The following is a 121,896-nucleotide window of genomic DNA, read 5'->3' as shown; positions in this document are numbered from 1 at the left end:
GCTCATTGATTTCCAACCCTGGGCTGAAGAAATGCATCTTAATTCTGTGATTTTGGAAAGGAGACCCATGTTTTTTGGAGAGGGAGCTCAAACCTGCACACAAATCAGAAATGCAGTGAAATACTTTGGAAATGGAAGCAAAACCTATCAATCTTATCTTATTGAAGTTAAGTCTGATTACTTGTTTGGTTTTTTAACATTCCTAATGTTGTCTTTATGACTAACCCCACTTAATTTTTCTCACACTTAACTTTTAGTAACATAGAATATGACACAAGGCACCAGTTAATACAGAGTTCACTTTTGTTACAAATGCTGAACAACTTGATGAAGATGATATCCATGATCCTTTAGGTTCACACACATTACATGGGCTTTTTTTTAATTGATAACTGAATGTTCTCCAGCACCACAATTTGAAAGCATCAGTTCTTCAGCACTCGGCCTTCTTTATGGTCCAGCTCTCACATCTGTACATGGCTACTGGGAAAAACCATAGCTTTGACTACATGGACTTTTGTTGGAAAAGTGACATCTCTTCTTTTTAGTATGCTGTCTAGGTTTGTCATAGCTTTCCTTCCAAAGAGCAAGCATCTTTTAATCTCACAGTTACAGTCACCATCCACGGTGATTTGGGAGGGAGCCCAAGAAAATAAAATCTGTCACTGCTTCCACTTTTTCCCTTTCTATTTGCCATGAAGTGATGGGACCAGATGCCATGATCTTGTTGGGTTTTTTTTTTGTTTTTTTTTTTTTATGTTGAGTTTTAAGTCAGTTTTTTCACTCTCTTTCACTCTCGGCAAGAGGCTCTTCAGTTCCTCTACAATTTTGGGCAAAATCATTTAAGACAAAGCCTATTTTATAAAGTGTTGGATATATCATGTAATTTAATACTGTACTGAAAGTGAAAAAGAATAGCTGTTTGGGTGCAGAATGGTTGTGTGGGCTGATGGAGAGCTGTGGCTGCTGTCATTGCTCAGCATCATGACAGTATTACACCACACATCACTAGCCCAGGAAAAGCTCAGATTCAAAGTAACGGTTTCTGCTTAATGCATACTGCTCTAGCACCACCATGAAGTTGGAAAATCATAAGTCAAACCACCAGAAGTCAGAGAGAGTCTGTACTTTATTCCTTTCTATGGTCAAATAATATTCCATCCTATGGACAGACCCGTATTCTTGATCCATTCATCACTCCAGTCCCTCTTTGGGCAGAAATAAAATGCTCAGAATGAAAAGTAAATTTCCAAATGCACACATCCACTTGAGCAGACATGTGTTTACTACCATGGGGAGCCGAGCACCAGTGAGTCAGCGCTGAGACCTGACCAGACTCACACCTCAGCCCTGCTTTTGTTCTGAGCTTAATCTCATGGCCTGTCCTGTTTTGGTTAATCTCTCCCAAAACCCTCTTACTGTGATCCCATTTTTATGGTACTCCCTAACTTCCCTTCCTTGATCTGATTTCCGGTTATGAATATGCCCTGTTTATTTGGTTCAGGGTTACTCTGATTTCAGCACATCCCTACCTGATTCTTTTAGCATTTTCTTGCTTTCTTGTTTTCTAGAGAAAGTAAGAAAGGCAAATAAACCCTTGCTCTTCCCCTCCTGTCTCTTATCAAAATGATGGGAAGTAGCAGTGATACCATTCCCTGCACTCTTAATGACACAAGCATCTTTCCTGTCCACTTCTTTGAACACACTGGTGTGGTCTTTCCTGCCCAGAATGTACCTAGTCTGAAGACTTCATGCCTCATGGACTTGATTTTCTCCGTACCGTGGGAAAAAGAAGTAAATAAAAAAAGAAGTTGGAACAGAAATGTAGATGAAATAATACAAGGGATTGGTGAAGAGAACAGCTGCCGTGAGTAAAAGAAAACATACTTTTTAATAAACTTTAGTACAATAGTGAGGACAAAAGCTTGCAAAATCTAAAATCTTTAGGATCATTTGTTTATTTATTAAAGTGTTTGCTGACCATTGGACAGACTTTTCACAGAATCCCTTTCCCCTAATTGATTATGAAAGTGTCCAACTCTTTGCAGCCCCATAGACTGTAGCCTGCCAGGCTCCTCTGTCCATGGATTTCTCCAGGCAAGAATACTGGAGTAACTTATATTACCATATGTAAAATAGATAGCCAATGGGAATTTGCTGTTGTGTCTCAGGGAACTCAAATGAAGGCTCTGTATCAACTAGAGAGATGCGATGGGGAAGGAAATGGGAGGGAGATTCAAGAGGGAGAGAACATATGTATATCTATGGCCAATTCATGTGTTGATGTTTGACTGAAAGCAACAAAATTCTGTAAAGCAGTTATCCTTCAATTAAAAAAGAAAGAAAGAAAGAAGAATACTGAAGTGGGTTGCCATTTCCTTCTTCAGGGCATCATCCTGACCCAGGGATCAAACCCGGGTCCCCTGCATTGCAGGCAGATTCTTTACCATCCAAGCCACCAGGGAAGCTATTTGTCCTAACAAACTTGCTTCTTTGTCCTTGATTATGAACTTAGACTGGGGTGGATGTTTGCAAGGAGGAGGGGTATAACTCAGGAGACAAGGCAGCCCTGATATTCTTAGGGGAGGACTCATGGAGTGCTATGGAGAGAAATGGGGAACTTTTTGTTGTTCTAAAGGTAACAGAGCAAATAGTTTTTAACTTGAACTAGAAACACAGCTTTGGAGAGAACTGAGAAACTAGCAGAGAATCATGTGTTACTATTTCTTACCCTAAGTATGTAACAATAACTTAGCACTTTGTCAGGAAATATGCACATGCTGTATCCCTTCATCTTTCCTGTCAAATGCTTTACAGCTGCTCTTTCAGGTTCTCACACACCAAGATTGTTACCACATAACAAAGAACTATGAGCACAGCTCAGCTAGTAAAGAATCCACCTGCAAAGCAAGTGTTGGATTCCTGAGTCGGGAAGACGCCCAGAGAAGGGATAGGCTACCCACTCCAGTATTCTTGGGCTTCCATGGTGGCTCAGCCAGTAAAGAATCTGCCTGCAATGAGGGAGAGCCGGGTTTGATCCCTGGGTTGGGACGATCTCCTGGAGGAGGCCATGGCAACCCACTGCAGTATTCTTGCCTGGAGAATCCCCATGGACAGAGGAGCCTGGCAGGCTACAATCCATGGGATCAGAAAGAGTCGGACATGACTGACCAGCTAAGCACAGCACAGAGCACTGTTTTATTAGATGTAAGACTACAAGAGCTTCCAATCTAAATTTACATTTCAGTTCCTTGTTCCTTTATTAAGTTATCTTTAAAATTACAAAAGTAATCTATGCTTGCTAAGTTGCTTCAGTCGTGTCCGACTCTGTGCAACCCCATAGACAGCAGCCCACCAGGCTCCGCCATCCCTGGGATTCTCCAGGCAAGAACACTGGAGTGGGTTGCCATTTTCTTCTCCAATGCATGAAAGTGAAAAGTGAAAGTGAAGTCACTCAGTCACGACCCCATGGACTGCAGCCCACCAGGCTCCGCCGTCCATGCGACTTTCCAGGCAAGAGTACTGGAGTGGGTTGCCAGTGCCTTCTCCCAATCTATGCTTAGTGAATCACATAAAGTGTTACTCACTCAGTCGTGTCTGACTCTTTACAATCCCATGGACTGTAGCCCACCAGGCTCCTTTGTCCATGGGATTCTCCAGGCAAGAATAGTGGAGTGAGTTGCTATTTCCTTCTCCAGGAGATCTTCCCGACCCAGGGATCAAACCTTGGTCTCCTGCATTACAGGCAGATTCTTTACCATCTGAACCACCAGGGAAGCCCAGTGTGTCACATACAGCACACAATATTCAGGTATATCATGAAAAAAATAATTCCCTGCATAGTGACTGTTAACAGACTAGTGTCTAATTTTCCGCCCTTTCATTCACCATTCATCCATAAATGCTTGTTGACAACCTACAATGAAGGTTAGATCAATAAACAAAGCAAGGATTATTTCCCTTGTGGAACTCCTATCACAGCAGAGGAGAAAGAGGTCATTAAAATATAATTGTTTAAAAAGATAGGATGGGGTCTCTCAGGTAAATGAGTCAGAGGTTAGGGCTTTGCATCCCAAAGGCCATGGAAAAGCAAGGATTCAAAGGTGAAAGGGTTTGAACCTTTGGGTTCAGACCCAAAGGTTGAACGGAGGGTTCACTGACAACTTTGGTGAATAAAGCCAGGCCCCCTGGGGTCTGGACCAGCCACAGAACAGCAGTAATAAGATGTAACAATAATGGAATGTTTGGCATGTGGTAGCCCTCAACATGGTTTACCTAGTCTGACCCTCACAGAAACAGATAGGTACTACTTTAATCTCTGTTTTGCAGCTGAGAACACGGAGGTTGAGTAAAATGAATTTGCCCAAGAATACTCCAGACAGTGAGCAGCAGACGTGTACCCAAACCGAGCTCTGCTAACTTTCAGTTCAGTTCAGTTCAGTCGCTCAGTGGTGTCCAACTCTTTGCGACCCCATGAATCACAGCATGCCAGGCCTCCCTGTCCATCACCAACTCCCGGAGTTCACTGAGACTCATGTCCATCGAGTCAGTGATGCCATCCAGCCATCTCATCCTCTGTCGTCCCCTTCTCCTCTTGCCCCCAATCCCTCCCAGCATCAGAGTCTTTTCCAATGAGTCAACTCTTCGCATGAGGTGGCCAAAGTACTGGAGTTTCAGCTTTAGCATCATTCCTTCCAAAGAAATCCCAGGGCTGATCTCCTTCAGAATGGACTGGTTGGATCTCCTTGCAGTCCAAGGGACTCTCAGGAGTCTTCTCCAACACCACAGTTCAAAAGCATCAATTCTTTGGCGCTCAGCCTTCTTCACAGTCCAACTATCACATCCATTCATGACCACAGGAAAAACCATAGCCTTGACTAGATGGACCTTTGTTGGCAAAGTAATGTCTCTGCTTTTGAAAAAATATGCTATCTAGGTTGGTCATAACTTTCCTTCCAAGGAGTAAGCATCTTTTAATTTCATGGCTGCAGACATCATCTGCAGTGATTTTGGAGCTCAAAAAATAAAGTCTGACACTGTTTCCACTGTTTCCCCATCTATTTCCCATGAAGTGATGGGACTGGAATTCAGCAAATGCTGCAAATCAGGGCTTTGTGTAACATTTTGTTGAGTGTCTAGACTTAATGAAGTGACGAAGAATGTTAATAACAATACAAATTAAGCTTAAAAGCCTTTCTTGACTGTAGATGTTACATTGTGATAGCAATAAGAATTGAGAAAATATTCTACTGTTAAAAGCTATATTGGATTCAGCACAGAAGAAAACTCATATCATTGATTAATGAGTGAAGTTCCAACATGTCTTTGTTGTTTTGTTTTCATTTTAACTGTTACTATAAATGAAAATAGTAACCTCCATTCATATCAGAACTACACTTATTCACTAACTGCAGCCATAGGTTGACCATGAACACAAGAGTACAGCAAAAATCAATGAAAGCATATTGTGAGAATTGATTGGCTGTGTGGAATCTACAATAAAGAATATTATGTATTTTATTATTACGTTTGTAAATTGTGTTATGTATCTTTGATATAATAAACTTTATAAGCTGTTAACCATCTACCAGCACAGCACTGAATAGTGGAGAAAGAATCTTGCACAGAGAAGCAGTAGTCTCTAAATTCATTTGTTCAGATACTGTCTTGCACTACAGCTGTTTTATTCTTTCTTTTTTCTTTGTTTATGTGTTAAGTATAACTGAATCATACAGTATATCAGGATATTTGCAACCTATGAGAACATGACATCCACTTTATTATCTCCTGTCTGGAACTTTCCAGTGACTCTTCAAAGCTTTATCAGCCGACTTCACAGTTCCACTTGGATATCTAACAGGTTCTGTGAACTTGTTATGGTTTCACCATGCACCCAATTGCTAGAACCAAACCCAAGGCAGCGCCCTTGATCCCTTACTTCACTTTCTCTTACCAGCAAATACCATTAACTCTGTGTATTAGTGGGCTTACACTACCAAAAGAAAATACCATAGGCACAGGGGCTTCACCACCAGGCGTTTACATCATCACAGTTCTAGTGAAAGCGCTCTTCCTGGCTTGCAGATTATTGCCTTCTCACCCTGTCCTCACATGGCAGAGATGGAGAGAGAGGGTAAGCTCTCTGGTGTCTCTTCTTATAAAGGCACTAATCCCATTATGAGGATCGCACCCTCATAACCTCATCTAACCCAAACTATTGACCAAAGGCCCAATCCCCATTTGGGTTAGGACTTCAATCCATGAACTAGGGTTTAGGATTTCAACATCTAGATGTGACGGTGGGTGGGGGTCGCGGTACACCATTCATTCCACAGCCCTCTATTGCATAATATATTTCTGACCACTTAACTCCATCTCTGTTCCTTGTGCTGTACCCAAGTCACTATTACTCCCCACATAGACTATTGTTCAAGTTGCCTACGCTGTCTCTTTGTTGCCGGTTTCTCTTCTTATGATTGGTTCTCCACATAATTGGCAGTGTGTTTTTGGCTCAGACGGTAAAGCGTCTGCCTGCAATCCGGGAGACCCGGGTTCCATCCCTGGGTCGGGAAGATTCCCTGGAGAAGGCAATGGCAATCCACTCCAGCACTCTTGCCTGGAAAATCCCATGGATGGAGGAGCCTGATAGGCTGCAGTCCCTGGGGTCGCAAAGAGTCGGACACGACTGAGCGACTTCACTTTCACTTTTAAAACTGTAGACTAGATTGTTATTCTCTTGCATAGAATCCTCAGTGGTTTCCAAATGCTTTCCCATGACCCTCAAGCCCTACCTAGCCCCAGTGGCCTCATGAACATTCTCCCCATTACTTACTACCCCTCCAGCCACACTGGCCCTCTTCTTGTTCTTAAACGCATCAATCTAGCTCTTGCTTTGGAAACTTTTCCACTGCTCTGTCTGTGCCAGGAATGGTTTACACACTAATCTTCACATAATTGTCATTCAGTGTTCAGATCAAACATCACCTTTACAAAGAGGCCCTCTTTGGAGGGCATGTCCTGTATCCGCCACCCCCCCACCCCCCGCCCACCCCCACCTCCTATTACTCTCTATCACGTTAGGGTGGCAGTATTGCATGGTGGTTAAGAAAATCTGAAATCTGTAGGCAAACTACTCTATGCTGTTTACCACTGTGTGACTTTGGTCGAGTTACCTAAGCTCTCTGTGCATAAGTTTCTTCATGGGAGTTTCCTCATGGGTCAAATAGGATTGATGTACAGCTTCAATGAATTAACACTAAACGGTAATAGTAAATACTCAACATATGTTAGCTGCTATTATTATTACCTTTTTTCATTTTTTCAGAGGATTTACCATTATTCAATTATATGCTTATTGTCTCTCTCTCCCCTTATCCTCACCCCTACCCCACACCTCCTCTCCAGGATGTGAGGTCTGTAGAAACAGGAAATTTATCTTGTTTTATTTGCCAGGATATTTCCCCAGTCTCTAGAGCAGAGGTTGGCATATAGTGAGCATTTATAAAGTATATGTTGGCTAACTAAATGAACAAAGAGCAATCGTCAGAAAGGCATGAGAGTAACCAAGGGAGCGTAGAGTCATTTAGCTCATACCCAGCTTCATGCACAGTACTTTGAAACTTATTTGTTGGTGCTGGGGCAGGCACTTCAAAAACAAAAGTAACATTCCTAGCACCATCACCTCAATCACTTAAAAAGATTAATTTGGGCCCCTCAAATAACACACTTTTCTGTAATGACTGTTATCTTCTTTTCTTACTGGTTAGCACAGTTCATAGCTCAAAGGTGTGTCTTAAATATCTTTGGGATACACATAGTCTGTAACATAAGCTTGTAAGTTCTATAACATTTGTGTAGTGTTTACAGTTTACAAAGCAGGCCAATGTTCCTTACAACATGGGTGCACAATGTCTGTGGTTGACTTTAAATTTCTTCAGGACAGTGTAATATTCTTTGTGGGTTATTTGGTTTAAGCTATGCCCTAGAAGCAGCTAGCATTCTAATAACTATGAATCCACTCTTCAGAAATAGTTAGCTAGCATCATACCAGAAAGGCCACATTCCAGAGATGGAGCTACAAATAATTTAGTCACCTTAATCTCTGATAACACTGGATATTTTGCTAATTACCATAGTGAATGCCAGAAATGGCTTTTTACCAGAAAAAATAACAGCTTAATAATTATCATGATGAACACTAGAGATGAAATCTCAAAAGAATGCTCTCCATTCCTGATAAATCAGGGTTTAAAAATTCTAGTCCTCAACCTTTGCAGATGCCATCTGAAGCTTCATCCCTGTTGGTTCTGGCTTTCCCACTGGTCTGCAAGATTTTCGGTTGCCAGATGCTGACAGTGGAATCCTGCCTCCGCAGCCCTGTGGGTCTGTTTCTCAACTAGTCAGTACAAGCTGGTGGTCAAACCTACCTACAACTGCACCCTCCAATAGTGTGATCACACTACCTACATGTGAATTTTGAGCATTTATATATGGCTAGTTTAAATTGTAAAAGATACACATCAGATTTTGAAGACAGTACATAAAATGTAAAGTATCTCATTAATAATTTTTTATGTTGGGTGATTGTTTAAATCACAGTCTTCTGGCTATGTACCCATGCCCCTGAAGTGGGAGGTCAGAGCCTTAGTTGCTGGACTGCCAGGGAAGCCCCTCTTTTTACTATTTCAGATGTGGCTCCTAGAAAACTTAAAAATACATTTGTGGCTCAAATTCTATTTCTATAGGATAGTGCTGACCTAGGATGGAGAGTACCACTTTCAACCAGCTAATAAGACAATTAAATACTAACTGTGCCTACTTTCTAATAAATATTCATTTTATTTGCTTTCACTCACTTAATCTGGTGAAGTAACTGTGGCATCCTTATCCAAACTGTAATAAGCCAGAAAGAATTTAAAACTTTTAGGTGATTGAATGATTTATGTCAACTGTGAGGTTGTAAAAGTATTAAATAGAAGCGATGACTAAGATCATGTGTAAGATAGTAGAGAAAATATACTGGGTTTGAATCAACTAGTTCTAAAAAATATCACGTTTACTCACTTTATTTTCACAAGACCCTATTAAGTAGAAACTAAGCAAAATGGCTGTCTGGGGAGGCCTTACAAATAGCTGTGGAAAGAAGCGAAAAGCAAAGGAGAAAAGGAAAGATATAAACATCTGAATGCAGAATTCCAAAGAATAGCAAGAAGAGATAAGAAAGCCTTCTTCAGCGATCAATGCAAAGAAATAGAGGAAAACAACAGAATCGGAAAGACTAGAGATCTCTTCAAGAAAATTAGAGATACCAAAGGAACATTTCATGCAAAGATGAGCTCGATAAAGGACAGAAATGGTATGGACCTAACAAAAGCAGAAGATATTAAGAAGAGGTGGCAAGAATACACAGAAGAACTGTACAAAAAAGATCTTCACGACCCAGATAATCACGATGGTGTGATCACTGACCTAGAGCCAGACATCCTGGAATGTGAAGTCAAGTGGGCCTTAGAAAGCATCACTACGAACAAAGCTAGTGGAGGTGATGGAATTCCAGTGGAGCTATTCCAAATCCTGAAAGATGATGCTGTGAAAGTGCTGCACTCAATATGCCAGCAAATTTGGAAACCTCAGCAGTGGCCACAGGACTGGAAAAGGTCAGTTTTCACAATCCCAAAGAAAGGCAATGCCAAAGAATGCTCAAACTACCGCACAATTGCACTCATCTCACATGCTAGTAAAGTAATGCTCAAAATTCTCCAAGCCAGGCTTCAGCAATATGTGAACTGTGAACTTCCAGATGTTCAAGCTGGTTTTAGAAAAGGCAGAGGAACCAGAGATCAAATTGCCAACATCGGCTGGATCATGGAAAAAGCAAGAGAGTTCCAGAAAAGCATCTATTTCTGCTTTATTGACTATGCCAAAGCCTTTGACTATGTGGATCACAATAAACTGTGGAAAATTCTGAAAGAGATGGGAATACCAGACCACCTGATCTGCCTCTTGAGAAATTTGTATGCAGGTCAGGAAGCAACAGTTAGAACTGGACATGGAACAACAGGCTGGTTCCAAAGAGGAAAAGGAGTACGTCAAGGCTGTATATTGTCACCCTGTTTATTTAACTTATATGCAGAGTACTTCATGAGAAACTCTGGACTGGAAGAAACACAAGCTGGAATCAAGATTGCCGGGAGAAATATCAATAACCTCAGATATGCAGATGACACCACCCTTATGGCAGAAAGTGAAGAGGAACTCAAAAGCCTCTTGATGAAAGTGAAAGTGGAGAGTGAAAAAGTTGGCTTAAAGCTTAACATTCAGAAAACTAAGATCATGGCATCCGGTCCCATCACTTCATGGGAAATAGATGGGGAAACAGTGGAAACGGTGTTAGACTTTATTTTTCTGGGCTCCAAAATCACTGCAGATGGTGACTGCAGCCATGAAATTAAAAGACGCTTACTCCTTGGAAGGAAAGTTATGACCAACCTAGATAGCATATTCAAAAGCATTTTTTTTTTGCCAACAAAGGTCCATCTAGTCAAGGCTATGGTTTTTCCAGTGGTCATGTATGGATGTGAGAGTTGGACTGTGAAGAAGGCTGAGTGCCGAAGAATTGATGCTTTTGAACTGTGGTGTTGGAGAAGGCTCTTGAGTCCCTTGGACTGCAAGGAGACCCAACCAGTCCATTCTGAAGGAGATCAGCCCTGGGATTTCTTTGGAAGGAATGATGCTAAAGCTGAAACTCCAGTACTTTGGCCACCTCATGCGAAGAGTTGACTCATTGGAAAAGACTCTGATGCTGGGAGGGATTGGGGGCAAGAGAAGGGGACGACAGAGGATGAGATGGCTGGATGGCATCACTGACTCGATGGACCTGAGTCTCAGTGAACTCCGGGAGTTGGTGATGGACAGGGAGGCCTGGCCTGCTGCGATTCATGGGGTCGCAAAGAGTCGGACACGACTGAGCGACTGATCCGATCCGATCCGATCAGTATTAATAATGTGTGTGTGCACGCGCGCCCAGTCGTGTCCGATTCTAAACGATCCCATGGGCCACGGATTTTCCAAGCAAGAATACTGGAGTGGGTTGCCGTTTCCTTCTCCTAGGGATCTTCCAGACCCAGGGACCCACAAACACTATTAATAATCCCAATTTCACTCCCCGCTGATTTAAGCGTAACTTCAGAGTCTCTTATCTGAAAGGGCTTCAGCTGGAATCACTTCCACCTCTGCCAGCTTCAGTCAGGGATTCTTAGGACTTCGGCCCACGCAGCACAGCCAATCAGAGCTGTGGGATTAGCCACGTCACTCTCCTAAAAGTCCTCACCAATTTCCAGAGTATGCCTCGTCCCCGTCCCGCCCCTTTTCTATTTGTTAGAGGCCAGCAGCGGCCATTTTTGATTAGGGCGGAAATCCAGTTAAGACGTGCAGTTAAAAGGCTAAAAATTAAAATCAAGGCTGACTTTCACGTTTAAGTCAAAGGCCAAGAGAGGAGACATCTTCACAGACCAACTAGGAGACTAGGGCCAGAGAGTGAGCCGCGGTCCCGCACTGGCGCCCACACTCAAGATGGCACCGGCCTGAGAAACACCTGCGCGGCCGCTCTATCTCGGTTCCGGGTGCTCTCGCCCTCGTGGTGGCGTTGGAGGGCTGAAGGCCGGCATTCTTTCCGGCTTCCGGACCCGTCTCTATGGTGCCGGAGAGACCAGACTCGGAAGATTGTGGGGGTAGTGGCCAGAGCGTCACGGGGGAGGCGAGGGTGGTTGGCGTCAACACGGGGAGACGAGGGGACCGAAGCTAAGACCCTTGGCCACCTCCCCCACCGCCCACCCGCAGGTAACAGGGAGCCGCCGGCTGCGTCCTGCGTCAGTGCAGGTCTGGGCCGCCGGGGATGGGGCCGGCCCGGGCCGGGAGCGAGGCGGGGGGCACGCGCCCCGCTCGCGGGTCCGCGCTTGGGGCCCGCGCGGGGGCGAGCTCGGCGCGGCACCGCTGCCGGTTGAGCGCTGCTTGCCGCCTCCGCGCATCCTCTCTGTGCTCACTGCCGGGCCCCCTGCTAATCTGGGCGTCGCGGAGGACCCCCCCCCACCCCGTGGGGCGTTGGAAGGGAGCCGCTGAGCCCGGCCTCGCGGGCAGGTGTGGAAGGTGAGCGGCCAGCGAAGTGGAATCGCCGCCCCGGCCTCTAAGCGACCCCAAGGAGTCGCGGTCAGATCCCCGCCGACCTCCAGCCTCCGCTCCCGGCCTGCCCCCCTGGCCCCCGGAAGGGCGAGTGTGCGCGGCGGGGCGAGAAGGTGCCAGGCGCTTGGGGCCCAGCCGCGGGAGCATGGGTTCGCGCCCGCCCTGGGATGCTGCCTTCATTCTCGTTCGGACACCGGTGCGGGGCCCCAGAGGCCCCGCTGCCTCCTGTCTCTGGGTAGTGCATTTTGTTTAGAATAAAGGTGAAACATATATAGGTAACCGTGCGAATACTCAGTTGGATCCTGAATTTTGGAATCCCTGTTACTGTTGTTTTTAAGGACTCGTGCGCATACCCCCAAAACATCCCGTGCCTTAGCTGAAACCATACTTAGTTCTTTAGGTACGCAAAGGCTTCATTATATATTGCTGGACTGAGTTCATTATAGGGAATGTATGCGTGAAACAGATCAAAGCGAAGGGCAAGTAATATTGTCACCTGATAGCAAAATACCGATCAATAACAGATGTCCTTTGAACTCTCAGTGTAAAACCTTACTGTTGGAACTTACAAGTTGAGGGAGCTAAGATCACGATCATCCCAATTACTTGAGAAGGAGAGCGAGTTCCCCAAAGAACACTCATTTCTTTGTTTAGTGTATGAGTTGCCCAGTAACATAGACAAGGACTTTTAATCCCACAGGTGGCCTAGAAACTTGATGTGCTGCCCAAGGAAATAAAAGGATGAAGGAAGATAGGTGAACAACATTTTAAAGAGAAGACGATGATACCTATACAAGTCAGAAACGGCCTACCCAATATTTTATTTTAGTGTCTGTGTGCGCGGGAGAGAGATCAAACGTGTCCAACTCTGCGACCCCATCGACTAGCCCACCAGGCTCCTTTGACCATGGCATTTTCCAGACAAGAATACTGGAGCTTGGAAATGGGTTGACATTTCCTTCTCCAGGGGATCTTGCCGACCCAGAGATGGAGTCTGTGTCTCTTGGTCTCCTGCTTTGGCAAGCGGATTCTTTACCAGCTGAGCCACCAGGTGGTAAATTCTGAAAAATACCTATGCTAATATTAGAATATCTTTTTCTGCCTTTTTGTGACTTTTTCATTTCAAAGTTAAATGATTTGGTGCTTTCCCCTTTACTCTTCAAAACAAAAAAGAGCATTTTGGAAATCCAGGTGTTCTTGTTTACCAGTATTACATTTCAGTAAGTCCATGTTAGCTGAATTGTCATTTTTAAAGCGTTGTTTATAGCAATAGTTTTTGTGCCTCTTAGGATACAGAATTGTGAAGCTACGAATTAAGAATTACTGCTTATAAGACATATACAAATTGCAGTCAACAGCGCATCTTTATATTTCCCTCCTGATATTTATTTCTCAATAGGGCCTACCTGGTGGATCAGACGGAATTGAATCTTCCTGCAATGCAGGAGACCGGGTTCAATCCCTGGGTTGGGAAGATCCCCTGGTGAAGGAAATGGCATCCCACTCCAGTATTCTGGCCTGGAGAATTCTATGGACAGAGGAACCTGGTGGGCCAAGTCCATGGGCTGGCAAAGAGTCAGACACCACTGAGCAATCAACACTAACTAATGAAGTTTTTACTGAAAGTAGGCTGTACTCCAACTACTGTAAGCGCTGCAGGGTGGTATCAGTCGACTGCTGTCAACATTAATCATGCTTTCAAACTGATAAAATGTCATCCTTTTGAGTTCTCACAAGGAAGGGGTTCATTTCTTTCAATTTTCAGGTGGTATTTCTTTAGGTCATGGACCCAAATAAAACCCAGTTTTAACATCTTCCTAGAGCAGTACTTTGTGATCTGTGGTTAATCGAGTCCCCTTTGTTGGTTGAATCCACAGATGTGGGACTGCAGATACGGAGGGTCAGCTGTAAAATTATACTCAGGTTTTTGACTAAGAGGGTATGGGTGCCCTTAATTTCCTGTGATTTTAAAGGGTCAGCTGTTGTTGAGATACTTTTTAGTACTGTTTCTTGTTGTCATTTGGGGTGTTTTTTTGTTTGTTTGGGGGGGTTATTTATTTATTTATTTTTGCCTCTATCATAATTCTTCAGTTCAGTCGCTCAGTCGTGTCTGACTCTTTGCGACCCCATGAATCGCAGCACACCAGGCCTCCCTGTCCATCACCAACTCCTGGAGTTCACCCAGATTCACGTCCATCAAGTCAGTGATGCCATCCAGCCATCTCATCCTCTGTTGTCCCCTTCTCCTCCTGCCCCCAGTCCCTCCCAGCATCAGGGTCTTTCCCAGTGAGTCATGAGGTGGCCAAAGGATTGGAGTTTGGAGCTCAAAGTATTGGTAGGTAGGAGCTCAGTGGATTTGTTACAAAGCCAGCTTAGTTCTTATCCTCAGAAACATTCTTTGGTATTAAAAAAAAACAACATCAATTTTAGGTAACTTTAGCCCTTATACATGTTATAATCCTTATTCAGGTTTATATGTAGGTCTGTAGCCCTTTGAAATTCTTTGGTTGGGGTATGTGTTTTAAGTAGTATTACATACTCCGATAACCTAGTAAGTGTTGAATGGAACTTTACCAAGGTGGGGGAAAAAAATCCCAAGTAGTGGGTCTATGTATAGTGATTCTTGGGTTTATATTTACCCAAAGGATGAAGATTTTAAAGTGAATTTTTTAAAGGTCCACTTAGATTTTTGGCTGTTACTTAGAGCTCGCAATTTGCTTCCCACGCTGCCAGAGTTAGTAAGAACTGTTTTTATCTTGTATTTTTTAAGTTATGGTAAAGCCAGAACTAAAAACTGACTGCCATAAACTTTTCAGACATGTGTTGTTTGGCCTATACAGGTTTAAAAATGTTGGAGCCAATGTTTAAAAATATAGAAATTTCCACATAAATATTCAGGCTCTTGGCTCTTTATGGGTAAATCGTGTGACCTGGCAGTTGTGAAGTGGCAGCTGTGGTTGGAGCCTTGTAATGCTGGCTCCCTTCGTAGTGTAAACCCAGTCACAGTAGGCGCCTGTGCACACAGTAGGCGCCTGTGCACACAGTAGGCGCCTGTGCACACAGTGAGCCCTTTACTACTCCACCAATACTGCTGAACCTCTATGTACTGTCTGTTGTAACCACATGAGTTTGTATCCTTGAAAGATATGCTCTTATTGTGGAACAGCTGGGAGGTGCAGGCAAATGTATGTCTGTGTTTGTGACAAACACAGAATGTGAATTCACATATATTCACATTCATGTATGTGCATCATCCATGATCTGACATCCACAACAAACCTGTTAATACTTAACACATCTTTCAAGTGTGTGTATGTGTGTGTAGCTATAGCAGTAGATCACTCATCACTATAATCATAATCAAGGTATACTGAATATATCCATTCCCTCCAGAGTTTCCTTGCACCCTGTTGTATTCCTGTCCTCGCCCATGGTTCCTCTAACTAGTCTCACCCCAGGCAACCACTTACCTGTTTTCTGTCCTTATATAAAGTTTGCATTTCCTAGAATCTCACATCTTTTTTAATGTTTGGGATTATACAGTTTTGCTTTTTCCCCTTTTTAGCATACTTTGGAGAGCAGTCATGGGATTGTATTTTTTCTTTTATTTGTTGTCATTTGTGTTCAATGAGTTATCTGTTTCCCTTCCCATTATTCTGCTGGTGTTTTATGTTTTCTTGATTTATACAAACTTTCTGTTTGTTAACATGTCTTTCAACATTTTTAGAAATATTTTCCAGTTTGTAGTGTTCTCCATATAATTGTGAGTTGTTTTAGACATCCAGAAGTTTATCATTTTTGAATGATCAAGTTTTGCAGCACTTTCCTCTGTGAGACTGGATATAAGTGGGTTAGGGAGCCAGAGAGCCCTTATTCTGTATTGGATCGCTTTTCCTCTGTGGAAGTTCTGTGTGTTCAGTGGGGGTTGGGAACGACAGTAACTGCATGTGTCTGTTTAGTTAAGTGCGTTTTTTTCTAGAGCTATTACTTGTTCATTGTCAAGCCTTGCAGGTAACTTGCTGAACTTTGACTGTCTTTGTTGTCAAATGGCCTAGTTGATGAGGATTGTAGGCAGTGGCAGGAGTTTCTGCAGCGGAGTGCCTGGGTCTGGTTACTTGGCTGTCTCTGGCTCATGGCTCAGATACTCAGCGTTTGGAAATGTTTCCTGTTTGCTTTCAGGTCTGCTTGGCTTTGAGAAGGAGCTGCAGCACCCCTGTCTCACCGAATAAGGGATGGGCTCAGAGAACAGCGCTTTGAAGAGCTATGCCCTGAAGGAGCCGCCGTTCACCTTACCCTCCGGACTTGCTGTTTACCCCGCTGTATTGCAAGATGGCAAACTCGCGTCAGTTTTTGTGTATAAGAGAGAAAACGAAGATAAGGTTAATAAAGCTGCCAAGGTACCTTCATAGGTGACTACCTAATAGCTAGTACTTTTTACTGTCTTCTTGTTTTCTATTTTAAAAAATCATGAAATTAATAAAGTTCCAAGGGGGTAGGTCATAGTAATATTTTCATTCATGGCCTTTGAAAATACAGTTGTCTTTACCTCATGGGAACGTCACCAGCTTGTATCACGAGGTCAAGTACCACAGATGAGCCAAAAGCTTTATGCAACTCAGCGTAATAGCTCTTCTCATCATATTGTATTTTTTTAGTGAGAAAGTTTGGGAGGGGATTTTACATGGCTTACAGAAGATAAAGGGACTTAATTCTAGCTTAGCAAAAATGCTGTAAGTACGGACAACATTTTAATTGGTGTGCTGATGATGGGATGGACCTGGAAATTATATATTTTAGGAACTGTAACTGGTGTGTTTTCCTTTCCTGAGGCATTGTGGTGCTCCCGGAAAGAATGTGAAACTGGAATGTGGGATGGGATGCCCCAGAAAGACTGTGACCTGGGCCCTACTTCTTGCTGAGGGACCCTAGAGCATTAACCTCTAGCAGCTTCAGTTTTATTATTAGGAAGTTCCTCCCACCTCAGGCCTCCTAACTGCTGCTTCTGTGAAGGGCGCCAGTGAGCCAGTGAGCTGGCTGACCTGCTGTCAGGGGATCTTGGGCTGTCATTGGAAAAAATGACTCCACCTCGGAATATAATTCAAGAAAATAGCCCTAAGTATCTTTTCAGATTAGAGAAAAGGAAAGTATTAGCTGATATTTCTTTGTCTAGTTAGCCATTTCCTTGGGTATTCAGGCATTCAGATTATCTTCAGGAAGGTTCTAAAAAGGAAAGCCCTTTCAGATTGATTGATTATCTTTGTTAGACGTTATGGTCTGTATTATCTTGAGTCTCTTTGAACTAACAATAAGAATGAAACATTGATATATATTTCATAAGTGTTAGTCGCTCAGTGTTTGACTCTTTGTGACCACATGGACTGTAGCCCATCAGCTTCCTCTGTCCATGTAATTCTTTTGGCAAGAATACTGGAGTGGATTGCCGTTTCCTTCTCCAGGGAATCTTCCTGACTCAGGGATCAAACCTGGGTCTCCAGAACTGCAGGGAGATTCTTCATTGTCTGAGCCACCCAGGAAACCCTGTATTTCATGATGCTGCTGCTAAGTCTCTTCAGTTGTGTCCGACACTGTGTGACCCTACAGATGGCAGCCCACCAGGCTCCCCCTTCCCTGGGATTCTCCAGGCAAGAACACTGGAGTGGGTTGCCATTTCCTTCTCCAAGGCATGAAAGAGAAAAGTGAAAGTGAAGTCTCTCAGTCATACTTGACTCTTTGTGACCCAATGGACTGCAGCCGACCAGGCTCCTCCATCCATGGGAGTTTCCAGGCAAGAGTAGTGGAGTGGGGTGCCATTGCCTTCTCCCCTGCAATGGCAACCCACTCCTGTATTTCATAGATCTGTTTAAATGGTTTATACCTTGATCATGATTATAAAGGGCTATATTATAACATGTAGTGTTAGGAATATAGTTTAGGCATTTTGTCTGTCACACCAGTTCATTATTTGATGTCTCTGATCAGCCTTGAGATTAACAGGTAAGATGGTTCCTAAGGAAAATGTTTTACTCAGAATGCATTTTCCATTAATGTGCTCTGATAAAAAGTGTAGCTGGCTGTTGTATCACTAAGTAATTGTGCTTTTTGGTAAGACCACACATTTGTCTCTTTTCCAGCCCATCTGGGAATTGATAATAATTTTTTATTGTGAGTTTACAAAAGATACAACGCCTTGCCTCCCTGTCTTTTGCTTAGGTGCAGTTAATATCTGACATACTTCCTGTTGTTTTCATCTAATAAGATTGCATATTTTTAAAAAATAACAATTGACTATTACTAGTTAGGCTGCAGTCCATGGGGTTGCTAAGAGTTGGACACGACTGAGCGACTTCACTTTCACTTTTCACTTTCATGCATTGGAGAAGGAAATGGCAACCCACTCCAGTGTTCTTACCTGGAGAATCCCAGGGACGGGGGAACCTGGTGGACTGAGCGACTTCACTTTCACTTTTCACTTTCATGCATTGGAGAAGGAAATGGCAACCCACTCCAGTGTTCTTACCTGGAGAATCCCAGGGACGGGGGAGCCTGGTGGGCTGCCGTCTGTGGGGTCACACAGAGTCGGACACGACTGAAGAGACTTAGCAGCAGCAACAGTGAGGTACTAGAAATTTATAATCATTTATAAGACCATATGATTTTTTAAATTATGTTAATCTTTAGGGTGTATGTAGCATGGAAGTTGAACAACCCAAATCATAAAAGTTTTAAAGGGAAGAAGCAAAACTCAGGCAGTGTTTGACGACTTCCACACTAGGAATTGCAAAACTTGAGAAGGAAGATTTTTTTCTGCCCTTGGTATCTACACATACTCTTCTGAGCCCTGACTCTTCTCTAGTAGTTCATACTTGTCCCTTAGGTTCCTCGGGCTATCATGTGGCTTTGAATACCTGAACCATGAATCTGAGAAATTTTGAAATGGCAACAAAATGATAAGGAGTTTAAATGAAGGTCATAGTACTTGAGAAACGAATGGCATTGCAATAGGTTTTAGAGACTTGGTTTCCTAGATACCTGAAATATTGAAGTGCCATCGTTAGCTTGCTTCCTTTCTCTAGAGATCAGGTTCCTAATCCTACCACTGACATGTCTAATAGCTGTCAATGGTAGGATTACCATTTCAAGCAGATACACAGTGTTTCCTTAGCCAAACATTGTTAGGTAGGGATTATGCTCTTCTAACCATGTTGTAAATAAAAAACAGCAGTCTCAGCACACTGTTTAACCTCTGAAGTCAGATGAAATGCAGGTATAACCTTTGGCCACAAAACAGTATCAGAAATACTTCAAGTCCATCACACCTTCTCATTTTATCCTGAATTCATTAGCTGTTTATACAGCAGTGTAATTTTCTCACTGGGATTATGATTCATTTCTAACCAGTAGCCTGCAAGGGGTGGTAAATCCTGTCAGAACTTGGTTACTCTGTGGTTTGCTATAATATAATGTAAGTGCTTAGTTAGGGCCTCATGGTGAGTGCAGGCTCAAAGAATGGTTCCTAAGTATCTTTCTGTCAGGCAGCCACATCAGAATAGGTATTTAGATGCTGTGTAGGTGCTCTGTGGAGTGCCTTAGGAGACATGCTCTAATTCCAGGGTGGGTTCACGCTGCTGTCGGTCAACATATCTGAGAACCCACATTGTGTGGGCATGAGAGAGAAATAGAAGGACTGATTGCTGTGCTTAAAGGAGCTTGAATTCTTTTTGGGAAATGCTTTACTGCTTTTCCTTATGCTGACATTTTCTTTCTGTTCCTCTCCCTCTCAGCCTTTTTTATGCTATTTATAACCCCATTCTGGTAAATCAACTTCCCTGTATCGTCAGCTTTGAAAAAAATGATTTCCTTCCCTTCATGGTCAAAGTCTGGTTCTCTTACAAGGCTACCAAGCACCACCTGCTGAGAAGAACTTGGAAGTGTTACCCCTCCCTCCCGGTGTTAGGGTCACCAGGTGGCACTGGCCCTCGGCTAGTTCCCACCACAGTTCTCAGACTTCACATTCTCATCCTTTTGTCTCTAAATAGCTGTCAAAACCTCGTCTGAGCTCCAGATCTATTATTTCCACGTGCCTGTTCAGTATCTCCTGTTCCCAAAAGCATGCTTTCCAGCATAGAATTCTTTATCCCTTTACCTTCCTGCATTTTATTCTTGGTTTATGATCCTGCCTCCAGACAGTGAACATTTAAAGAGAATGGACTTCTGTCTTTTTCTCCAATTTGAATTTTAGGGGTAGGAGGAAGAATATGTCTCCTTGAAGATTCTTGCTCACTGATTTAGGCATCTTGTTATTTTGTTGTAGTTCTTTAGCAGAGTGACAGTAAAGCTTTCTCCCTGTCTAAAAACTTACAAGTGAATTTAAGCTACAGTTGAGAACTACTTTGTGTTGTTTCCAAAGTGAAGTAGCAAGTTCGAGGTAGAATGGTAATGAAAAGTCAAGCCCCTGAGGCTTGAATTAATTCTCTGAATGGCTGAGTCCTAACTGATTCCTGAATAGTAGGGATACCACACACTTAACATCTGTGTGTGGGCATAGATCGGCAAAATATCTACTACTGCTGCTAAGTCACTTCAGTTGTGTCCGACTCTGTGCGACCCCATAGACAGCAGCCCACCAGGCTCCCCCGTCCCTGGGATTCTCCAGGCAAGAACACTGGAGTGGGTTGCCATTGCCTTCTCCAACGCGTGAAAGTGAAGTCGCTCAGTCGTGTCTGACCCTCAGCGATCCCATGGACTGCAGCCTACCAGGCTCCTTCATCCATGGGGTTTTCCAGGCAAGAATACTGGAGTGGGGTGCCATTGCCTTCTCCAATCTACTACTACTCATATTTAATAATATAAAGGTCCTCACTCAGAATCCTCGTACCTAGTGGAGTGAATGAGATGTGATCGATACTTGGTAACTTTGCGACAAATGGTTTCAAATAACTCTCATTTGATAGCAGTCACTTTTCTCCACCAGAACAAAAGCATTTTTCTCTTTAATTGATGTTCATTGAGAAAATATCCTAGTTACACTTAGCAAGTACATCTTGTCATTCCATCTGTTCTTTGGAACAGAAGTTTAAATCAAGAAGTATTTCTATTTCATTCTTAACTGCTAACCTTTCCTGTGAATTTATGCATAATTTTATGCATAACTACATGTGCCAAAGAGGAGTGACAATGTTTTTGCTAAGTTAAGTGCCTTATTCAGAATCATGCAAGATTTATTCCATTCTTTCTTCCTTCATTTAAACAAATAAGAAGCCACTTGGGACACCTAATTAGTTAATGAAAAGAGAAAAGTTTTAAAGATGGTTGAATAATGTGCTGGATCATAATACAGTTTTGAATGGATTAGTACCCTGATCCATAATAAACAATTTAATTTTGTTGATCTTGCTTTCTTATTTTTTGCCTTTTTACCTAAACATTTAATCCCCTTAATTATATTCAACTATCTTTAAAGCTTTTCTCTTTTCATTAACTAGAAAACTGATCATCAAATAAAGAATTTGTATCTGCAATTGGATAAAGTGTTTTCTAAATCTCAGTTTGATTCAGGTAGTTGATATTATTCAGGTTTTCTAAGTTTTTATTTATTTAGTTTATATTCTGCTAGTTCTATTGATTTTTTTTTCTGTTGATTGTTGAGACAGGAGCTTTAAAATCTCCAACTCTGATACTATGATTGTGAAATTGTTTTTCCCTTTCATTTTCCCAGTTTTTACTTCATGTGTATCTTGAGTTTCTGCTCTTATGCACATACACATTTATAATTAGTTATGTCTTTTTAATGAATTATCCCTTTTATTCTTTAAGTAATTGTCCCATTTTATCTCTGGCCATACTCTTTGTCTTGAAGTATATTTTGTCTGATAGGAATATATCCATGTCAGCCTTCTTTTGCTTACTAATATCCTTTTCCATCAAATTCATTTATTTTCTATTCATTTACCTATCTCTGTCTTTTGTCTAAAGAATGTCTTCTATAGGCAGCATATAGTTGGATCTTCCTTTTTTTATCCACTCTTAATTGGAGTGTTTAGTTTTTTAACATTTAATGTAATTATTTATCATTTGTTATCTTTTCATCCCCTTCTGATTTTTGTTCTTCCGTTCCCCCTTCTTGTGAATTATTTTAATATTTTTAGTATTCTGTTTTAATGTATCTTGAATGGGGGCTATGTATTTCTTTATTTTTTTAAAAATAGTTACACTGAGGACTTCAGTATACATAACTAACTTTTAGTTATGGTTATTAACTGTGGTTAGTTAGTACTAACCACTAATTGTGGTTAGCATTGTACCACAGTCACATAAAATGTAGAAGCCTTGGAATCACATAGATGTCTCCAGCCTCCAACCCTGCTGTCCTTTTGTTACATGTATATTAATTGTATGTGCACAATGTACATCACACACATGGAAAACCTTACCAGGCAAGTGTTACAGTGCTTACTCTACATACTGCTACTGCTACTGCTAAGTCACTTCAGTCGTGTCCGACTCTGTGCGACCCCATGGACTGCAGCCTACCAGGCTCCTCCGTCCATGGGATTTGCCAGGCAAGAGTACTGGAGTGGGGTGCCATTGCCTTATATATTTTATTTTATTATTTTTTTTTTTGTAATTTTATTTATTTATTTTTCTTTTTTTAAATTTTATTTAATTTTTAAACTTTACAATATTGTATTAGTTTTGCCAAATATCGAAATGAATCTGCCACAGGTATACCTGTGTTCCCCATCCTGAACCCTCCTCCCTCCCCATACCCTCCCTCTGGGTCGTCCCAGTGTACCAGCCCCAGGCATCCAGTATCGTGCATTGGACCTGGACTGGCGACTCGTTTCATACATGATATTATACATGTTTCAATGCCATTCTCCCAAATCTCCCCACCCTCTCCCTCTCCCACAGAGTCCATAAGACTGATCTATACATCAGTGTCTCTTTTGCTGTCTCGTACACAGGGTTATTGTTACCATCTTTCTAAATTCCATATATTTGCGTTAGTATACTGTATTGGTGTTTTTCTTTCTGGCTTACTTCACTCTGTATAATAGGCTCCAGTTTCATCCACCTCATTAGAACTGATTCAAATGTATTCTTTTTAATGGCGGAGTAATACTCCATTGTGTATATGTACCACAGCTTTCTTATCCATTCATCTGCTGATGGACATCTAGGTTGCTTCCATGTCCTGGCTATTATAAACAGTGCTGTGATGAACATTGGGGTACACGTGTCTGTTTCCATTCTGGTTTCCTCAGTGTGTATGCCCAGCAGTGGGATTGCTGGATCATAAGGCAGTTCTATTTCCAGTTTTTTAAGGAATCTCCACACTGTTCTCCATAGTGGCTGTACTAGTTTGCATTCCCACCAACAGTGTAAGAGGGTTCCCTTTTCTCCACACCCTCTCCAGCATTTATTGCTTGTAGACTTTTGGATTGCAGCCATTCTGACTGGCGTGAAATGGTACCTCATTGTGGTTTTGATTTGCATTTCTCTGATAATGAGTGATGTTGAACATCTTTTCATGTGTTTGTTAGCCATCTGTATGTCTTCTTTGGAGAAATGTCTGTTTAGTTCTTTGGCCCATTTTTTGATTGTGTCATTTATTTTTCTGGAGTTGAGCTGTAGGAGTTGCTTGTATATTTTTGAGATTAGTTGTTTGTCAGTTGCTTCATTTGCTATTATTTTCTCCCATTCTGAAGGCTGCCTTTTCACCTTGCTAATAGTTTCCTTTGTTGTGCAGAAGCTTTTAAGTTTAATTAGGCCCCATTTGTTTATTTTTGCTTTTATTTCCAATATTCTGGGAGGTGGGTCATAGAGGATCCTGCTGTGATGTATGTCGGAGAGTGTTTTGCCTATGTTCTCCTCTAGTTTTATAGTTTCTGGTCTTACATTGAGATCTTTAATCCATTTTGAGTTTATTTTTGTGTATGGTGTTAGAAAGTGTTCTAGTTTCATTCTTTTACAAGTGGTTGACCAGATTTCCCAGCACCACTTTTTAAAGAGATTGTCTTTAATCCATTGTATATTCTTGCCTCCTTTGTCAAAGATAAGGTGTCCATATGTGCTTGGATTTATCTCTGGGCTTTCTTGCCTTATATATTTTAAATAAGAGGGAAAAAAATGGAACCTTCAGCTTTAACCTGATATTTACTATTTCGGATGCTTTTCATGCAATCCTGAAGATCCAGGTTTCCCTTTGTTGTTGTTTCCTTTTCAGCTTGAACTAACTTTAGCATTTTTGTAGAGCAGATCATCTAGCAACAACTTTTCTGTTTTCTTGATCAAAAATGCTTTTAATTTGCCTTCTTTCCTGAAGGGTATTTTTTCTAGGTACAGAATTCAGGTTTGATGATTTTTTTTGTTTCATTGCTTTAAAAATAGTTTCCCTTTATCTTTCAGATTCTGTTTTCTTATGAGAAATTAGTATCATTCAGTTTGTTATCTCTCCACCTGTGTTGTTTTTCTCTAGCTACTTCTAAGATTTTTAAATTGATCTTTGATTTTCAGCAGTTTGATCATAATGTGTTTAGGTGTAGTTTTCTCTGATTTATCTTATTCAGCGTTCACTGACATTCTTAAATCTGTAAACTTAAGTATTTGGCCAAATTTGGGGAGTTTTCAGCCATTATATTTTTTTATGTCCCAATTATTTCTTCTTTTTTTTAAGAACTCCAGTTATGTGCATTAAACTTTTTGTTATTGTCACCCAGGTTTCTGAAGCTCTGACCTTTTCTTTTACTTTTTCTTCTTCGTTCTTTAGATTGGTTAACAACTTTAAGTTCACTGAGTCTTGTCTCTGTCATTATCATTCTGTTATTAAGTTCATCCATTGTATTTTTTTATTTGTAGTATTTTTAATTTATAAAATTTCCATTTAGTTCTTTTATATAACATTTATTTCTCTTCTGAGAGCTTTTAGCTTTCTACTTATTTTATAACTGTTTCCTTTATCTCCAGGCGGGAATGGTGGTGATAGCTGCTTCAGATTCCTTCTGATAATTTCTAGTATCTAGTGTCTGGTCAATCTTGGGGTTGGTATTTGTTGGCTGTTTTTTCACATTTTCATGATTCTTTATCTTCTGAGTGATTTTGGATTGCATCCTGGACATTTTGAATGCCCCGTTGCATAGACTCTTGGTTCTGTTATAATTCTCTGAAGAATGTTGATGTTTTTCGTTTGCAGATGGTCAATTCCCTTGGGTTCAAGCTCCCCGCCCACCTTTTTTTTTTTAAACTACTCTCCTCTCACCCTTCCTGTGCATGGTAGTTCAAACCTTAATTCATTTTTCAAAACTTTGCTGTGCTAATTTGGGTCTGTCCTGTGACTGGTTCTGGGGTTAGCCTGAGACCTGTGTGGGTATACAGGTAACTGGGGCCTCTTCTCCCTCCCTCGGCTCTCTCTCCTCTGGGACAGCTTCCTCAGACTCAAACCTGCTTCGGTTCTCCTGGCCACAAAGCTGGCAGAGTTTCCATTCGAGTTCCAGCCACCTTTGCTGCACTGCTCTGCACCTGGGGCCTGCCCTCAGCGCACAGCTGTGAGAAGGGACATCCCCCGAACCGGGAAACTCACCCCATGGGTGACTGCTGTCCATAATCTACATGCTCTTGTTTACTTTTCAGAGTTCTCAGGTGTTGTTTTCCGTGCTTTGTTCAGAGTTTATAGCAAAAATCATTGGAAATCTGGGCTCTTTGGGGCTTACACTCATGGAAATGAAAGTCTCTCTAGAGTAATATAAATGCTGGTTAAGTAAACACTGTCAGAACAAGTCATGGATTTTTCTTTGCCTTATTTGAAACTTGGGGGTTAGGTGGAGGAGGTAAGAAACTGGAGAAGACCTTGAATTTAAGTATACATTTTCTGAATTGATTACAATATTTATGAGACTATAATTAATCTTGGGCTTTCCTGGTGGCTCAGATGGTAAAGCGTAGAGTCATTAACTTTACCAACTTTTCTGTTTGTATTTTTAAAGCACCTGAAGACCCTTCGTCACCCGTGCTTGCTAAGGTTTTTATCTTGCACTGTGGAAGCAGACGGCATTCATCTCGTCACTGAGCGAGTGCAGCCTCTGGAAGTGGTTTTGGAAACGTTGTCTTCTGCAGAGGTCTGTGCTGGGATCTATGACATATTGCTGGCTCTTATCTTCCTTCATGACCGAGTAAGTAACCTGGACAGTCTGCCTCACAGCCTTTTGTTTAGACCAGGGGTGGGAGATGGAGGCTGATGTATGGGGTAGTGCTTGTGAATTTTGGTATCTGTAGAAATCATAAGTTACTATTCTCATCAGAGAGCTTCCTGAGGGAAAACAGCACATGAGATGCTATGGACAGACAAGTGGTTTGTGGAGCAGGCAACAAGTTCTTTGTCCCTGGGTAGTTGTTTATAGAACTTTATTTCAGTTTACTATATAGTCTGTCTCTAGTTTTGGATAAGTCTTTACCTAAAAATATCTACAGCTGGTATTTGTTATTAGGATGAGATAAAAGTTTAATAACATCAGTGCTTGTGTGGACCATGTTTCTATTTGTTTTCAGGATTTTTTTTTTTTTTTTTTTTTTAATGAAAGAAATGATCATTTCTTAGAAAGAGGCAGAGTTTTACACACCCTTTGCCATTCAAGAAGGTGGTGCCAAAGATAGGCAGCCCCTTGATACCACGGCAGTATTCACTATTATGGGGATAAAGTGGTATTGTTTACTTGTGGTAGTTTCTTAATGGGATTTACATTCTGAAGTATAAAGGCCTATGGCAGCCTCCCAGGATTAAAAAACACCAGTTACAGGTTAGAAGCACTTGCATTTGACTCATCTTAATGTGTTTTTAAAAAATTTTTTCTATTAATGGGAGATAGACTCTCCAAATATCACTTTGAATTTATTGTCTCTTAAAAGTATTTCTAAGATACACATAAGTAGGATTATTAATGCTGCACTGTGGTGGAATATTTTCTCTGTTGGAAGAATGTTTGAATGCAGTAAAAAGTTTGAATAGTATGCGAGTGCAGACAAGGAAACAAGTCCCTGTCCTTGAAGCCAGGGCCCTGCTTCTTGCCATAGACAACCTCAGTGGTCGGTGTTAGGCCACAGACGCTCTTTGTGTGTCTTTTTTTTTTTTTTTTTGCATTTTGAGGACACACAGAATTATCTATGTATGTCATCTATACGTCAGTCATGATGTTGAGTGTAAAATGCCGGTAAAGCAATGTCTTAAGAACCGTAAAACAATATTGATGAATCTTTGTGTGTCTTAAGCAAGTATTAAGTGTTATTCGCCTTTATTTTTCTCAAGCGGAAACACACCCTAATACTATTCTAAGCTTTCCTTTAAAAATATATATACATACCTTGGAGTGTTTTATATATAAAATGTGTACATACTGGATCTGATGGGTAGAGTATCTAAAGTGCACTTATCTACTGGAATAATTTCTGGTTTGAGAAAAAAACATACTTCACCCCGTTCTCGTTTTCTTCTTCCTTCATTTATTTGACTGTACTATTCTTTTATATAGTTTTAAATTTGGCTCTTCTGTGGTCTGTGGGATATTTCTGGTGGTCCTTATCATTCCATTTTCCTCTTCTTCAGGCAGAATTTTTTTAATGCCTACTGACAAGATTTCAGGTGAAGTGGATCTGGGTTCGTGATAGAATGTAGGTGAGAAAGAATTTAGAGGAGAAGATTAATACAATAACTTTATGGGAGCAAAGATAAATTTTTCCTTTAAAGGCGTTTGAAGCACACGATGTAGGCTGAAAAGACTTGTAAATTTACCTATAAGGACACCTGTATCTCCTGACTCCGATGGAGATGGGGATGTACAGTGTCTGTGCGGTGGCTTTCGTGTCTTTATTAACCTGCCACACTGGGCAGGGGACAATAAGCCTTTCCATTGTGTTTTTCATTTTTTCCTAACCTCATAATGCTTAAGCTGGCTCATTGAATTTGTCATTTCTTAAGGTTGTAGTTCTGTTTATTATGCCACAAGTAGGAAGACTTGCCATAATTTTTTTTTTTTTTTTTTGGGTGATGAGTTCTTAGTTTTCTAAAACTTCTACTCGGAAAATGGGAATGGCAGTCTTCTTCCTGTTCTTTTTTCCCAGGGACACCTCACACACAACAATGTCTGTGTGTCGTCTGTGTTTGTGAGCGAAGATGGGCACTGGAAGCTGGGAGGAATGGAAACAGTCTGCAAAGTTGCTCAGGCCACACCAGAGGTAAGCCAGGTGCCAGGCCCTCCGTGTCACTCAGAGTCTGGTAGCATTTTGGTGTGCGGTTCTCCCCTAGGGACTGTGCTCCAGCAGTAGTATGAGCTGAGGTTTGGAGATTTGACTTTTTTGTCAATACTCACATTCACAGGGTTGTAGGCTTTTACTGTCCAGAGGGGCTAGGCATCATGTATTCTTTTCTCATTTTAGAGCGAAGGTATCTTGAGAATGGAAGAGGTAAAGCGGCTTGGTCGGTTTTCCATTAAATGCCCACCCTCTGTGCTCCTAGTAACCTGCACGTGGTTTTACCACCGAGTGTTTCGTGTCGAATTGCCTCCATGTGTCTGCCTTCTTTACCAGTGGCTGAGCTTCTTGAGGGTGCTAGTGTTGTATATGTATCTTTATCCATCCACCTGGAATAGGCCTGGCACATATTAGGCCCATTAGACATGTTCGTTGAGCACTTGTTCGTGTTCTCCAGACTCATACGTTATGTCCTAAGAGTGGGTGTCAGGGATTGTGCATCGTAACTCCTCGTGGGCCACGGTATTGCTGCCGGGCTCTGTCTTATGATTTTGTCCGACAGAGGTCTACAAATTCCCCTCTGGAGTTGAGCAGTCTTACTGTTCTCTGTTTTGTTTCTTATTTCCATAATTTTGCATGTTGCCACTAGACTTAGCCTTTTAAAACACACACACACACACACACACATCATGATTTCCTTACTGATGAGGGGGCTCCCTGACTTCCTGGCTCCACCTCACTCCCCTCTTCCCTCGTGTGCGGGTTTCATGGGGGCCTTGTTGCATGTGTACCTTCAAGGGCTCTGGCTCAGCTCAAATGCTCCTTCCACCGTGAAGACATTCCTCTGTTATTTCTGTCCCTGTTGATCCCTTTCTTCTCAGAAGTCAGCTTCCAGCTAATCAGTATAACAGCGTAACTCCCTCTGTGGGGTGTATCCCAGATTCTGTACCACGGGGTCCCAGGCCCCTCACCAGCTCCTCCCAGCCTGCCTTCAGCTCCAGGTGCCACTCGGTTATTGAGCTCCACGCTGGTTGCATCCTGCTCCATGCAGTCCAGCGGGGTTCTCCTCCTTCACCCACTTTTTCCCTTATGTGCCGTTCTGTCGCCTTTCTTCCCCTGGACTCTGCAGGATGTAAGACGAGGCTGACGTCTTGCAGAAGTCTAGATCAGGCTAAGTCTCCTCTTTGTGAAGCCCTCCCTGAGGTGTCCCCTGCCCAACAAGAGTAGTCCTCCTCCTGGGCTTCCCAGGTGCTCAGCCAGCGCAGGTTATCGAAGTTCTTAGTTTACATTTTAGGCTGTGAGCTCCTGGCCAGGGACAGGGATTTATTGCATTCAGTATGTATTCCTGGTGCCCTAGATGGTGTTTGGAACATACAAACTCTTGAGAAATAATCTCTGATGAATCAGTAGATGAATGTTGTTCTGTGGATGTTGGCTCTGTCTCTCTAGTTTATAAGGTCCTCACATATCTCATGTGGCAACCAACTTATGACTGACTTGACTCAGAGAGCAGATTAATGATAGATTTGTCCTATGCTAGAGAAGTCTTTTATTTGTTAATATCTTCGTAGGATAAGGGTGGTCTTCCCTGGTGGCTCAGCTGGTAAAGAATCTACCCACAGTGTGGGAGACCTGTTTTCCATCCCTGGGTTGGGAAGATCCCCTGGAGAAGGGAACAGCTACCTACTCCAGTATTCTGGCCTGGAGAATTCCATGGACTGTATGGTCCATGGGGTCACAAACAGTTGGACATGACTGAGTGACTCACTTTCATGTAGGATGAGAAAGAAGTATTTCTAATTTACTTATAAATAAATCAGATATAGAGATGCCTCTGAACACCAGAGGGTGTCTGTTAAACCAGCTGAAAGGAAAAAGAAAGGGAACTGATATTTATTTTCCACTAAGTCTTGTGCCATACCAGGCACTATGTCTACATTTTTCAGTGATGAAGATTTTTAATTTATGTATTTAGCCTATAGCATTGTTTTGAAGGTTTCATTGGTGTTGATTGCTCTTTGCTTTTGTAACTTGATGTAAGAGATTGGTTCACCAAACATATGCTTGAATTATTTTCCTTAATTTATTTCTCTTAGTTTCTGAGGAGTATTCGGTCAGTAAGAGACCCAGCATCTATTCCTCCTGAAGAGATGGTAAGATGATACACTTCAGATGTCACGAAGGCTTCTTTGTGTAACTGAGTATGAAACTTAAAAAAAAAAAAAAAAAAAAAACACCTTTCCTCTGCCCACCTCTTTGCTAAGTCATAGACACTTCCTAATTCCTCTGGCCTTGAAGGCTTCTGAGACTGATCATGTCATCACAGCAGAGAGCCTTTTTTCTTGAAACTCAGCTTACATTTTGGTCATGTAGACACCTGTGATAGTGCTGAAAAATAAGAGGTACCTCGGTGTGAGCAGAGTGGGGGCGTCATGGCCATTTCACGGTGAGCCTGTGTACCTTTGTGGAAGCCATGAGAGTTGAGGAAACAAGAGCCCAGCGCCTTCCTGTGCTTCACCCAAGCTGGTCATCTGCCTGTCTGCCGTTAGTTGGGATTCCAAGATGTGAGGAAGAGTGATTATTAATATTATGGTGCTGGTAAAGAAAGATAATATTTAACAATAAATTCAAAAGCACTTGTTCTTTCTAAATTTGTCCTTAACCACTATAGACTTTGATCCCCAAAGACATATTTAGTGTGCTTTGCAGGAAACACAAACTCAACAGTAAACTTAAGTATAAACCTAGGACTTGAAATAACTCAGGTTTATACAAAGCAGTACCATATGTATATACTAGTGTCTTTCAAACCAACGATCTGTAGGTTTTGAATCAATTTAGGGGTCGGTCCTGACTGGCATTTTAAGGGAGAAAAATAAGGGAGTAAATAGAAAGTATCACTGGACATCTTGGGGCGCAAGACTAAGAACTGTTTTTTGAAACTTCTGTTTTTGTTATGTGCTTACACGTATATGTGCATATAATGCTGATGATAATTTTTTTTTACTCTAGTTTGTAGTCAGAAATATTTCTGAAGGCGACAAACAAATATTATGGCCTTTCCCCCCTCCTTATTTAATATTATTAATATCTTTGATAAATTCTGTTCACTAATTGTTTTAAGAGCTTAGAAATTTGTGTGTGATACTGTGTAGTTAATTTTGGATACACTAAATGCAAAAATGGGAGAAAGTGCTTCAGAGAAGATTAGGAATGGTTTCTAAAGCAGATCCTCTGGTTGTAATGGTCTTTACTGCTTTTAGTCTCCAGAATTCACGACTCTGCCAGCATCCTATGGACACGCCCGGGATGCCTATTCTTTTGGGACACTGGTGGAAAGTTTGCTCACAGTCTTAAGTGAACAGGGTGAGTTGGACTTGTGCTATCTGCATCCACAGAATTAGTGGGACAGCCATCCACGGTGGATGCTGTGGCGTTTGATCATAGTACAGAACTGTTGCTTACCAAGTAACTTTGTGCAGGGCAGATCGTGATAGCAGTGAGGGCAGAAGCTTTGGGTTTCTTCACTTTGAACAGTTAAAAGAATTTTAGGTAAGAAGCACTTGGAACTATGGCTTTGGGTATCTTATATTATGATCTTATTGATTGGTACTGTATTTATGGTCTAAAGACTGTTCCTTATCAAACCAGCTTATAAATAAATGAATGGTGCTGTTGATGTGTATGTAATGATCTAAGGATAAGATTCAGAGTTTTTTTTAATTAATTTCTAAATTAAGATTAACATTTCTTTATCTTGATTCGTTCAAAGTCCTTTCGATTTTTTTTTTTTTTTTTTGCCATGATTTAATTTACTCATTACTTTTTTCTTTGGTTGGCCCTTAAAGGCCAGGCTACTGAGCACATAGTTCTCCTCTGAGTTCTTTGGCGGCATGCTTGACAGCCCACTTCACTCTCCCCTACCCGCTCCGGGCCTTCAGATGTCTATCCTTTGCATGTACTGGGGTCTGTATACATTAAGCCCCTTTACCAGCCTGTGTCTTGTGTTGCTGCAGCTTTGTGCAGTTCTAACGCAGTTTCTTCTGCCTGGTTCATTCCATCCTCTGAAGTTACAAGCACCATTCAGCCATCAGCTCTGAGCTGTCCCAGCCTGAACATTTGAGAATTAAGCTCTAGGACATCCTTTGTGGGTGATGAACTCACTGCTCTTCACTGTTTCTAGCACGGTGGCAATTATGTACCATCCTTGAGAGGAAATACAGTCCTTCAAATAACTTCCTGTGTTTTGAGGGTTAGGAGACTTGATTGAAAAGGCCTCAAACCTGCCACTTACTAAGCTTCCTCCTCTAGGCCTGAGCTGAGTTAAGCTGACAGTCAGGAAAGGTGGGGGCCTCCAAGGGGAGCAGTGGGGTAGATGTGTTGGCAGGATGATTTTCTCCACCTGCCCAAGAGTTTGACTTCAGGCAGGCAGGGAGCTGTTCAGCATCAGCCAGGGCTCTGTTTGGGCTTTTTCCAGGTTGGTTTTTGCTCCCGTCAGGCTCCAGCTGTAGAGGTCATAACAGGAGGGAGGAGGCAGTGGGAACTAACTGTCGCTCTGGGTTTCAGTTGCAGCGGATATTCTCTCCAGCTTTCAACAGACCTTGCGCTCAGCCCTGCTGAGTCCCAGCCCACACTGCCGGCCAGCGCTCTGCAGCCTCCTGTGCCATGACTTCTTCAGGTGAGGCGCCTGGCGCGGCGCGCTGCTTACCCCCGCCTGCCCTCCTGCAGGCCGCACTCCTGCGGTGGGGTTCGGGGGACCGAGCGATGTGGGCCCCTATGCTGCTGCTGCTGCTGTCCTTCAGTATTAGGAGAGAGTGAGTCATGTCCACGTGGGAAGTAGAGGGAGACATGATCATTGCCTCTCACGTTCCTCTCACAGATAGGAAGTTCTAGAAACCCTTCACCGTCGACGCCTGGGTCTAGACATTATAGCTGGATTTCTTAGGACTTCTGTGAACGGGAAGAAGCTAGGCTGTGTCCAGTGGTGTAGAGTTGGAGAAGTTAATTGAGGAACTTAATGTTAACACAGCCTCTCTGTTTTGCTGACATTGTATTATTTATACGAGTTTGTTATTGTTGAATTTTACTTGTTGGTGGGGGATGGGCATGGCAATGAGCTTATTTTTCTTCAGGCAGGCAGAAGATTGTTTTCTTTGTTTAGTAATTCGTGATGGAAGAGCAAAGAAGTCAATTTAGAGGGAGGGCACAGTATAGCTGTCAATACTGTCGCTGGATTCAGAGAGATTTTTGAACCTCTCTCTTCAAGGTTAGTTTTAATTATGTGTCCTTTGTTTTTTAAATTTCCGTGTCTGCAGAACTTCTGCACAGGTTAACTCCTCATTCATAACTTTTATTAGCAAAATCAAACTCATGTCAGTTGAGAAACTAAAAATCCTTATGTGTTTGCAGTCAGAAAGCCTGAGAGAAATCAGAATGAAGGGAGAGCTGATATTATCCCTGGAGGGGGCTCTAAGATAGGGTGAGGTATATCATTAAACACAGCAGAGGGGGTATTTTCCTTGTGGTTACGTGGGCTTTGTTACTTATGTTCCAAAAGAGCTATTCAAACCTTTCCCATTATGAGTTCTTTAACTAAGGTATCGCCATGTGTTTTTGGGGGGGATGTTTCAGACTGATAGACTCTCTGCGGAGAAGAATCTTTTACAGTTGATTCTCTCATCACTGTGTGTGGTAGGAGTTCTTTAGTATGACTTGTGGATGCACCAGAGGGGAGAGGAAGGGGACGTAGGTATACCTATGGCTGATTCATGCTGATGTTTGGCAGAAACCAACACAACATTGTAAAGTTGAATTGAATTATCCTTCAATTAAAAACAAAAACAGGAGAGGGAAGGCAGAACCACACACCAGCTCCCTCTTTCATAAATTGTTACATGTGGGGGGATTGTTGCCCATGGGGGTCTTGCTGCCCCTGAGGGGAAAGCCCAGCCAGAGGCAGTGGGAGGAGCCAGGGCCAAAGCTCCTGCTGAGGCAGCCGAGCCATCTGATTTTACACTCTGGTCAAGGCATTTGCGCTCTTTCTGCCAAGCCGGAGGGAAAGAGGTGCAAAGGTGAGATGTGGAGACCAGGAGAGGAGGTCAGCCCTGCTGGTGGGGGCTGCTGGCTGCTGCTAAAGGCTCCCTCCCAGGGGCCACATTTGCTTGGAGCTAAGCTGGCTTTGGGACTGTCTGCAGGCCCTGCAGGAAACCACCCACTCTTGTCACCCTCGTCCCTGCCTGGCTGGAAAAGTGACCAGAACTTAAAACAGGTGAAATGAGAAGATCCCTGTGACTTGTACCAGAAATGCCTCTTTCTGCAACCCTCTTTAATAGTTATTACTTCCCCAGAGGAGTCTTGAGAATCAGCAACTGCTCTGTAATGGTAAAAGCATTTCTCCGAGGACATTTCATGTAACCACATCCTATTACAACAAAATGTTTGGATGATTATGATGATTTTATTAAAACCACAGCATTTGTTCGCATTTGTGTATGCACACATGTGTGTGGTTAAGCATGTATCCTCTTCACAGATCTCTTTGATATTCTTAAAATATTAAATTCCCTGTGGGCTTGTCCTATAGCACTTGTCTTCTAAGCTACTTAGTTACAGTAGAATCTTCCATGTGGTCAAGGGAGATGTGTCTTTGTTGAGCAGTATTATTGTGTGGTCTGCGGTTATGGCTTTGATATTTAATGTGCCTTCTTTAATCTGTTGTCCTGCATTTTTTTTTTTTTTTTTCCTTTTTGGCATTTAGGAATGATTTTCTAGAAGTTGTAAATTTCTTGAAAAGTTTAACATTGAAGAGCGAAGAGGAAAAAACTGAATTTTTCAAGTAAGTTCAGAAAATTCAGGCCTTAAAATTTAGTAACTTGGATTAAGTCCATGTAATCACTTCAGATGTCCTAGAGAAGACAAGTCTGTCATTGGGTTTCTTAGACAGAGTTCAGTGACATTTCCTCTGTGTTAGGCTCTCTGCTAGACCCTGGGAAGTATAGTTCTGGTGAAGGAAACAGATACAGACTGATAATCCTTAGACAGTAGTGGAGCTTGAGGGGGTGTCCTGAGAACACAGAGGACGGGGCAGGGAGGAGGAGGTTAGAAAAAAGCTGTTGGGCAGAGAGGCAGTGTGAACCAGTGCACAAAGCTGAAACACAGTAGGTCTGTGTGTGGACTGACGACTTGAGTCCTGCCGGAGCGGGTAGGGCAGGCACCCTCGGATGTAGCTGAGAGGAGTATTGACGCTTTTGGTAAGCAGTGGGCTTCAGGCCTTGAAGCTGTCAAAGGAGTGAAAACAGGCTGTGAGACAGATGACCCTCACCTTGGGTGGATTACTCTGTTTTCTACGGAGTGGGCACAGCTTTACTTCATGTAAGATTTGGGTTGGTTGGCAGACCATGGCAGGCCAGCAGTAGATGGGAGGCCTCATGTAAGGGCAGCGATGGTACAGTGAAGACACAGATAAGAAATATTAAAACAAAAACTGGCAAGCCTTAGTGATTATCACTAAACGAGCTGGAAAATATTGGAGGGAAGACATAGGATCTGGTGTCCGTGTTGGTTGGAAGTGGCTGCGGGCCTCCAGTTAGAGATGGACATGGGCCTTTGGGCAGATGGGTCTGCATCTCAGGAGAGAAGTCTGATGAGGATGAGCTGGAGGTGAGTATTAAGGTTCATTAGCCTGTAGTCATTGACATTTTCCCAGAGAAAGTGGGTAGCATGAAAAGGACCTGGGGCACCCAGCTTGTCAGGGGGCTGGTGGGGAGGGAGTGGCTGACAAGTGAGGCAGAAGCAGTGGTTAGGGGGGATTCAGAAACAGGAGGGCTGGTATTCCAAACCGTAGAGAATTTGAGAAAGATAGTAATCACTTTGCCATCAAGAGAGCTTTTGTAACTTGGTCTTAGAAAAAGCCTTTTCAGCAGAGAGAATCAAACTGCTGTGAATTGAAATGTGAGCAGAAGGTGAGAACATGGACTTTGGGTAAAACCTCCTGAAAAGCTTAGAGGAGAGGAACATGGAATTGCTACTGGGTTGATAAGGGAGTCAAGTAAGGCTGTTTTTAAGGCTTGAAAGATGGGAGCATGTCTTTGGACTCACAGAATGGAGCTGGTGGGAGTGAGGGAGGAACTGAAGCCCCCCTCTTGCTGGGGGGCTGTTGGCCTGTGGCCCTGGGGTAGAAGGGAATGTTGGAGCAATGGCCCTGTGGCGATGGCCTTAAATAAGAGGGAATCCCTCACATCCTTGGTACCTGGAAAAGAGGTGGGAATTATTCTGGCCGTGGACCTGTTTGTGGATAGTGGCTGAGGGGCTTGAAGGAGGTAAAGCTTGGTATGGTCCGTTTCCTGATTAGGTAGGAGGCAAGATACTTGCTCAGGGTGATTGTATGGTGGCATGTTATTACTCTTAATACCTGATGTCGGTGTATTTCTTAACAAAGTGCTTGTACTTAGCTTCTAATAACAAAAGCCAGTGTTTTGTTTATCATAGAAACTTTAAGTAACGTAATATCCTATGTGTTTTAAAATGGGCTTCCCTGGTGGGAAGTAAAGAATCTGCCTGCAATGCTGGAGACCAGGATTCAATCCCTGAGTCAGGAAGATCCCCTGGAGAAGAAAATGGCAACCCACTCCAGTATTCTTGCCTGGAGAATTCCATGAACTGAGGAGCCTGGTGGGCTACAGTCCATGGGGTCACAAAGAGTTGGACATGACTGAGCGACTAAGCACACACATGTGTTTTCAATTTGAGAAAATATCTTTTATTGACTAAAAGGATTCTGGTTTATTAGGGGGTAAAGAGGACACTCTCACTATTATTAATGAGGAGCAATTTGTTGAAAAAAATTTCGTAGCTTGGATTGGAGGTTGTATATGTACTGACTAGCTGGTGTTGTCTCACACCTTCTGTGTTTTTCTTAAATATCTGGGGACCCACCCGTTCAGTTTCCCTAGCCACATTTCAGATGCATCACTTCGATGATGTGGGCTAAGGCTGCATGTGTCTCAACTGCAAGTAACCTGCTGCAGTGTCCCAGGCGTTCCTTCTTTGCCCCCAGATTCCTGCTGGACAGAGTCAGCTGCCTGTCAGAGGAATTAATAGCCTCACGGTTGGTGCCTCTTCTGCTTAACCAGCTGGTGTTTGCAGAGCCAGTAGCTGTTAAGAGTTTTCTTCCTTATCTCCTCGGCCCTAAAAAAGGTAAATTTTTTCCCAGAGTATTCCTGGTAGTTACAGAGTTTGGGAATTATTCGTCCCCATTTAAACAGTGTGCGCTTAGTGTGTGGTGATCTGAATGACCTGGGGAGCTTTTTCTAAATTTGCCTGTGCCTGGCCCCCTAGGTCTGGGACAGAAGGAGGACAGGTGAATACATATTCTCAAAGGTCCCCAAATGGTTCTGATGCCTGTCTCTGTTGAAGGACCTTCCTTAACTGCTCGGAAGAGAGGACCAGCTCCTGTTGTAGCATTTAACACTTCCTGACTTTGCAGGAAAAATTGCAACAATAATATCAGTTGAATCTAGTATATGAAATTTCTCCTCGATTAGACATGAATGTATTAATACAGAGAGCTATCCACTCAGAATTATGTTAAAACATAAGGTTTCTTTGCAGTACGTCAAGTATGATGAGTGTATCAGAAACACTCCTACAAGGTGGAGTGTACTTAAGACAGTTAAGCCTTGAGTAATATGGGGTCAAAGAAGCACTTGCCTTTGGTTTGGGACATAAGAATCTCGAAGAGTACTTAGGATTGTGTGTGAAGTTCTAGGCTTCGTGCTCCTTTCACTGAAGTGATGATTTTTTTTCCCCGTCTGATCTGGGGGAAGACAACACGCACGGAGAAGCCCCCTTCCTCCTCTCACCAGCCCTGTTCCAGGCGCGGGTGATCCCTGTGCTGCTGCGGCTGTTCGAGGTGCACGAGGAGCACGTGCGCATGGTGCTGCTGTCCCACCTGGAGGCCTACGTGGAGCACTTCACGCAGGAGCAGCTGAAGAAGGTCATCCTGCCCCAGGTAGCGGTGGTCGCGTCAGCGGGCGGGCGCTCCCTGAGTCACCCAGGGGGTGGGCTGGAAGGAAAAGGGGGCTTGGGGGCATTTGGATAAGAGCTGAGAAGGCCTGAGACAGCATTTCAGTGTGGAAGCCTCCTGGAACCCGAAGGGTGGACGCGAAAACTGCATTTCCAGGCCAGTCACTCAGGCAAAGCAGTTAAACCAGCTTGGTCAGTCTTTGCTTCTTTACAACCGGAAACCTGTAATTCTGCTTGCTAATTCTTTGGAGGAAAACTAACAAGATTCGTTTGGGGGATGCTTTGTGAAGAGAAACTGCACGTGTCATAATTAACTTACTATAAAGTAACTAAACTATAGCTGAGAGGAAAGGAGATGGTTCCTGTCCGTGGTTTTTAGCCCGTTGATCCACCACCAGGGCTCCTGTTACCTTTGCCCACTCTGGGCCTCTGGGTTTGTACTGGTGACTAATGGAATGAATTACCACAAACTGCATGGCTTAAACAATAGAGATCTATTTTCTTATGATTCTGGAGGCCAGAAATCCGCAGTCAGGGTGTCCGCCAGGCCCCCTCTGAAGGCGCTGGGGGAGAGTCCTCCCTTGCCCTCCTCCCAGCTTCTGGTAGCCCTTTGGAGTTTCTTGGCTTGTCGCGGTGTTGCTTTAGTTTCTGCTTTTGTTGGCACGTGGCCTTTTTATAAGGACACTGGGCATTGAATTTAAGGTCCACTCTAACCCAGTACGACCTCATTTAAGGTCACGTTCTGGGTGGGCATGAATTTTGGGGAGACACGTTCAACTCAGTATGAGATTTGGAAAGATTTCATCTGTTTTGCTATGAGATTAATTTATTTAAAGATGATAAGGCCTGGTTTTAGGCCAGTTCTTGTGCCTAAGTACTGGGGCCATAGAGGTGTATAACATTCTCCCTGCTTTCAAGAAGTGAGAAGATGGGAGATAATGAATATTTGTTATCTGTGTAGCAAACCACCCCAAACTACTTAGTATATTAAAACGACAGTCATTTTATTTACTTTTTGATTTATTTGGCTGCGTTGGGTCTCAGTTGCAGCATGAGGGCTCTGTAGTTGTGGTGCACACTGTTGGTTGCCCCACAGCATGTGGGATCTCAGTTCTCCAGCCAGAGATCAAACCTGTGTCCCCTGTCTTGCAAAGTGGATTCTTAATCACTGGACCACCGGGGAAGTCCCACGACACTTTATTAATTCACATAATTCTTTGGATTTCTTGAGCTCAGCTTGTGGGTTCTGTTGTTCCACATGATGTCAGTGGAGGCAGCAGTCATCTGGAGCCCCAGGACACATCCACACAGCTCCTTGGCACCTTGGAGGGGAGGGCGGAAAAGCCAGACTTATCTGGGGCACTCTCTCCACAAAGTCTCTGGACATCTCAGGGCCCTTGTTCCCCATGTGACAGCTCCACATGATTTCCCTGGCAGGGTTGGTGCCAGGGAACTTGGCTGCCCAAGGTGACCACAGAGCCCAAGCAGCCTTCCTAAGGCATAGATTGGGAACTGACTGCATCACTTCAGTCACATTGTCTTGATTGAAGTGAGTCACAGAAGTCAGGCCAGGTTCACTGTGGGGCGGGTTTCTACAAGGCCGTGGGTACCGGGGGCATGGTTCATGGCGGCTGCTTTACAGCCTCGTTGCTCCAGCATAGCGCTTGGCGTTTACATCTGCAGCGGCAGTTGTCTCTCTGCCTGTAGTTGTTTTGCGTCTGAGAATGTAGAAGAGGAACGAAGCACTCTAAGTCTGAAACAGAGGTCCCATCATAGGTCTCAGAATTGGCACTGAGCTGAGATCAGTATTAGGTTTTTGCAAAAGTAATAGTGATTTCAGACTCTGAATTTTAAATCATTATAACTAGCCTCAAACACATCTATATTAATAAAAACAGGAACCATTACAATCAACACATTTTTGCCAGTAAGAAATAAGTTTGTTAATTCCTGGAGCAAAAAAAATCTATGCTTCAGGATTCAACGAACTCTTGGAAAGCAATTTTTGTGTCCTGCTGGTTGGGGAAACATTTTCTCTGCAAAAAAGTTGCTGAGGTGCTTGAAGAAGTGGTAGTCGGTTGGTGAGAGGCCAGGTGAGGGAAAACTTTGTGGCCCAACTCATTCAGCTTTTGAAGCGTTGATTGTGTGCCGTGCGGTGGAGCTTTGTTGCGGAGAATCAGGCCCACTCTATTGACCAGTGCCAGCTGCATGTGTTGAAGTTTTCACTGCATCTCATCAGTTTGCTGAGCGTACTTCTCAGATGTAATGATTTTGCTGGGATTCAGAAAGCTGTAGTGGGTCAGACTAACAGCAGACCACCAAACAGTAACCATGACCCCTTTTTGGTGTAAGTTTGACTTTGGGAAGTGTTTTGGAGCTTCTACTCAGTCCAGCCACTGAGCTGGTCTTCACTGGTTGTCATATAAAATCCACTTTATGTCACACATCACAGTCCAATTGAGAAATGAGTTATTGTTATTGGATAGGATAAGAGAAGATGACACTTCAAAATGACAATTTTTTTGATTTTCGGTCAGCTCATGAGGCACCCACTTATCGAGCTTTTTCACCTTTCCAATTTGCTTCCAATGCCGAAGGACTGTAGAATGATTGACATTGAGTTCTTGGGTAGCTTCTTGTGTGGTTGTAAGAGGATCAGTCAGTGATACTCTCAGTTCATTGTTGTCAACTTCCTGTGGCTGGCCACTATGCTCCTCATCGTCAAGACTCGTCTCCTGTGCAGAACTTCTTGAACCACCACCGCACTGTACATTCGTTAGCAGTTCCTGGGCCAAATGCATATGTTGATGTTGCGAGTTGTCTCTTGCTTCTTGACCTATTTTGAACTCGAATAAGAAAATCGCTCAAACTTGCTTTTGTGTCTAACATCATTTCCATAGTCTAAAATACATATAAACAACAAGTAATAATAATTAGCAAGAAACATAAAGCAAGAAATGTGCATCAAAATGATGTGTGACATAACCACATTTATTTTAGAATATATTCCAGTATCAAATGGAAAAGTTCAACAGTGCAAACCTGTGATTACTTCTGCAACAACCTGTTAACAAGTAGATATTCAGCACGTGAAAAGCAATGAAAACTCTCAGTGGAGTTACTTCCCCTGTAGAGGAATAACTTAGCTGATTTCTAATGATCACTTGGGTGGCAGTGTGGAAAACGGACTGTATAGCAAGGAGGTTCAATGAGGACATTATAGAATAGTCCTGCTAAGAGATGGCAAGGACTGGGGGACACGGTGGCAGTGGTGAAGGGTAGAAGGGGAGGACTCCGTTTTTCACTAGATGGGAGAGTTTTGAGGGTGATTCTTGGGGTTTTGGCTTGGGTCGTTTCTTAAGATTACTTAGCTGACAGAATTCTAACCATGATTTAGTTTACTTGTACAGCTGTGTTTTGAGACAGTGCCTGGTTTGTTAGCATTGGACCTGATACTTCTTTATTGAGTCCTGTTGGAAACCTTTATCTTAGGTAAATGAAACTGGACCAGAAAAATGAAACGATTAATTGGCTAAGTCATATTGAGAATTCCCAGCAGAGACTGGACCAGAACCCCGGATTCCTGAACCCATGATGCCCCCTCCACCGGGCAGTCCGGTCATCCTGGCCTTGTGTCTGACTGGTGCAGACACTTTGCCTCTGTCTTTCTTCTGTACATGTTTGCCAATTCAGAGCAAAACCTCTCCTGATAGCTCCTTGTGAATGTCTTAATCAAGGTTCTTCTGGTTGCAAGTAACTGAAACCCACTTAAATGGGCTAAAGTCCAAAAGAGAGACTTTAATCAAAGGACGTCAGTCTACCTAAGAGGAAAATCAAATGCAGCTGGGACTCAGCCATATGGTCTTCATTCCTTTCCTTTCTCTTTACATCCATTCACGTTTGACTTTTGAAGACCAGCTTTTGTTATTTGGTGTACACATGGCCAAGCGTGGTTGCCCCATAATTTCCAAGTTTACTGTCCTCCCTTTAAGCAAACCAGAGATAACCAGTTTCTCTAAATTCCAGTTTTTATTACTGGGAAAGAGATCATAATTGGCTCAGTTTGGGACAGGTGTTATATGCATCAGATATAAAAAAAGTTTTCACAGTCCTGTTCTTGTGTATTAAGCTAAGTGGTGAAGGACACAGCTCTTAGTGACCTAGATGAGTGTTTCAAGTGCGCTCTGCAGAACATTGCCTGTCCATGAACTGTTTGTTATGCTTCTGCTGCATTGAGCTGAGTACAGATACAGAAAGTTAACATTTAAAATCTTTTTTTAAAATTGAGGTACATTATGGACATGTAGTTTCAGGTATACAGGAGAATGATTTGATATGTGTGTATATTGCAGATGATCACAATAAGTTTAGTACCCATGTGTCACCATACAGTTACGAAATTTCTCATGATGAAACTTTAAAAAATATTCTTCATGACTTTGAAATATGCAATACAGTATTATAACCTATAGTCACTGTGCTGTACATTATATCTCCATGACCGTTTTATTTTATAATGTAGTATATGCCTCTTGACCCATTTTATTTCCTACCTCCTCACTTCCACCTGGCCACCACTAATCTGTTCTCTGTATCTGTGTTCTTGTTTTTTTTTTTGTTTGTCCTCTACCCCACCTCCCCCACCACACACACATATAAGTGAGCATTTATCTTTCTATGTCTGATTTATTTCCCTTAGCAGAGCATAATGCCCTCCAGGTCCATCCATGTTGTTGCAAATGGCAAGATTTTATTCTTTTTGTATGGCTGAATAATCTTCCTGTGTGCCTACTGCATTTTCTTTATCCATTCATTCATCAATAGATACTTTGATGTAAACAATCCTGCAGTGAATATGAGAGTGCATATGCCTTTTTGAGTTAGTAAGGTTTTTCCTCAAATAAACACCCAGAAGTAGAACCACTGGATGGTATGGTCATCCCATTTTTAATTTCTTGATGAACGTCTGTAGTGTTTTCCATAGTGGCTGTACCCATTATGAAAATCTCCACCAGCAGCACACGAGGGTTCCCTCCGCTCCACATCCTCCATCCCTTGATTCTTGTCTCTAACAGGCGTGCAGGGCTGGCTCACTGTGGTTCTGATTTGTATTTCCCTGATGTTTAGTGATGTGGAGCATCTTTTCGTGTACCTCGTGACCATCTTTATGTCATCTTTGGGGAAACATCTATTCATATCTTCAACTTAGTTTTTAGTCAGATTGTCTTTCCCTTTGAGCTGTATGAGTTTTCGTATATTTTGAACGTTAGCCCCTTATTAAATATATGATTCGCACGTATCTTCTCCCATCCAGTAGATTACTTTTTAACTTTTTGATGGTTTCCTTTGCTACGCAGAAGCTGTTTAGTTTGATGTAGTCCCATTTATTAGTTTTGGATTTTGTAACCTTTGCTTTTGGTGTCAGATCCAAAAACTCTCACCAAGGCTTGTGTCAAAAAGCTTACTGCCTATGTTTTTTTCTAGAAGTTCTATCATTTCAGGTCTTATGTTTACGTCCTTAATCCATTCTAAGTTAATGTGTTATAAGACAGTTGTCCAGTTTTCTCAACACTTTATTGAATAGACTGTCCTTTCTGCATTGTGTATTCTTGGCTATTTCTGTCGTAAATTAATTGACCATATATGTATAGGTTTATTTCTAGGCTATTTTGTTCCATTGACCTATGTGTCTGTTTTATGCCAATACTATACTATTTTACTGTAGCTTTGTAATATGGTTTGAAATCAAGGAATGTGAGGCTCCCAGCTTTGTTCTTCTTTCTGAAGGTTGCTTTGGCTATTCAGAGTCTTTGTGGTTTCATACAAATTTTAGGATTGTTTATTCTAGTTCTGTGAATAATGTCATTGGAATTTTGATAGGGATTGCACTGGGTCTGTAGATTGCTTAGGGAACTATGGGCAGTTTATTAACAATATTAATTCTTCCAGTCCATGACACAGAATATCTTTCCATTTATTTATGTTCTTCAGTTTCTTTCATCAGTGTCCTGTAGTTTTCAGTGTAGAGGTCTTCCACTTCCTTGGTTAAATTTATTTTTATGTATTTTATTCTTTGTTGCAATTATAAATGGGGTTACTTTTTCTGACAACCCATTATTAGTATATAGAAATGCTACAAATTTTTGTATATTGTGTATAGTTTCACAGCACTTCTTATTTTCTGATTTAAATGTCTTTGCCCCTCCTCCCCCTCCTTGCTTAATTGCTATGGCTAGGGTTTCCAACACTGTGTTAGCAACAGTGGGCATCCTTGGCTTGTTCCTCATCTCAGAGGGAATGCTTTCAGCTTTTCGGTGTAATGTTAAGTGTAGGCTTGTTGTATATGGCCTTTATTATATTGAGGTATGTTTCCTCTATATCCAGTTTGTTGAGAGTTTTTATCATAAATAGATGTTGAATCTTGTCAGATACTTTTTCTGTGTTCATTGAGATGATCATATGATTTTTATCCTTCGTTTTGTTAATGTAGTGTATTACGTTGATTTGTGGATGTTCCACCATCCTGGCATCACTAGAAAAAAATTCCACTTGATCGTGGTATATGATTCTTTTAATATATTGTTGATTTTGTTTTATAATTTTGTTGAGGATTTTGGCATCTTACATTCATCAGGAATATTCGGTTCAGTTCAGTCGCTCAGTCATGTCTGACTCTTTGGGACCCCATGGACTGCAGCACGCCAGGCTTCACTGTCTATCACCAACTCCCAGAGCTTGTTCAAACTCATGTCCATCAAGTTGGTGATGCCATCCAGCCATCTCATCCTCTGTCTTCCCCTTCTCCCACCTTCGATCTTTCCCAGCATCAGTCCTTCAATGAATATTCAGGACTGATTTCCCTTATGGACTGGTTGGATCTCCTTGCAGTCCAAGGGACTCTCAAGAGTCTTCTCCAACACCACAGTTCAAAAGCATCAATTCTTCGGCGCTCAGCCTTCTTCACAGTCCAACTCTCACATACATACATGACCACTGGAAAAACCATCGCCTTGACTAGATGGACCTTTGTTGGCAAAGTAATGTCTCTGCTTTTTAATGCTGTCTAGGTTGGTCATAACTTTTCTTCCAAAGAGTTAGCATCTTTTAATTTCATGGCTGTAGTCACCATCTGCAGTAATTCTGGAGCCCCAAAAAATAAAGTCTGACACTGTTTCCATTGTTTCCCCATCTATTTGCCATGAAGTGATAGGACCAGATGCCATGAAATTAGTTTTCTGAATGTTGAGTTTTAAGCCAACTTTTTCACTCTCCTCTTTAACTTTCATCAAGAGGTTCTTTAGTTCTTCACTTCTGCCATAAGGGTGGTGTCATCTGCATATCTGAGGTTATTGATATTTCTCCCAGCAATCTTGATTCCAGCTTGTGCTTCATCCAGCCTGGCATTTTGCATGAAGTACTCTGTATATAAGTTAAATAAGCAGGGTGACAATATACAACCTTGACTGTAGTCCTTTCCCGATTTGGAACCAGTCTGTTGTTCCATGTCCAGTTCTAACTGTTGCTTCCTGACCTGCATACAGATTTCTCAAGAGGCAGGTCAGGTGGTCTGGTATTCCCAATTCTTGAAGAATTTTCCACAGTTTGTTGTGATCCACATAGTCAAAGGCTTTGGCGTGGTCAATAAAGCAGAAGTATATATTTTTCTGGAACTCTCTTACTTTTTCTATCATCCAATGGATGTTGGCAATTTGATCTCTGGTTCCTTTGCCTTTTCTAAATCCAGCTCGAACATCTGGAAGTTCATGGTTCACGTACTGTCGAAGCCTGGCTTGGAGAATTTTGAGTATTAATTTGCTAGTGTGAGATGAGTGCAATTGTGCAGTAGTTTGAGCATTCTTTGGCATTGCCTTTCTTTGGGATTGGAATGAAAACTGACCAGTCCTGTGGCCACTGCTGAGTTTCCCAAATTTGCTAGTATATTGAGTGCAGCACTTTCACAGGATCATCTTTTAGGATTTGAAATAGCTCAACTGGAATTTCATCACCTCCACTAGTTTTGTTCATAGTGATGCTTCCTAAGGCATACTTGACTTCATATTCCAGGATATCTGGCTCTAGGTGAGTGATCACACCATCGTGGTTATTTGGGTCATGAAGATCTATTTTGTATAGTTTTTCTGTGTATTTTTGTCACCTCTTCTTAATATCTTCAGCTTCTGTTAGGTCCATAGCTTTCAGTCCTTTATTGTGCCCGTCTTTGCATGAAATGTTCCCTTGGTTTCTCTAATTTACTTGAAGGGATTTTGGCCTGTAATTTTTTTGTGGTGTCCTTCTCTGGTTTTGTGTCAGGGTAATGTCAACCTTTTAAAAGGAGTTTTAAAGAAGAAGAAGAAGTTTCCCTCCTCTTCTGTTTTTTTGGAAGAATTTGAGAAGAATTGGTATTCATTCTTCAAATGTTTGGTAGAATTCACCAGAGCAGCTATCTGTCCTAGACTTCTATTTTTTGGTAGGTTTTTGGTTACTGATTCAGTCTCCTTACTTGACCTGTCCAGATTTTCTACTTTTTTATGATTCAGTCTTGATAGGTTGTATGTTTCTAGGACTTTATCCATTTCTTTTAGTTTTTCAAATTTATTGGTACATTAATTGTTCATAGTGGGGCTTCCCAGGTGGCTGGCTCAGTGGTAGGGAATCCACCTGACAGTGTACAAGATGTGGGTTTGATCCCTAGATTGGGAAGATCCCCTGGAGAAGGAAATGGCAACCCACTTCAGTATTCTTGCCTGGGAAATCCCATGGCCAGTAGAGCCTGGCGGGTAGTTCATGGGGTTGCAAAAGAACTGGACACGACTTAGGGACTAAACAGCCATCACGGTTGTTCATAGTAATCTCTTATGACCCTTTGTGTGGTACCAGTTGTAACATCTCCTTTCATTTACGATTTTGAGTCCTCTCTCAGTGAGTCATGCTAAAGATTTGTCAATTTTATCTTTTGAATAAATCAGCTCTTCAGTTCAGTAGCTCAGTCATGTCCAACTCTTTGCAACCCCATGAACTGCAGCACGGCAGGCCTCCCTGACCATCACCAACTCCCAGAGTTCACCCAAACCCATGTCCATTGAGTCGGTGATGCCATCCAGCCATCTCATCCTCTGTCGTCCTCTTCTCCTCCTGCCCTCAATCTTTTCCAATATCAGGGTTTTTTCAAATGAGTCAGCTCTTCGCATCAGGTGGCCAAAGTATTGGAGTTTCAGCTTCAACATCAGTCCTTCCAATGAACACCCATGACTGATGTACTTTAGGATGGGCTGGTTGGATCTCCTTGCAGTCCAAGGCACTCGCAAGAGTCTTCTCCAACACCACAGTTCAAAAGCATCAATTCTTTGGCGCTCAGCTTTCTTCACAGTCCAACTCTCACATCTATACCTGACCACTGGAATCTGCTCTTAGTTTCATTGAATTTCTATTTTCTTTTTTCTATTGCATTTATTTTTGCTCTGTTATTTCCTTCCTTCTACTGACTTTGAGCTTTCTTTTTCTAGCTTCTTGAGATGTAGAATTACTTGTGTGGGATTTTTATTTCTCAGGTAGACATTTATTAATATGAACATTCCTCTTAGAACTGCTTTTGCTGCATCCCATTGATGCATGCATAGATGGTATGTTTTATTTCCATTTTCATTTGTCTCGATATTTTTGATTTCTCCATTGACTCATTGGTTGTTCAGTAGCATACTATTTAATCTCCCCATTTTTGAATTTTCCAGTTTTCTTCTTATAATTGATTTCTAATTTCATACTCTTAGGGTCAGAAAAGATACTTGATTTCAGTCTTCTTAAATTTATCAAGATTTGTTTTGTCACGTGACATACGACCCATCTTGGAGACTGTTCCATGTGCCCTAGAGAAGAATGTGTGTTCTGTTCCTTTGGGATGAAACGTTCTTTGTATATCTAAATCCATCTAATGTGTCATTTAAGGCCAACATTTTCTTACTTTCTGTCGGGATGATCTATCCATTGATGTAAATGGGATATTCAAGTCCCCTGCTATTAATGTATTGCTCTATTTCTCTCTTTAGGGCCTGTTAATATTTGTTTTAGGGACTTCCACGTAGCTCAGACAGTAAAGAATCTGCCTGCAATGCAGGAGACCTGTGTTCAATTCCTGGGTCAGGAAGATTCTCTGGAAAAGGGCACGGCAACCCACTCCAGTATTCTTGCCTGGAGAATCCCATGGACAGAGGAGCTTGGCAGGCTAGTCCATGGGGTTGCACAGTCAGACACGACAGCAACTAACAACCAGTATTTGCTTTAACTTAGCTGCTCCTATGTTTGGTGCATAAGTATTTATAAATGTTATAAATATTGGATTTCTATATTATTATGTCATGGCTTTTTATATTACTCTTTGTTTTAAAGTTTGTCTTGTCTGATTTAAGTATAGCTTCCCTAGATTTCTTTTGGTTTTCATGTGCATGGAACATCTTTTTCTGTTCCTTCACTTTCTATCTATGTCCTTACATGAGAAGCCTCTTATGGCATCATACAGATGAGTCTTTTTTTTTTTTTTTTTTTAATCCATTCAGCAACTCTGTCTTTTGGATGGAGTATTCAGATTCGGCAACAATTTGGGGAACTGCCTACAGCCTTACCACTCTGAATGCATCCATCTCATCTGAGCTCAGATGCTAAGCAGGGTCGGGCCTAGGTAGTACTTGAATGGAAGACCACCTGGGAATACTTGATGCTGTAGACTGAAAAGGACTGAGCCCTTGGGAGGACTCTCTGGTGGTGGCTTGGAGACAAGAGCCGACAGGCATCATAATCTAAAAACTTTTATAGCAACTTAACAGAGTAATCTTATTTCTAATACATTTCTCATGTACTTATTTGACTTCATTTTTATTGTATCTTCAAAAAAGTATCAGGGTATGCTGGATTGGGAAGGGAAAACATTGGTCCTTGACCACAAATAGAGAGCTACTGACCTAGAACACATCTAAAAAATGAAGTTCACCTGAAGAAACACAGTCTGATTGCAGCCCAACTACTTGTTGGGGTTGGGGGGAAAGGGAGAAGAGACAGGTAACATGGTTGTGTACACTTACTACCCAGTTTACTCCTAGGTTTTACTGGGCCTGCGTGATACCAGCGACTCCATCGTGGCCATTACTCTTCACAGCCTAGCAGTGTTGGTCTCGCTGCTTGGACCAGAGGTGGTTGTGGGAGGAGAGAGAACCAAGATCTTCAAACGCACTGCCCCAAGCTTTACTAAAACTGTGGACCTTTCCCCAGAAGGTAAGAGTGATTAAAAGGTCCAGTGTTATTTTATTAGATTTTAAACATTATACAAGCAACACAGATAGATTATATTCAAATTATACAGAGAATTAAAAGGAAAAAGTTTCTTTCCCTTTTTCACCTCCTTCTGGGGCATCTAAGGTAACCAATTTTAATGGTTTAATGGGAATTCTTTCATCCTTTTGTAAGCCCGCAAACACAAATGTATTTTAACACACACACCTAGGATTTCTTAAAAAAAATACTAAGCACAGTTCCACAACTTGATTTTTTTCATGTTAACAGCTAATCAGGGACCTGTCTCCAGGTCAATACATAACTACCTAATAATTTGTTTTACTGATAGCTGCCTAATATTTCATTGACTATAATTCATTTAGTGACCTCCCTCGCTATTGATTGCTGTTGCACTCCTTTCTAAATTTCTTACTGAGTCAAAGGATATACAGAATATTTTACATCTTAATAGTGTCCGTTTCCAAAAAGGCCATAGCAGCTCTTAGTGACACCAAATGTTTTAATTTCTTTAGATTTTGATGGCCTGTTAGGTGACAAGCTGTTGATTTTTAGGTACTTAAATCAAGAGAAAAAAATCCTTAATTCTGATGTTCCCATTGAAATATTACCTGGGAAGTAGCAGTAATTTCTGGTCTTTATTGGCTATAAAAGAATAAGAATTTTGTATTGACAGCACCATTGCTTCTTTGCTTTGTATAACTCTGAAGGATGATGGCCATGTTATGAAGCTCTAAATCTCTGATTCAGTTCTCAATGATAGTGAGTAGAGAGCATGGAAATGGTTATTAGTAAAAAATAACTGCCAGACTTTTCTCTAATTTTGCTGCCAAGAGAATTTTTAAAGCAACACTGACTTCCTCAAATTTTGAGGAAGTCAGTGTTAGTGCGACTCTGAGGAGCTTGAAGGTGGTGATGTAGAAACTGTCGCCGCCTCTTCAGCCATGAAACATCCACACCAAACTGAGTGAGGTCTATTGTTACCAGTTTTTCTTTAGCAGAGCACACCAAGAGCAGATGAAGGGTTTATATTTCATACTAGAGGAATTTCTGGCCAGAGGAGAGGATATGCATAGTTTTGAGATAAGGACGGAGAAGGCAATGGCAACCCGCTTCAGTACTCTTGCCTGGAAAATCCCATGGGCGGAAGAGCCTGGTAGGCTGCAGTCCATGGGGTTGGGAAGAGTCGAACACGACTAAGCGACTTCCCTTTCACTTTTCCTTTCATGCATTGGAGAAGGCCATGGCAACCCACTCCAGTGTTCTTGCCTGGAGAATCCCAGGGACGGGGGAGCCTGTTGGGTTGCCGTCTGTGTGGGTCGCACAGAGTCGGACACGACTGAAGCGACTTAGCAGCAGCAGCAGCAAAGTCTGGCAGTTCTTTTTTACTAATAACCATTTCCATGCTCTCTACTCACTATCATTGAGAACAGAATCAGAGATTCAGAGCTTCATAACATGGCCATCATCCTTCAGAGTTATACAGCTTTACATGTTGAATTAACAAAAGTCCCCACTCCCAACAACTTTATTTATTGGATGGGGTTTTCTGATTCTAGATATTTTACATACTCTCCATTTGGATCACTCTATAATCTGAATAGGAAACAGAAAAGGGCACCAAAGCATCAATAGCAGTTAAGTTTTTATTAAAATAGATTTTCCTGAAAACTTTAATCCCACTGACTTGCCAAGTTAGACTCCTCATCCAGGATGGCTGAGACCCTGGTGGCAGCTTGTATCCCAGATCTATGGTAAAGAGAGGCCCTCGTCCTATAGGGCAGAGGGGCTGCTGGGTGAGGGGCGTAAAGGAGGTACTCTTAGATTTTTTTTCCTTCTTATAGTTTACCTGCATGATCAGACTTAAGAATGAAGGCTGATACTAAGGTTTATGAAAAATGTACCTGAGGGAAATAAGTCTGCATGAACAAGAGTTAGGGAAGACAATGTAGAGAAGGAGACAATTTGTAAGAAAAATTAGTAGGTTTCAGCAGGGAGGGAGGATGGTGGCAGAAATACGCAAGAGGGTGGTGGGCTTGCAAAGATCAGTCTGGGGTGAGGAGGGGAGGTGCAGCCTGTGATGACTCAGCCCAGGCCACCCCCTCATTTTCCTAAGGCAGACAAAGTAGTCAAAAATTTTGCTAGGATCCTTTTGACCAGTACTCATTCTTAAAAGTATGAACTTTCTAAAAGGTGCTAAAGACTACATTTTCTTAAAACATTTTTATTTTTCCAGTTGGGAGTTAAATGTCCATAACATAAAATTTACTATTTTAAACATTTTAAAGTGTACAGTTTTGTGGCATTAAGTACATTCATATCCGTGTGCTTGTACTCTTTATTCTTAAAAGGAAAGTAGAATCAAGTACAGTTTTAAATCACCACTGAGATGTTTTTAAAGGCTGTTAACTTTTATAACTAGGTATCCTGGTTTTCTCTCTGTATTCCAAATGCTTACCTAATGCTTGAATCCTTTGTTTACCACCATGTGGACACTTCCGTAGTAGGTATGACTCTCCAAATATTTGGAGACGTCCTCTCCCAGCAGGTTATCTCTTATCTGTGTTAAATATACCCCTCCTCTTAACTGTTGCTCACCTAACATGTGATAGGAAAAGAAGCAATTTACTACTCTTTCATTTTTTGGAGTTTTTATTTATCTTCAGATTCTCCTGTGCACATCACCTGCAGCCAGCGCAGTCAGAGCTTGCCAATCTTGAAGAACCCCTCCCCTGGCATATTCCCTAAATGTTTTTCTGGCAACATGCCCATCAACAGCAAGAAGCACATACCGCGAGATTACTACAGTACTTTTCTACAGACAGGTAGATTTATTAAATTTATACAGCTGTTCCACTGCTTGGTGAATGTTTTCCTGAGTAATTAAAATTCTGAAACTAAAGGGCACTTTGGGACTATTGAGACTTAATTCTCTTATTGAGACTTAATTCTCTTATTATTTACAATTATGTAGTCAGCTTGGGTGCATCTTTTTTCCCTGGACTATAGGGTAAATACTTGTCTTTTCTTCGTAACTGGTGGAGACATTGCTTGCATTCTTTTTTGCACCAGATACTTCACTTTGGGGACTTTCCCCAAATTATATCAAAGTATGATAGTTCTGGAAGATGTTATCAGGTGTGCCACGAAAGAGGAGTTCTGTGGTTAAATAAGTTTGTGGAATTAAGCACACAGTCAGACCATACTACAAAGGACTTCATGACTTGACTATGCTTATGAAAATCTATTTAAAATGAGGATATGCTAACGTGAGGCAGCCTACTTGAGCATACAACACTTTCTCAAGGTGTACATAATTAATGTCTTGAGGGTATCAGTGCCTGGCTAGAACATTTTTGTATTTGTTATAGATAAATAGTATGTTTGAGTATTTAGTAAAGGATTAGGTGCTCCAGTTAATTGTTGCTTGGTATGTGCCCATCAAATCACATTTGTTTAACTTGTATCTTTGTTGGTTTATGTTCTGCTGGGCTACCTCATAGTTCGGTGTACATGGGTTATTTCCAAGGAATTGGGTCTATACATTTCTTCAGTGTTTACTTTCTCCTAAATATATTGCACGTCTTAACCAACATTTTATGAGAATAACTCTTGTACATATCCCCCCCACAGATGATCAATTTTCTCAGCCTATCAAATTTCCCATCAATGGCATCTCCGAAGTGAAAATTACCTCAGGAGACAGTGAAAATTTCCCATCAAGTTCTAAAAAGTCTGAGGAGTGGCCTGACTGGAGTGAGCCTGAGGAGCCTGAGAACAAAACTGTCAACGCAGAGGTTTGTCCTGCAGATTCCCACGCAGCGGCCCAGTCCCCGCTCACTAACCTGAATGCAGAGGAAGAGCCTTGGGATGACTTTGAGCCCGGCAGCTTAGATACTGAAGTAAATCTGGAAGGTGGAATGATGCCCACAAGACCTGTTACCTCAGGGGAGCAAAAGGCCACTCCTGCTTTGCCTTCAAAATCGAGCCTACCCCCAAAGACCAGTCTTGCACAAAGCAGGGATGACCCAGACCAAACCAAGCCACCGAAAGTGTTGTCACAAGAAAGGCGCCTTAAAGTTCCATCAGAACTTGGTTTAGGAGAGGAGTTTACCATTCAGGTAAAAAAGAAGCCAGTGAAAGACCCAGAGTTGGACTGGTTTGCTGATATGATCCCAGAAATTAAGCCTTCAGCTGCTATTCTTATTTTGCCTGAACTGAGGACAGAAACAGTGGTTCCCAGCAAGGATAATGTCTCATCAGTGATGCACTTTTCCTCAAAATTTGCTGCAGCAGAAATTACTGAGGTGAGGATCATTAAATTGTTATTAGTTTACATATTTCCCTCTCACAGGCAGCAGTTATATTGTCCCATTTATAAAGAAAAATGCACTCTTTCCCAGTGATAGAAGACTGATGTCCACAACTGGTTTATTAACATGATCAGAAAATGAACAAAATCAGTTCCTGTCAATGGCATCTTTTTTTCTTCCCCAGGAAAATGTATTAATAGAAGTGCTTGGGCTAAGTGTTAAATAGTTCTTGTGAAAGTTTTTTTTTAATGCTGTGATTTTGTAACAGCGGAACCAAAGTGACCCTACTTTTCACGTTTCTGTTATAGTAAATTATGTATGAAGAAATGTATTCTGGCGTCGAAAGACACGTGTTGGGCCCCTTTTAAACTGCCGGTCTTTCCAATCTGAACGTGACTTGTCTCAGCAGGCTGCCCTTGTGTGCTCTCTTTCGTTGCAGGGCGAGTCTGCAGGCTGGGGGGACGATGGTGATCTGAACTGGGACGATAACGGCTGGTGACAGTGGCTGCACGTCACTTTTCAGGAGAAAGGATTTCTTTAAAACAAACAAAAAAATCAAACTAATACCTCAGAAGCAGGCACTGCAGATGAGAAAGCCCCAAAGCATCCTGTTTTTCTCATGTCAGGAGCTCTTTATCCAGTCTGCCAATGGAAGTGAGAGGAGACCTGGCTTGCTGGAGGAGAGCCCTGGGCAGTGCAGAGGTTCACAGCCCTTCTCAGAGGAAGAGCCTGTGCGTCTGACGGAGGCCAGTTTCTGTGAAGAGCAAGTGGCTGTGGAAAGGTGGAACTTACTGCTTTCTTCCAGAGCAATTCTGGAAGTAAAGAAAATAAACACAAAAATTCAAGCTGATTAGCTTAATTCTGTGCCATTTCTTTGTCAGAAGAGTAAACTCTATTATGGAATACAACTTACTGAAAAACTTTTAGCTATAAAGTATATAAATGATTTTAAATTGCTAAGGTTTCCTTAGGCAGCTTATTTATTTGTTTACAGAGGTACTATCTGAGTGAGTGGCCCTGTGGAGACCTGGGCAGTTAACGACTGTTCCACTTGTATTACCTTGTACCAAAGTCCTTAATGAGAAATATCCCCCACAATCCTGCTCTCTAAATGTCCATAAATAAAGACTTATTTTCGCTAGATTGAACTTCAGAAAAGTTTTATGTGTTAGACCATGTACAGATATGTCAATATTTTCATTTACAAAATGTACTATAGGGTAACAAAAAAATCATATTCAACTCATTTATCTAGTTGACAAAATGGTCCAGTCCACTAACTCTTCACCTTAGAGTACCTGACGTTTTAGCTTATCAATCCTTTCCTGAAGTGTCTCCATTTCCATCAGGAGCCAGTCTGGAGGAGGAGACTTCTGGAGTAGTAACTCGATCGCCTCCAAGGCTTCTGTTGCCGCTTGCAGTGTTGACCTGTACTCATCTTCTGAGGGGAGCTCGTGACGGGCTCTTTTCACACAAGGCTGGCAAATGAGAAAAACATGTAATTCCATAATCCCCGTTCCAAACAGAACTTTCCTTTTGGACTAAAGCTTACAAGGACAAATTCTAAAATTGTAAAGTTTTATACGAAAATTTTATTCTAGTCTTTGGCTCACAAGGGCAGGAGACCCTTACCCCCGCCTTCATCTGGAGAGAGACATGAAGGCAGTGTTGATTTGCGACAGGGATTCAGGGTGCTACCACAACTGATGCTCAGGGCCGAGGAAACGAAGAGGTGCTGCCTTGTCCAGTGACTTCAGGTGAGTGTTCTTTAGCCATATAATCTGTCCTTACAAAAAAGCCCCAAGTATGAATTTTTTAAAATGCCCTTTTCTTTTTAATGCTAAGTTTATAATGATGCTTTCACTGCACCGGAAGGAGGATGAAGGGTTAGAGCCATACAGTTTTTAAAATCATTGTCTTCCTACAGATGGTCGTAATATATAAATTCTTTAGGGCTTATTTACACTACTGATATATTTAACTTTGTAGATTTAAGGCATAAAAGTTAACATGTCTTGAAAACCACTTACTGGGTTTTTAAGAGTTGTACCTTATATTTACCATTATGGATTGCCATTCCAAATATACTATTAGCGCTCAAACAATTTTGAATATCCTTAGAAATGTCAGATTTCTGCCTTTTGATAGATATAATTTCTGGACTGTGATGAATGAAGCAAAGGATCAAACTAAACACTTAAGAAGGTATGTCAATCAGTTTTCTTCTGTGGTTCAGAAACTACTGCATTTGTAGCATCACTGGTACAAAGACATATCTTTTCCAAAGGTTACTGCAGATAGTTTTAAAAGTATATTCAGTATGATGTTTAAAACATTTTTTGGTGTCCCACCTCTGTTCTCTGTGTTGTTAGCCTTCCAGAAAGAAGAAATGTGATTTTTAAAAGAGCAACTACCATAAAACAATTTCACATGTCTATTCTGTACGAGGCAAAGAACCATGCTAGTTTCTGTTCTACTGTTGTAATAAAGCACATTTTTTATTAAAGCTTGATCCACACTGAAGAGCAGTCCATACCTGTAAAGATGACATCTTTGTTTCTTCTTGAGTAACTTTAGCAAAAGGCTCCCAGAAAGTACCTTTTTCCTGTTTGATACGTTCCAGTCTCGCAGCTGTAGTTTCATCTATAAACCCCGTCTGCCAGAGATCATGAAGAACCAAGTAAATACCAACATTAGCACTCTCAACTCGTTATCAAAATGGTGTGATACTCAGTGAAAAGACCTGTGTGTATTAAATGCCGAATGTTTAACTACAAGGCTCAGCTTGTGAACTAGGCAAATTCTGGAAGTAAGGTGGACTCGTCTGTAAAAATTATCCTCAGTGTGATTTGGGTAAAAATATTTTACAGTGTATGCCTTCCCTACAGAGAGAAAAAAAAAACAATTATCTGCTAGCCTTTACTGAACAGGGTGAGAAATTTTTAAAAGAAACATGTACACACCCTTACTTACTTACATCCAGCTTATATATAATATATGCATATATACAAAAAAGAGACATAGCCCACTTCAATGAGATATTCTTAAGAAAATTAAGTACTTAAGCATAATTCACTTTATCCTAGTATTCTAAATTTGTGGTTTAACTGTTCTATTAGTGTTTCAGTTAACCTTTAACTTACATCCTACCACTGTCCCCATGTAAGTTTCAAAGCTCACACAAAATATGGGAGCCACTATTTGGAAAAGTCCTGATTGGATTATGGTGGTGAATATGACCCTCTTGGGCCTACAATTCCACGTGTGAGTCTAATGATGGTGAGTTACTGGTGAGGGATCCGCATTTTTCTCTGGGCCTGGATGATCAATGCTGCAGTATCCCAGACTACAGCCAGAGTGACCCAAGTGTTTCACTTCTGACCTGCAGTGAGGTCCCAACTGCTTAATAAGCTAACAGGATATTCAACCTGGCAATAATTTTTTAAAAAGTAACATAACAAAATATGTTCTGCTACTTGGATGCTATACAAATAAAATACCTTCTCCAAAAAGGATACAACTTTTTTCTTTGTTTCTTCAGAACTGAGACATTGTGGAACTATCTCTTCATGAGTTGTTCCCTATTAAAAGATTGATAAAAAACTAATTTCAGTACATTTTAATAACCTGCAAAAATAAGTACACAAGTTTTAAGAGCTACTTTAATTAAAAATGCAACTTTAAAAGAAAAATCACTTGAAAGATAATAAGCTCATAGTTATTTGAGGGTGCACAAGTATAAAGTTGTGAGCTGTAACGATTTCTGCCCAGTCATCCCAACATTTTTGGGTTCCATTGTGATGAAGGGCAGGACTGTACAACGGCAGCTAAGAGTAAAAGCAGCCCAGGGCAGGGTCGCCTTCTCTACAGAGCTGAGCTAACAGGTCTGTGTTCATCAACTTAGCTCCCGTGAAAGGTGGAGATGAAATATATTATCATTCAACCCCAAATAGCATCTGAATTAGGACATCTAGTCTGAATGCCTGTTCTGATCATTACTACTGAGGACCTTAGGGAAATCACTTCCCTTCTCTGGCCTTCATTTTTAGATCCTGTAAAACAGAAGGCTAGTAATATCTCCTTCAGAAATTTTATGGCTAATATACAAAAAGCAGCTTTATACATGTTCTTGGAATATTTTGCAATATCAGAAAATGTTTTAGAGATCATTGTGATAGACTGGCCTTCTAAATTAATTACCTCAGCAAACTGAGTAAATGCCTCCAAGGAATGTTGTTCTAGTAGCCAGTTCCTGTCAGCTAGCAGTGAAGCAAAAACAGAAGACAGGCTGGGCAGAATTCTGTCCTACAAAGAAAACCAAACCTTATTAGAGGAGAACCTCAGCAGAGTACATTCCTTATCAGTTTTCCTTAATTCTGTCCCAGGGAACACAATAAAATGTGTTCAATTGTGTCCCTCCTTTGCTCTAAGCCCCACTGCCTTTGTGTTAGCTCTCCTTCTGATGTGCTTCCTGCTGGGGGGTGTTCGCTTCCCATTTCCCCTGTTCTGGAGATGCCTCCTCGGGCACCTGCCTGGTTTGCTCCCTCAGCGTCAGGTGTTACCCACATGTCACTACGGTGAGGACTCCAGTGACCAAGTCTGATTTCAGACTCTACTCCCACATATACATTCTTTATTCCCCTTCTCTTGCTTTTATTTCTCTCCGTAGCACTCACCACCAATTTAGTCCTTTTCATATATCCCCACTTTAGTACTCTGTTGCTTCTCAACAGGCTGAGGGTATTTATTAGTTTGATTTACTGAATAATGAATCCCCAGGGATCAAAATAACACCTGACATATAACAAGAACTCAACTTTTTCTTGAATGAATAAATGAATTAATATCACATGGGTTAAATGCCTCTCATATGCTGATGAATTCCCCCAAATTTCTTTAGATCTTAACTTCACTCTGGGAATAGGTAAGGTAATTTCTGCTTTTATTAAACATTTGTTCCGTAGGTTCTGGGCCCAGCAGGGTCCATGGCTATGGCACTGATGAAGCAGAATTTCAGAATATATTTACATTCATTTTATTCTAAAAAGATAGCTCAAATAGAAGTATCTTTGAATACTTCTATCCAGAGAGTTGAAAAGAAGCTGTCAAGTCTACACTTACCTCAAGAAACACAACTTTACGTGATGGAAAGCAACAGTATGGTATTGTCTACCTTTGAACAAGAGAGCCCTTTATAAACTAACCAGTTCAAGTTTTGGTTTCAAGGTTTTAATTATTTAACATGTACTGAGAAAACATTCATCATATTTTTGCCCCACTTACATAAAAAGTTCTCAGCACTGAAATCTTCATAGTATGACCTAGAAGTAGGGGGAAAATGTCAAGTGTCTAGAATTGTCTTGACCACAGTAATAAGGAAGGAAGAACTCAATCTAGGAGGAAGACTTCTTTTTGCTGTGAAGTATGTCTTAAGATTCAGTAGAAGTGTATCACCAGGCCTTTACAGTTTTATAAATACGTATTTATTTGTCAACTATATATACTTTGCAAAATTTTCAAAAATATCTTCTAAAGAAACAAATAGGCTCCCTTTAATGGATATAGAAACCAAGAGAATAACTGATAAATCACCCAATTTCCTCACTATACATTGTTCCCTAGAAGACATACTTTCCTTCCTTAGGAACTTTGTATGCTAGAACCCAACTATCATAAATCTTACTATAGCCAGTTCTATAAATTATGTGTATGTCAACATATATTTTTCTAAAAGTAAATGACTTGCGTTCTACTAAGACAGTAACCCTCTCTTCACAAAATAGTTTTTCTCCAATTTTCATTTGTCAGCAATCCACAGAATTCCAGAAATTAAAGCCTGAAAATCCCTCAGTAATTATTAGAGATTTTGTTAACATGGGAACAACAGGATTAAGAGAGTATTACCTGGATAGTTTGAGGTATAAAAAGTTTTCCCAAAGAAGAGAGAAAATCCAGAAATGCCAATCGAACATGGTCAGGAGGCCCTAATTTAAGCAGTGAGGTCTGCAAAGTTATAACCTGAAGATGCAAAGATCAAAGAATAGTTACAAGCAGTTATAAAACAAGTGCTTTGTAGAGACACAACTAAGATTTTGATGGGTATGCAGGACGGGAAACAAAACCAAACCCAGGACAGTCAAAGATTCTACAAAGCCTACACTTCACAGGTGGAATTTGAATAAAACAATAAAATCACTCATTCAGTTACTACCACAATATTAGTCTTACCAACCATTGAAATAAAAAATTAAAAATTCATGTGTTTCTGAAAAACAATATGCTAGTGTTATTCCTTTAAATCTTTAAAAATTATTTTGCATTTTAAATTCTAGAAGGAGAAGTTCATTCTTTAAACATGGATTGGCAAACTTTCTGTAAAGGGCCATATGGTAAATATTTTGGGCTTGTTCCTTGTTGCAAACATTATAGATATAGATATAGATATAGATAGATAGATAGATATTTTAACAAACCTTTAAAAATGTAAAAAATCTTCCTTAGTGCTTATGATGAAAACAGGAGAGCAGAACCTAGTCAGGAGGCCAAAGTTTGCCTGGTGTAAAGGACACTGAGATAGTCTTCTATGGAAGCAGTGTCTCAATGAATAATTTACTTATGTTGAAAATTTTAAATGTTAAGTTATTTGGATTTTTTAAAAGTAGGTACAATTACATCAAAACTATCAGTATTTTTCAAAAAAGATTAGAATCTTCAGAATCAACATATTTGAGTCAATTATTTTACTACATTCTCTGTAAATACATATATAGTAACTAAAAATATGCCTAATTAGTAAACATTTTTTAATGCTAAGTTCTTCATGTACACAACCAAAACCAGAGCTACTAAAAACAAGGTGTTGCTAGTCCCACTCTGCAATATGCTGCTGCTGCTGCGTCGCTTCCTAAATAGGAAGGACTGGCTTTACCTCGGAATAGTTTTTCTTAAGTGACAGTAAGCTTAAACCAACAATTAGGGGATCAGGTCTGTCTAGTATGAACTCATTCCAGATCCTCAAATCACTTCAGGTAAGATGAAGGCCTTCTCCCCTTTTCCCTCTCTCCATCACTTAGAACCACCCAAAGCAAGGCATACCTGAGGCAACACCACGAGGATCCCCCAGTGGCCCTGGTTCTGCCAGGTCCAGCCATGCAAGCTAGGGACCAGAGGAAGAATTCAGTAGTGCTCCTCATTTTATTTCTTCAAAGAAAATGAGGATTATCCTCAAGCCCATGTTGGTTTTATTGCATGGCTTCCCTAGTGGCTTAGATGGTAAAGAATCTACCTGCAATGCAGGAGACCAAGGTTCGATCCCTGGGTTGGGAAGATCCCCTAGAGAAGGAATAGCGACCCACTCCAGTGTTCTTGCCTAGAGAATCCCATGGACAGAGGAGCCTGGTGGCCTACAGTCCATGGGGTCCCAAAGAATTGGATAGGACCGAGTGACTAATGCAACTTCAACAACAGCTTGTGGCATACCTTTGAAAATGCTATGAAGGCAGGGTTCCCAGGTGAACTGACTCCTAACCTCAGGGTTTCCTAAGCAGTTACCAGCAACAACGAAACAGGTCTGACTATTCAGTATCAAAGAGATAAGAGAATAGATAGCTTGCCCACTATTCTTACCTGACTTACTAGCTGAGGATCTAAAGCTTGAATGAAAAATCCCAGCAGTGGAAGTAAAAGACTGAGTGTCTGCTGAACGTAAGGTTGACCTATTACCTTAAATAAGAAGCACAAAATAATTTTGGTGAAAATTTTCCATTACATAAGACTAGCAACATTCACATTTATTATATTCCAGGAAATATGCTAAGCACTTTATATTTATTACTTCACTTATTCCTTATAACTCTATGAAGCAGGTATTATTACCCTCACTTTACTACTAAGAAAAGGGTAGAGAGGTTAAATAATTTCCTCTAGACACACAGTTAGGAAAAAGTATAGCCATGTTCTAAACCCAGATTTAATTCAGATGGGCATCTCATGATTTTTATCTGTCACAGAAAAAGCTTGCTTATTCCTTAGTCTTCTTAAAATTCCATTTCTCCTCTCCAGAACTCTTGCTTCTATTATGATATTATAAGCTTTATCACCAAGAAAGATCCTCAGTGAATATTTATTGAATAATTTAATGAGGATCAGGGGAAAGCACTTGAAGCTAAAATGCTGCAACAGTGAAATCTAACCATATACATAAACTTTAATGATAAAATATCATCTGCAAAACCATTTCTGTTATTTCACAAATGTTAATGTTGCCTTCAGCTTCCAGCTGGATGACTGGGACATCCAGAGGCCAGTATTTCAATTTATCAATGTCATAGTTAGATATTTAACTAAATATGATTTTTAAATTACAGTGATCTGTGGGACATTCATTCTAATTCTAGCCTGATTTTGGCTTTTCTGGAGAAGAGGAATACAAGTTAGCCACATCCATTTACTTGCCCCTTCTACTATTAAGCCAGACCACTCTCCCAGTGCTCAAAAGATTTTATAAAAGAACTCCAGAATCACAGAAACAGGCCATAGCAAATAAAGAAGAAAAAACAGTAGGAGTTGAAAATAGTAGCTAGACTGTCACTGTCACTTCACTAATTTCTAGTTTTATTAATATAATTCTATCAACTTAAATAGAACTGGCTGAAAGAGTAAAAGTAGGTATTTTTAAGTTCTAATCACAAGTGCTACCAAGAACCTAAAGTAATTACATACATTTTACTCTGTATGGAAATTTCATTCTCTTTTTCAATATTTTATTTGTTCTTCAGCAAAATGATTACAGTTGCTTTCCTTACCAGTTTAACGTTTAAAAGAATTGAAAGCTGACTTCCAACTTCCTTAATTGCAGTTTGCTGCCCCATATCCAGAGCTTCACCAGAAGAATTACATACAGCAAGCAGAGCAGAGAGCACTGTGTTCTAAAGGCGAGAGACAGGGAAAGGACCTGAGTGTAGACATCAGTTTAAAGGAGCTGGAACCCAATTACCTGTAGGTTTTGAGTTACCTCTAACTCTTCATAAAAACACTAGAAGTGTATTTCTAAGACCCAAAGCCATCTTTTCAGCGATGTCTTAATACATGTATTATGTTAGCCAAATAAGATGTATTTATAGAAACACTCAAATTTTTGGCCAACCAATATATTTTGTTAAAACTACTTTTCTTATACACAGAAACATTAGCTTCATTTTCCTAAAAAAATTTTTTTTCCTTTTAGGTTGAAAATTTAACAAAATGGAAACTGCATCATATTTTAAAAAATAGATTTGATACAAATGGCCAATATGGTCAAGCTAATTCATACTATTTATCAACTAAATTTTTTTCACATTATGTACTTACCAACCTTTTAAAGTTTACTCAATTATTGTTGCTGTTGTTGTATAATTAATCTTTAAAAATTTTTAGCAACACTGCCTTCAATAAACAAATATAGTACCTAAGTACACTATTTAGAATTTAAAACAAAAGATAATTTTTCCTGGATTCACTCTTAATGATATATCAAATGTCTGTCTCTCTGACTGGCCAGGAATGGGGTTGGTTGGCATGTGGTAACAATCAGTAATTTTGCCCTTCATCCATTATACTTCAACAACCACACTTAATTTTATGTAATCATCACACAGCTTTTAACTTATGATTAACTTATTTCCTTTTACAATAATCATTAAATAACTTGCTGATCTAGTTTTGGTCATAGAGTAAAGCTTTTGAATTTTAGAAAATAGGTGCTTTTATTTTATCTAATACAAAAGTTTTTGTCTTTACTATAGAAATTTATATATAATGAATACAAAACCTGAACAATCTCACCAATAAAGGCACATAGAAATATTTCCTTTCAATATATGTAAATGTTTTAAATTATCTTTATGATTAAGGTCAAATGCCACTATGTAATAGAGTATCGGAACATTTACAACTCAGTTTAGAAATATAAGTCTCAAGAAAACCCTGAATTCAATTTAAAATTGCAAATAAGCCCTCACCCCTTTGAATGCTCTGTGCCCATCCTTGCTTGATTTGTCTCTTATCACAAACTGATATATAATATGTATCTAAGTTTTACATATATATATGTGTGTGTGTGTGTGTGTTACTTCTTTGTCCACAGCTAAAGAATGTAAGTCCATGAGAGCAGGAATTTTTGTTGGTTTTGTTCTTTGATGTATTTTTATCTCCAATGCCTAAAACAGAGCTAGGCACATATAAACACTCAAAATATGCTGAGTGAATGATGAATCAAAGAATGTGCAAATAAACACCAAACAACATGTACTATATTCAGTTTTTAAAATTGTATTTTGACTTACAGATCAACTTCTTTTTTATTTCATTATTTTAAGAGGGAGCATTCTAAATAGAAAGGTATATAAAGACTCAGAAGAGATTTGCATAAAATGAGGGTTGTACAAAAAGAAGGATCTTCTCTACCAAATCTAGAAATATGTCAGCAAATATACTACAAATAAAGTATTTCATAATGTGTTTCGTGTTGTTCCACCCTCCCCTCTCATATTTACATCAATCAAGATAATAGCACATTTCTCACAGACTCTTACAGTGTAGAAATATGAAACTCTTGCTAGATTCTGAGGGCACAAACTGTCTTTTTAACAACACATCCCCAGTAACTAAAGCAGCTTCATAAACAGCTACAGAATGCATCAAGGCCATCACAGTGCACTTACCAGAGACTCAAGTTCTTCCAGCGTGCGGTTACTGCCTAGCCACTTCATACACCATGCAATACCTGCTCTGGTGACCTCAAGTGCAGTTTGTTTCCTAAGCTCAGCAGGTAATGCCTGAAAGGAAATATACTGCCACAGAAGCAGATTTTCTGTTTCTTTTGGGGGAAATTTCTGGATAAACTCCACCTGAAATTAATTGTTAAAAAAAACAAGAGTAACAGACAGTCTAGTGAACTGATACACCAAAGCTAAGTATTAGCTTCCATATTTAATATTTTTTTTAAAGTTCTTGGGATTTCCCCTGGTGGTCCAATGGTTAAGTCTCTTGATTCTGCACTTCCAGTGCAAGGGGTACAGGTTGGATCCCTGGTAGGAGAACTAAGATCCCACATGTTGTGTGGGTGGTATGACAAAAAATAATAGTTCTTAACTGCATAACATTATCACAAGGTACCAGATCAATGTAGCCTAAATGAACATGCATTTTAGTTATTTTTGTTTTTTGCATTTGTTTCCAAATTGAAAAACACAGGTTAAGTGCAACATGATATAAATGCATTAAGAAATATTAAATAATGTATTTCATTATTAGTCATGTCAGCTATTTTAAATGCTTCTACCCAATAAGTCTATTTTTCCCTAAGAATCAGTGTACTCAACAACTTGTACAGCTAAATCAAAAGTAATATTCAAAAATACACCAACAAGATTGATTTAGCCAACTTTTGTGGCTTACTACTTAGCTATCACAGAGAAGCAAAGGTCACAGGTTCAGTTTTCCAATGGGCTAGCCAGCTCTGCTCTACTTTAGACAACATATGAAACTCATTCGCAAGTGTTCAGAACAGTATGGTTGGCAAAACAATTCTACCACTGAAATCATTCCAAGTGTTTGCCAGGTTAACAGAAAAACAGTACTGTTAAAATGCCACGTTAACAAACTAGATAAAAATGGCAAAAGTTATTTTAAGAAACAGTTAAACTGTTAAATCAGTTTCTGGCGGAAAAACTGCAAAAACAATGGTGTACTTAATTACTAATTAAGGTATACTCTAGGAATATTGATGTAATTTTTAAGAAGAATAATTCAATTTACAAATATCCAAAATCTACTTGCTGAATGAAAGAAAAAAAATTTTCTTACATCAAAAATGAGAAAAGAAAAAACACACCACTATATTAAATCTGACAGAGAAACTCTTCTACATTATATATCATATTTATATTTGAATTGTATTTGTTTGGAGAAAATACTTAGCTGTCAACACAAGGGAGAAATTACATGGCTATCTTCTGGGACAGCTGATAAAGCCAGAGAAACAGATCCCTTCTTGAGCTATGCATCTATTACAACAGGCAGCTTTACTCATGAAACCAAACTGCATCAGGAAAGCCAAGAGAATTGTGCCAACTAACATCAATTCAAACAAGACCTTTCTTTATAATAAAGTCCAGTGAGTGAATGAGTTCCCTTTCCAAAATAGAACTATAAATAATAACACCCTGGACAACATAGGTAGGAGTTGCCAAGATCTGTTACATACAAAGACTGATTTATTTATTTACTATTCTGGGTTTGAAAACCTTGGCCTCAACATAGTTTTCAAGATTTAAAACTGCTAGTGCTGACAGTTCACAAGGAGTGAAATATAAGGGGATCTAATGTGCAGAGCACATGACTTCCCTCTTCAACACTGAGAGAAAAATACACCAGTGGGCTTAAAATGCAAATATATCAAGTAATCTTTCCTTTACATGAAAATGGTAGCATAGCTGCCAATGTGCTTCAACCAGACCATACTAATATCCTTTCCTCCCAGGTAACCTCAGGAAATAAAAAAGCATATTTCCTAGGGCAAAAGGGCGTAAGGAGGCAGAGGCAACATCCCACAGAGGAGGGCCCTGAAGCAGCTGCATGAAAACCAGCTAAAAACAATATGGGAGCCATGGAAAGAGCACAGACTTGGAAGCAAATCAGATCTTATCTGAATCCTAGCTCAGTCATTTATTATGTGTGAGCTTGGAGAAGGTCTTTAATTATCCTAAGTTATTGAAACTTCATCTGTAAAATGGACATGATAACATATCTATCCCACAAGGCTGAGGTAAGGACTAAAAGAATTAAAGTGCCTACTACAAAACCTGGTTCATAGTATAGTCTGAAAAAATACAGGCTTCCCTGCTGCTTCCTTTAAGATGCTGGATCATGTCCTAAGAGAAAAGGAAAAAGAGCTGACATGACATGACATGAGAGAAGAACTAACACTTGTTAAATGCTCACCTGATGCATATATACACTCTTATCTCCTTGAGTCTCACAACTGCCGTCTAAGTAATAATATTTCAATTCTAGGATTAACTAACTCTCCCAAGCACACTCAGAACAGGAATTCAAATTCAGGTTTCTCCCTTAATTTTAAGTGTTATACAGTAACTTGAACACAGCAGGAAAATCAGTATTTGATAAATGAAGGAAATGAAGGAAAATGTTACAAGTAACCCCTCATTTATCCATAACTTTATATCTGATAGTTGCAATTACGAAATTTCAGAATAAACTGAGAAATATATAAGAGATCTCTAAACATACACTATAGTTTGTTATAACAAACCTGCTAGAACTCACTTGGGGCTAATTCATTCTGAGTTGTATTATCCTAAAAGTTAAAATTTCTCAACTCTGGGAAAAGAATTTTATTCCTATAAAGTGAGAAAATGGAGGATCTCTTCCAAATCCCACTTCTTCAGGAAGGGCCTGCCAGTTAAACAGGGCTTCTAGGAAGAATCATATACCAGGAACCAAGAGTATGACCTTTGATAGGGGAGTGGAAGGTATTAAAATTGCACTTGGAGCAGACACTCTTCAGGAGTTTTAGAGGCATGAACAGCAACCCTAACATGTTTTCTGGAGGGCGATGAGGCGGGCCTGCTGTGCTTTTCTGTCTTGGAGACACCTAAGGAAGAGGGCCAGAAGGTCAGTGTGGCTCCTCGCTGCCCTGCCATCCTCTCTTGGCAGGAAAGCAGGCATGGACTTGGGGTAAACACTCTGGTCACAAATGACTCAGCCTTTATTGAGCACCCTCTAAACTCGGCACTATGCTAAGTATTTCGCATATATTATCTCTAAATCCTTATGAAGTTTTTCAAAATAGTTAACACATTTCTGTCACTTTGTAGGCAGGCAAACAGTTTCAGAAACAATGACTTGCCCAAGGTCATATTAAGCCAGGATTCACACCAAGGCCTTTAACCCACTTCACTCACCTAGTGTTTCCCCAGCTTGTATCCATGTCAGAATCATGTAGGAATTTAATAATAACAAAAACAAGTTACTGAGCCTCACCCAACAGCCACCACTCCATACCCATTCTATTCACAGACTTAGGTCCTGGAACCTGTATTTTATAAAAAGTTCGTAAGAGCTCCAAAGTGACTAATCCAAGGGACTACACCAGGCTACCAAGGTTCCTGTAACTGGAGAATCTGTCACACAGAACTTGTCTTCCTCACAATGGCAAACAACTAGGGCTCATCATACTTCCAATTTTCCCCAGAAAGTTCAACTTGTTTACTTTGTAAAAGATAAAGATATCATTTTCATTTAGAGCATAAGTAATATTCTAGCTCTTCAAAATAAGTTAAAGGGACAGGGGATACAGAACCATTTCATTCCAAGTATCTTAAATGTATGAGAAATAAGAAGAAAGAAGACAGAGTTAGATGTACTCAACCTCCACCTACTCCTCCGCCATCTTGTTCTCTCAGAAGACAGCGTTAGAATGATTATCTGTAACTTGCAGTAAAGACACTGACAAGGACTCTCTCCTTGACCAATCTTAAATCATGCTCTTCTTAGCTCTCTTCTTGTGAAGACTTTGACCCTGGGCTTGTATCCATCTTTTCTGGGTCTTGCATTATCCAGTTTTAGCAAGAATCATAACTAAATTTAGAAAGAATCCCTCACCCTTAGTATCTGATCATCCTGGTCTGTGTTCAGCAAGAATCTGGTCAAGCCAGGATGACCCCCTTACCTCTGATGTTTCCTTTTAGGAATTTTTATCCGCAAGACTCCTACTCTGCTTCTTGACCCTAGATTCACACTAGTCTATGCTGTATTCAGAACTGAGCCCAGTTCTACACTGAAATCTCTTCTCTCCTATTGCAACAGCTCTGAATAAGATCTATTTTTATCACTTTAACTCCTGTATAGCTTTGGCTTTTCTTTAACATCAAAATCTAAATCCACCTAAAAGCAATAAGCAATGTAATCAATACATTAAAAATTTACATTCAGATGTTAACATTTACATGCAGAATAAATGGGAGTGAAAAAGCCTTCAAAAGTATCTGAATCCAATTCTCAGCAGCTGCTCAAAAACAGTGACAAAGATATCCTTGCCTGTTGGGGTGGGGCCATGAAGAAGAAGAGACGCCTCAATAGTATTGATAGGTTGGTGAGCTGATAACATTCTCCAGGGCAAGATTTTATCTGGGAAAAGACAGGAGAGAGAGCAGAGATCAAGAGACTTAAAATCATAGCTTTTACAAACTTTTATATGCCAAAATATTAACAACAGCTCTTTCTGGAAAATAACATGGAATTTTAATTTTTGATTTGGCACTTTCCTCTAATTTTTTCTCTTCCATGAACCTAGATTACTTTTGTAATATGGAAACAATTGTGATATATTTAAAAACAATACTTTGGAATTTCTAATTACCATTTTGATTATAACTTGATATGTTAATCCCCCTACTGAAAGATAACTTGTGAAATTTTTTTAAGTCTAAGCACAAAAGCGCAGAGGTGAATATAACTGTAAGATGGAAGCGTCATTAAAAGAATTTAAAATTCCTATCATAATGTGCTAGGAGAGCTTTTATTTAAAGTAGTTATGATACAAATAACATAAAAGTCACTGTTTTGTGCAAGATGTGATAAGGATTTAGAAAAAAAACTGGGTAAGCACTCCAGACCATTAGCCATGGAGACCTAGATGTCAGCTGCCTGGTTATCATGCACCTCAGTGAATTTAGTCTACAATATCCTTACAGGGTAAACCAAGAAATATATGAAACAAAAAACAAAAGACACACGGCCCACATAAAATCTTATCAAAATCCAGAGACTAAAAACAAAACAAACCAGTCATGCCCATCTTATATGGAACATAAACATCTTGAGATTTAAAAGCAAAAGAAGATCAACACTGAAAAGATTAACATGAGTCATCATTAATTTTCTCTTTGTATCTATTCACATTACTTCTTTACCCAAAAGGCATCAATTACTATCACATTTAGTCCCTCTCAGAAAGAGAGACATCAAAATCAAGAGTCAGAATGTCTAAGTCATATTAGAGACGGGGCTGGGGCAGGAAAGAGGGGCTCGGGAGAGGGAGGAAGGAGGTGAGAGTAAGAACAACTCTGGGTCATTCACATTAAGGCTAACTCCTATTCTCTACTTTGTATTCAATTTTACATTTATCCTCAAACAACCTAATTTTTCTTCCCCAGATCAATGAAACTCCATAAAATTTTGAAAATATGAGACAATTTCCCCAGTGTAACGATCTTTCTAATATGTCTTTCTCAATAGCATCAACATTGAAAGTGAAAGTGTTAAGTCACTCGGTCGTCTCTGACTCTTTGCGACCCCATGGACTGCAGCCTGCCAGGCCTCTCTGTCCATGGAATTCTCCAGGCAAGAATACTGGACTGGGTCGCCTTTCTCTTCTCCAGATCTTCCCAACCCAGGGACTGAAACTGGGTCTCCTGCATTGCAAGCTGATTCTCTACCATCTGAGCTACCACGGAAGCCCAGCATCAGCATTAATGCAGAGCAAAGAAACTAATTTACTATCAAAATCATTTAGCTAACATGCTATTTCTCCTTTTGATATTCACATTCTTTAAGATTATCATATCCCCAAAGGAAATGCATACGAAGTTGAATGTTTTGGGCTTTATAATTCTACTTACCAGATGGGCCATTATGGTCACATGATGAGCACAGAGTTCAGCAGTCCCATATCTGTGATAGAAACAGAAGGCAATCTTCATACAATTATTTATACAATTATTCAGAAAAGCAAGATGAACTACCATAAAGCACTAAATATTCTAAACTGCAGTTATTTCCATGGCAAAGGAATATCACAACATACAAAACGACCTAAGCTATAGGTTCTGTTGATCTGAGCCAAAGAAAGGAAAGAGGGAACTCAGTACCTAATTCAGTGCTGTGATGTGAAATCAAATCATTTTGGGGGGCTGTTAAGGGATTATCAAGATTTAATTTTCTATAAACTTACAAGTATAGTCATTTACTATCAATCACTACAGTAAATCAACCCCCAAATTTTAAAAAGCATGTTGTACCGAGCAAGGAAGCACCATGCGTCCATAGCCAGCAAAGAGGTGATCATATTAGCACTAAGAACAGCATTCAACAGAACAGTGTCCTAATGAAAAACAAATTTTTATGATAAATTATCATTAATATAACATTTCTCAAAACAACAAAATACTATCATAATCCAAAAAAACCCAACAGATCCTCAATAAGAAAGTTCTACTTTCTAGTGTCTGAAAGAATCCACGTTGCCATCCCCTCAACATTTATCGAGTACCTACATGTTCAGCATTGGACTGGGCTATGGAGATGCAAAGTGATTGTCAATGTGGTAACTCAGTCACTAGGCTCCACAAAAATCCTCTATGTAGGCTGAAGTCTCTAAAACAATATATATAATACACATGCCTATACTTCTGTTTCTGTCTTAACCTATTCAAAGACAATATTTAATATGTGCTGAATATTACCCATTTATAATATCATAAATGATACTGATTTTTAAATAAATTTTAAGAATTTTTTTCCTAGAATTTTATCAGTATGTTTTCTAATCCAATTCCAGTAAAAAGGGACTTCCCTGGTGGTCCAGTGGTTAAAAATCCATGCTTCCACTGTAGGGGTTATGGGTTCCATCTCTGGTTGGGGAATTAAGGTCCTGTGTGCTGCATGGTGCAGCCAAAATTTTTTTAAAAACCAAAACAATTCTAGTTTAAAAAAAAACAAACACATTGAGCCTAGGATCTGTAGGAGACTTGGTACTACATTCTGCTATTCTCTGTTTCTTTTTAAGAAACTGAATTAGGTGAGATCATAGACCCATTTTTCTTCTTCTTACACTGTCTGCATACCTTTCCACCCCAAATGTTTTCTGAAGTATTTTAGCTAAATATTACATCTGAGTTCTACAGGACTCTTAAAATTACCATTTCCTAAGACCCAACTGAATTAAAGCATTAAATGTGCAAGCTGAGAGAATGACAGTCAAAAATAAATACACATTTCTGAGTCATATGGTAGTTCTATTTTTAGTTTTTAAGGAACCTCTATAGTGGCTGTATCAATTTACATCTCCATCAACAGTGCAAGAGAGTTCCCTTTCCCCCACACCCTCTGCAGCATTTATTGTTTGTATATTTTTTTTGATTATTGCCATTCTAATCGGTGTGAGGTGATATCTCACTGTAGTTTTGATCTGCATTTCTCTAATAATTAGTGATGCTGAGCATCCTTTCATGTGTTTCTTGCCCATGTGTGTCTTCTTTAGAGAACTGTCTCTTTAGGTCTTCTATTTTTTGAAGACATATGCACCCCAACATTTATTACAGCACTATTTACAATAGCAAGGACATGGAAGCAACCTAAATGTCCATGAACAGATGAATGGACAAAGATGACAGGGATATAAATGCATATGGATAAGATAATATGGGTCATTTGTAGAGACATGGATGGGCCTAGAGTCTGCCATACAGAGTGAAGTAAGAAAAAAAAAATCAAATATCATCACATATATGTGGAATCTAGAAAAACAGTAAGATGAATCTATTTGCAGGGCAGGAACAGAGATGCAGATGTACAGAACTACACTCAGGGAGGACAGTTGGGTGGAGGTGGTTGGATGAATAGGGAGACTGGGATTGGCGGATGTGCACTGCCATGCAAAACTGCAGTGGGAACCTGCTGTAGTGACGGGAACTCAGGTCAGTGCTCTGTGGTGACCTAGATGGGGAGGATGGGGTGGCGGCGGAGTTAATAGAGGGAGGGGATATATGCATACATATAGCTGATTCACTTCATTGTACAGCAGAAACTAACCAAATGTTGTAAAGCAAGTAGTAGTGCTCAGTCATGTTCAACTCTTTGCGATCCCATGGACAGTAGCCCACCAGGCTCCTCTGTCCACGGAATTTTCCAGGCAAGAATACTGGAGCAGGTTGCCATTTCTGTCTCCAGGGGATCTTCCTGACCCAGAGATTGAACCTGCATCTCTTGCATCTCCCGCACTGGCAGACAGATTCTTTACCACTGCACCACCCGGGAAGCCCGTAAACAACTAAGTGCTGTGCTGTGTTAAGTCACTTCAGTCATGTCCGATTCTATATGACCCTACGGACTACAGCCTGCCAGGTTTCTAAAGCAACAATACCCCAATGTAAATAAATACATACACATTTATTATCCCCACACTTTCTTCTATATCTGATTCACAGTTTCAATGAAAAGAAAGCAAAAGTAATCTCAGCTTAGCCCTGCAAGTGACAAACGTACCAGTTCAGGGAACAGTGAGGGATGAAGGGAAGCAATAAATGTACACAGATGGATGCAGACATGCTGATACAAGGTGACAGCAACCTCGGCTTGCCCTTTACTCTTTACTCCCTGTAAATGAACAGGAAGAGAGAGTTCACCAGAACACTGCTCAAAACTGGAGAAAATGGCTTTGAGTAGAGACACCCTGCAGGGAAATTGAGAACATTGAACCCAACGTTATTAACATTTAACAATTAGTGGGTGTAATAACACTGGTATTTTAGCAAAGCCAAATGTCTCAAGATGTATATATCAGTAACAGTTTCCAATATATGTGAATATGCATCCATGTATCCATAAAAATAAAATACAGTTAGAGAAATCCCTTAAAGGAGAATTTTCCTATACATCTTTTTATCATTTACCAAGTGATTAACAAAATACAGAACTATACAAAGTCTGAGACAAAATTCATCAAGGTATCTGAAACTTAAATAGGTATCATATATAAAATGAAAAATAGGCCCTATTATACAGACAGAGAAGGGTCATTTTAAGATTGAAATGGTTTAAGAATTCTTCATAGAGGATTTAAAAATAAATTAAAAATAAGCAAAATATAATAGGTAAAGATGACAAAGCCTGAGTAAAAGGCAGACAGGAATCACCAGTCTGACAGAAGCAAGGTATATGTGTAGAAAGAGAGACAGGATAAGGAGCAAAAATTAATGACAACAACAGCAGGTTTTAAATGCAAAGCTGAGGACATGGGACATTATGCTTCAGTTACTGAGCAGGAGAATTGCAAGCTCAAAAAGCTGGGGGTTAGGAAGACTAACCTGACAGTGGTACATAGGATGCCACTAAAGGAAAGGATAAAAAACTAGAACACAGCAACAGCCAGGGTGTAGGAACTAGAGCCTGATATTGGCAAGAAGAATGAATACAAGGGAGATTTCCCAGGGGATACCTTATAGTGTCTAAGCATTCTATTTATCAGAGCTCATCTTTAAGTGTTATCAACTACATCTCTACTACATTCAATGTTTATAACACTATTAGGCAATACCTTTTAAAAGAGTGAACAAAATTAAAATATTTTCAGCACCTGTCATAGATTTGTGTATTTTATATTTTCATTAAGTAGCAATGTGTATGAGGTCTACATAGTAACTATTAATTAGAATATGTGATACAACAAAGAATTTAATTTCGAGGTCATTGCAAACAACAGTGCATTCTAAACCATCGTAATGTGATGGGAGATAAACAAAACCATGTCTGTTACCTGGCTGTAGCCTCTGAGACTTGGCTCTCTGTGCACCACAGGGCCTGCACATCCTCAGGCCGAGAGGACAGCTCATCCATAACGACAATCAGCAGCAGACACTGGGGAAGCTGTAGTTCACACGGCAGCTCTTCACGTGGTAAAAACACATTAATTAAGTTATAGCAAATTGGTAAAAACATACTCTATTTTTATATAACTTTGATTGCTATATTAAAAAAATTATAATTGTTTTTTTAAAGTTAGAAATATACTCCAAGAAAAGCAAGTAGAAGAAACTTTAAAACTTAAAAAAAGGATGACTATGTAAGGGAAAATTACATGTGTCTAACACATTGTAATTAATAAGAGATGTTTTAACATTAAATGTATTTTGAAGCTTACCTAATTTACTGTCCAAAACCACATCCACAAAAGGCTGGAATGTGAGAAGCTGACTGATGAGTGGACTCAGTGTAACCAGGAAAGTACTGGCTATTTCCTCCTGCTGTGCTTTAGAAATCCCAGCAGCATACAGGCTTGGAGGAAACTTACTGGAAAGGAAGGGAAAAAACTCATTCACTTAATAGCTACCTTCTAATTTTGGCCAGAGGCTAAGTACTGCAAAATGATGGTCTTCTAGAAGTGAAAATATATTTAAAAATTAAGTAGCATGTGTTTTATAAAACAAAACTCAAAGTACTGAATTGATACCAAAATTGTTTGAAGAACCTCTGAATTACATGGCTATAATTCTACAAAACTAAAAGTTTATAATCTTAGAGAAAATCTTAGTATTATTTTGATGCATTTTAATACATTGCTGACAATGATATTCTCAAAAAAAGTTATAAAAATATGAACCAAATAACTAGTAAAATATATATATAAGAAAGATACTTCTGATAAATTCTGGATTAATTACTTCTATTGAAAGTTGTTTTCAAATAGGTAGAAGGATAAACTGACAATGAATTAATGCCTGGAAGCAAGAGCTTTACAAGAACAAACTATACTAACACTGAAGGAAGATTCAAAGACTTTCAGAGAAAATGTCTCAGTAACTGCAGTTTAAACTAAACTTCATCAAAACTTATGTGAAATGAGATACATAGTATATTTTGCAGTGTTAATTTTAACTATGGCAAACTTGACAGAAAATGCGAATACCCTGGGGATGACAGCATTTAAAAGGAAGTCCTTAAGATAAACACTTGATATTTGGAGAAGGAAATGGCACCCCACTCCAGTACTCTTGCCCAGAAAATCCCATGGATGGAGGAGCCTGGTAGGCTACAGTCCATGGGATTGCACAGAGTAGGACATGACTGAGCAACTTCACTTTCACTTTTATGTATTTTATTGAAGTACACTCAACTTATAATGTTTCAGGTACACAGCAGGTGATTCAGTTATACACATATATATACACATATATTATTTTTCAGGCTATTTTCCATTATAGGTTATTACAAGATATTGACTATAGTTCCCTGTGCTATACAGTAAAACTTTGTTGCTTGTTGCACATCCATTTTTTAATATTAGAAATCTAGCATTCTATTCATACTAAATCAAACAAGTGGAAACAAAATGTCATAAACTTTTTAGTTAGGCAAAACTTCATAAGTTTTCTAAAATATATATATTATACACACTATTTATATATATGTATTACAAAAGCTTTTTAACTACACTTGATAAAGGCTTGAATAAGAACATCAAAAAAGAAAAACGGAGACAGAGAAATTGGAAAATATAAACTAAACTAAATGGGAACATTAACTATGAAATAGAAAACCCTTTTCTATATCCTGCATATATACATATTTATTCTGAAGGTTATACGGACAGAACTTGCCTCTAGAACACTGACTAGATGAGGCATAAGAGAGCAGAGAAACATCCAAGATGACAGCAAGGTTTTTTGGCTTGGTCAATTTGCAAAACCAAGTTACTACTTAAACTGAAATGAGGAAGCCTGGTGGGGGGGGGTGAGGAGGGTCAGAAGACAGGGGTTGGAATCAGTCCTAATTGATGGTTAGACATTAAAGGGAAGAGATATACATTTAAAGTCTTGAGACTAAATGACTACAGAGAAGAGAGAAGAGCCTGAAGACTCAGTGCTGGGGCACATCCAACTTGAAGTAGCTGGAGAGACGAGGAGGAACCTGCTGAGAAGGGAGGTGGCATGGAAGCCGACAGAATAGAGTCTAAACGATAGGGTTATGCACTGCTGAGAGATTACATAAGACGAAGCCTAAAATTGTCCATTAGACATAGCAACGTGGAGGTCACTGATGACCTTAACAAGAGCTGTTCTGGTGAAGTGTTAGAATGGAAAATCTGACTGGCATAGCTTCAAAAAAGACAGTGGTATAGACAACTGTTTTTAGGAGTCTTATTGTAACAAATGTAGAATAAGGGGAAGGTGCTTATTCGCAGGAGGATGCAGAGCTGAGACTGCTTTATGTTATTCTTAAGATGGGAGGAACAGCATGCTGTATACTCATGAGAATGATCCAGAAGGCAGGGAGGACTGATGATCTAAGAAGGAAAAGGAACAACTGTGATAGTGAGGTCCCTGAGCATGTGAGAGGGTGAAATCCAATGCAGAAATAGTGGCTGGCCTCAGATAGGCGCACAGTCAGTTCATTCTTGGGAACAAGGAAATATGTGGGCCGAGATACAGGCAGAATAATAGATGTGTCAGAAGAAGAATGTGGAAGTTCTCTTTATATTGCTTCCATCTTTCTAAGTAACACAGAGGGAGGACACTGACAACCAGAACTGGGGAGGTGGTACTGGACATTTAAGATGTTTGAAGAAGAAGAGATATGAAAAGCTGTCTAGGAGACTAAATGGATTAAGGAAATACAAGAGGATTGCTGATGAATTAGCTGAGAGTCCTTTAGTATCAAATCAAGGGTTCTTCTGAGGTTACCATCAATTTTAGATGTCATTCAGCCCTTATCTAAATTATGATGCACTTTCTGTAACTCATCGTTTTTTTCTAAGATGGAGTCAAGTACTACTTGACTTAAATCTCATAGAAGTAAAATAAAAATTAAGATAAAAAACAGTATGCTGATACAAAATATATACATGTAAACATAACCTCTTTTTTTGCATCTGGTATTTATTATCAGACCAATTATTCATCACTTGGGTATAAAATACTAGTTAGAATATAAACATAAATAAAACTCATATGGAATCTATTCTTGAAAAGCTTCCATCTCCATTAATTACTTTTCAGCAAGCATATAAAAATATACTAAAACATTATGAAAAATTACTGATACTTGCTTTTTTTTTTAATTGAAGGCTAATTACTTTACAATATTGTAGTGGTTTTTGCCATACATTGATACTTGATTTCTAAATGACACACTACAGGGCTGCATGGCTCAAATGGCTCTATTACATGTTAATGGTCGTATAGCATTCTTCTTACCTGTATATCTGAAGATAAAGCTGGTGCAACGTACAGCAACAATCAGAGAGGAAAGGAAGAAACTCCTAAAAATAAAGCAACTCTCCTCACTTCCTTGTACACAATATGCTTTGCTAATATATATATTTTTTCATCAAAAGCATGCAAAATAAAATCCAACATGTGCTACATAGCAAAAACAAATTTTCTTGCATGAAAATAAAAAGGAGAATGAGCTAAGCACCTAAAATTCTTTACTGTTAACAATCAACACAACCACAGTTAGTAGCTATCATTTAATGAACATGTCCAAGTGCTCAGTAGATATGTAATGACTTTACAAACATTACTTTAGTTCTCTAAGACAGTGAAGAATCTGCCTGCAATAAAGGAGACCCAAATTCAATTCCTGGGTTGGGAAGATCCCCTAGAAAAGGGAATGGCTACCCACTCCAGTATTTTTGCATGGAGAATTCCATGGACAGAGGAGCCTGGTGGGCTACAACCCCTGGGGCACAAACTGTCAGACATGACTGACCAACTAACCCTTTGGGGGTTCTCTGGTGGCACAGACAATAAAGAATCTGCCTACAATGTAGGAGACCTGGGTTCAATCCCTGGGTCAGGAAGATCCCCTGGAGAAGAAAATGGCAACCCGCTCCAGTACTCTTGCCTGGGAAATTCCATGGATAGAGGTGCCTGGTGGGTTACAGCCCATGGGGTCACAAAGAGTCAGACACAACTGAGGGACTTTCACTTTTCAAAAAATATAATGACATATTCTTTTGAACTGTGGTGTTGGAGAAGACTCTTGAGAGTCCCTTGGACTGCAAGGAGATCCAACCAGTCCATTCTAAAGGAGATCAGCCCTGGCTGTTCTTTGGAAGGAATGATGCTAAAGCTGAAACTCCAATACTTTGGCCACCTCATGCAAAGAGTTGACTCATTGGAAAAGACTCTGATGCTGGGAGGGATTGGGGGCAGGAGGAGAAGGGGACGACAGAGGATGAGATGGCTGGATGGCATCACCGACTCGATGGACGTGAGTTTGAGTGAGCTCCGGGAAATGGTGATGGACAGGGAGGCCTGGGGTGCTGCAATTCATGGGGTCACAAAGAGTCGGACACGAGTGACTGGACTGAACTGAATGACATATTATTGTCCCGATTTTATAGACTAGAAAGGCTGAAGCTAACGTATCAAATAAACTGAGTCACATGGCAAAAAAAGAGTAAGGTTGGGATTCAAGTACAGCTCTGACAGCTTTATCCATTATGACTATGCTATATCTTAGAATGTCAAAGAAATAATTTTAATTGTTATCATAGGATATAGAAAACAAACTGATAATTATTTTAAAAATTCCCCTGTAAGAAAAGAACTAATTTTAAAAGGGTATGTTGTTGTTGTTCAGTTCCCAAGTCATGTCCAACTGTTTGTGACCCCATCAACTGCAGCACACCAGGCTTCCCTGTCCCACACCACTTCCCAGAGTTTACTGAAGATCATGTCCATTGGATTGGTGATGCCACCAATCTCATCCTCTGTTGCCCTCTTCTCCTTCTGCCTTTAATCCTTCCCAGCATCAGTGTATTTTCCAATGAGTCAGCTGTTTGCATCAGGTGGCCAAAGTATTGGAGCCTCAGCGTGAAGCTACATCAGTACTTCCAGTGAATATTCAGGGTTGATTTCCTTTAAGTTTGGTCTCTTGCTTTCCAAGGAACTCTCAAGAATCTTCTCCAGCGTCACAATTTGAAAGCGTCAATTCTTCGGCATTCTGCCTTCTTTATTGTCCTGCTCTCACATCTGTACATGACTACTAGAAAGACCATCAGTTCAGTTCTGCTGCTCAGTCGTGTCCGACTCTTTGCGACCCCACAGACTGCAGCACACCAGGCCTCCCTGTCCATCACCAACTCCTGGAGTTTACCCAAACTCATGTTCATTGAGTCGGTGATGCCATCCAGCCATCTCATCCTCCCCTTCTCCCACCTTCAATCTTTCCCACCATCAGGGTCTTTTCAAATGAGTCAGTTCTTCACATCAGGTGGCCAAAGAATTGGAGTTTCAGTTTCAACATCATTCCTTCCAATGAACACTCAGGACTGATTTCCTTTAGGATGGACTGGTTGGATCTCCTTGCAGTCCAAGGGACTCTCAAGAGTCTTCTCCAACACCACAGTTCAAAAGCATCAATTCTTGGGCACTCAGCTTTCTTTAGAGTCCAACTCTCACATCCATACGTGACTACTGGAAAAACCACAGCCTTGACTAGACGGACCTTTGTTGGCAAAGTAACTGGGTGTTGTTTTTGGTTTGGCTCCATCTCTTTGGAAAGACCATAGGTTTGACTATACGGACCTTTGTCAGCAAAATGTTATCTTTGCTTTTAACACACTGTGTAGGTTTGTCATAGCTTTTCTGCCAAGAAGCCATCGTCTTCTAATTTCATGCCTGCAGTCACCATCCACAGTGATTTTAGAGCCCAAGAAGAGGAAATACGTCACTGCTTCCACCTTTTCCCCTTCTATTTGCCATGAAGTGATGGGGCCAGATGACATGATCTTAGTTTTTTTAATATTCAGTTTTAAGCTGGCTTTTTCATTCTCCTCCTTCACTGGCATCAAGAGGCTCTTTAGTTCCTCTTTGCTTTCTGCCATTAGAATGGTACCATCTGCAAAGCTGAGGTTGTTGCTATCTCTCCCAGCAAGCTTGATTCCAGCTTGTAACTCATCCCACCCAGCATTTCACATGATGTGCTCTGCACATAAGTTAAACAAACAGGGTGACAATAAACAGCACTGTCGTACTCCTTTCTCAATACTGAACCAGTCAGCTGTTCCATACAAGGTTCTAACTGTTGCTTTTTGACCCACAAAAAGGTTTCTCAGGAGACAGGTAAAATGGTCTGGTATTCCCATCTCTTTAAGAGTTTTCTAGTTTGTTATGATCCACAGTCAAAGGCTTTAATGTAGTCAATGAAACAGAGGTAGATGTTTCTCTGGAATTCCCTTGCTTTCTCTATGACTCAGCAAATGTTGGCAATTTGATCTCTGGTTCCTCTGCCTTTTCTAAACCCAGCCTGAACATCTGGAAGTTCTCGGTTCACATAACATCGAAGCCTAACTTGGAGGATTTTGAGCATAACCTTATTAGCATGGGAGATGAGTGCAATTGTCCAGTGGTTTGAACATTCTTTACTTCTGCCCTTCTTGGGAATTGAGATGAGAACTGACCTTTTCCAGTCCTGTGGCCACTGCTGGGTTTTTCAAATCTGCTGACATACTGAGTGCAGCACTTTAATAGCATCATCTTTTAGGATTTTAAATAGCTCTGCTGGAATTCCATCTTTCTACTAGCTTTAATGGCAGCAGTGCTTCCTAAGGCCCACTTGACTTCACGCTCCAGAATGTCTGGCTCTGAGTAAGAGACTACACTGTCATGGTTATCCAGGTCATTAAGGTCTTTTCTGTACAGTTCTACTGTGTATTCTTTCAGTCTCTTCTTGATCTCTTCTGCTTCTAATAGGTCTTTACCGTTTCCATCCTTTATTGTGCCCATCTTTGGACAACATGTTCCTTTGATATTTCCAATTTTCTTGAAGAGATCTCTAGTCTTACCCTTTCTGCTGTTTTCCTCTACTTCTTTGCACTGTCCATTGAAGAAGTCCTTCAGGTCTCCCCTTGCTATTTTCCAGAATTCTACAGTTAGATGGGTGTACCTTTCCCTTTCACCTTTGCTTTTTGCTTCTCTTCTTTCCTCAGCTATTTGTAAAGCATCCTTAGACAAACATATTGCCTTCTTGCATTGTTTTTTCTTTGGGATGGTTTTGTTCACTGCCTCCTGTATAATATTACAGACTTCTGTCCATAGTTCTTCAGGCACTCTTTTTACTAGATCTGATCCCCTGAATCTATTTGTCACCTCCACTGTATATTCATAGGGGATTTGATTTAAGTCATACCTGACTGGCCCAGTGGTTTCCCCCACTTTCTTTAGTTTAGGCCTGAATTTTGCTATGAGGAGCTGGTGATCTGAGCCACAGGCAGCTCCAGGTCTTGTTTTTGCTGACTGTATACAGCTTCTCCATCTTTGGCTACAAAGAACGTTATCAATCGGATTTCAGTATTGGTCATTTGGTGATGTCTGTGTGTAAAGTTGCCTCCTGTGCTGTTGAAAAAGAGTGTTTGCTATGACCAGTGCATTCTCTTGGCATAATTCTGTTAGCCTTTGCCCTGCTTCATTTGCACTCCAAGGCCAAACTTGCCTGTTACCCCAAGTATCTCTTAACTTTCTACTTTAGCATTCCAATCCCTTACAATGAAGAGGACATCTTTTTTTTGGTGTTAGTTCTACGACGTCTTCTAGGTCTTCATAGAACTGATCAACTTTTAGCTTCTTCAGTATAATTAGGCACATTTTACCTCCTACATATCAGCAAATATCAGATGGGTAACTACCCAAAAGTACTACTGGAGCCAGGACCTACCTAACATGTACCCCTGCCACTAAAATACATACCCTGCAAACTGCAGGGAACCCAGTGTCAGAGCAATCAGTTACGGTAAGTGGTTGTGGCCCAGAGGACAAACTCAGCACACTAACCAGGATGGCAAGTGTGTCAGAAGTCAGTGTATCTGTCATGGAATTTTGACTAATAAATAGTCACTGAAGATCCTTCTCTTTTTGTCAAAAAAGGAGGAAGACAAGGGTAAAAACAAACTCAACATGAACAATAGTTTTTTAATTACTAACATTCATTATTAATGCTATTTCTTTCACTGGCTGCTGTTAAGTATCCCCTGCTCTTCTCTCTAAATAATCTTCCTTGACAACTTACCTATTCTGTTCATATATCTTCAACTATCACTATGCTACCCTGACAACTCCAAAATACACAGGTCTTAAAATTATTATACAGCTTGAACATTTAAACTTTAATATTTAAACTTTAACATTTAAACTTTAACAACCTACTTTAGAAATAATTTATCAACAGTAAAGATAAACTGAATTATCTTTAAAAAAAAAAACTGATCTGTGCCTCTAGAAATAATTTTGTTTACACTTACAAAATAAATTTTTCAGAAAATTGAATAAAACAATATGATGGTAGCAACCTAAACGATATAACAGATGCTCAATATTTAAGAAACAATATTAAACCAAAAACCCTACAAAATATACTCTTGACAAAATAACTTCAAGAGATTGTTTCTGGCAGGAATTAAAAAACAGGATAACTTACAATGTATTGTAGATTTCACATTCATGCATTATAAAAAAAATAAGCTTTACCTTAGTATAGTGCAAAAGGGAGTTGGCAAAGAAACGACACAATTTGAGTGTTTTCTGAAATAATCTGTAGTCTGCATTATCCTGTTTCAAAAAAAGAAAATAAGAAAGCATAATAAATATGAAAAGAACATGAAATTAGCTAAAACTGTATGAGACAGGATTTTCTAAAAATCTCTCTTAATAAACACAGAGTAGAAACATTTTCCATGAGAAAATAATTGTTCTCTGAATTATTGTTAGAAGCAATACAAAACACATCCAATGATTATAGAGGTATTTCAAAAAATTAGTCTGTATTACTGAAAATAATCTAACACAGCAAAAGAGGTGATATTTGATTGATCTGACAGTGAAACAAACTTTAATATCGTAACTGTCCCTTGCTATATGGGGATCAGTAAATGGTCAAAAGAAAAAGGTCTCTGTTGTTGTTCAGTCACTAAGTCATGTCTGACTTTTTGTGACTCCATGGACTGCAAGAAAAAGATCTTACAAAACCATAAAAGAATGAACTATAAAAGAAAATAGATAGAAGACATGAGAAGGCAGGTTGTAGAAAATAAACTACAAAATTTCCAATAAAGTAATACCGAAAACCTCCAAATTACAACCTAATTACATATCTTTTGAAGCTGGAGGACAGGTGACTATTTGATTAGCAGAGATTTAAAAGACTGATAATATTCCAGTGTTGATATGGAAGTGTAGTAATAAGCATTTTAACATTTATGGGAGCATAAAATAACACCCTCTTTGCATTACTATTATTATTATTAAAAGCTTAAGCATTAAAACTCCTTGACCCAGTAGCAATTCCACTTCCGGAAATATATTCTATTGAAATACCAGTGTAGGTATGCAATGTATCCTTTCTTATGTCGTGAAAATTGAAATGAACCATTCTCCATTAACTGGAGAATGGTTAAATAAAGCCAAGGTATATACATAAACGGTAGTGGCATAAAGCTATTAAAAGGAATTGGGTAGATATACCCTGAGGGATACAGAAAGCCTCAAGATAGATTCAGTAAAAAATCAAGCTGCAAAACAATTTGTATAATCCTATTATTATTTTTAAATGTGTGCTATGTGTTTAATGTTTCAAAATATTGAGCCATTCTTCCTTTCTTTAAAGTACTGATAAAAGAAAAATACTGATAAAGTCTAAACGTAGTGAGCAATAAATCCAACTATAGGCAACAGATTTTAAAATGAGTTTTTCTGAATGTAACTTTCTATAAGCATTACATTAGTAAAAATAGGAATTATAGTACAAATTTATATCTAAGAGCCTTACAAATAAATTTTCCCTGTCTAAATTACTGGTGACGAAAAAGCTTGTTACAAAGTCTATATATAATAGGTCATTTTGAAAACATGTTCAAGACTTAAGAGAGAAAACATCCATTAAAGGAGCTGTCATGGGTTGAACTGTGTCTCCTAAAAAGACAGGTTGAAGTCCTAATGCCCAAAACCCCAGGGTGTGACTTTATTTGGAAGTAGGGACATTACAGATGTAATCAGTTAAGATGAGGTCATACTGGAGTAGGATGTACATTTAATCTAACATGACTGGTGTCCTTATTATGAAGATAATGTGAAGAGACAAGGAGAGAATACCTTGTGATGATGGCAGCAGAGACTGAAGCTGTACAGATACAAATCCAGGAATGCCAGTGACGCCAGAAACTAAGCGAGAGGATGCAGCGGACTCTCCCACAGAGTCTACAAGTGAACAACGTCCTGCTTGTTCAGAGATCTATCCTTTAGAACTGCGAGTGAATAAATCTGCCACCTGATTTGCAGTCATTTGTGATCATTTGTTATATAGCAGCCTCAACTACATAATTCAGAAACTCATACATCTATATGCTTCCATAAACAGCATATTATCTATGAAATCTAGTGGTTTCCTTCTGATGTTTTTAAAAACAAGGTGAAAAAACTGCTTGGAAGAGTTTAATGAAACAGTTTGATTCCTCGATAAATATCAATAGCAAACAGCAGAGGGCATTGCTATTTAAAATTTAGACTTAAGAATGGAGAAACTATAGAGATTTTTTCAAAGCTCCATTTCAGGCAATGGACAGCAGTAAATAGTGCTAGTTACTCTTATGAATCCCAAATAAATAAAAACAAGTAAGGAAAAACATGAAAATCTACTTGGACAGTTAGGAAAGTTTACAATTCTCTGATTTTCATATACAAGGAGTTTATATGCACTGAACTTATATACCTTATGTACAAACAGCCATCCTGATCAGGTACCCTCAGGACTTCTCTTTCCTCTTCCACTATAGACTATACGGTGGCTTCAGCTTTCTCCATCTCACTCCTCTCCAAGGAATCTGTCTAATCTTACTCTCTGAATAAATACTAACTGGGGGATCTGTGGAGTCAAGATAAGCAAGATAGAAACTGGGAAAAGAGGAGGCTGCAGTGGAGGATATAAATGTACAGGATAAAGGAGGAGAAGGGAGCATCCTTTCTGCCACTGACACAGGATAGTTAAGCAAATACCTTCTCCTTTCAGCAAGGTTCAGGGGAATCAGAAAGGGTAGATGAAGGAAGTGGGGACAGAAAAGGAAAAAAGGGATGGGAGGGGAGGATAGATAAAAAGAAGAGAAGCAAGAAGGAAAGGGTTTGCCTCTTCCTAAAGCTACTCCTTACTCCCTCTTACCAATTCCAGAAGCCCTTTTCAAACTTCCCACCCTCCTCTAGATCTCTCTTTCCAGATCATCCCTGCCCTAGAAGTTGTGACCAGTTTTAGGAACTGAATGAATCCTCACATACCCACCCCCACAGTTGCTGGGCAAAGAGCAACAGACAAAGGAATTTCCTGTATCCATTCACAGGTCTACGACAGGAAGAGATGTTATTGTTATCCTATGGAAAAATATTTAACTCATTTACCATTGAAAATTTAACTTCTATGCAGAGTACACCATGTGAAATGCCAGGCTGGATGAATCACAAGTTGGAGTCAAGATTGCCAGGAAAGATATCAACCTCAGCACTCTAATGGCAGAAGGCAAAGAGGAACTAAAGAGCCTCTTGATGAAAGTGAAAAAGGAAAGTGAAAAAGCAGGCTTAAAACTCAACATTCAAAAAACTAAGATCATGGCATCTAGTCCCATCAGTTCAATCGCTCAGTCATGTCCAACTCTTTGCGACCCCATGAACTGCAGCATACCAGGCCTCCCTGTCCATCACCAACTCCCAGAGTTTACCCAAACTCATGTCCATTGAGTCAGTGATGCCATCCAACCATCTCATCCTCTGTCGTCCCGTTTTCCTCCTGCCCTCAATCTTTCCCACCATCAGGGTCTTTTCAAAGTCAGCTCTTTGCATCAGGTGGCCAAAGTATTGGAGTTTCAGTTTCAACATCAGTCCTTCCAGTGAACACCCAGGACTAATCTCCTTTAGGATGGACTGGTTAGATCTCCTTGCAGTCCAAGGGACTCTCAAGAGTCTTCTCCAACACCACAGTTCAAAAGCATCAATTCTTTGGCACTCAGCTTTCTTTATAGTCCAACTCTCATGTCCATACATGACTATTGGAAAAACCATAGCCTTGACTGGACAGACCTTTGTTGACAAAGTAATGTCTCTGCTTTTCAATATGCTGTCTAGGTTGGTCATAACTTTCCTTCCAAGGAGTAAGCATCTTTTAATTTCATGGCTGCAATCACCGTCTGCAGTGATTTTGGAGCCCAAGAAAATAAAGTCTGACACTGTTTCTCCATCTATTTGCCATGAAGTGATGGGACCGGATGCCATGATCTTAGTTTTCTGAATGTTGAGCCTTTAGACAACTTTTTTCACTCTCCTCTTTCACCTTCATCAAAAGGCTCTTTAGTTCTTCTTCACTTTCTGCCATAAGGGTGGTGTCATTTGCATATCTGAGGTTATTGATATATCTCCCAGTAATCTTGATTCCAGTTTGTGCTTCTTCCAGCCCAGCGTTTCTCATGATGTATTTTGCATATAAGTTAAATAAGCAGGGTGACAATATACAGGCTTGACGTACTCCTTTCCCAATTTGGAACTAGTCAGTTGTTCCACGTCCAGTTCTAACTGTTGCTTCCTGACCTGCATATAGGCTTCTCAAGAGGCAGGTCAGGTGGTCTGGTATTCCCATCTCTTGAAGAATTTTCCACAGTTTATTGTGATCCACACAGTCAAAGGGTTGGCATAGTCAATAGAGCAGAAATAGATGTTTTTCTGGAACTCTCTTGCTTTTCCGATGATCCAGAAGATGTTGGCAATTTGATCTCTGGTTTCTCTATCTTTTCTAAAACCAGCTTGAACATCTGGAAGTTCACGGTTCACGTATTGCTGAAGCCTGGCTAGTCCCATCACTTCATGGCAAATAGGGAAACAGTGATAGATTTTATTTTATTTTATTGTGTTCCTAAATCACTGTGGACAGTGACTGCAGCCATGAAACTAAAAGATGTTTGCTCTCTGGAAGGAAAGCTATGACAAACCTAGACAGTGTATCAAAAAACAAAGACATCACTTTGCTGACAAAGGTCCATATGGTCAAAGCTATGGTTTCTCCTGTAGTTATGTATGGATGTGAGAGTTGGACCATAAAGAAGCCTGAGGACTGAAGAAGTGATGCTTTTGAACTGTGGTGTTGGAGAAGGCTCCTGAAAGTCCATTGGACAACAAGGAGATAAAACTAGTCAACCCTAAAGGAAATCAACCCTGAATATTCATTGGAAGGACTGATGCTGAAGCTCCAATACTTTGGCCACATGATGCACAGAGTCACTTCACTGATACTGGGAAAGACCCTGATACTGGGAAAGATTAAGGGCAGGAGGAAAAGAGGACGACAGAGGATGAGATGGTTGGATGGCATCACCAACTCAGTGGACATGAAGCTGAGCAAACTCCAGGAGACAGTGAAGGACGGGGAGCCTGGCGTGCTACAGTCCATGGTGTCACAAAACGTTGGATACGACTTAGCAACTTAAAAACAACACCACACTGAAATTATTAGTTATAACTGTTAAGTCATGAGTACAGTTAGTCCTATAATTTAGGACTATTATGAGTTAAACTTTAAAGAGCTAGTCTGAGAACAGACTATGTATAATAGTTATAGAAAAATAAACTGTAATTCCCAATAAGCATATTACAAATTTTTAGAAAACAATGTTTTACAAAACTGATGCCAATTCAACACTATAATTTTTTGAAATCAATATAAATATATATAAGTATAAACCAAGTTTAGAAGACTGACAGATACACACACTTTCACACATCTGTATACTGTTTCTCTACAATTTACAATGGATTGGTGAAGAAAAGGTTCACTTTGGCTATTTCAAGACAACCTTAAATAAAAATAGCAATAAGGAATTAGACTTCTGTGTAAGAGTAGAAAAGACTGAAAGGATTCTGAGGAGAATGCCTTGACCAACCAGTGAGTATTTAAAAAGGCAGGGACAGACTGACTGTAGAGAGAATGAAAGTAGAGGAGTTACAGGAGTCTAATGTAACATTCTGGGTGAAAAGTAATATTGGGCTACAAATAATCTCACAGGTTGAAAACAAAAACAAAACAAATTAAAACCCATTTTGGTAAACAGATCCATAGATTTAGTAATAACTGTCAAAGGAGAAGGAGCTGTCAGCCCATATTTTTACCTGTGCATCTGACTGTATCATCTGCTCAGCTAACTGTAAACAAGAATGGAAGGAGAAAAGAATGTCTTCACACAAGCTAGTAATTATATCTTTGTGTTTCAGCTGACTCTTTATAACCGACTGGTGCTTAAGGCTCTGCCTAAATGAATAAAAAGAAAATATAATCACCACAAGTAACACATCAAGTAACTTAGGACCATAAAAATATGATTTGATAGAACATATAAAAAATCAAAATGCATCATTTATAATAGACATGGCATAATTAAGACGTGCTGACTTTACCTCTGAAGTTGTCATATTAGTTTAAGTTGCTAATTTTTAATTTCTCCTTATAAAATATTAATTGAACTCTTACTAGACACTGGAGTCTGTGAGGGCCTGGAGATAGAGTGAATGAAAAGACACAATCTCTGCCCTGTCTGTATGGAATTTCTGGTCCAACACAAGAGAGAAGATTAAGTAATGTAAGAATAATTGATTGATAGCAGCTGTGACAAATGCTAAGCTGAAGTTCAGGGTGCTACAACACAGACATCTACTCTAACTTGGATGGATTTTAAACAGTAGAGTGATATGATTTGACTGACATTTTTAGAAGCAGATCAGTCTGAATACAGAATAGAAAATGAATCAGAAGTGGGCAAGAGTAGACGATATTTGATGGTGATGGCGTGTGTGCTCAGTTGCTCAATCGTGTCTGACTCTTTGCGACTCTATGGACTGTAGCCCACCAGCCTCCTCTATCCGTGGGATTCTCCAGGCAAGAATACTTGGGTGGGTTGCCATTTCCTTCTCCAGGGGATCTTCCTAGACCAGGGATCAAACCTGCCTCTCCTGCATTAGCAGGCAGATTCTTTACTACTGTACCACCTGGGAAGCCCTGATGGTGACGGTAGTATGACTAACTCACTGAGTACTTCACTAGCCTTGTAGAGTTCCAAGCACTTCAAACTGATAAACTCAATTAATCCTCACTATACCCCCATAAAGAAGGTACTTTTGTTATAACTTCCATTTTCAGATGAGCAAACTAAGGCTCAGAGAAGTTAACTAACTTGCCTAGGACTTCCAGAGGATAAATGATTTCAGAAAGGATTCAAGTATATGCAGCATGGCTGTGAGTTGACACTTTTAACCACTGCACTATTTATTACTTGTTGGCAATGTAATAACCTGGTGCAAGAAAAGCACCCAAGAGCTGAAAGTATTACACTGATCTTTAATGTTTTATGCATATGTATAAAGTAGAGGTTCTTAACCATTTTTATATCTCAACTATACTCCCTCCACCCTCAAGAATCTGATGAATGCTATGGACACTAGCAACCTCACACAATGTTCTAGTTAAAATTATAAATGGAATTAAACTTAAACAACTCAAAAGCATGTAATGAGGGGATTGTATTCAGCTCTAATTATAATTATTTACTTATCTAAGCCTGGAAAAAGGATAGTTGATAGTTAAACACTAGCAGCAGTAGGCTCAGAGAAGGCAATGGCACCCCATTCCAGTGCTCTTGCCTGGAAAATCCCACGGACGGAGGAGCCTGGTAGGCTGAAGTCCATGGGGCTGCTGAAGGTCGGACACGACTGAGCAACTTCACTTTCACTTTTCACTTTCATGCATTAGAGAAGGAAATGGCAGCCCACTCCAGTGTTCTTACCTGGAGAATCCCAGGGACGGGGGAGCCTGGTGGGCTGCAGTCTGTGGGGACACGACTGAAGTGATTTAGCAGCAGCAGCAGGCAAGTGGTTGAGACACATGCCCTATTATTTCAGATGTACTAGCTAACTGAGTAGAACTTTTTTTTAATTTTAGAGATGGCAGGATAAAGAAGTAAGATTTAGTTTGGAAGTTACATGTACAATATCTGGATTATCAGAGAGCAGTGTCAATAAATATTACACAAACCCATACAAAATGTTTTAAACGCAATCTAAGAAAATTACAAATAATTAAGACTTTGGATATAGAAAATGTACTACAAAAAGTAAAAACAAACCAAAAACTTACTTAATTATAAATTTCCAAGTATTGGCATGAAATGCATGGTCCATACTGGAAATAACAGAGCAGATATCCAACAATGAATGAATAACTACAAGGAAAGAGAACAGAACTCTTAGGACATTGAAATATTATATGGAGTGAGTTTAAAAATATCTAATGAATGATCTTAACATTTGTTAAAATAAGTAATATAGTTTTAAAAAATTACATCAAAATAATCAGTGTCACACTTTTGATTTAGTTTTTATAAAATATGGAAAATTAAGTTTGATGCTTATAGCTACTCTATGATCTAAATGAAAAATGTTCAGTGGAATAAAATTTGTGCCCTATTATAACTGAAATATTCTGCAGATATTCTAATAAAAAATGATATATTCCTAAGGAAAGAAAACCTAACAAAGAAGAATCAAAACAAATTTGTACAGTACTTATTAAGGTTTCTACTCTGCCTGTAGTAGATAATTTGTAAAAGTAAGCACAATAAACCCCTTTTCTGTGTCCATGAGATTGGGCAGTTTCCATCCACAGACCCCAGGCATGGCCATATAACTTACTTTGGTCAATAGGACAAAAATAAACGTAAGGCAAGCAAAGACTTTAAAGTGCCTGACTACTGGGGCCTGCCCTCTCTTGCTGCTCTGACAACCCCTGAAGCTATCAGCAGGTAGCTGATCCCAGGCTAACCTGCTGGATGATGGGGTACACATGGCTGACTTAGCACATTATTCCTCCCTCTGCTCACAACCACTCATGAGTAAGGTCAATGGCCACAAACACCCAGGTGAGCCAGTTACACCCTGTGAAGCAGAGAAATCTTGTCCCACCCCTCAGCCCAGCCTAAAAATACTAACTCAGAACTGTGAATAAATGAAACAGTAATTGCTTTATTTTTCTTCTCATTTTTTTTGGGCTGTGCCACTCAGCCTGCAGGATTTTTAGTCCCTCACCAGGAACTGAACACAGGCCCCGGCAATGAGAGCCCCAAGTCCTAACCACTGGACCCTCAAGGAACTCCCTAGTAGTTGCTTCAATATAATAGATTTTGGGGTGGTTTTTACAGAGCAAAAGGTACCTTATAATACTGTACAAAACCAACTTACTCTCCTTATGCTGAAGTTATGAATGCAAACTTTGCCCTTATGGAGTATTGTTTCTTAAACTCTGGGTCATGATGCATTTGGCAAGTGATGAAATTAATGAAGGAGCAATCAGCACTTTTTAAAAATGAAATAGACTATAATAGAGTACATTATTTCACATACAATAAATAAATGTAGTATATACATACACATGCACAAACATACACATACATATGTATTTATGTGTTTCAGGAAGGAATGAAAAGTTTCTTACTACGAATTTATGGCTTAAAAATTCTGAAAGCTACTGCTTTAGAAGGTACAAGGTTGCACAGCTTTCTTTGCTAATCATTGTGCAGAAACAACCTACTTTGAACATTGACTAAATATATCAGTTCAGTTCAGTTGCTGTCGTCTCTGACTCTTTGCGACCCCATGGACTGCAGCACAGTCCATCACCAACTCCTGGAGCTTACTCAAATTCATGTCCATTGAGTCGGTGATGCCATCCAACCATCTCATCCTCTGTCATCCCCTTCTCCTCCCGCCTTCAATCTTTCCCAGCATCAGGGTCTTTTCAAATGAGTCAGCTCTTCGTATCAGGTGGCCAGCATATTGGAGTTTCAGCTTCAGCATCAGTCCTTCCAATGAATATTCAGGACTGATTTCCTTTAGGATGGACTGCTTAGATCTCCTTGAAGTCCAAGAGACTCTAGAGAGTCTTATCCAACACCACAGTTCAAAAGCATCAATTCTTTGGTGCTCAGCTTTCTTTATAGTCCAACTCTCACATCCATACATGACTACTGGAAAAACCATAGCTTTCAGTAGACGGCCCTTTGTTGGGAAAGTAATGTCTCTGCTTTTTAATATGCTGTCTAGGTTAATCATAGCTTTCCTTCCAAGGAGTAAGCGTCTTTTAATTTCATGGCTGCAATCACCTTCTGCAGTGATTTTGGAGCCCAAGAAAATAAAGTCTCTCACTGTTTCCATTTTTTCCCCATCTATTTCCCATGAAGTGATGGGACCAGATGCCATGATCTTAGTTTTCTGAATGTTGAGCTTTAAGCCATCTTTTTCAATCTCCTTTTTCACTTTCATCAAGAGGCTCTTTAGTTCTTCGTCACTGTCTGCAATAAGGGTGGTGTCATCTGCATGTCTGAGGTTACTGATATTTCTCCCAGCAATCTTGATTCTGGCTTGTGCTTCATCCATCCCAGCATTTCACATCATGTACTCTGCATATAAGTTAAATAAGCAGGGTGACAATATACAGCCTTGACGTACTCCTTTTCCTATTTGGAATGAGTCTATTGTTCCATGTCCATTTCTAACTGTTGCTTCTTAACCTGCATACAGATTTCTCAGGAGGCAGGTGAGGTTGTCTGGTATTCCCATCTCTTGAAGAATTTTCCACAGTTTGTTGTGATCCACACAGTCAAAGGCTTTGGTATAGTCAATAAAGCAGCGGACATCACCAGATGGTCAATATCAAAATCAGACTGATTATATTCTTTGCAACCAAAGATGGAGAACCTCTATACAGTCAGCAAAAACAAGACCAGGAGCTGACTGTGGCTCAGATCATGAACTCCTTATTGCCAAATTCAGACTTAAATTGAAGAAAAAGTAGGGAAAATCACCAAATACATAAATCTGTTAATGCATCAAATATCAACATTACAAAATCTAAAAATTGAAAAGATTAAAAGTTTATTGGGTAGGATTTAAATTTTTTTATAAATTTAATATCATTAATCGTTAATTAGAAACAATGATTGGGTTCAATAATTTAGTTGATGCATGGTTTATAGTCAATATACATCACATACCAAGTAGTAAGTTTTCCTCACTCACCTACTACCATATTCAAAATATCATCATGCTCATCTATTAAAGGGTTCATGCACACCATATCCAGCAGTTCCAAGAGCTGCTTCTGAAGAGAATAGGCTTCCTTAAAAAGAGCCTGCAGAAGGTCTGCGACTAGATGTAGACGCCCAGAATAGACAGATTCACTATTCTGATCACAAAAAAATAACAATGAGAGGAAAAAAGCAAATCAGAGAATGCTCAGGAGCCAAATTTATTTTAACTCATTCTATCAGAGCTTATAAATTTAATATTTTTACTGAATGACACATTCATTAAAGAAATGCTTAATGAACTTTCATCATATATAGTGTACTTTGAGAGATGCAGGCATGTATAAAATACAATCTCTGACTTCTAAGATCTTACAAATATAGAACAAAAAAGGAGATTAATAACATTAGGTCCATGGCATGACATTTTAGTACCCTATCACCAAAGAGAAGGATTAGGTAACAACAAACAGCATTATCACCCAACAACAGCATTATCCAACAAACAGCATTATCAAAATTGCCTGTGACCCACAAATCCTAGGCCAGCTTTTCTGCTTTAAAGCTGCCACAGGACTAAATAAAGGTCAAGGTCCTTTTATAGGCACCTAATTGTTAAGGAATTCACCTGAGTCACCAATGCCACGACAGAACTTTCAGGATCCCTGTGACTCAACATGAATCCATATCACTTCTTTCCTTACCAAGAGGAAATAGAATAAGACAACAACAAGGAAACTGCAAGAGCCCCCTTTGTAAGATTTCTCTATAACTACTTATTTTGAAACAAATATTTACATACATGCTGTTTGCTCTGTGGAAAAATCCATTGCAATAATACAGGATAAATGTAAGCTTATGAACAAACATGCTGCTGCCAAGTCGCTTCAGTCATGTCCGACTCTGTGCAACCCCATGGACTGCAGCCTACCAGGCTTCTCCGTCCATGGGATTCTCCAGGCAAGAACACTGGAGTGGGTTGCCATTTCCTTCTCCAATGCATGAAACTGGAAAGTGAAAGTGAAGTCGCTCAGTCGTGTCTGACTCTTAGCGACCCCATGGACTGCAGCCTACCAGGCTCCTCCATCCATGGGATTTTCCAGGCAACAGTACTGGAGTGGGGTGCCATTGCCTTCTCCCATGAACAAACATAAACACTACCAATTCAGGCCCTTTGCTCATGGATTCTAGGCCATTTAAAGTGTACTTAGACCCATTACTCACCTTACAATGTACAAATGTACTTTTGATTACATGTAGGACTGAGGAGGGAAGACTATGAATATTTTCTAGAATGATGGATTCCTGAGTGGTACAGACATGCTGAACACATCCAGTAAGAGCTCCTAATAGCTGTACCATTGTCTGGAAATAAGGAAAGAAGTTTCACTCAGAACATATTTTCTGTGCATCAGTCACAACTGAGCGACTAAACTGAACTGAACTGGTATACTAGGGATATAGCAATGAACAAAACGGACCCTCTGTTCCTCCTTACACATAATTTTAGTCTATCAGAATTACAAATATTAAAACTGGCTAGACATTTGGTTAAAAAAAAGAAGTTGGCATACTAACCCACACATCAAAGTATATGGCAGGTGTTCTACACATATGCCTTGGAATTATAGATAGGGCATGATATCTTGATTATATTTGTTTTATACTAGTTTATTACTTGTCTAAACTTATACAAGTTTAGATGTTTATTAAGCACAAAATTGTATAAAAATTCATTTATGCCTTTTGCAATATCTTCCTATCTTTAATTCTATAAATTTAATTCTAGCATTGGGCCATGATATAAAGAGTATACAGCTAATATTAGTATAAAAATTCTCACATTCTTGAAGTTCTGCCCCACCCCTCTTCCTAATATACTTGACATACTTGTAAAATATTTCTTAGAGTGCTCTGGATTTCTAAATTTTGGCTTGACAGTTCTCTGGCTTGACTGGTTAACTCAAACATCATGTCATCAAATAATCTCACAGTCTGTGAAAACAAAGCAGGTCATAAACAGCAGTAATAGAAGTCACTAGAAAAGAAAGACACACCGTTCAAGAAAAAAATTGACTTGATGTTGCATTATTAATAGCCACAGGATATTGTCCAGTATAACAACTGTACCTAATAAAGTTAATAATGTGTGTGTGTGTATAGTATTTTTCGTATAGTGTTTCTGCAATATAATCTCTTTGAAAAATACAAAGTCTTCAACAAAAATTGATGTCTTCCATTTCTGTAATAATATCCATGAAGAAATCACTCAAAGTTCACTTTTTGGTATTGTAACAAAAGTGCTACTCTTACACTTAAATAAATAAAAGATGATGATCTTAACCAATGAACATCCATGTGAACATTAAAAGGATATTTTCTGGTAGTGGTAATAAATCTGTGTTGAATTACCTATTTACTTGTTTTCTATCCAGTTTCCATTTTTGACCAGCTCAAAACACCATTCCTAGATTAGAGACACAGTACGCAACCTCAGAACTAAGTGTTTTTGTCTGAAAAGTTAGCCAAATTAAGATCTAAGCAAGTGGCCTCAACACTACACTACAAGAATAATCATAGTTGACAACACACTGTAATTAAAGAGGATACTGTTTCCCTTAGGCCTGTTAACACTCAACATCTCCTTTTCATCCATAGGTTAGCTGGACCTTTTTTGGTATCAAGAACAAATTTTAAGAATCTTTTTAGAGAACTGAGTGAATGAGTAAAAGGAGTTTTGATAACTATTTGCTTCAAAGCTACACTTAGAAGTCCATTCTAATAAGAGATAAGTTATCACACAAAAATGTCTCATTTTGTCAGCAAAGTACCTTTAGTTCTCATAATAAAAAAAAAAAAAGTAATGACTCTGCTTTTCAGAGAAAAGGTATACCACACATATCTAAAAGGTAGCAATGCAGTGGTGAATTTGATGCTTCCTCTTAATTTACTTGATTTTACCAATATTCCAGCCATTTTTATTCTAAGGCTGCTTTGATAAATTCTAGCTTCATTTTTCCAGACAATGAAATTTAACTATTATTAATAAACTGTACAGAGAAGATACAAAAAGAGACTTAATTAACTTCATCATCCATCCCAATTTTCAATGAACAGCTTTAAAAATTACAAGAGTATTTAAAATTAACTACAAATAAAAAAAATTTGATTAGTAAAAAATCCATATCTCCAAAAACATAAGTTGTTTATTCACCTAACAATCACACTAACACCATTATATTCTCACATGAAATCATTTTTAACTGTTTTATTTGTATTTCAAGCATGTGATACATTAAGAAATTAAGAATAAATGGCCTAAAACTGAGGATAGATTTTACTAGCCTTGATAACATGTAGATTGATTAAGATAATAGTACTACACCTTTGGCAGCACTTGTGAAAAGAAAGTCTGTTCCAATGTCAGGTGGTTCATATGAGGTAAAAACATTTCCACAATAATTTTCAGAATTTCTATAAAAGAAAATAGTAATATATTTTCTAACAATATTAAGTCACATCAGCCAACAAAGATTACTATCCGTTCCAAATGCAAGCATATTTAAGTACTACCAACCAAAAGCTTTGAACAGTTTCAAAATGCCATAGTCTATGTAGAGAAACTATTAACAAATAACCTGAAATAATAGCAAAATTAAAAAAAAAAAAAAAACAACCCAACCTATATGTCCAGTAATTGAGGATCAGTTAATGGATGAGGTACATCTACTGAATAGGATCTGCAATCATTAAAACATTTGTTAGAGATTATGTAAAACAATGATAAAATGTCCACAATACTTTAAGCTAAAATGAAAAGAGTTTCAAATGGTATAATTCTAATTTTAATATATATATAAACATGTATATACAAAGAATAATACACAGATAAGCTAGCAGGAATATACAGAATCAAGATGAGGATGTCTTATGCCAAAATCTGAAATATTTCAGATTCATAATTGTTTTATTATTCTGTTTTTCTGCATGTTAACAAATTTTCTATACTGAATGTGCATAACTCATAACCTCAGGATAAAAAAATAACTGTTATTTAAAAAAAATTAAGATTCCATATGCCCATATGCAGCACATAGGTTCAAGAGTGTAAGCAAATTCTACAATCAAGTGAAACATAAATAGAAAAGAACTCAAAATATATGGGGAAACTAGAAAGGATAGCCTTAATTCTCTACCTCTTCTTCTAAGTAAATAAGTAAATTATATCAAGTAAGAGTAATGAAGACAGATGAGGATAAAGTCAACTTTTCCAAATAACAAATTAGGCATGCCTAAACAAGCAGCTTTTTGTAACTTAGAAAGTATTTCCTAACTGACACTACACAAAGAGGTTGAGGGTTATTCAGTAGACTGCAAATTATGTTTTTTATAGGTCTAACCAGCTTAACAACTAATATTTAAAATGTACATTGTGCTTATCACAGGTTATCAAATAGAACACTTTTGGTATCTATGCAGACTGAAATTTAAAACTTTTTAAGTACTATAATTTGAGGTAATTGGTCATTTTAACTAACTGAAAATTACAAAAGTTGTAACCATACAATAGGAAGAATAAATTCAAAAGGAATATGAAACTGTATTGAGATGTGGGACTCAAGTTTTAATGACATCCAAGCAATCATACAATTAAGACAATTTTACTTACGAATATGCTCAATCCAACTGTCAGAATGCTGATACATAGAGTAAAAAAATTAAGGGAGATACTAGTATTATAGTATTAAGATGTTCAATATCACAGTAATCCAAGTCTATGCCCCGACCAGTAATGCTGAAGACGCTGAAGTTGAATGGTTCTATGAAGACCTACAAGACCTTTCAGAATTAACACACAAAAAAGATGTCCTTTTCATTATAGGGGACTGGAATGCAAAAGTAGGAAGTCAAGAAACACCTGGAGTAATAGGCAAATTTGGCCTTGGAATACAGAATGAAGCAGGGCAAAGGTTAATAGAATTCTGCCGAGAGAATGCACTGGTCATAGCAAACACCCTCTTCCAACAACACAAGAGAAGCCTCTACACATGGACATCACCAGATGGTCAACACTGAAATCAGACTGATTATATTCTTTGCAAGCAAAGACGGAGAAGCTCTATACAGTCAGCAAAAACAAGACTGGTAGTTGATTGTGGCTCAGATCATGAACTCCTTATTGCCAAATTCAGACTTAAATTGAAGAAAGTAGGGAAAACCACTAGACCATTCAGGTGACCACTAGACCATTCAGGTGACCTAAATCAAATCCCTAATGATTATACAGTGGAAGTGAGAAACAGATTTAAGGGACTAGATTTGATAGACAAGAGTACCTGATGAACTATGGACGGAGGTTCATGACATTGTGCAGGAGACAGGGATCAAGAACATCACCAAGAAAAAGAAATGCAAAAAAACAAAATGGCTGTCTGAGGAGGCATTACAAATAGCTGTGAAAAGAAGAGAAGAGGAAAGCAAAGGAGAAAAGGAAAGATATAAGCATCTGAATGCAGAGTTCCAAACAGCGAGGAGCGATAAGAAAACCTACCCCAGTGATCAGTGCAAAGAAATATTAGAAAACAATAGAATGGGAAAGACTAGAGATCTCTTCAAGAAAATTAAAGATACCAAGGGAATATCTCATGCAAAGATGAGCTCAATAAAGGACAGAAATGGTATGGACCTAACAGAAGTAGAAGATACTAAGAACAGGTGGCAAGAATACACAGAAGAACTGTACAAAAAAGATCATCATGACCCAGATAATCACGATGGTGTGATCACTCACCTAGAGCCAGACATCCTGGAATGTGAAGTCAAGTGGGCTTTAGGAAGCATCACTACGAACAAAGCTAGTGGAGGTGATGTAATTCCAGTTGAGCTATTTCAAATCCTGAAAGATGATGCTGTGAAAGTGCTGCACTCAGCATGTCAGCAAATTTGGAAAACTCAGCAGTGGCCACGGGACTGGAAAAGGTCAGTTTTTATTCCAATCTCTAAGAAAGGCAAAGTCAAAGAATGCTCAAACTACCGCACAATTGCACTCATCTCACATACTAGTAAAGTAATGCTCAAAATTCTCCAAGCCAGGCTTAAACAATACGTGAACCATGAACTTCCTGATGTTCAAGCTGGTTTTAGAAAAGGAACCAGAGATCAAATTGCCAACATCCACTGGATCATGGAAAAAGCAAGAGAGTTCCAGAAAAACATCTATTTCTGCTTTACTGACTATGCCAAAGCCTTTGACTGTGTGGATCACAATAAACTGTGGAAAATTCTGAGAGATGGGAATACCAGACCACCTGATCTGCCTCTTGAGAAATCTGTATGCAGGTCAGGAAGCAACAGTTAGAACTGGACATGGAACAACAGACTGATTCCAAATGGGAAAAGGAGTACGTCAAGGCTGTATATTGTCACCCTGCTTATTTAACTTATATGCAGAGTACATCATGAGAAACGCTGGGCTGGAAGAAGCACAAGCCGGAATCAAGATTGCTGGGAGAAATACCAATAACCTCAGATATGCAGATGACACCACCCTTATGGCAGAAAGTGAAGAACTAAAGAGCCATTTGATGAAAGTGAAAAAGTTGGCTTAAAGCTCAAGACTCAGAAAATTAAGATCATGGCATCTGGTCCCATCACTTCATGGCAAATAGATGGAGAAACAGTGGAAACAAGTGACAGACTTTATTTTGGGGGGCTCCAAAATCACTGCAGATGGTGATTGCAGCCATGAAATTAAAAAACGCTTACTCCTTGGAAGGAAAAGTTATGACCAACCTAGACAGCACATTAAAAAGCAGAGACATTACTTTTCCAACAAGGTCTGTCTAGTCAAGGCTATGGTTTTTCCAGTAGTCATGTATGGACGTGAAAGTTGGACTATAAAGAAAGCTGAGCACCAAAGAATCGATGCTTTTGAACTGGTGGTGTTGGAGAAGACTCTTGAGAGTGAGTCCCTTGGACTGCAAAGGAGATCCAACCAGTCCATCCTAAAGGAAATCAGTCCTGAATGTTCATTGGAAGGACTGATGTTGAAGCTGAAACTCCTAAGTATGGCCACCTGATATGAAGAGCTAACTCATTTGAAAAGACCCTGATGCTGGGAAAGATTGAAGGTGGGAGGAGAAGGGGCGACAGAGAATGAGATGGTTAGATAGCATCACTGACTCAATGGACATGAGTTTGAGTAAACTCCAGTTGTTGTTGATGGACAGGGAGGCCTGGCGTACTACAGTCCATGGGTCGAAAAGAGTCGGACACGACTGAGCGACTGAACTGAACTGAGTAAAATATTCACTACTGAGAATAGATTTTCAAAAGACCTTTCTTGAGGTTTAAGCAATGATAGTAAGAGACTAAGATGAGACTCAAATTACTGGCTTAATTTTGCTTTTAAAAAAGTAATGCTTATTAGGCTAACAAACAATAGAATGAAAATACTTTAAGGAAGTATTTTCAAAACGTTCAAGGATAAACTTATCTCTTCGAACTATATGTAATTATGACATATTTCTGACAGATGAGAAACAGTCCATAATAATCCATGGTTTCTGAAACAAATTTTTTTCTCCTTAGCACTTCTATAATACTGTATCTACACCTGTCACCGATCATTTTCTACTTTCTTTTCATGTTATTAGCATATCTATCTTATCACCTTATCAGACTGAAACTCTTCTGCACATAGGAGCTTACAAATACGTGATAATAAACTATCCTATATGCACTGTAAAAGTTAACAGTAATCACATTATAAACTATACACTTTCAAACCATTAAGAATAATTGTTAGAAAGTTTTTACTGTAAAAATATAAGAATTATTAAAGCATGTGTCAATCAGAAAAATTAGAAAAACACAACCCCATCACACTAATATAAGAAGTCATTCTTTTTCTGAAATCTTATTTTGCAACTACATATCTTACAGCAGCAATCAAAATGAGGCATGGTCATTAACTCATTTTAGTTCAGTAGAACTAATTTAGTTCAAACTGGGCAGAATCTGCCTCATGTATAAATTTTAGAAAAGGTAAAAAAAAAATTTAACCTCTTCCAAAATTTAAACTTCAGTTATGATTATGCAGACATGCAGGCAAAGACTGAAAAATAACATGTAAAATGCAAAAGATAAAAATAATAATGTTTGGGTGACAGAACTGTGGATTTATAGAAAATGTCTTTCATTTGTTGAAAAGTGCTGTAGTAAAACCAAAAGCTGAAAAACGAAATTATATAATGAGACTTCAGGCCATTTTAAAACATGACAAAATTTTTTAGCCCTTCACTGAATGCTTACTATGTGCCAGGAACTATTCTAAGTGCTGGAGACAATGCAGTGAAAACAAAATTCCTGCCTTTATGAACTTTAGTGAGGAAAAGCAAAAAGGAAACAAAGTAAACAACATAATTTCTATTAACGATCTGACTGCTCTTTAGAAAACTGAACAGAGCAATGTAGTAAGTATTACTGACTGGGTTTGGGGAAACCACCTAAAACTGAGGGCTCTGAAAACGGCTTACCTGAGCAGGTGACATATGAGCTGAAACCTGAATAATGAGACCTACCAAAGGCTGGGAGAAGAGCTACATGGAACATCAACAAACATGAAGATCCTAAGGTAGGTGAGCTTCATGTATCTCTGGTTAGAATGTAGTGAGCTAAGTAGGAGAGGACAAGGCTTAGAACATGAGGAGACTTGAAAGTAAAAGTTTAGATTTTATTCCTAATTTGTTCAGAAGCCCTTGTGGTAAGGGGTGCCTTAAAAAGGAAATGACATATTTTTCAATATGAACTTTTTTTGGAGAGATTATAAAAGGACATGAGTAGAAGCAAAAGAACTATTAACTACAGCCCAGATGAGAGGTTATGGGGGTTTGGAGCAGTGGCAGGAAACGGGGATGATGGATTCAAAATACAGTCTGAGAGCAGAAATGAAAGAACTTAATTAAAGGTTTTGGCTTGTGAAACCGTTTAAGAAGCCTAGGGGTTTTGGTTCTTTCAAATTTTGAGATGAAACTTAAAATTTCATCAAAAGAACAGGTTTTGGTTCTTTTGAATTTTAAGTTTGAGATGAAAACCAGGAGGGAATGCTGACTTTTTTTTGGTGGGGGGGGGTGGGAATAAAAATTTTTACTTTCAATTACTGAAATCCCCTATAAGCTTGTGGGGGTGGCGGGGGGAGAGGAACCATGCTCTTTGTTCCTCCTAAGCCTAACACCCTGCCTGCTATGTATTATGTACATTATAAAAGTTTTTGAGGATAAGGTTGGCTATTAGCTGCAGAAATCAAAAATCTTTTAGGACAGAAATTCCATATCTGCACAACAACTAATAAAGGGTTTTGGCACTGACGTGGGATTTTGCCAGTGTCCAGGTGAATGATTTCTTTGTGACAGTAATATCTACATTTGGCTTTATCTGTAAAAAATTATTTGTGCAGTGTTCAGAATTTCTCAAGTGAAGGTCTTGTTTTTGAGTGCAGTTTTAAGTTTTCTGTGCTCAAAGCTGTTTAAAAAAAAAAAAAGTTACCCTTTAACATGAAGGGCTGCTGCTGCTGCTAAGTCACTTCAGTCGTGTTCGACTCTGTGAGACCCCACAGATGGCAGCCCACCAGGCTCCCCCGTCCCTGGGATTCTCCAGGCAAGAACATTAGAGTGGGGTGCCATTTCCTTCTCCAATGCATGAAAGTGAAAAGTGAAAGTGAAAAACGCTCTTTCAGTCGTGTCCGACTCTTAGCGACCCCATGTACTGCAGCCTACCAGGCTCCTCCGTCCATGGGATTTTCCAGGCAAGAGTACAGGAGTGGGTTGCCACTGCCTTCTCCAACATGAAGGGCTAGGCCTCCACATACATTTACAACCAAAAAGGGATTCAACTACTAAATGGTCTGCACCTGAACAAAGGAGTCATTAAATACCTCAAACGCAGCACATGAAAACCAATTAGTAAACGAAGCAACTTCTCACCAGCAATAAACCAAGAGGTTTGAAAACCGGACGGGAATAACATTTGAATTTACTTAACATCTTACAGACCTGGCACCATGGCAGAACTACGTCCTTTAATTCGATTCTTAAAATAGTGGAGGAAGGTATTCACTTTCACCACCCATTTTAGAGAGGAGCGCTCGGAGTATCTCGCTCTCCTCTACTTCATCCAGAGTCGGCTCACCTTACAGCTCAAGGCTAAGTTCCTGTCTCCCCCGCTCTCCACCAAGCAAAAGTAATGACACTTAATTGCACATACAAAGCAACTTGAAGGCTCAGAGGAGTGGAAGAAAACGCCATATCCACTGCCGAAAACCATTGTAAGAACACCCGAGAGCCGTCCCAATGCCAAAGCCAAGCGTGACTTTGGCCTCAGCACCCACGGCTCTCGCGCGCCCTTCATTTCCTCGCTTACTCATCTCGCTGTCAACAGAGAGAGAAGGTTGAAGCCGCATGGACCCAGCAAGGCCCGAAAGCGGGTTAGATGAGACAGAAGGTTGGAGACCGGCCCCACAGCCCTCTCCAGGTGGAAATGACAATAAAGGATATAAGAAGCCGAGGCAGGACAGACGGCAATTCCCGGCGGCATAGTTCCTCCGGCCAGCTACTTATTTCTTCCAGTGGAACCGCGCTCTCCGGGACAGCGCGTTCCTGAGACATGCTTACACCCAGCACCAAAGCTTCAAAACACTCCCGCCAGAGCCAAGACCGGAAACTCCCACCGTCCCGGCAGGCCTTGCGAACCAAGACCATAGAGAGGAAGGGCGCCGCTTTCCTTGGTGAGCCCGGGCCCCACACGACTGGGAAGAAAGCCGGGCTTGTCTGGCCTAGGGAGGACTTGATTCACTGGTGCACGTTTCCGGTCTGGCGAGTCTGGCCGGCGTTCTCCGCGAGGCGAATCGAGAGTCCGTCGGGCTCCGTCGGGCGGCGAGCATCTCCAAGTTTGCATTGCTGTTAACGTTGCTTTGAGACGCTGTGGGGGAGGTGAGGGCCGAGAGTCCCCAGATTTACAACCTTCCATCCCATGGGGCTTTTTGGTTGCACATCTGGGGTTGGGTTTGACCTGGGCATGCGGCCAGGAATGACTACAAGTCCCGAGGTGAAGTGGGATAGAAACAGGCGCCGTCCTACCCACTTAATGTGTTGACCCTACTCTGTACAGCTTGTGTAATGGGGTTAGAGACCCACCTGTCAGAATTGGTGTGCATATTGAACTGATGGTATATATTAAGTGTTTAGCACAGTAGATAGAGAGAAGACCCTCTTGATTAAGTTGCTTCCATTTACGGCCCTCTCCACAAGGTTCAGTACCCTTATTTTGTGTCAAGCTAATCTTTACTAATTACTCCAGAGTTACCTCACTCCCAGTACACTTAGGGCTGCTGATCTCGGCTAAATGTTTGTAGTTAGGTCATTTGGATGAATTTACACACATCAGCATACCTGTGCATGTTTTTAAAGGGATGCTCATTCAGCAAGATACAATCTTGAAGTCCTGTTACTTGAAACGGTAACAGACTGAAGAGATTCTGGCAGTTTAAGAGGTAAATATATGTTTGGGCAGGGTCGTGACAATCGCTAAGCTGATCATTTTCTGCCCAAGAATTCCGGACTGTATTGTTTTTAATTGTTGCTGCTGCTGCTGTTCTTTTGTTCGTTTTTAGAGTTTATTATCTTCAGCTTTTGAACCCTGAAGGCTGTGTGTGTTTCCAAATCTGTCTCCCTCTCTCTCCACAGGTTTCATAGAAAAGCTGTTGGTGGGGGAGGGTGGAATGTTTAATATTAAATTTAAATGAAATGTGTCACTTTGCTTCTTAATAACAATTTTCTTTTTTTTTCTCTAGAGCTGCACTGAAAGAAGAGCAAAGACCTCTTCAAAGTCATTTGGAAATAGCTCTGAATATTTTTAACTGTATATGCAGCTAAAGAGAAATAGACCTTCAGCAAAACTAACGGAATAATTAATTGAGGCAGGTTTACATGTGTGTCATCAGTTCTATCCAGAAGTTGAAGAAGCTTCCTTGGAGTTTAACGGTTGTGTGCATTATATGAGAGAATGACTTTTCAATTTAATTTCACTATAGAAGACCATCTGGAAGATGAATTTACATCCCTTGGAGATGGAGCTTTGGCCCTACATTCCTCAAAAGAGTCTTCAGTCTCAGAAAGACAAAAAGGTACACATAAAGACAAAAAATTTTCCACAGAACAATCTAACTTGCTGCAGGACCATTTGTGGGAACATAAGTCAGAGAGAAATGAGACTCCCTCTCAAGACCCAGACAGCTCATTCGGTGCAGCTAACAGTTCAAGTAACTTGGAACCACACGAGGAAAAGCCCTGCTTGAAAGTTGCCAAAGAGCATGCTGTGCCTAAAGATTTAAAGAAAGTGTTAGAAAACAAAGTCACAGAAACATTACCAGGTTTCCAACATGTTAACATATCAATAATGAAAACCACTTTGTTGAAAGAGAACTTCCCTGGAGAAAATATCATTTCAAAAAGCTTTTCTTCTCACTCTGACCTGATTTCAGGTGTTTATGAAGGAGGCTTGAAAATCTGGGAGTGTACCTTTGACCTCCTGGCATATTTGACAAAGGCCAAAGTGAAATTTGCTGGGAAAAAAGTGTTGGATCTCGGTTGTGGATCAGGGTTGCTGGGTATAATGGCACTCAAGGGAGGTGCCAAAGAAATTCATTTTCAAGATTATAACAGTGTGGTGATTGATGAAGTAACCTTACCTAATGTAGTGGCCAACTCCACTTTGGAAGATGAAGAAAATGATGTAAATGAACCAGATGTGAAAAGACTCAGGAGATCAACAGTAGCACAAGAGCTATGTAAATGCCGCTTCTTTTCAGGGGAGTGGTCCGAGTTTTGTAAGCTTGTACTGAGCAGTGAAAAACTCTTTGAAAAATATGATCTCATTCTTACTTCAGAAACGATTTACAATCCAGATTATTATGTTCCTTTGCACCAAACATTCCTTAGATTGTTAGATAAAAATGGACAGGTGCTTTTGGCCAGCAAAGTACATTATTTTGGTGTGGGTGGAGGTACTCATCTCTTTCAGAAGTTTGTAGAAGAAAGGAATGTATTTGAGACTAGAACACTTGAAATAATCGATGAAGGACTAAAGAGATGCCTAATTGAAATGACTTTTAAGTACTCCACTTAATGTCCACTGAGTGTCCTAAGTGAAATAAATGGAATAACCAAAACCTTATTTTGAATGATTTCTGATTTCTATTATTTCTGAAATTATTATGTTTGTTTAATTTTGTTTAGCCAAATAAGAGACCAACTATATTAACAACACTTTACTTGGTGAGACTGAGAGAACAGTGTTTCTGAGCATTTGAAGAGATTTCCTAGGAAGTAATTTTGTGAGAAAGTTTTCTACTCTCCACTTTCATTCTATTTAACCTTTCTACCACCTTTAGCGTATAAATTTGCCATTTCTTACTTCACATTTGAATTTCTTCGCAGGCTTTGTCAGTTTCTGTTCCCATGGAGTGCCTGGTCAATCACCATGCTTTTCACTTTAAAGGCATGCATGTGTGCTAAGTTGCTTCAGTCATGTCCAACTCGTTGTGACCCCATAAACTGTAGCCTGCAAGACTCTTCTGTCCATGAGGTTTTCCAGGCAAGAATCCTGGAGTGGGTTGCCACACCCTCCTTCAGGGGATCTTCCTGACCCAGGGATGGAACCCCCATCTCTTACCTTTCCTGCATTGGCAGGTGAGTTCTTTACAACTAGAGCCATCTGGAAAGCCCAAAGGTGTACATATGCATTACTAAATGGTTCTGAACCTAAATACTAGATCAGAGGTGTTAAGTAACTAGGAAGAGGTTTGGGCTTTTAAAATATTCATTTATCTTATATAACAAGAATCAAAATGCTGAGCAGTTGAATTCACACTGAGATGGAATAAATAAAGGGGAATCATGATAGTATAAAATTGATACAGAAAGCTTACAGTGCTTGTAGCCCTTTTGTAGCCAAGTAAGTAGGAGATCCTAGGGTCTTGGTAGGAAAAAGAATAGGAAACACAATTTCAGACTCTAAGGAGTAAAGATTCTTCATTCTTTAAGTAATAGGGAAGAGAAGAAGAGATAAAGTATTTTTGATTTTAATGCAAAATTTTTCACACTTAACGTACCTGAAATTGGAATCTACCTTACTATTTATAACTGCAATGCTAGAGATCCAGGTTCGATTTCTGGGTCGGGAAGATCCCTGGAAAAGGGAATGGCAATCCACTTCAATGTTCTTACCTGGAGAATTCCATGGGTAGATGAGCCTGGCAGGCTACAGTCCTTGGGGTAACAAAGGGTCGTACATGACTGAGCGACTAACATTTCATTTTTCAACCTTACTATCTATAACTATTGTGCAACTGGCAGTATCTTTTGTCTTTCTTGGAGGTAACTAAAATAATGGTACAACCTGGATTCAATGAAATGTGATATTCACAATGTCTGTTAATTAGGCAGTTTGTCTACTTGTTGCTGAATTTTTATAATCTTACAAGGTATATATCATCCATATTTTAATAATGATCATAATAGCTAACAGTTTTCAGCATTTACTATATGCAGGGTAGAAGGGATTTACATACACTGACATTTAATATTCATAACAGCCCTGAATTATAATTACTGTCTCCATTTTATAGATAAGTTGAGACTCAAGAAGGTAATTTGATCCTTATCCCAGTCCTCATATTCAGAACCTGAATCTGAACTAAAGTCTTTTTTAAAAGGTGGTGAAGATTTACTCTTCACCACCCCAGTGCTCTTAACAGTGCCTTACAATGCCAAATATTTTAGGACCTTTTTATTATTCTGAAATGAAAGCCACAGTTAAACGTATTTACATGCGTGCTTAGTCACTTCAGTCATGTCCAACTCTTTGCAACCTCCTGGACTGTAGCCTGCCAGGGTCCTCTGTCCATGTGATTTTCCAGGCAAGAACACAAATGGGCTGTGTTTTTATTTTATTCTCCAGAGGATCTTCCCAACCCAGGGATAGAATCTGCATCCTTTAATGTCTTCTGCTTTGGCAGGTGGATTCTTTACCACTAGGGCCACCTGGGAAGCCCCAACTTATTTACATACATCATTAAAAGAATTTTTTTTGTAGTCATAATTTTTCCAGTAGTCATGTATGGATGTGAGAGTTGGACTATAAAGAAAGCTGAGCACCAAAGAATTGATGCTTTTGAACTGTGGTGTTGGAGAAGACTCTTGAGAGTCCCTTGGACTGCAAGGAGATCTAACCAGTCCATCCTAAAGGAAATCAGTCCTGAATATTCATTGGAAGGACTGATGCTGAAGCTCCCATACTTTGGCCACCTGATGCAAAGAACTGACTCATTGGTAAACACCCTGATGCTGGGAAAGATTGAAGGCAGGAGGAGAAGGGGACGACAGAGGATGAGATGGTTGGATGGCATCACCGACAATGGACATGAGTCTGAGCAAGCTCTGGGAGTTGGTGATGGACAGGGAAGCCTGGTATGCTGCAGTCCATGGGATTGCAAAGAGTCAGAGACAACTGAGTGACTGAACTGAACTGAAACATAAACCCCTAATGCATTTATTATGTGTATATATGTGTGTGCATATATATATGTATAAACCTATAATATGAAGAAAGTCATTTATAAACAAATAATTTGTGTTCCTTCAGGTAAATGCACAGGTATAGCTGGTGAGAAAGTATGTAATAGTAATATGTTTGTACTTAAGATATGGTTACTGTCAATGTCACAGCTACAATTCCAGACCCACCTACTAGATAAGGCAGAATAGCCCTGACAGCAGGTTTGGCTATTTGAGGAGGTACAAAGCATTAGATGAGAGTCCCATGACAATGGTCAGCATCAATGATTTTGAGACAAACAGGTATCTCTCAGTTCTCTGTGATGAATTAGACACCCAAAGAGGTGTCATCCAGGAGGCTTCTCCAGAAGTAGAAGAGACACGGCCCTGTATAGGGGCTCAGGGAACAATTTCAGCCCCAAGGGAGGCAGGCCTAGTGAAAACAGCAGGAGTCAAAACAGAAGCCCAGTCCTGGGAACTAGATAATCCTGGGCATTAAAGATAATTCTAGAGGTGACCGCTGGTCAGGAACACATCTACCTAAGATAGCTGGCAGCAAAAGAGACTGGAGATAAAATTATGGATATAAATCCAAGAGAAGGATGCATAGCATAGTACACTTTGTCATGTAAATAGTTGAATCATTTAAAGAAGCATCTATTAATATGTCAAGACAATGAGTTTTGGAGTTCAATACTTGGGTTAAAATTCAGTTTCCCCAACTAGAGAGCAGGGTTTGTAGTAGTATCTCTCTAAGAGAATTCTTTTTAAAAATCATTGTGAATATTGGGAACCTTTCAGGGAGTTTGGAGTTTTAGAGCATGAACCACGCATTCTTGTTTTTGTGCCTTACAATAAATGCTGTACTTTACCACACGCACACAAAAACAACCCAGCAACTTAGTACTGAGCCTTTATCATGGTTCCTTCAACATGATTACTATGGATAAATGGAAATCATTATGTTCATGAATTCTCGTAGTATTTAGTCACCCTGTTTTCTCAATCAAATAGGAAGCCTTTTTCACTTTTGTTAAAAATTGGGTTTGAGACTTTACAGTTTACAAATCCCAGTTCAGAACTTGGAGAAATAAATAGATTGAAGAACTTTCACTGCCCAAGGCCAACCCTCATTCTCTCCCTCCACAGCCCTGCCCCCTACTTCACCTTGTTTCTAAGTTGTCTTTTTCTTTTTCTTTTTGACTGCTTTGGCATTACAGAGTATTAAGGATGAAGAAGAATGCATGTTGGAAATCTCTTTCTAAAAACTCAGTCACATGCAAGATGTGTTCTGCCTTCAGTTCAGTTCTGTTCAGTCGCTCAGTTGTGTCCGACTCTGCGACCCCATGAATCGCAGCACGCCAGGCCTCTCTGTCCATCACCAACTCCCGGAGTCCACCCAAACCCATGTCCGTTGAGTCGGTGATGCCATCCAACCACCTCATCCTCTGTTATCCCCTTCTCCTGCCCTCAATCTTTCCCAGCATCAGGGTCTTTTCAAATGAGTCAGCTCTTCGCATCAGGTGGCCAAAGTATTGGAGTTTCAGCTTCAACATCAGTCCTTCCAATGAACACCCGGGACTGATCTCCTTTAGGATGGACTGGTTGGATCTCCTTGCAGTCCAAGGGACTCTCAAGAGTCTTCTCCAACACCACAGTTCAAAAGCATCAATTCTTTGGCACTCAGCTTTCTTTACAGTCCAACTCTCACATCCATACATGACCACTGAAAAAAACCATAGCCTTGACTAGAAGGACCTTTGTTGACAAAGTAAACTTCCCATTTGTCAGATTGCCTGTGCCCTTAGCTCCCTTTCCACTGCTCCACAGAGGCTCCCTGCCAGTAGCTCAGAAACTGGGGAGGGTTGGGGAGGAGGCTTTCTCCCTGCAGACCGGGAGATGACACACTGCCTTTGTCAAATGCAGTCACCAATGACACGTGTGCTGTTCTGTCCTCAGGGGAGACGGGTCAGATGAGGTCAGCTGCTCAGCTAGCAGGTACTTCTTAGTACCATCCATAGTGTTTTATTCAGGTTTTATTAGAGCTTCAGTTCAGTTGGGTTCAGTTCAGTCGCTCAGTCGTGTCTGACTCTTTGTGACCCCATGAATTGCAGCATGCCAGGCCTCCCTTTCCATCACCAACTCCCGGAGTTCACTCAGACTCACGTCCATTGAGTAGGTGATGCCATCCAGCCCTCTCATCCTCTGTCGTCCCCTTCTCCTCCTGCCCCCAATCACTCCCAGCATCAGAGTCTTTTCCAATGAGTCAACTCTTCACATGAGGTGGCCAAAGTATTGAGGTTTCAGTGTTAGCATCAGTCCTTCCAAAGAACACCCAGGACTGATCTCCTTTAGAATGGACTGGTTGGATCTCCTTGCAGTCCAAAGGACTCACAAGAGTCTTCTCCAACACAATAGTTCAAAAGCATCAACTCTTGTGCTCAGCTTTCTTCACAGTCCAACTCTCACATCCATACATGACCACTGGAAAAACCATAGCCTTGACTAGACAGATCTTTGTTGGCAAAGTAATGTCTCTGCTTTTGAATACGCTATCTAGGTTGGTCAGAACTTTCCTTCCAAGGAGTAAGCGTCTTTTAATTTCATGGCTGCAGTCACCATCTGCAGTGATTTTGGAGCATAAAAAAATAAAGTCTGACACTGTTTCCACTGTTTCCCCATCTATTTCCCATGAAGTGATGGGACCGGATGCCATGATCTTAGTTTTCTGAATGTTGAGCTTTAAGCCAACGTTTCACTCTCCACTTTCACTTTCATCAAGAGGCTTTTTAGTTCCTCTTCACTTTCTGCCATAAGGGTGGTGTCATCTGCATATCTGAGGTTATTGATATTTCTCCCAGCAATCTTAATTCCAGCTTGTGCTTCTTCCAGCCCAGCATTTCTCATGATGTACTCTGCATATAAGTTAAATAAGAGCTTAATGAATAGCTATTTGAATAAAAAGAAATAAAAAGAAACCTATGTGACAACATAACCTTGATTCTTTGCTTACACTTCAGCCAGAATTTCCTGAACTTCTCATTCTATGTTATGGTTGCACTGAATTTGCTGATATTAAATTTTTTCTTTGGGTAAAAGTGCAATTCAAAATTACCATCATAACTTGAGTGCAGCCCAGCAGAGAAAGTTATCTGTGCTATAAAAGACTCCATTTTTGCAGCTCTGGGATGTAGCTTCTAGTGGGGGAAGCCACAGTATGTTTATCATAATTAGATAGTCTCTCACAATGCCGATTGCTGTTTTCTTAAGGGATTAAAAGTGAACTCAGATAACCTTTGAAAGTAACTTCATCCTCTATACAGGAAGTTGTCAAAGTGCTTTTCCAGGAGAAGGAGTAATACTTGATTTAAAAGAAACAGTAAAAGTTACAATAATAACAAACAGCTTAGTAACCTAAACGTTTTTAAAGGCAGTGTGTCAGTTCCGGGTCTGCATGGAGACACCCACATCCCCACCCTCCTCAGTTTCTGAGCTACTGGCAGGGAGCCTCTGTGGAGCAGTGGAAAGGGAGCTAAGGGCACAGGCAATCTAAAAAACGGGAAGCTTGAAGGCAGAACACAGCCGGCATGTGACTGAGTTTTTAGCAACAGATTTCCAAGATGCAGTCTTCATCCTTCACGCTCCACAATGCTGAAGCATCCAAAAAGGACAACTCTTATCCCTTATAGAACAGGATAAGTGGCCAAGAGGGTTATTATGATCTTTAAAAATGCAACGAAGGGGATGCTGCCTCTTTTTCCATGGTATATATTCATGGGATGGAAAAAGTCAATGTGAAGGCTTGCCTTTGGCAGTGTGTAGCATAAGCCTTTGCAGTAGAATCGGATGTGCTGGGTGTCATGGAACCCAAAGTGCTTTGCGCCATGCTGCTGCTAGACTGTGGTGCCTTTGTGTAAACAAAAAAACACCCTACCCTCCAGGCAGGCTTCCCAGATACTGCGAATGGTAAAGAAGCTGGGTGCCAATGCAGGAGACATAACAGACACAGGTTTGACCCCTGGGTCGGAAAGACCCCCTAGAGGAGGGCATGGCGACTCACTCCAGTATTCTTGGCTGGAAAATCCCATGGACAGAGGAGCCTGGCAGGCTACAGTCCATAGGGTCACAAGGAGTTGGACAAAACTGAAGCGACTTCGCATGCCCTCCAGGCAGATTCAGCCTCAGGTTGAGAACAGAACTGGCAAGTGGAATAGGGCTGTTTTCAGCTCCATGTGCCCCTTCACACTTCTTAGTGGCCCTGTGCTTTAGCCTTACAAACTTCCACAACTTTCTGACTCATAAAGGATTGGAAAATGGGCAATAAACTGATGAACACCAAGAGAATCAGATAACATCCACTAAATACAGGAAGTGAGGAACTATCAGAGACAGTGCTTTTCTTTTCTCAAGGTGATTTACAGCCTTTCTGTCAGGGGCAACCAGCACAGTTTGATGGCATTAAGGTCTTAGGGATCTAACTGTGCAGCAGGTGAACTCACAGGAAACGTTTGAACTAGGGGATGAGCTGCCAAGACAAGTATTCCCATGTGATCTCCCCCTGCACACTGGACACTGCAGCAGAGGTTGTCACCGTGAGCAATGAAGGCAGACAGCGACTGAAACCTGTCCATATCACCCCATCCAGGAGTCTTAGAGGTTCTCTGGAGGGCTCAGCTGCATAGAAGCTGCACGATTCTGAAAGCCTCCTAACACAGCATATCCAGTTAGCCATATAGCGTGAGTGTAGCTCTAGCAATTTTCTCAGCCTTCTCTAAAATTCAGCAGGTCCCCACCAGCAAGATTCAACTCCTGGTCCCAATATAATGAACAGCAATCATTCAACCAGCCTGATCATATTTCACATCTGAGGCTACAGAGAAATCAATGCCTCAGAACCTGCCAAGAACAAACCCACCCACTGTGAGAAAATTAGTCAAAGAGATAAATAGAAAAATGTATCGTCCTCATTCAATTAATGGAAATCTGAGGTAGACAAGGCCAAGACTTGACAGCATTCTTTAGGTGTGTCTAAAATTTTCTAGAACTCAAAATTCTTGTAGGTCTTTGCTGTTCTAGGCTAATTATTTCTTGCTATAAACTTGACTCTGAACTTCTTTTTAATAGCCTGAAAAAGTGTTTGGGCTGGGGAGCATTTTTTAGGAAAGATTTTGTATAAAAAAGTAGAATAGGGGACTTCCCTAATGGCCCAGTGGTCAAGAATCTGCCTTCCAATGCAGGGGACATGGTTGGATCCCTTTTCGGGAACAGATATCCCACATGCCCAGGGGCAAATAAGACAGGAATGCCGCAACACTAGAATGCCCTTGCATCTTCAACTCTAAAACCTGTGTGCCACAATGAAGACCCGGCACGGCCAGAAAAAAAAAAAAAAAAAAAAAAAAAAATGTAGAATAAAGCCCTAGAAACTCAAAACAGACCAGTTAGTCACTGGCACACCACATTCTCATTAGCCTATCCCTATGCCAGTTTTTTTGTTTTTTGTTTTTTTTTTTTAAAATCATTGCTTCCCCACCTCTGTGTTTAAAGAATCTTCAGAAGGAGCTACATTTTCAGTGATATGCTTTTCTTCCCTTAGCTTTCCAGAAACTGAACTCTGCTTCCTGTCTGCTTTGTTGTTTTCAAGCTTCTCCAAGATTTTTACAATAAGAACCATAAAAAGTCTCTCTACTAAGGAAAATAGCTCAGAGAAACATTTTCTCAGAAGAGTGGCACACGTTTCTAATATGCTGACATTTTAGTACCTTTAACAGGGACTTAGTTCAGGCTTTTATTTTAAACATTAAATGTTTTAATGTTAAATTTATTTTAAACATTTTTCATTTTCTCAGAGTAAGAAAAATATCTTATTCTATAAACTTCCCCCCAAATACTTCAGAAACTCTTCTGCCCTGTATCCCAAAATGTTGTAATTCAGCAGAAAGAGTCAAAATCACTAAATATCTTTATGTCTTGGTAATTTTGGTTTCCTAACTTCTATTATCACCATATAAACATTTTACCTGATTCCTTAAAAATAAAAGACAAAACCAAATGTCAGACCCTGAATGTGAATTGCTCTACCATAATTGGTCTAATGAGGCATTTTGGTTAAATTTATTCCTAGATATTTCATTCTTTTGGATGGAATTGTGAATGGGATTGTTTTCTTAACTTCTGCTTCTGATAGTTCATTGTTAATCTGAAAAAGGAGACAAACAAAACTCATAGATACAGAGAAAAGTTTGTCAGAGGGGAAGGGGGTTGAGGGGGTAGGAGAAGTGGGTGAAGGGGATCAAGAGGTACAAACTTCCAGTTATAAATAAATCATGGGAACGTAACGTACAGCAGTGATGACTATAGTCAATAATATTGCGCTTCAAATTTGAAAGTTGCTAAAAAAATAAATCTTTTAAGTTATCTTCAGAAGAAAAAATTTGTAACCTTGTATGTTACAGACGGTAACTAGACTGATTGTGATAATATATACAAATATCGAGTCATTATGTTGTGCATCTGAAACTAAGATAATGTTGTGTATCAATTATACTTCAATTAAAAAAAAAGACATCTTGGATGGGCCCACTGTTTGATCACACATAAATATGCACGTGATGTTTTGGCCTCTCAGGAGTATTATAGTAATGTTACCAAAAGGTGTGGGGTGCAGCTGCTCACTGCCCAGAAGTCAATAAACAGGCCAGGTTGGTGGAAAGGAAAGTTTGCTTCATTTCGGATGCCAGCAACTGGGAGGGGAGGGTGGACATCTGTCCAAAGGCTGACTCGCATCCCCCCCCACCCCCCGACAAGGAGAAGGCGAGAGCTTTTATAGGCTGAGGGAGGGGGCTACATGCAGAAACAGTACAGTCAGCTCTGACAGTTGTCTTCAAATTGGTCATTGGTGATCTGACCAGCACCATCTTGGTTATTTTGCAATGTCATTCCTGTGTGCTTAGTTGTATCCAACTCTTTGTGACCCTATGGACTGTAGTCAGCCAGGCTCCTCTGTCCATGGGGTTTTCCAGGCAAGAATACTGGAGAAGGTTACCATTTCCTTCTCCAGGGGATCTTCCCAACCCAGAATCAAGCCCCATGTCTCCTGGATATCCTGCATGGCAGGCAAATTCTTTACCCACTGAGCCATTGGGGAAACCCCTAGTTATCTTAGGTACAATTAATCTTCAGTTCCAGGGTTGGGCTTTTTCCATTTCTTTGAGGTTAGTTCTCTTAAGTGGGCAGCTTACCTCATGGCTACAACCTGGTCATCATGTAATCAACTTCTCCTGCTAGTGGGCCTTTCGGTATCTATCAGACAGCTCACAGGATATGGTTCAGAATATTAACTGTAGCCCTTGAGAAGGAACTAAAGGTCCTTGAGATGCTTAATGAGTACATTATTATTATTTGGTCTCCTTTGGCTGTTTTCCTCTGTCTGTGAATGTGCTCATTTCTCTGATTAAAGTTATTTTTTGACTGAAGTTTTCCATAGACAAAAGGCAGGCAGAGGACATGGGGGGAAGTACCGGGGTGGGGGTGGCTGCTCTGGTTCAGTCCCCCCTTTTCTTTGATACTCCTCAATCTTGTGGAGGCGCAGAGCAAGAAAGGGAATATTACTTTGTCATAGTACCTGGACAAACATTTGAAAATTACTAGACATATTACAATGAGGATAATAGTCAAAATGCATCTTTGTATTGTTCTCTGAATCTATTTTTCTTAATAGTTAAAGCAAATGTACAATATACATTTGAAAGTAAAAGTGAAGTTGCTCAGCCATGTCCGACTCTTTGCGACCCCATGGACTGTAGCCTACCAGGCTCTTCTGTCCATGGGATTTTCCAGGCAATAGTACTGGAGTGGATTGCCATTTCCTTCTCCAGGGGATCTTCCTGACCCAGGATCAAACCTGGGTCTCCCACATTGTAGACAGACACTTAACCGTCTGAGCCACCATGGAAGTTACACAATATACGTTTAATAGGCCACAAACAGGCTGTTTTGGTTAGCCTAAAGTTCAAAGTAAATCATGTATAAGCCAGAATGATTTCCCCATACCTCAACATGTGAAAATCTCTTTCATCATTTACCCTTTTCAATTGTAAATCTTTCCATAGAAATTGTTGATAATCAGTATATTTTTCAGAGAAGGCAATGGCACCCCACTCCAGTACTCTTGCTTGAAAAATCCCATGGATGGAGGAGCCTAGTAGGCTGCAGTCCATGGGGTCGCTAAGAGTCGGACACGACTGAACGACCTCACTTGCACTTTTCACTTTCATGCATTGGAGAAGGAAATGGCAACCCACTCCAGTGTTCTTGCCTGGAGAATCCCAGGGACAGGGGAGCCTCGTGGGCTGCTGTCTATGGGGTCGCACAGAGTCAGACACGACTGAAGTGACTTAGCAGTAGCAGTATATTTTTCCAGCGTTGCAAGGGTGGCTCAGTAGTCCGCTCTGGGTCTATCCATGTCCCTCGGTTCTAGACCTCCTTTATGGTTATGTATCTGCCTAGTTGTCCACATTAGGGGAAAACTAATCAGGTATCATGGACAGGCTCTGAGATCTATTCATAGGGAAACACTTTATAAGCCATGCATTTTATCATTTATACCCAGTTGTCACACAAACATTGGACATGTGCTTTCAGCAGTGAACTTAAAGTCATCAGTGCTACACATTGTGAAAACTTATACTCTGTGACAACTTTATTGGACAATTTTTCCAAAATCTTAATCCTGACAATGTACAAAATTCTTCTCTCAAAGTTCCTTTTTCACAAATCTTTTACCATTTTTATGGATCCAAACAAATTTTTCCTGTATTTCCCCCTCCAGAAACAAACAACTGTAGGACAAAATTATTATCATTTTTCCTCAACAAAAATATTTCCATTCTTCATACCTTCTCTTCACTGACACCACACATGTCCTACTTGCTTTACACACTGAAATGTTTTCCGTATCACTTATACACATCACAAGTTTTAACCCTGGAAAACCTTAACAAAACCAAGAAACAAGTGATTGAAATGTTATACCAGCATTTTCTGATTGGAAAATTCAAGAACATATTCCATAACCTCTAAAAACATACATTTTTCATATCACAATTTCTCTTAAATGTGGTATAGGGTGTGTGTTTATAAACCCAAACATTTTTAGTTTCCTTCTTGGTCTTGCAAGACAAAAGTAGATACATTTAGATTTGTTGGATTTGTAAGCACTTATTTTTTAAGCCAATTAAATGGATCTCCTTTGCAAATTAACCTCAGCAATATTATCCAAAGACAAAAACACATATTCAGACATATAGACATTCAGACAAACAGAGATCTCATTGTTTCATCTTTTTACATTTCATAAATTAGGCATTGTGATTAAACTTTATCAGTTTATTAATAATAGTCAGAATAGTTGAATTTATACTCTCAATGTTAAAAGGCTTCCCCTTTGTTTCCCTTGGCTTAAACTTTTACTATTTAACCCAAGGTTAGAATCCCAGGCAAAGTGGTCTGTGTTTGTATTTCAAGGACATGATAAAAGCTAACTTCAAATTTTCTCCTAGGCATATTCATTTCCTTAGTGTCTGAAAAAAATCGTTTTATCAAGCCAGGTTTCTCTAACTGCATATGCAAAAAGAACTAGTTTTGGAATTTCAAAGAGTTTCATCTTAACCAATTTTCTCTGGAGTCTAAGGAATACTGTTGACATACATTGTTCAGAAAAAAATCATCTTTCTTTTTCTATAGTCATAGTTTTATAGCTTGACTTTTTCTTAATGACTTGAACCTGATTTCCTCATTTTACATAGGCAACAATAATGTCAATCACACAAATGGAATACCCAGTCACACATCAAACAACAGAGCTGTCATAAACCCTCTCCATTGGTGACTGGTACGGAGTCCCAAACAAACACCTCCCCAACACAAATGACCCTCAGCGGTAGTCAGATATCAGAACCAATTGGCAAAATGCCCAAATGACACTCAATGCTCAAAAACGGTCCTCAATGGTAGATGGATGTCAGAACCAATTGGCAAAAATGCCCAAATAGCAATCAGTGCCCACAAATGGTCCTCAACATCAAATACACATCAGAATCAACTGGCAAAATGCCCAAATAGCTCCTCGTGCTCCTAAACAGTCCCAACATCATATACACATCAGAACCAACTGGCGAGAAAGCCCAAATAACATTAGCACTCAGAAATGGGAAGGTTGCCCGGTGCACACCAGTGAACTTGGGAGGGTGGGTATCTGTCCAAAGGTCAACTACCATCCTGACAAACAGGGGGTGAGAGCTTTTATAGGCTGAGGGAGGGGGCCACAGCAGAAACAGTACAGTCAGCTCTGACAGTCATCTTCAGATTGGTCATCGGTGGTTTGACCAGGGTCATCTAGTTGTTTTAGGTACAGTTAATCTTCAGTTCCCGGAGAAGGCAATGGCACCCCACTCCAGTAGTTTTGCCTAGAAAATCCCATGGATGGAGGAGCCTGGAAGGCTGCAGTCCATGGGGTCGCTAAGAGTTGGACACGACTGAGTGACTTCACTTTCACTTTTCACTTTCATGCATTGGAGAAGGCACTGGCAACCCAGTCCAGTGTTCTTGCCTGGAGAATCCCAGGGACTGGGGAGCATGGTGGGCTGCTGTCTATGGGGTCGCACAGAGTCGGACGCGACTGAAGCGACTTAGCAGCAGCAGCAGCAATCTTCAGTTCCAGGGCTGGTTTGTCTCCATGTCTTTGAAGCCAATTCCCCATAATTCAGTTGGTAAAGAATCCACCTGCAATGCAGGAGGCCCGGTTCAATTCCTGGGTTGGGAAGATCCACTGGAGAAGAAATAGGTTACCCACTCTGGTATTTTGGGGCTTCCCTTGTGGCTCAGCTGGTGAAGAATCCACCTGCAATGTCGGAGACCTGGTTTGATCTCTGGATTGGGAAGATCCCCTGGAGAAGGGAAAGGCTACCCACTCCAGTATTCTGGCCTGGAGAATTCCATGGACTGTATAGTCCATGGGGTCGCAAAGAGTCGGACACAACTGAACAACTTTTACTTTCACACTTTCACTCATAACTGTGGCAGCCTACAACACGGCTACAGCCTGATCTTCATGTATTCAATTTCTCCATCTGATGAGCCTTTCAGTGTCTATAAGACTGCTGAAAGGATATGGCTCAGAATATCATGTATAGCCCTTGAGAAGGAACAAAACATCTTTGATTACACTTAATGAGTACTTATTATTTGGTCTCCTGTGACTGTTTTCCTTTGTTTGTGAATGTGCTCATTTCTCTGACTAAACTTATTCTTTGACTAAAGTTTTCCACAGACAAAGGGCAGGCAGAGGACATGGGGGGAAGGACTATAAGGTCCTGCTCTGTTTCAGTAATAGGAAGAATTGAGCCCCTCCTTGGTGCCAGTCCCTTCGTGGTTAGTTTTGTCCAATATTTGGAAATAAAATAGAATTCTGCTCTATTCTAAAGCCTAAATGCATTCTCATGCCAACAAGAATTCATCAAGCACTCACTGTTATGTAGAAAAGAAAAGATATGTTATTTCTATCATTAATAATTTCTGTTAAAGACATGTAATATTTGTAATAAAAGTTTACTCTTTGGTTCTCTGGTAACCAAACACTTCCAGGTATACTCCATTTCTTCTGGATCTTTCCAGAAGTGGTGTGAAGAATAAACAAGTCCCCAAGTATATTTGACTTCAGTGTACCCCCTTTACTATGACTTGTGTATTTCCTTTGTTAATCAAGAGACTTTGTCAAATTTAATTTGTGAAACGTCAGAGATTAACTAACAGGAAACAGAACAATAGATAACTGACAGGATTCGAGCCTCAGAAGAAGAGAGATGTATGAAAGCAAAACAAACACCCAAAACTGGGAGGGTAGGAGGGAAAGGACAGAAATGAAGAATGGCAGAGAGAAATGAGGACTTGTGTACTTAGTAGCTCAGTTGTATCTGACTCTTTGGTGGGACTGTAGCCCGCCAGGCTCCTCTGTTCATGGGATTCTCTATGCCAGAACTGGAGTGGGTAGCCATTCCCTTCTCCAGGGTATCTTCCTGACCCATGGATTGAATCCCAGTCTCCTGCATTGCATGCAGATTCTTTACCATCTGAGCCACCAGGGAAGCCCATAGAGAGACAAATATGGAGTTATATCAACTAAAATGTAGGAAACCAGAAAGGGTTTGGGGAAAGTTAAAATGGTGGAACCCAAGGAAAAAGACCAGTTAGGAAGTCAAGAGATTTCTTGGAATTTGCACAATAGCTGAACTTTTAAACAAGTGACTAGAGGTGGGAT

General features: G+C 40.0%; 3 protein-coding genes and 1 pseudogene across 13 annotated transcripts; 3 read left to right on the top strand and 1 right to left on the bottom strand.

Moving 5' to 3' along the window:
- Nucleotides 1–11,398: 11,398 nt before the first annotated feature.
- SCYL3 (SCY1 like pseudokinase 3) lies at nucleotides 11,399–53,314 on the top strand. The gene is made up of 12 exons (XM_055582204.1): nucleotides 11,399–11,838; nucleotides 16,357–16,574; nucleotides 26,160–26,345; nucleotides 28,288–28,401; nucleotides 30,513–30,569; nucleotides 31,680–31,782; nucleotides 32,983–33,094; nucleotides 35,174–35,251; nucleotides 37,472–37,611; nucleotides 38,241–38,425; nucleotides 49,530–49,701; nucleotides 52,386–53,314. Exons 2-12 carry the CDS (start codon nucleotides 16,410–16,412, stop codon nucleotides 52,604–52,606), a joined length of 1,533 nt encoding a protein of 510 aa, XP_055438179.1. The 5' UTR covers nucleotides 11,399–11,838; nucleotides 16,357–16,409; the 3' UTR covers nucleotides 52,607–53,314.
- Nucleotides 49,042–49,159, top strand: LOC129654441 (uncharacterized; annotated as a pseudogene).
- Nucleotides 53,315–54,130: 816 nt separating the features above from the next.
- Nucleotides 54,131–104,752, bottom strand: FIRRM (FIGNL1 interacting regulator of recombination and mitosis). Of its 9 annotated transcripts, none has more exons than XM_055582199.1 (26): nucleotides 104,523–104,541; nucleotides 98,639–98,678; nucleotides 97,652–97,709; nucleotides 97,355–97,443; nucleotides 95,860–95,964; nucleotides 95,194–95,334; nucleotides 93,962–94,127; nucleotides 91,026–91,110; nucleotides 89,009–89,147; nucleotides 83,345–83,425; nucleotides 78,068–78,132; nucleotides 75,016–75,164; nucleotides 74,632–74,761; nucleotides 73,362–73,548; nucleotides 71,117–71,199; nucleotides 70,718–70,769; nucleotides 69,135–69,224; nucleotides 64,736–64,921; nucleotides 62,837–62,959; nucleotides 61,659–61,754; nucleotides 59,937–60,050; nucleotides 58,233–58,337; nucleotides 57,533–57,613; nucleotides 56,569–56,688; nucleotides 55,331–55,510; nucleotides 54,131–54,567 (listed from the first exon to the last, which is right to left on the bottom strand). In XM_055582199.1, exons 4-26 carry the CDS (start codon nucleotides 97,418–97,420, stop codon nucleotides 54,397–54,399), a joined length of 2,715 nt encoding a protein of 904 aa, XP_055438174.1. In that variant the 5' UTR covers nucleotides 97,421–97,443; nucleotides 97,652–97,709; nucleotides 98,639–98,678; nucleotides 104,523–104,541; the 3' UTR covers nucleotides 54,131–54,396. The 9 variants fall into 9 exon arrangements, with proteins under 9 accessions (XP_055438174.1, XP_055438170.1, XP_055438175.1 ...); XM_055582196.1 differs by lacking the exon at nucleotides 97,652–97,709 and adding an exon at nucleotides 54,825–54,844 and having other exon boundaries at nucleotides 54,420–54,567; nucleotides 104,523–104,752; XM_055582195.1 differs by lacking the exon at nucleotides 97,652–97,709 and having other exon boundaries at nucleotides 104,523–104,752.
- Nucleotides 104,613–107,197, top strand: METTL18 (methyltransferase 18, RPL3 N3(tau)-histidine). Of its 3 annotated transcripts, none has more exons than XM_055582207.1 (2): nucleotides 104,613–104,752; nucleotides 105,818–107,197. In XM_055582207.1, exon 2 carries the CDS (start codon nucleotides 106,030–106,032, stop codon nucleotides 107,149–107,151), a length of 1,122 nt encoding a protein of 373 aa, XP_055438182.1. In that variant the 5' UTR covers nucleotides 104,613–104,752; nucleotides 105,818–106,029; the 3' UTR covers nucleotides 107,152–107,197. The 3 variants fall into 3 exon arrangements, with proteins under 3 accessions (XP_055438182.1, XP_055438181.1, XP_055438183.1); XM_055582206.1 differs by lacking the exon at nucleotides 104,613–104,752 and adding an exon at nucleotides 104,773–104,957; XM_055582208.1 differs by lacking the exon at nucleotides 104,613–104,752 and adding an exon at nucleotides 105,016–105,517.
- The last annotated feature ends 14,699 nt before the right edge of the window (nucleotides 107,198–121,896 follow it).

The sequence above is a fragment of the Bubalus kerabau genome, chromosome 5, assembly GCF_029407905.1.
Source record: "Bubalus kerabau isolate K-KA32 ecotype Philippines breed swamp buffalo chromosome 5, PCC_UOA_SB_1v2, whole genome shotgun sequence".
Lineage (NCBI taxonomy): Eukaryota > Metazoa > Chordata > Mammalia > Artiodactyla > Bovidae > Bubalus > Bubalus kerabau.
Note: the sequence above shows the minus strand (reverse complement) of the source record. Positions and strands in the feature narration are given on the sequence as shown.

What these genes read in the sequence shown, in the direction of transcription:
- SCYL3 (XM_055582204.1), top strand. Translation starts at nt 16,410, where the DNA reads ATGGGCTCAGAGAACAGCGCTTTGAAGAGCTATGCCCTGAAGGAGCCG. An exon ending in TTATCTTCCTTCATGACCGA is followed by an intron (nt 26,346 to 28,287) that starts GTAAGTAACCTG and finishes CTTTTTTCCCAG; the next exon opens with GGACACCTCACACACAACAA. An exon ending in CACAGTCTTAAGTGAACAGG is followed by an intron (nt 31,783 to 32,982) that starts GTGAGTTGGACT and finishes TCTGGGTTTCAG; the next exon opens with TTGCAGCGGATATTCTCTCC.
- FIRRM (XM_055582195.1), bottom strand. Translation starts at nt 104,726, where the DNA reads ATGGTCTTGGTTCGCAAGGCCTGCCGGGACGGTGGGAGTTTCCGGTCT. An exon ending in CTGTCCTGCCTCGGCTTCTT is followed by an intron (nt 98,679 to 104,522) that starts ATATCCTTTATT and finishes TAATTTTTTTAC; the next exon opens with TCTATGTATCAGCATTCTGA. An exon ending in CCTCACTGTTCCCTGAACTG is followed by an intron (nt 71,200 to 73,361) that starts GTACGTTTGTCA and finishes GTTTTTCATTAG; the next exon opens with GACACTGTTCTGTTGAATGC.
- METTL18 (XM_055582207.1), top strand. Translation starts at nt 106,030, where the DNA reads ATGACTTTTCAATTTAATTTCACTATAGAAGACCATCTGGAAGATGAA.